Source organism: Micromys minutus, assembly GCF_963924665.1.
Source record: "Micromys minutus genome assembly, chromosome: 1".
Taxonomy (NCBI): Eukaryota; Metazoa; Chordata; class Mammalia; order Rodentia; family Muridae; genus Micromys; species Micromys minutus.
In genome coordinates, this window is record NC_137969.1 from 66,400,639 (window position 1) to 66,544,817 (window position 144,179).

General features: G+C 39.9%; 1 protein-coding gene across 1 annotated transcript; it reads left to right on the forward strand.

Moving 5' to 3' along the window:
• Positions 1 to 27,899: 27,899 nt before the first annotated feature.
• LOC308413827 (stathmin-like) lies at positions 27,900 to 28,349 on the forward strand (the record flags this gene model as incomplete). Its single annotated transcript, XM_080908931.1, has 1 exon — positions 27,900 to 28,349. One exon carries the CDS (start codon positions 27,900 to 27,902, stop codon positions 28,347 to 28,349), a length of 450 nt encoding a protein of 149 aa, XP_080765057.1.
• Between the last annotated feature and the right edge of the window lie 115,830 nt (positions 28,350 to 144,179).

Genomic DNA, 144,179 nt, shown 5'->3' on the forward strand with positions numbered 1-144,179 from the left:
GAGCTCTCTCCCAACATTCTGCTCTCCTATGTGGCTCTTACCATACCCCACTCCTGGAACTAAAAAACAAAAAAACCTAAAAAACAAAATTTGTCCTTTAACTATCAGCTTTGAGTAGTATAAAGTGGGGTCTCCCAAAGTGAACCCCTGTATCATCTGCTCCAAATTGCTGGATACTGGCTGAAAATCAAATCCCTGGTTTTCACTCTAGACTCAAGGCTGAGTACTGACTGAGGGAACGAGTAGAGATCTGTGCTGTTGTCACATTTTCTATGTGCTTTTTTTGTTCACAACTAGGAGGTTGGGCATAAACCGAGGGGTTATCAGCATCTTTGCCTCTACAACTAGTGGGGACTAGCTCTTAACTACTTACTAAGATTCAGGAATAATAGAGACCAAGACATCCTTTTGCAAACAGTAGGGGCTGCACAGATTGTAGTAATGCAGGCAGTGCTGGCTTCCAATCCAACCTCTGTGTCAGCTCCTATGTCTGACATGCAGAGGCCTGTCTCTGTGTATCCCAGGGCTTCCCATACTGTTTTACTTGTAGTCATGTGCTACTCATCTCAAGTACCACCCAGTCAGCCAGCCCTACACACAAAGGCAAAATGGAAATTTCTTTTGAAATCCAGAGTGGAAGATGATCAACTGGACTGAGAAAGAACGGGGCTTGTAAAAACCTCTTTTATGGAAGCCTTTACCACTGCCAGAGAGGATTTCAGTCCAACTCTTAAAAGCAGGGCTAATTCACCGCCTACAGAATGTACTGCCAGTTGGGCTCAGGGCCCCAAGCAGAGAGTGGATTGGAGATAAGAGGCTGGGCTTTGTTCCTGGAGGAAAAAGCTTTCCCCATTGGGCTGGGGGTAAGCTGACAGCTCCCACTGGAGTTGGAGATAATGAAATAGGGAGGCTAAGTGGGGGCCAGCCTGGGTCAGGGACCAACCTTTGTTGTCTGGACCAAAAGCCAGAATGGGGACAGTGTATCTGGCCTTGCTGTGTGAAGTAGAGACTGGCTGTGTCCTTCTCTTACCCACTTTTGAGCTGAGACAAATCTTCAGAGATAACATGCCTCCTGAATGGGAACTGTTTCACTAAGGACACATGCAATGAGAGAGAAGCAGAGCTTTGAAACCCTGATAAAGGGCCAACTCCAGACAGGCACACAGAATGTGTGTGCACCACAGCATGCCAGGCATATACCTCAATACTCTGGGCATGCCATGCACCTCAATGCCTAGGACAGGTACCGCAACACCTGGGCATGAACCTCAACACCTGGCATCTCAACATTCAGGATATGTACCTCAATTCCATGGGCACACACGGTAACACCCTGGGCATGCATCTCAACACTCTGGACATGTACCTCAGTGCCCCTGGGCATGCAATTCAACACACCAGGGCATGCACCTCAATGCCAGGATATTCACCTCACTCTGTAATTTGCTTGTATTTTCTGCATATTCAGGACAAAGATCTGACTGTCCTTGAGATGTGGGATACTTCAAGGAATTATGCAGAATACCAGTTAAGAAAGTAAAATATGGGCTTGCCCCCCCCGCCCCCACCACACACACACAAACACACACACACACACACACACACACACACACACACACACACACACACAAACATACACAGTAGAATCTAATGGAGATTGTCACCAACCACAGGATTTCTATACCCCTGACCTCCTCCCAAGAATGTGGGTTAGTTTGAACTCTTTCTGCTGTTAGTAGGTTTGACATTACTAGGGCCTGGGACATAGTAACTCACTTCTTTGTTTTGTATTCTGGAACTTTTCACAATATCCTTGGGAATGGGAGTTTCTAGTCCCATTGAAGGTACATTCAACATGGGTATGAGATGACTCAGGCAGCTGGAGAAGGGCCAGTTCTTCAGATTATCCTGCTGCATTCTTGCAGTGGGATTGGTCTCTCTCCTGTAGACCCACAAAACCTGCTGGAAGTGGCCTACTGGTGCCACTAAGATCCCAAATTCAGGGCCCCAGGTCTGTTTCCAAGCCACATCTTTCATTCTGCTGAAGCTTGGAATATCATCAAGGACTCTGGTAAAGCTGCTGCTGGTCTTCTTGCCAGAGAATCAATATTGGTTATGAACAATAGGAATGCATCTGGTATGGGGGAATATGAATTGTTAACTAATACTTTGTGGAATTATCTTAGGTGCTTACAGAAAATGATGCATCAAATGATTGATTTGGTCACTAGAGAGTCAGTAGAGGACAGCTGTCAGATGAAGGTGTGGGAGTGTCTGAACCTGTGAAAAGCATCCATGTAGGAAGAGAACTCTGGCCTCTTGCTGCATGCCATGAATGCCATGGGCTATTGAAAGTATTGAAGTTGGTTTGTATGTATGTGATACATGCATGTATACATGTATGTGTGCACACACGTGTGTGTGAGTATATCAAGAACAGAGGTCAACATCAGATACTTGTTTATTTCTATTGCTGTACATCTCACACACCCCTCCCCCCCCAAGACAGTCTTTCACTAAACCTGAGCTCACCGATTGGCTCGGTCAGCAAGCTCCTGTCTCTGCCTTCCCCAGGGCTGGGGTTACAGGTGCACCTAAGATAATTCCACAAAGTATTAGTTAACAATTCATATTCCCCCATACCAGAGTTAGGTATTTATTGTGTTCCAATTTCTTGGCACTTGCCCATTCCAGCCTGTATCATCCTCCCAATAGGTCCACTAAGGCACCGTCACTGTCTCTGAAGGCAATGTTGAAAGTGTCACTGCCTAAATACACATTGTCAAAGAAGGATTCTAGCAAGCCCCCAGTGCTGCTGCCCTCAGGCTGGTTCTTACAACCTGGGGCCCTTGGAAAGGCAAGATCAAGAATGCCTTTTCTCAGATAAGCCACCCTGTTGCCTTTCTGACTTTCCTGCTTTGTTAATCACTGAGGTGTGTCATTTATCATTGATGCCTAGAGTGGGCACATATGTATATATTTAAAAAGCAATGTTTCCCTATTCAGTGTAGTGTTTAAATTAGCATAAGATAATAGGTTTTCTTATGTCTTCATATGTGTATACCTTGAAGGCAAGAAATCTGAGGCACAGAAGAATTTGATGATTGATTTTATGACACTCCACTAAGGGACAAGGTGAACATTAAAAAAAAAAAAAAGCTTCAGAGTGTTTGACTTCCACTTTAGTAATTTTTCCATTTTAAGTTTGCCCAAACTTGCTCAAAATTTAGCTCCTGCATTTTTCTTTAAGAATCTAACTTTTTTTTCTCACGTGGCCCTCAGTTTTAAAAAATGTTGAGTTTTATATATTAAATATATATCACTGTTTATATTATATGTAATATATATATATATATGTATGTGTATATATATATATATATATATATATATATATATATATATATATATATATGGATGTAGCAGCCACAGAATGAGGGGTAAGCCATGTTATCTGGTAGAAACAGAAATGTTCCAATCAGGGCTGAAGTGATTTCTCTACAGATAAAGAGCCAAATATATCTCAAATGGAATTCTCCAAGATAGGAATGTATTTTGGATCTAGCTCCCCAGTCAGTTTATTGGCCAGGTAACTAAGAAGCAAAGATTATTGGTTTTACCTTTTCAAACCAGCTTCCCTAGTTTGATTTGTTTGGGTGTAATTTTAATAAATCCAGAATTCTGAATTCACTAAATTGCAGTTTTAGAGATAACATTAGGTATAAAGAATATATATTTGTTTATATAGGATATAAGGGTATATATAAGTGTATATATACTATATAATATATAGTATATTAATATATCTGATATATTATTGTATTATGTAATATATTATATACACCATATATATATATACAGTTGTGTGTGTGTGTGTGTGTGTGTGTGTGTGTGTATGTATGTCAGGGGAAGGGGTGCATGTGCCACAGTGCATGTCTGGAGGTCAGAATATGACATTAGGGAGTCAATTCTCTCTTTCAACCTTTCCTTGGATCTGGGGATCAAATTCAGGTGACAGTTTTTGTATCAAGGACTTTTACTATCCTAAAATGGGGGAAGGGGCTTTTTCTTAATGGAGGAAGTCAGTATCTTTTCTTTATTTTTTATAATCTATAATTTATTTTATGTACAGCAATAAAGTGCAGACAGTAAATAGCACAGTTACAGAATGATTTGATATAGTTTTAAACACAAGAAAATAAGAAAAAAAATTCCAGTTTTCAAACCCTTCCCCCAACAAAATAAAATATCCCTTTTTTCTCTCTGGGTTAGCATGAGAAATGTATTCAGTGACTAGCCACTGTAACGAGTCATGTCTATTTCTATTGCATGGATGGTCAGTGGAACTGTAAAGGAACTATTGCATTAAAGGAATAACATGTGTTGGATTCTTTTGGGAGTCAGAAATTGTTCTTGCTACTTCAGTGCCAAGAGAGTGAAATTTACATATCCACCATGAGAAATGAAACCTATGATGAGGTTGAAGGTAGAAAAAAAAATTATGTGCTCTTTTTTTTTTTTTTTAATATACCCAGCATTATTTCTAAAACTACAATTTAGTAAACTCAGAATTCTGGATTTACTTAAACTACACCCAAACAAATCAAACTGGGGAAGCTGGTTTGGAAAAGATATAATCAATCCTGGCTTCGTTGTTACCTGGCCAATAAGCTGACTGGGGAGCTAGATCCAAAATACATTGCTCTCTTGGAAAATTCCGTTCAGATATATTTGGTGTTTTTATCTCTAGAGAAATCACTTCAGCCCTGATTGGAACATTCCTGTTTCTGCCAGATAACATGGCTTACTCCTTCTTCACCCTGTGGCTGCTGCAGCAAACCCAGTTTGCTTTTTAGTGCATTAGCAAAAAGGAGAGGGCTGGGGAAGACAAAACGGCTCCATAAGAGAGGCAGAGAGGATGGGCAGCAGAGCCAGGAAGAAAGAGGAGAAAGAGTGCTGTGTGTCTGGGAGACATTTCTGGGCTTTCCCATCTGTACCTAGAGTCCCCATGCCCTAACCAGGCCACATCACTTCTCCTTACACTGTCATTGCCACATCAGGTGATTCTGACACAAAATAGACTTTGATGGTTCCTGAAACAACATAAGTAGAACACATTAGAGAATTTTTTAAAAAAGTACATTGACATTCTTTTGGCAGCTCCTTTTCTGGTCATTCACTTGGCACCCATATTGGTTATCTGCTATGTAACCGAGGAGTCTAAGGCTTGTGCAGAAGTTGCCTGGGATGTGGCTGGGAGGCTCTGCTTTGAGAAAGTTCAATCATCATGGCTCTAGACTTGAAGCCTGAGCTTCTCATTACCTAGGCTATGCTATAGGGATATGCACAGTAGGGCTGCTTTCTTCACACACCGTGAAAGGTTCAGGAGAGAATAAAACAGTGCTGAGTGGCTGTCATGAACTGTAACTATTTATATGTTATGAACTATGTTACATATATGTTACATATAACATAGTTGTTACATATAATAACTATGTTATACTCAGGCTTAGAGATATTTTCCTAGTTTCCTTTTCCCATTCTACCTACAGTATCAGTCAGTCAGACATTATCTTTGAACTGGTTGAGTGTCTTCAATATCCTAGACCATGCAAAACAAACAGACAGACAGGCATCCTTGATAAAGTATCTAGTTGAGAACATCCTGGCTTTACGGCTTCCCATCTGCATTGTTTATGAGTGTCAAATAGACCTTTATGCAATGAAAGACTGACATTATTTTCTTCGGAATTTTTTTTTTTCTGGCCAGCATGCTTGTTGAAATATTGCCTGGGCCAGGAAAAAAGAAAGTAGAAAACAAAGAAAGTTAATGCAGCAATCCACATATGATCTGTAGGTATTATTAGTGACATCATGTAAACTACCTACTCACAGATTTATCCATGGGCTTCCCTTAAACTGCTCTCTTTGATTAATGGATAAGAGAAGGCAACTTTGGGGAACCTTGGGTGATGTGTGTTGACTTTGACATCAGGGAAGCGTTGGTTCTAAGAACTGACTCCATGGCATACCACAGCTCTTAGTGGAAGCACTGGCTCCAGCATCAAATTCTAGAAAGGCATGGTTAGAAATGGAAAGGGTCTTTGATCATAAACCAATATAATCTTTTCATTTTTACACCACAGAGACAGACACTCGGGAAGGGGAGAAACTCATTCTGTATTTCCCAGTGGTTGGTGGCAGGAGTGAGATGGCCAATCAAATCTGACTTCTTTCTCGGGAATCTTTATCTCCCCCTGAAGTAGGTGCTCCTAGCCTACTAACAGGTGCCTAGTGGCTGTCATTAACCTTTTCAGCACTCTTATGTAAGTTTAATATTTTCAAATCTGATTCTTAATGATAGTTCTTAAATGCTTGAACATCCCTTGCAGTCTACTACCCTCCAGAGGTAGTGGAAAAGAAAGGATATGGAGTAAAGGACCTGTTTAGAAAGGTTCTTGGAGCAACTCCCGTTGTGTTGTCTGAAATTGGCAGGTCAGTTCACAGGTTAGCAGACAGTGGCAGCTGGTTCACTTTCAAACACATCTTCCAGTTTGGTAGAGTCCGCATAGCAAACAAATCAGCAGTGGTGGTACTAGCAGAGACAGCCAGGCCTCAGGTAAATGGGCATGACTTAGCAGGGGGGACCAGGGCCAGCAGTAATGCCAGGCCAGGGCATTAGATGTGCCTCTTTCTTGCACTGAAGATCAGCAGAGACTGGAGACCAACAAGCGCTTGACTATGCAAGCAAGCCAAGTTCAGCCTCCAGCCTCTTCGCCTCTCTCCTCTTCAGCCTCAGAGATAAGACTTTTGTAGACTTACTATTTCTAGGAATAGATCTGATTCATTTAATTCTCCAAACCTTATGAGGTTGTTATTACAACTATTCTCCTTTGATAGCAGAAACATTCAACCGAGGTTGCATGGGTAGTAAATATTAGCATGGTCTTGAAATCATGGCAGTTTAGCTCTGGAGCAGAGGTTATAACTATTGTGATTTTACCAACAAAGCTTTTTCTTGGAGATGAGGTTGTTGGGGAGAAGAGGAGTTTTGTGCTGCACATAGAATCTATCTATGAATTCCTACTTAGGCTTCAGGACCCATACCAGTGCAACTCCTTTAAGGATATCTTCCAGGACTGTCCCTAAGTTAGGAGGCTATTATTTTGCCACCAGATTCTAAGAATATGCCTCACTGAACATTTTCCTACTTCACAATGCAGCAGATGTTCTCTTTTTAGCCAGCCCCAAAGCATGATATGGCCCAAGGCAATGGCATGCAGTGGGCTAGAAATGGCAGCTCTGGGTTCTAGTCCCAGGCCAGGAGTTGGTTCAGCTGCCATCTTGTCTGCTGATTCTGGAAAGTCCATCAGACTATCTGAGCTTTGAGTCTGTAGAAAGAAATATTGGCAATCCCATAATTCTTGGTGAAAGTGTTGATTCAAGGGAGACTTGTTAATGTATACTGCAGCCCAGGTATAGGGGGAGTGACTGTCATTGCTTTCTATCCATCACCCCCAGATTGCTCACAGCATGCAGGCAAAGCTTACCCACTCTTCTACTGTAGAGACCCTAGGTTAGCTGCTTTACCAAGAAGTCAAATGGAACTTTATTCACCAGTAACCACCTGAACTCATAGGTCTTACAATGAGTTACAAGGCAAAGCACTCTTCCATTCCTGGGGGGTTTTCCTTCCATGTTTTCTGCAGCTAGGTGGGACCTTAATCTACACACAGTGCGATTCACTGATTTGAAGCACATGGTTTGATGCTGTTTTACAACCACACAGCAAAAAGGCACCATCACAGGATAAGTTTAGGATATTTCATCGCTCTTCTCCCTAAACTCACATGCCCATTAGCAGTCATCCCGACACCCTGCTCCTCCTTTCCAGAACCTCAGAAATGAAAACCCAGATGCACCTTTGCATTGCCATGAATCTACTCTGTCTATAGACCTGCTTGTTCAGAATAGTTCATCTGTGTAGAACCCTGGCATGTTCAGATACCAGGCTTCATTTTCTTTTCATCAAATGACAGTGAGGGGTTTTAATTGGCCCTTAGTGACTACACACCCGGAGCTGTTCTCAAAGGGTTCTGTTTTGTATAATATGCATATGCCTCATTTTATTTCTCTGTCAGTAGGGACTCTAGTTGTTCCCCCTTCGGGCTTCTTGTTGCTATGTACATTTCTGAACACATTTCTGTTTAGACCCATGCTTGTGTTTTCCCTGGGTGTGTATCATAGTTTTGCTGGCTTCCCTAGTGTCTTTGTTTCTGCTTGAGGATCTGAAGACTCGAGACTCAAAAGCCTTCATGCATTTTCACCTGCAATGGCAAGAATCATTGAGTCTTTTTGTCAAGCATGTTTAATCTGTTTAGTGAGAATTGAGGCCTAATTTCCAGTTTATAGAAAACAGGGAGGGAAAACAGTTAATGAATGCGATTGAAGATATGATCAGAAAGTCCAGAGACGGACTGCATAGACCTGGCCTGCTCTTTTCACAGAGTCAATGTGTAGAATCCTGACAGAGAAGGGCTTGGCATGATTTTTGGATTGAAAAATGTCAAATAACCTGATGTATACATCTTAATTAGATTCTGGTTAGAACAAAAATCATTGAGAAACAACTTTTGGATCAAGTTGGAGTATTTAAATATACCCAGAACTAGAAAATTATAGTTTTCTTAGATACGCTATTTGAATTGTAGTTAAGATGAGATAAAGTTTTTATTTTTTAATTCTTGTTCTTATTTTTAGAGTTACGTCGAATTAGGAGTTTATATATTATACACACAGCTTACTAAGATGGTTTGAATAAAAATGGCACCCATATATTCACAGGGATTGATACTTTTAGGAGGTATTAATTTGGTGGAATAGGTGTGGCTTTATTGGAGGAGGTGTGTTACTAGGGGGTGGGCTTGGAGGTCTCAGAAGCTTAAACCAGGGATAGTGGCTCATAGTTAATATCTGCTGCCTGTTGATGTGAATGTAAGAACTCTCAGCTTCTTCAGCCTTAAGCCAGCCCCAGTTAAATGTTGTCCTTTATAAGAAGTTCAGTGGTTATGGTGTCTCTTCAAAGCAATGGAAACCCTAAGACATTTTGGAGTTGTAACATTTGGTTGTTTTTTTGTTTTTCTGTCGTTCTGTCTCTGTCTGCCCCTCCCCCTCTTGTGTATACAAAGCAAATGTCAGCAAGTACTAGGTGTCTCAGTGAATTCTCAAGGAGGATTTTCAGTGCATACTCCGAAAGCTTTTCTGACTATTGACTTGGAAAAAGATTATTTGCTCCATGATTTACAGTTTATCCATGTCACCTGGGAAAAATGAATTTGAGATCATTCCAAGGGCAAGGGCTCTATGTTGTAAGGCTTGTAGCCCTGATGCCAGAGACAGTATCCAGGGATATACAGTTGTCTGTTGTTAGCCAGGGCACTAGAGAAATTCACGCTGATGACTAATTCTGAAAGTGCTGCTGGAGTGGAAAGCGCTCTGACATCCTTCACTCTTTATAGCCCTAGCTTGGAAAATGAAAGGGTGGTAATTGCAGTCATGTTCCTGGTGCCTGCCAGCAAAACAAACTTTTCTAACTTTGCTCCCTGAGCAGTTGATGGAAAAGAAAATAGAAATCAGCCACTCTCCCAATTAGCATCACTCAAGTTCACTGCTGTTTCTGCCCAAGCTGAAGCAAGTTTGAGAAGTAAAAGCCGAAAACACTGCACACACACACCCTCCCCCAGGCCTGCTGAACACTTAGTATTGTCCTAAGGAGAGGGTTTGGAAGCCTCCATTCCTTCACTCCTGGGTCACTTCAAAGACAAGCCTTCATGGGAGGTGGCTCTCTGGGGACTTGCAGAAATACCAAAGATATCTGATGTGAGGAAAAGCAATATTAACCTAGTATTGTTTTCATCCTCTGTTCTGTTTTCCCCTTGACTGCCACTGCTGGAGATGGGAAAGAACCACCTTCTGTCACAATATGGACTTTTCATTTTGAAATGAGGCATTTGTCATTTCTTCTCTGTAGGTTTTAGGACAGCAGGGTAAGCACTAGAAATGTAACACGTACCCCGGGAGGTGCTGAAAAGTCAGCGTGGACTTGAGGGAAGCCTAAGAGCTCATTCCTCATCAAGGCAGTGCATCTCAGTCCCGCTGAAGATGCCTAATTTCAAACATTTGCCTTGGCACTCCTGCAAACCAATGAAAACTGTACAGAAATCCACACTGCTCAGGTGTCTTATCTTTTACTTCTGGTAGAAAAACAAACAAACAAACAAACAAACAAACAAACAAAACAACAGCAACAGTAACAAAACTCTCCCCTTTACACAATAGATTTGATCAGGTTTTGCAAAACCGTCTCACAAAAGCTGTTACATTGGGAGAATGGGCTGTTTCTCTAAAAGAGGAAAGTTTGGTTTTTCTAGAAGTCTGACTAGAGGCTCTGCATTTTATGAACATGGTTGGTTTCTGTACTCCATTCTTCTGCTGAGTCATGTATTCCAGCCCGGTATCTGCCTAGATCTACAGTCAGACTTCAGGTTAACAGGCTCCTAGAGGGGAGATAGAAAGTGAAGTCCATGAGTAGGTACGCTACACCACTAAAGAACTTGATGAGTTTGCTAATTCATTCAAGCAGAAGTCTGGGGACTATGTGTGGGAATGGATCTTGAGACTGTAGAAGGAATATAAAACTAGACAGGCTGAGTTTATCAATATTGGCCCTCTTAGCTGAAATTCTAAATGGAAGCTCCCACACTTTGAAATGGTGTCAAAAGTTTGATTGATTGGTGTTCTGAAGCACACTTCAAAACTGGTCTACTGAGCAGGAGCTAGGGGATACCTGATATCTCTTGGCTTGATGATGATGATGAAGGAGGAGGAGGAGGAGTAGAAGAAGAAGAAGGAGGAAGAGGAGGAGGAGGAGGAGGAGGAGGAGGAGGAGGAGGACGAGGAGGAGAACAAGGACAAGGACAAGGACAAGGACAAGGAGGATAAGGAGGAGAAGAAGAAGAAGAAGTAGAAGAAGGAGAAGAAGAAGAAGAAGACGAAGAAGAAGAAGGAGAAGGAGAAGAAGAGGCAGAAGCAAGAAGAAGAAGAAGGAGAAGGAGAAGGAGAGGCAAAAGCAAGAAGATGAAGAAGAAGAAGAAGAGGAAGGAGGAGGAGAAGGAAGAGGTTTTAAGGCTCAGGGGAACATGCTGGCTCTTTAACTATTTTCCTAAAAACACCATTTGGTTAATGGCATTTCACCTTTATAGAAATAGAAATGGTTCCCAGTAAGATTTTGAGGACAAACAGGCTTGATGTATGATATCCTAGACACTCAGGAAATATAAGCAAGATCATAAAGTCAAAATCTGTCTGGGCTATAGAATGATGTCTTGGTCAGTTAGCAAGAACCTTCTCAATAAGTAAATAAGTAAATAAATATTAAGATAATGTTAAAAGGCTGGAGGTATAGCTATATTTCTTAGCATGTGAGAAGCTCCAGGTATAATCTTTAGTATTATTTTAAAAAACAAAACTCCAAAAGCTGTGTGTGTGTGTGTGTGTGTGTGTGTGTGTGTGTCTTATAGGACAGTACCAACCCCACTGGAGTTCATTCAAGGAGAAAAAAAAACTAAACCATTGGTTTGTCAAAATATTTCTTAAGATCTAGTCCAAGAAAAAGCATACCCAGAACAGTACAATCAATAAACAGGCAAACAAATTGAATGGACACCTCAGAAGAAAGGGCCAGCTATGGAGGTGTACAGTGATAGCCTTAGTACTTGGAAGTTAGAAGCAGGAGTTGAAGGCCCATCTTGCTAAATGAAGAATTCAAGGTCATCCTGGGCTATACCATTAACCCTTATAAGAAAGAAACAAAAAATACAAATGGACAAAACCAACTTGAAATCATGTCTGCTATCTATAGCCACCAGGGAGATACAAATCAAAACTAACATGAAATTTTTCCTCAGGTCAGTCAGGATGACTGTCATCAAGAAAATAAATAATAACTGACAACCAGTAAAGTGTGTCAAGAAAGTGTGTCCTCTCACTCACTATGGAAATTAGAACAAGGGTGCCTCAAAGCAGTGCAAATGCCATTACCACAGAATCCAGCCATTTCATTCCAGGTATATACACACGTGGTACAATATCCTTCAGCAATACCCACATACCTGTACTATCCATGGTAAAATGTTTTGAAAAAAAATGATGACTTAATAATTATCACAAAGAAGAACATGGTATTCAAAAAAACAAAAATATTAGGTGGCAATCATTTTAATGCTGATTTCGTATTTGATTGAATAAGTGACTATTAAATTTTAAAGTGTAATAATATGGTTCTGGTCCTTTTTTCCTCTTGACATTACATGCAGAAATATTTACAAAGGAGCCACTTAATATAGGAGTTCTGCTTCAAAAATCATGCAGAACAGAATAACTTGGAGTACATTGCTCCAGTACCCAACATGCAACGGTTTTGTGTGGTACCTACTCAAGGTGTACTATTTCTTTTTCTCGAGGACATAGTCGTGTTTCAAAGCTTTCTTTTTAATGGTGGAAATCTGAGTGTGTGTTTTGCTATTAGGGATGTGCTTAGGGAATTATCTCCATATGACTTTGAGCCCAGAGTTAGAGTTAGACAGTTGACCCACGAAGATGCTAAGAAATTGAAGGCTGAGCACCTGCCAGCAATAGCTTGGGGCTTCCCCCATTATTCTCAGCACTTGCTTGTTGGTGCATTAACACAGTAGATGAGTTGATGCATCTTGCTCATACCCATACCTCATTTCCCTGGGAGACTGTGCATAGATGGCACAACATCATGAGCCAGCTGTCTAAAGAGCTTGTTTAACAAGGTCTGACAAGGAGTTGCAGGGTTTCTCTGCAGCATGGTGACCTCCAGGGACATAAGGCTGAATGGAGCAGAGAATATGACTCTGGAGTCTGACTAAAGGATTAACCCATGGCCCATCACTGGTAGTTGGTGGGGTTTCAAACAAGATACTTTAATCCTTTTTTTCCCCTTCCCTTTTGTTTTATTTTTCTTTTTCTGTTTCCTCATTTATTAAATTAGACTAATAGCAACAATGATACTTTCCCAATAAAGCAGTTGTGACTTTTAAATCAGATACTGTAATGTCCTTGGAGACGGCTTAATAAGAGTCATTATCATTATTACAATCAACTTATCTTTCTGGCTCTTTGCTTGCAAACATGCATGGCTCCCTTTCAAACTCAAGTCCTTGCTTTCTAACAAAGAAAGGGACATGTATTGGAAATAAGTAGAAATCTATAGTTTTCAGGCAGTCACAACATACTTTTCCCCCAGGAAGTTAAACACCTTAAAATTTGCATAACATTATGAGATTTTTCAGAACATGGGGCAATTTCTTTAGTTTTAGGACCCACAAAGTATGATTTAATGTCTTGCTAGACTGAGGGATGACAGTTCATTTGTATTAAATGTATTAAACCAAGAGGGTAGTGGTGGGGTCACAGAGTAAAACTCTGGTGTGGCTTTAAAGTTCGAGGGTCTCCAGACCTGCTAGCTCCCTAACTGTACTGAAATGCTGAGGATAACTTCTAAAAAGTCCTAAAAACTTTCTTGTTCTTTCTGGGGATAAAAAGCTGCTGGCTTAGGCAATTGACATCTGTAGCCTAACAGCAGGTATGTGTGTGTGTGTGGGGGGGGGGGAATTAGGTAATGTGACCTTTGTTCTATCTCAGCAGGAACTGTGTGGGTCTAACTTTTGGCCTGCTAGTCAGAAGTTACAGGAAGAAAAAGAGACACTCTGAAAAGTGATTATAGCTTTTATTACTAAGTTGTAAAAAGTTTCCTATGAAAGCTATCTAAGAAAAAGGCTGAAAGATCCTAAGTGGGTAAATGGAAAAACTTCTTCTCTAAGTGGGGGGAAAAACAAAAAATTCTTTTCTCATCTCTTTGTCCTCAGTCCTTATACGTCTTTCAGAATTTATGGTCATGTGTTCAAAAGTTCATCACAAGTTCACAACAGAGAATGTTTACATGCATATCCATTAGAAGTATTTATCTGGCTAAACATTCACCACCTGTCATAGTTCCACAGGTTCACAGAAAGTTAAAACCATAAGTAAGATATTACTGATGTTTTGTATAAATAAATCCAGTCAATATTTTATCTTCTGTCATAGCACCTATAATAAATCGTTAGTTCCATTTTTATGAGCTTTGGTTACTTGTTTTACAAACTTTTGGAATGTGCTCTGAGTAGAAGAAAATCTGATTACTATCTAAGAGTACTTAACTGGTGACACATGGGAGACTGGCAGAATTTCCATTGCAGTTTTGACAGTCAGAAATGGACTAATAGCAGTCTCACTGTAACAGATAAAATTTTAGGAATTCTTATAGAATCATCATTAAGACTTAAAAATTTATCTATTTGTCTATATTGCATCACTAAAAAAACAGTACATATTTGTAGACCTTCAGAGATCTGCTCAAAGTGTACTAATACCTAGTAATTGTTATATATGTTTAATAATAACAGAAAAAGCATAGTAATAGCAGGAATCATTCCTAAAATGAATTCTCTTAGGTCCTTGCCCATAAGAGCAAATCTATTGTAGATTAATCCAAAGCAGGACATCTCAGGAAGATCACCTGCTAGTTATTAGCTTGTTCTATTATGGCTTCTGACACCAAGGGAAATTCAACTTGAGTTGAAATCCAAAAGAATATTATTCTGTTGGTCACAAATTACAAAAATGGGATTTCTAATAAGAATCTTAAAGCAAATGTGTCCCCTGATGCACACAGGAAATGTCTGGGTTGATATGCTTCCGGAATTTTACTTAATATTGGGTATATGAATTTTCTTATATCATTGGAAATAAAATTATTTATTTAAAATATTTTATAACTATGTTATAAAATGTTTCCTTAAAAAAACTTTTTTTTGTTTGTTTAAGTGAGAAGGGAAATGATACTACCTCAATTTAGTTTATTTAAACAAACATTAGATTTAAAATCCTAAATAGTAAATCATCAATGGAGTATTAAAGACTAATGTAGATTAATCTTGCTTTAAAATATTCCTGGAAAAAGCAGCCATGGAGTGAACCTTTATATTAAGAAAAAAAAAGTATTTTATTCATGTGTCCCTCTGTATATATATCTCATATGTGGGTGCTCATGGAGACCAGAAGAGGGCAGTAGACCCTTGGAACTGGAGTTACTGGTGACTGAGATTCCTGACTTGAGTGTTGGGAGGTGAGTTCAGATCTTCTGAAAAACCTGTAAGTAACTGCTGAGCCATCTCTCCAGCCCCAATATTTAACATTATATCAACATGTATGCTAACTTAAATAGACCACTCTAGAAAAAACAGTGAAAGAGACAGATGGGGTCAGAGGAAAGGAGGAAGAGGGAGAAAGAGATTCTGCAATGAAGAGTCCAGACTCCAAAATATTCCTTTCAAAGAACATCTTGTTTTCATGTTGTTTTAATTTTACTTCATGAGTTCTTTAAGAACTCAAACAATAAGCTGGGTGGTTTAGGGAGGCTAAACAGGAAGATTGATTATATTTTAAAAGTCCATAAACTTTCAAGCCATAATATTATTGAAAGAAAATAAGAGATATCTGGTTGTGAGGAAATCTAATGTCACATGGGACACCATTGTTGTTAAAAGGTGACGTCCCGGTTTCGGCATCAATGTTAGTTAAAGGATGAGGAGGGGGGTGGTGGTGGGATATGGCCCATGGAGGTTCGGTAAGGCCTGGAGGTGAAGGGGATGCTTCTGGGGGATCCATATTAGGAATTTCTTCCCCCTGAGGGACCAGCCACAGGACAGTATAGTACAGAATAGAGTTTATTCAAGTCATGGGAGAGTTCGGAGGGTAGTAGAGGCAGACAGAGAGAGAATAGAGAATTAGAGGAGTAGAGGCCGGCCATGAGCACGTGGAGAGGGGGGAAAGGGAAGGGGAATAGGAGGGGGAAAGGGATGAGAACAAGAGGGGGGGCAAGGGGCAAGCCCCTTTTATAGTGTCAGATCATTGGGGTGGAGCATCCCTGGCTATTTCCAGGTAACTGAGGGGTGGGACATACCTGTTGCTAGGTAACTGAGGGGTGGGGCTTACAGAATCCCAACATTCCCCCCGTTTTAGTTTAATTAAAAAACTAAAATTAGGGGCGATGGTGGACCAGAAATAGGGTCATTGTAATCTCTGACTGTTTCACACTTGTTTTGGTGTAATGTTTCTAGAGAGTCTAGAAAAGTGGGAGTAGGGATGTTTGTCCAATCTTAGAGTTGGCTGTTCCCTTGTTGTCCAGGGTCGGTGGAACCATCTGAGGATAGGTCCAGTAGAAGGGTCTGTGTCTGTGAGAGAAGGCTGAAGTATCTGTAGGTTGCTTCTCTGGAGCTGTTCTAGATGTAATGAGCGCCTGGACTTGGTGAGATACTGGAACACACATACGTCTACATTATAGGTAGAGATAAAGTACATTTAGAAGAAAGAAAAATCTTGTAGGAGCGGTCCTAGTGCTGCCATTCCTTTTCCTAACAGCTATCACTATAAGTTCTTTGACCTTGAAAGAAAATCTACCATATGCCTTCAGAAGAAATAAACAGTATAAGTGTACCCTGATTTTCATCCTGTGAATAGCTGTGGAGAAGGAATGTGGTCTGGACTGAAGGTTCTGTAGACTAGTTTGTATTGAGAACATAATTTTACTTCAATCCAAGTTTTGTTTTTGTCATTTGTAAGAGTTTACTGTGGAAGTGTCAGAGTGAAATCCATTTATTTGTACGTTAACTAAAACAAAACAAAATAAAGCAAAATGTTGATCTAAAGTAGCAGATTCAAGAATTGAGAGACATAGACTCTGGAAATGTTAGCATAGCACATGCTAAACATTAGACATTGTTCTTAGTTGTCAATGAAGAACTGTCAGTGACTAACGGGGTTTTTGCTTGGTTGCTTGTTTGTTTGTTTAAAAATGTGTTCACCTGGTAGGGTATTTGGAGATGGAGACTAAACCTATCAGACTCTCTTCACTCTCCCCTGAGAGTCAACGCTCTTCTGCTCTGACAGCCAAGCATGAAAGAGTTCTGTGTTCTCTTCCTCTGGAGCACCATGACTTTAATTCATTAGGTTGTTTTATATAACCTCAGGCCTCTGAGGGCCTGATAGAGGTGTTTGTTTTGTGGCATCTACTGCTTCCTCTGGCTGCCAGTATGGAGTGGCACTGTACATGCATTCTAGTTCCCTAACACCAAAAGGATCCATATATATTATCCCATAATGTGGCTCCCTTTGACATTCTGCAGTGTGGCTTCCCTAACTATTGTTAAGAAACACACAAAGACCTTGGGCAGTGAAACTGGACATCACCTAGGTATGTGTCTCACCCTGAGAAATGGGCATTTTAAAACAGATGCTTTTTAAAACCTCCTTTAAAAAGTATGAGGAAGCTTCTTCACCATTCACTGTAAGGCTTTTGGTCAAAAACCAGGTTAATGGGAATGTTTCTAAATGTGTCTCAAATCTGGAGGGCCAAGTAATATGAAATAGACACAGCCAAGAAAAAGATGGCCCTGCCCACCTTCTGAGCTATCTCTAGAAGGACAGCATGCTTTTCTTTCTTTCTTTTTTTCTCACACCCCCTTTTGTTTCTTTGTGAAAAGCAAAGCTTCCTGTCAGGAAGCTTTTATGTGCATTAAAACAGACCTCCACAGGTTGGCTTCACCATGTTTCCCCAGTGTGAATAGTGAATAGACGTGGTTTATTTTCTCATTGAGTAAGCAAGTCATCCTGTGCTGTAATGAAAGGTGAAGGAGTGTGCATACCCATAGCCTCTTGATAGATGACATAGTGACTATCTCTAAGGAAATGTTCTAATCAGTTTAGTCCTTAAGATTACCAGTAGTCCCTCTTGATGTTAAATGTCAGGAAGTTTTTATACTGTTTAATTGCTTTGTTAGAATGACATTATATAATCTTAGCCACGCACATTCATTTTATACCTTTGACTTCCTTATTCTCCTGAGTAGAACATTTAGATTAGAAATAAATTAATTTAACTGGTAAACACACCATCAATCTTATTAATCCTCCATTTCAAGCCTGAAGAGGAATGCTATATAGATGTGTAATTTATTGTTAAGAGTGAGGTTATACAGAGAAGAAGCTGGTGTTCAAAGTGACTTGTGCCTGGCAGTGGATTATTGACAGAATTTGTCTCAAGGTAAGCTGAGAGTTGCTGATTCTGGCCTATGTCAGGAATGTAATTCTTCACACAGATTGGGAAGAACTGATATTCATTCAAATAGATTAAATGGCTGATGGAAATATTTAGGGTCAACTTAGAGTTGAAGAAAAAAGACTAACCCTCTCATAGAGAACACAGTGGGATCTGATGCTCAATGAATTACAGCTATATTTGTAGTCTTCCAAGATCTAGAAATCCATTTCCTTTTGGTCCAATGAATATCAAAAAAATAAAGAGATTTTAGTCAATAAATATCATGTGAAAGACAATCATTTTGGGTGTTTACTTCTAAGAGTACCAAAGTTATTGACTTAAGGCTAAGGGTTTTTTTTTTCCCCAATCATATAATTAAAAGAGGCTTATTGCAAGGGTATGGAAAGAGGTTTAGACAGTTCTGTGGTAGAAGCAGTTAGAAAAATAGACTCTACTTCATATGCATGTCAAGGACTGAGAAAAGCAGAGGACCAAATGAAAACAGAAAAGAGAAAAATCCTTTCTGTTTTGCAGCAAGACGTCTCCTCACTGTGAGTACTCACTGTCCTGGATAACAAGTGTGACACAATATGCATCCACCCAACTCACCAGTGGGAAGGTCTCAAAAGAACTATATCTTAGCATTTTATCACCACACAGTGCCACTGTGATATCTTTAAGGAGCTAGAATATCCTAGTGTTACTACTGCTGGTATGGTGGTGGGTAACCTGCCAGTCACTGGGTAAAGAGGAATGAAAGCTAACGTTTGGAAAAAGATGAAAAACCTATCAGGGTTATATATAAAGCTTGACTAAGTCCTGGGCTAGAACTATTAGTCTCAGGCCAGTGGTCCAGGCTTGTTGGTCACTCTTCCCTGAGCTGGAAATGGATCCACAGATGCTGAACAACACTGGGAAAAAAAATCTGAGAAAAGCTGCTCAAGATCTGTCATGTACACTGTTTGTTATGTCCAGATACTTTTATTTTCCTGGTTGGCTCATACACAGCTCCAGCATGTGATTAGAGTGGGCTGAGGATTAATGCCTTTTGTAACAACACCAGTCATACACATGAAGCCAAGAGATAATTTCTTTTTAAAGTGTGCTATCAATCTGAATGTGATGTGTGGCTGGCTTTCCAGGAGTATAAGCTTCAGGAAAAGCTCTTCACCCTGCTCCCCACCTCCCTCATGGGGGATTTTGCAATTGAGTTTTCATCAAAGAACATCCAGCAGCCAAAGAAATCCAAGGCTTCCTCTCTCAGGCTGTGAGACTTGCAGAAACATATAAGGGCTGGACCAAGGTGGGACCAGTTATGCCTGTTACTCCATGACAGCACTGAGGCCCACCCTACATACAGCCAGTTCTTGCCATCATTCGATGAAATAATCATTATCAGGGATAATTGGACCAATGAGCATATACATTTACAGAATCAATTCTAAGTATTGATAAGCTTACTAGTAGATCTCCATCCAAACTTTTCTATCACTTATAACATGTGTCTTCAGAGTTTTCCTGAGAATGTTAAAGAGAAAAACCACTGAAAAAGAGTGGTCACAGGTTGGACATTTGTTTTTGTTTTTTAATTGGAGAATATGTTTTTAGTTTTGCCACAATGTCAAAAGCAGTAGTTCTCAAGTCAAAGTCAATCTAATACCTAAAAGCATTTGAAGAGTTTTTTTTCTTAAGCAGATTTTTTTTTTATAATTCTTAGACAGTCCCAATTCACGGTTTCGGCTGGCCCTGGGAATTTAGATTTTAGTAAACTTCATCTTAAAATGTTCTGTTGCACAGTTTTATAACCTACTATCCCAAAAGTATTTGAAAACAGACTATTGATGTTAGAATTAAAATTAAATCTATTTAGTCATCACATACCTTTGGCTTTCTAGCAGTGGACATGCACTATTTTGTTAACAACTGTAGCTACAGACTGTGGTAAATGCAGTTGGAGAGGGTGTGTGTGAGATTCAATGAGGAAAAGTCATGGAGAAGTAGCTACATATTGTCATACATGTCTTGGGGTAAGTGGGCATGCTATGTGATGTGGGAAAGATAACAGGAACATTCTATTTAGAACAAAAATGGAGAGGAGAGAGTTGCAAAAGTTGACAATAAATTGAGACCTTATGGGCAATTTGTCATTGTCCAGAAGAGAGAAGGTGGCAGAATCTTCCACTGAAGGTAGTGACCACTGTACAGACCATAAAATAATAGTCTCACATCTAAGATCCAGAAGGCAGTCAACATGGCTGGGGATGCAGTGTGCAGGGGGAGGGGGAGGGGAGGGAGCAGGACATGGAAATTGGAGACCAAGGGACATGACTTCCTGTATTAGAATGCCATTAACATTATAGGTTTCTCTCTTCTAGTTTCTTCTCTTCCTCATTAGAAGGAAGGTGCCTTCTGGTCTACCTATCCTTTCTTAATCTCTCTCCTGCCTAGCTCATGCCTGCTCTTAACTCAGATTGGAAAGTCCTTTAAGCAGTCCTAAGAACTAGTTAACATACCCTTAGGTAGCTAACCCTGCATGATTTCAGTCTTCTCTTGTTTCATGTAGCCTCCTCTCATAAAAGAGAGGAATCTTAGCTGGAAACAGTACATTTACAACTGTAGAAAACCAAACTGGTTTTGGTCACACCTTATTTCTTATTGGTAATTTCCTGACATAACAGTATTTAACCAGAAGCTTTTTTTTTTTTTTTTTTTTTTTTTTTTTTTTTTTTTTTTTTTTGCTTAAAACGTGATATTTATGTCTTCACTCCCATCCTTGACCAGTTGCTCCATACTCAGTACATCAACCCAACCACAGAAGCTGGGTTGAAGTCTCTTGGGTTTTCTTGCTTTAGCCACCTGCTTGGTTCAGCTGCACCACCCACAGAGTGTAGGCAAGTGCAGGAACTAACTAGTGTAAATATGAAACAAGCACACAAAGCCACAGTGATGCCACCTTTGTCTGAGCTGAGTTTTTTCGTGCCAGTGTTTTCTGCCTTAGCAAAGCTACTGAATGCTGTGTGCTGTTTGAGTCTTGCTTTGGGTTTAAAAAGAAACAGATCAATTAAGATAGCAACGTGATACCTGGCTTAGAGCTCAGCAGAGATGCCAAATCTTAATTAGACACTGTTGACTATGCCACTGTGACTTACATGTGTCTTTAGTGTATCTAGTAATCATAATAGAGTCAGTTTATGGTTTACTTTGGTTCTCTCAGAACTAGACCATTTTCAACAGAGTTTCTGTCTTGTTTCAGTCACCCAGTGCATTTAACCCATTCTAAGGTAAAGGTTGTATTTAATATATATATATAAAATTACAACATCTCTCTCTTCTCTTTATTCCCTCCAAACACTCTCATATTCATCTCCCTGCTCTCCTTCAAATTGTGGCCTCTGTTCTTACTAGTTCTTATTGCATGTGTGTATGTATATATATGTATGTACACACATATATATATATCCACATATATATTCATAAATTTAAACTGTTTAGTTCACATCATGGTACTTATGTGTTGAGAGCTTTTGGTGCTGCTTATAGAAATTTAGGCAAGTAGGATCAGATAAGAGTATTTGCATTTGGGATAATGCAGGGATCAAGATAAACACAGCCAAGGAATGTGTGACTTCCCCTTTGTCTCAGTAATCCTGATAAGTCCCTAAACCCTGTGACTCCCTGCACTTTGTTTATTGCTTTGTTTGATTATTACCTGCTTTGATCTCTTTTTTTATTACTTTGTTTGGTTACTTTGTCTTTGATCTAAGAACTAACCTATTCTCTGCAAGTACATAGAAAAGTATAAAACCTGACTGGGAAAAACTAAACCCACTTCAGCCCCTCAGCACTGTCTGGAGTCATGTTATCATGTTGTCTAATTGTCTTTTACTTTTCAATCTTCACTCATTCCCTTGAGACCCTGTTGACTGACTGAGCTGGCTTGGTCACTTATATGTGTATTTTCTGGGCTGAGCATTTGGCACCAGACCACCAGTTGGTGTACTGTTCCTTGGGAAAGGCCACCTCTCTTGCTTCCAGTTTTTCTTGGTTGTGTAGGGGTGAAGCCTGTGGGATTTTCCCTGTTCAATTTGACATATCCATTGGAGTCTTTCTTGCTGAGCTCTCATTGGGACAGTCATGTTGGTGAGACTGCATAATAGCTTTTGAAGTTACCAGGAGACACAATCCCACAGCAAGTTTGCTGATCTTCTGCCTCTTCCAATATCTCTGCCCCCTTTCCCACTATATTTCTTGAGCCTTAGGTGTGGGAGTGTTTTGTAGATGCATCACTGGGACTGAGCTTCAAAACTCTGTGTTTTGATTGGTTGTAGATTTTCTGTAATGGTCGCCATTTGTTTCAAATAGAAGTTTATTTCATGAAAGGTGAAGAGAACACTCATCTCCGGAGTTATCCATGGGGTATAGGAACAAATGTTTATAGGTTGTTGTGAAGAATTGTGCTGGTTTAGTAAATTAGAGGTTGTAGATTCTCCTTCATTAACAATGACATTGGCAAAGTTTCTGACAGCAGACATGGTTTCTATGTTGTTGAATACGTCGTAAGTCCAATGAGAGAATTGTTGGTGGCCACCACCAAGGTATGCATGCCACTACTGTACCTGTGTGCTTCTGCTTTCCATCTTACTACAGGGATGTGGGAACTCCACTGGGTAGACCAAACACACAACCCTAGACTGCATTTACCCTACGTTCAACATCAGGTGCTGGGCTTGCGGGAATCACTGATCCACACAGGAGGGGTGAAAAACTACAACCTAAGATGGGGAACTCAGCCTGGGTGAGAAACGGCACAGACTGAGGCTGAAGCTGGGGTTCCCTAACTCCAGTTGTCCAGCCACAGTTGGAAACCTCAGTGTCAGGAATGGAGTGGGGCTGCCGGCCTTCGAGGACAAGTCCAGTGCCAGGATGGGGGCCAGGGTGGAGGTGGGAGAATGACTCCAGCTTAACTTAATGGTGATTGTGTGGAGCACCGCCTTCTGCGGGAGACTTGGGTGGCTTGGCTTGGTAATGAAGGCTTCCCCGAACTGCAGTTCTTGAACAGAAACAGTACTGGCTTGTCCATATTGCTTATTCACTATTCAGCATGGAAAATGGGTGCATACAACTTCCTCATGATGGACCAGAGATTAAATATATTTTGTAGGAAGGAATGTCCTGGAAGGGAAGCTTATTCCTCAGGGCCTCTAGATATCTCATTAGAGTAGAAAACTGTTTTTTTTTTGTTTTTGTTTTTGTTTTTGTTTTTGTTTTGTTTTAGCCCCCGAGGAGTGTATCAATGCTTTCTGCAAGCCCAGCACCTGATGGCAGACATAGAGTAAATGCAGTCTAGTGTTTCATTTGCCCAGCAGAACATAAAACCATATACCCTCACAGCTATGCCACCATGTTAGTTACCCGTGTGGTTCACAGGCATCATGGGTGGATAGGACTGTTAATGGTTTTCCTCATTAGAAGCTTGCATGCTGTTTTCTCATACTGTGAAAGCTAATCCTCAGAGAGGGGCTTTTTTGAAGTACACAGTGTTCTCAGCAATTGGAACTTACCTCCTACCTCTGGGGAAACCAAGGACAACACCAGGAAGGCTATATGTCTTGGGAATCTCTTGGACAGTCTTGGCCGACAGCTCAAAAAGAACATCTTATGTCTGGTATTAGTTTCTTGTCAGGTGTTCTTTGGCTCTTGAGAGTGCACTGTCAACTCAGATGGGAACAGTTTAAAATATATATATATATATATATTGTGTATATAATTGGTCTTGTGAAGAGTTAATAATATGGTTTCTCTTAGCAAAGGGTGTGTCTATCATATGCAGTGTAGTCATTCATCACTGAGCCCAGAGAAGAGATTGGGATCATGAATATCCTCGGGCTTTATTTTTAATGGTTTTTACTTGTTATTATCTTAAGTTATGTGTCTCTCTGTGTGTGGTTGTGTGCTTACAAGTGTTCGTACCTGTTAAGGCCGGGTCTCAGAGTTTTCTGAGGCTGGGATAACAGGCTGCTGTAAGCCCCTGTTCTGAGTGCTGGGAATGAAGCTCAGATCTTTGGCTAACGCAGCGTCCTGTTAGCTGCTGAGCATTTCTCCAGCGTCTGTTTGTGTTTTTAAGATGGGGTCTCACTGTGATACCAAGTCTGGACTTGGACTTGTCATCTTCTGCCTCAGCCTCTTGAATTACAGGCTTAGTTACAGGTGTTTACCATGAGGCTTTGCAATTTTTCTTTTCATTCTGGGATGTGTGGTATTTTCTGTGTATATTATTGTATGATAATGAGGTACATTGGTTATATTTGTGTTGGAGCTTAATATGAAAACCCTAAGTTATCTCATCACAAAGTCTTATCTGGATCTTCTAAAATTGTGAAGAATTAAAATTGAGAGCAAGTACTCTGTCTTATGCAGTTCCCTGGACACAGTTCTCTACCAAGTCTGGACCTTAGAGAATGGTTGTCTCTTCTTATTGTGATGATTAATGTTGACTGTTAACTTGACAGAATCTGGAGTCATCTAAGGGCAGGGCTTCTTGGCTCTTGTGACAGCATTTCCAGAAAGAGGTAACTGGGAGATGATCCTCCACCCTCCTGTAGCAGCCCAGCAGTAGAGGAGTGAGGGGAATCAGAGTCACCTGCTTGCCTGGCTTTTCTCCCTGCTGATGAGCCTGTGTGTCTGTTGCTGCTGCTGCTGCTGCTGCTATCCTTTTACTGACATTAGCACTCAATTTCTTTGGCCTTTCAGCTGAAGCCAGCAATTTTCTAGGAACCCTCCAGGCCTTCAGCACCATATTAGAACTGCTGAGGTATCCAGTCTTGTGTATTGATGAGCTGCTGTGTTCTCCAGAGTGGAGATACCTATTGTTAGACTACCTGGATTCTATTGAATTTTCCTAATAAATCATGTATGTGTATATATTTCATATATAATTTATCTATCTACCTATCTATCTATCTATTTATCTATCTATCCTTCATATTTTTGTTTCATATTTTTCCTTGGAGTCAGATTGTAAAGCTTCAATCATCACTTGGCCACTATAAGAATCTTGACTTAGGGCCACCTGGAACAGCAGAGGTTCGGGGACACAGGCCTGATGATACTGTGCTGTGAGTAACCAAAGCGCAGAGATGGCTAGGAGGAGCATGCGGAAAACGTGCCCCTTGGGTCCATGGTAGGGCCGGACCTCTGGCATAGGGACTTGGGATCCACCCGAAGAGCCCGGGCTCACAGTCTAGACACACAGGCCCACAGTAAGGCACAGGCCCTTGTCAGTGGAAGCCAGGGTTTGCCAGGGAAAGGCAGTGCTTGATGTTCAATTCTACAGACCCTCTTACACGTGGACCAGAGGGGATGCTGGCATATAGGCCCAGGGAGAGCACATGGGGAGTTCTCAGAGAGCAGAAAGTACTGTGCTATCTAGAAAAGGGTCCATTTTGGCCTACAGAAAGAGCCAGGTCCCTGCCAGTATTACTCAGGACCTGTGGACACAGGGATGAGCTACCAGAACAGCCTCACAAGAGCTCTCACATATGAGCCCACAAAGACAGAGCTGACGCACTGCTACCAGAACTCACTACTTGTCCACCAAAAACTGAACACTCAGAAGCGGTTTTCTTCCTGAACCCATGGGCCCTCAGGTCCATGTGAGAGACAAGTACCAATCACTGACAACAAGACCATGTATAATTACAGACAACAAGAATGGCAAGAGGAAAGCAAAAGAACTTAAGCAATGGAAACCAAGACAACCTGACAACATCAGAACACAGCTCTTCCACCACAGCAGGCAGTGGATTGCCAAACACTCCAGAAAAAGAAGGCTCAGACCTGAAAAAATACATCAAGATGATTATGGAGTTCTTTGAGAAGAGCATGAATAACACTCTTAAACAAGTATGGGAGGAAAACCATAAACAAATAGAAGCTTTTCAAGAGGAAACATGAAAATCATTCAAAGAACTACATGAAAACACAACCAAAGAAATGAAGGAATTGAAAATGAAAATAAAAATGGAAATAGAAATGATAAAGAAAACACAAAAAGAGACAACCCTGGAGATGGAAAACCTAAAAAAGAAATCAGGAGTCACAGATGCAAGCATTTCCAACGGATTACAAGAGATGAAAGAGAGAATCTCAGGGGCTGAAGACAACACTGAAAACATAGACAAAATATTCAGAGAAGATGCAAAAACCAAAAAGCTCCTAGCCCAGAATGTCCAGGAGATCCAGGACACAATGAGAAGACCAAACCTAAGGAAAATAGGAATAGAAGAGGGCGAAGAATATCAACTAAGAGGCACAGTAAATACCTTCAACAAAATTGTAGAAGAAAACTTCCCTACCCTTAAGAATGAGATGACCATGAGCATAAAAGAAGCCTATAGAACTCCAAATAGAGTGGACCAGAAAAGAAATTACTCCCGACACATAATAGTCAAAACACCAGGTGTTCAAAACAAAGGAAGAATACTAAAAGCAGTAAGGGAAAAATGTCATGTAACATATAAAGGCAGACCAATCAGAATTATACCCGACTTCTCAACACAGACTATGAAAGCTAGAAGATCCTGGATAATACCATACAGACCCTAAGAGAACACAAATGTCAGCCCAGGCTGCTATACCCAGCAAAACTCTCGATCACCATAGATGGAGAGACTAAGATATTCCAAGACAAAACTAAATTTACACAATATCTGATCACAATTCTAGCCCTACAAAGAATAATAGATGAAAAACCCAACATAAGGAGGGAAACTACAACCTAGAAAAGGTAATAAAATAACTGAGCAAGAAAACCAAAAGAAGAAAGACATACAGGCACAATCCAACCTCCAAAAGCAAAAATAGCAGGAAACAGCAACCACTATTTCTTAATATCTGTTAACATAAATGGACTCAATTCTCCAATAAAGAGACAAAGACTATCAGACTGGTTACATAAACAGAACCCAGCATTTTGCTGCATACAGGAAACTTATCTCAGAATCAAAGACAGACACTATCTCAGAGTAAAAGGTTGGGAAAAAACCTTCCAAGCAAACGGCCCCAAGAAACAAGCTGGAGTGGCCATTCTAATATCGAGTAAAGTAGATTTTCAAACAAAAGTTATCAAAAAGGATAAGGAAGGACACTTTTTACTCATTATAGGGGAAATTTGTCAGGAGGAACTCTCAATCCTTAACATATATGCTCCAAATACAAAAGCACCCATTTTCATAAAAGAAACCCTACTAAAGCTCAAAAAATACATTGCGCCCCATACAATAATAGTGGGAGACCTCAATACCCTACTCTCACCAATGGACAGATCATGGAAACAAAAACTGAACAAGGACACTGTAAAACTAGCAGAAGTTATGAACCAACTGGAATTAATAGATATCTACAGAACATGTCATCCTAAAACAAAAGAATACACCTTCTTCTCAGCACCTCATGGCACCTTCTTGAAAACTGACCACATAATTGGTCACAAAACGAGCGTCAATAGATATAAGAAGATCAAAATACTCCCATGCATCCTATCAGATCACCATGGACTAAGGCTGGTCTTTAATAATAACAAAGACGAGAGTGTGGCCAGGCGGCTCGGACCGAGCAGGGCTTTCCTTGCCAGTGGATTGTGTAGAGTGTACAGCCCGTCTCTTGTCTTCTGTTCGACATGGCGTCTTCTGATACTCAGGTGAAAGAGCTGGAGAAGCGCGCTTCAGGCCAGGTTTTTGAGCTGATTCTCAGCCCTCGGTCAAAAGAATCTGCCCCTGATTTGCCCCTTTTACCCCCAAAGAAGAAGGATCTTTCCCTGGAGGAAATTCAGAAGAAATTGGAAACTGCAGAAGAAAGACGCAAGTCTCATGAAGCAGAAGTCTTGAAGCAGCTTGCTGAGAAACGGGAGCATGAAAAAGAAGTGCTCCAGAAAGCCATTGAGGAGAACAACAACTTCAGCAAAATGGCAGAGGAGAAACTCACCCACAAAATGGAGGCTAACAAAGAGAACTGGGAGGCGCAAATAGATGCCAAGCTGGAGCGTTTGCAAGAAAAGGACAACCATGTTGAAGAGGTGAGGAAGAACAAAAAATCCAAAGACCCTGCGGGCGAGACTGAGGCTGACTAAGTTTTCCCGAGAACTTACTTTCTCCCCGACCCCTTCCTAAATATCCAAAGACTGTACTGGCCAGTGTCATTTACTTTTTCCTCCTGACGAATATTCTAGAAGCTGATGTAGGACCGAATAGTTAGATCCAGACCATGAGATGTTTTAGGGGCTCAAGGGGAGAAACTGAAAGTGTTTTGCTCTTTTGTAAAGTGTTGGTCTTTCTAATGAAGCTATTTTTCTCGTTGCATCTTTTCCACTCGAGTACACTCGGTGTGCTGGGTTAATGGCTAGTACTGTACTGACTGTGGAAGACGTTGGTGAAGAGTTTGTAGTGGCTTCTTCCAACCCATTAGATGCTGAATATCTGTTCACTTTGCCATCCCAATTCTGTCCCAATCTCACCAGATGCTACTTTACTTGAATGGTTAATAAACTGCACAGTGCTGTTGGTGGAAAAAAAAAAAAAAAAAAAAAAAACAACAAAGACAACAAAAATCCCATATACAAATGGAAACTAAACAATGCTCTATTAAATGATAGCAGGGTCAAAGAAGAAATAAAGAAAGAAATTAAGGATTTTCTAGAATTCAATGAAAATGAAAACACAACATACCCAAACCTATGGGATGCAATGCAAGCAGTACTGAGAGGAAAACTCATAGCTCTGAGTGCTTCCAAAAAAAAAAAAAAAAAAAAAAAAACTGGAATGAGCATACACTAGCAACTTGACAGCATAGCTGAAAGCTCTAGAATAAAAGGAAGCAAATACACCCAAGAAGAGTAGACTGCAAGAAATAATGAAACTTAAGGCAGAAATAGACCAAATAGAAACAAAAAGAACCATTCAAAGAATCAACAAAACCAAGAGCTGGTTCTTTGAGAAAATTAACAAGATTGATAAACCCTTAGCCAGACTAACTAGAGGAAAAGGGAGAGTATCCAAATTAACAAAATCAGAAAGGAAAGTGGAGCAATAACAACTGAAACTGAGGAAAATCAAGAAATCATCAGATCCTACTACAAAAGCCTATACTCAACAAAGCTAGAAAATCTGGAGGAAATGGATGAATTCCTAGACAGATACAAAATACTAAAGTTAAACCAGAACCAGGTAAACCATCTAAATAATCCCATAACACCTAAAAAAATAGAAGCAGTCATCAAAAGCCTCCCAACCAAGAAAAGCCCAGGTCCAGATGGGTTCAGTGCAGAATTTTATCAGATATTTATTGACAACATAATACCAATACTCTCCAAATTATTCCACAAAATAGAATCATATGGAACACTACCTAACTCATTTTTTGAGGCTACAGTAACCCTCGTTCATAAACCACACAAAGACCCTACAAGGAAAGAGAACTTCAGACCAATTTCACTTATGAACATTGACGCAAAAATATGCAATAAAATCCTTGCCAACCCAATCCAAGAACACATCAAAACGATCATTCACCATGATCAAGTAGGCTTCAACCCTGGGATGTAGGGATGGTTTAATATATGGAAATCCATTAAAGTAACCCACCATATAAAAAAACCTCAAAAAAAAAAAAAAAAAAAAAAAAAAAAAAACCCACATGGTCATCTCAGTAGATGCTGAGAAGGCATTTGACAAAATTCAACACCACTTCATGTTAAAAGTCTTGGAAAGAACAGGAATCCAAGGCCCATACCTAAACATAATAAAAGCAATATACAGCAAACCAATAGCCAACATCAGACTTAACTTTGAGAAAGTTGAAGCAAACCCACTAAAATCAGGGACTAGACAAGGCTTCCCACTCTCCCCCTAACTATTCAACAGAGTACTGGAAGTCCTGCCTGGAGCAATTAGACAGCAAAGGGAAACCAAAGGGATATAAATTGGAAAGAAAGAAATAAAAATATCACTATTTGCAGATGACATGATAGTATGCGTAAGTGACCCCAAAAATTACATGAGAGAACTTTTACAGGTAATCAACAACTTCAGGAAAGTGTCTACATATAAAATTAACTCAAACAAATCAGTAGCCTTCCTCTACTCAAAGGACAAGCGTGTGGAGTAAGAAATTAGGGAAAAGATATCCTTCACAATAGTCACAAACAATATGAAATACATTGGTGTGACTCTAACTAAGCAAGTGAAAGACCTATATGACAAGAATTACAATTCTCTGAAGAAATAAATTGAAGAAGATCTCAGAAGATGGAAAGATCTTCCATGCTCAAGGACTGAAAGGATTAACATTGTAAAAATGGCCATCTTACCAAAAGCAATCTACAGATTTAATGCAATCCCCATCAAAATTCTAACTCTATTCTTCATAGAGTTGAAAAGTGTAATTTCCTAATTCATCTGGAATAACAGGAACCTAGAATGTCAAAATTCATTCTCAACAACAAGAAAACATCTGTGGGAATCACCATCCCTGACCTCAAGCTATATTACAAGGCAATTTTGTTCAAAACCCCATGGTACTGGTACAGAGATAGGCACATTGATTAATGGAACAGAATAGAAGATCCAAAAATGAACCCTTGGTCACTTGATTTTGACCACAGAACTGTAAACATTCAATGGAAAATGGACAGACTCTTCAACAAATAGTGTTGGTTCAACTGGCACTTAGCATGCAGAAGAATGAAAATAGACCCTTTCTTATCTCCTTGTACAAAGCTCAAGTGCAAGTGGATCAAAGATCTCCACATTATACCAGGTACACTGAAACTATTAGAAATGAAAGTAGAGAAACCTTAAAACACATAGGCACAGGGGAAAATTACTGAACACAACACCAATGGCTTGTGCCCTAAGATTAAAGATTGAGAAATGGGACTTAATGAGATTGCAAAGTTTCTGTAAGACTAAGTACACTTTCAAGAAAACAAAATGACAGCCGACAGATTGGGAAAAGATATTTACCAACCCCCATCTGAAAGAGGTCTAATATCCAATGTATACAAAGAACTCAAGAAGTTAGATGTCAAAGAATCAAACAATCCTATTAATAATGGGATACAGAGTTAAACAAAAAATTCTCAATTGAGGAATATCAAATGTCTGAGAAGTATCTAAGTAAGTGCTCATCATCCCTAGTCATCAGAAAAATGCAAATCAAACAACCAAGATTCCACATTACATCAGTCAGAATGGCTAAGATCAAAGCTCAGATGACAACAGATGCTGCCAAGGATGCAGAGATAGAGGAACACTCCTGCACTGTTGGTTGGGTTGTAAGCTGTTATAACCACACTGGAAATTAGTCTGGCAATTCCTCAGAAAATTGGACATAGTCCTACCTGAAGACCCAGTTATTCCACTTCTGGGCATATTACCCCAGAGATGCCCCAACATACAATAAGGGCACATGCACCACAATGTTCATAGCAGCCCTATTTATAATAACCAGAAGCTGGAAAGAACCCAGATGTCCTTCAGTAGATGAATGGCTACAAAAATTGTGGTACATTTACACAATGGAGTACTACTCAGCTCTTAGAAACAATGACTTTATGAAATTTCTAGGAAAACGGATGCATCTAGAGAATATCATCCTGAGTGAGGTAATCCAGTCACAAAAGGACAGATATAATATGCAGTCACTGATAATTAAATACTAGCCCCAGAAAACTCTGAATACCCCAGAAACAACTCACAGGCCATATGAAGCTCAAGGAAAACAAAGGCCAAATAGTGAAAGCCTCAGTCCTTTGTAGGAAAAAAAAGTATAGCACCTTCTTAGAGTGTGGTACTCCTGGACCTTAAATCATTAATAATCCAGGAGCTAGGAATATAGCCTTATGTCAATTTTGACATTCAAAGATCAGTATGCTTAATCTACACACACCAAGAAAACTGACTGTTTCCATGTTATGTTTTGTCCTACATGTACTTTATGCTTATGGTAAGTAGTGGGATTTCAATGTATGCTATCAAACCTCTAAAAGAATTAAGTACTGAGAAAAATATATTCATATAGTGTTATGCCAAAATGCCTTTAAAAACCTGTACATGTATCCCTCTTTTTTAAAAATAAAGTTGTAAGAAAAAAATAAAGAGCAATCAAATAGGAAAAAAAGTCCAACTCCTAAAAATATAGCCTTGTATCAATTTTTGGTATTCAAGGATCATCATGCTAATCTTACACACCAAGAAAACTGACTGTTTCTATGTTACGTTCTGCCCTACAAGTACTTTATGCTTATGGTAACTAGTGGGATTTGAATGCATGCTATCAAACCTGTAAAAGAATTAAGTACTGACAAACATATATTCATATAGTGTTATGTCAAAATGCCTTTAAAAATCTGTACATGTATCCCTTTTTTTAAAAAAATAAAGTTTTAAGAAGTAAAAAAAAGAACCTTGACTTAGATCTTTCAGTTCATTAGTTAAAAGATGTGGAACCTATGCTGTAGGCTTGCACCTTGAAAGGTTCCTTCCCACTTCGATGATCTTAGCAGTTTTGGGCAACTGAAGTAATGTCAAGAGATTCTACATCATACCTCACACACAACAAAGCCCTCCAGAATCTAGGAAACAATTTCAAAAACAAAACCAGGGAAGCCTTGTCTGTGGTGGGACCTATCAGGATGCTGTCGAGTGATGAAGAAAGCCCTTGATACCCTTCACTCACCCAAGTGCTTCCCCGTGCCAGGGTGCCCACAGTTCTCAAAGACAGTAGAGACCAAGGAAGGGCCCTTGAGAGATACATTTTAGACAGTGAGTGGCAGCAGTGGATAATATAAGGTCATGATTGGAGAGCAGTGCTTAAGAATTAGAGAGGAGAGAGTGAGAGAAGAGAAGGGAAGAAAAAGAGTATGAATGTGTTGCATGTGTGGAGTGGTTATTTTTATGTTAAATGATTAATGACACCTATAGGGATCAGAATATCAAATTTGTATACACCTTCATTCCATGCTTTTTTTTTGTTAAATCTGAATATGAAGACAGGCACAAATACACTAAATATCTGAGTTTCTGTTATCTCAACAATCATCCCAAATTAGAGGGTGGGAATGTATTTGCTTTTGTCACCCTAGGCACCTACTAGTGGCAGACACCTAGTAGATCAAATGGTTGTGAATAAAAAGTCAGAATAGTTCTCTATCAAACATTTTAAGATGAATTAATATCAACTGTTAATAAATAGTTTCAAAAAACAGAACGGCAAGGAACATTTCCAAACCCATTCTCTGAGGTCAGTATCTCTTCGGATGCCAAGCCAAAAACATCAAAAGAAAATGAAACCACAAACAATTATGAATATAGACATAAGAATTCTCAATACAATGCTAGAACACCAGCACACACAAAGCATTATACATACAGTGAAAGAACTTATCCTAGGGAGGTAGATTTGGTTTAACATTGCAATCAACTTAGTACAATTCACTACGCCAATAGAAGGGGGAAAAACCTTATCATCTTTGTAGAGAAAGCTTTTGACAAAACTCGACATCTTTTCATGATTGAAAATAAAGCAATGAAAGGATTCAGAAAAATTTCTCAACCCAGTAAAGGGCAATTTTACAAAACCTCACGACTATGTGGGTGAGATTCAATAGCAGGAAACAAAAATCAAAGGCACCCAGAAGATGCAGGAGGAAGAGGTAAAACTGCCTCTATTCATGGATGACCTGCTCACTCATGTGTGAAATTCTTAAGCAATTCACTAAAAATTATTAGAGGTTATCAATGAATATAGCAAAATTTTAGAATCTAAGTCAATAAGTAAAGATTAAATGCATTTTTAGATACAATAAACAACACAAAAATGAAATTGAGAAAATACATGTACAATGACACCAAAGAGAATAACGTTTGTGGGAATAAATCTAACAAAGGAAGTGCAAAGCTTGTACTCTAGAAACCACAAGACACTGTTGAAGTAAATTAAAGAACAGTAAAACTGAAAGATATTTCATTTGTAGGGACTGGGATATTGCCAAGATGGCAGGGCTCCTCAAACTGACCTCCAGTTTAACATGATTTCTTTTCTGTCCAATGTAAGGACTAGTGTCCTTAAAGAAATTATCCACTTGACCCTACACTTCATAATAGCATCAAAAGGAACACTGAAGTCACATTGTTTACAGCAGCTGAAGCAGGCCAAATGTGGAGACAAATCAAATGTCTATCAGTTGATGAATAAATAAGCAAATGTAGTATACCCAGATAAAGAACGAATTGATCAAAAGCTACAAATTACTCAGAAATTAAAGCAGGAATGATCCTTGCAAATAGTTTGCTAGTGAAGGGAAATTATGAAGGGACACACATTATCTTTCTATATAAATGTCCAAAACTCATAAATCTAGGTCTAGACACAGAATGTAGTCTAATGGTTGCCTACAGGTAAGAACAGTATGGGGTGATGTATTCAGTTTCAGAGTGACAGCTAGAGTTTGGGTTTTCCTATGGGAGTTATGAACGTCTTCTAAAATTGATTGTGGGTTAGTTGTACAACATGGTAAATATATTGAAGGCCCTTTAGTCCATCCTTTAAGTGTGGACTTTTTAAATGGGTGAATGGTATTGTATATGTACTATATCTTAATAAATTATTACCCCAAAGCAAAACAAAAAGATGTTAATGAGTTCACTGAAGGATGTATTCCAGTTTATTATAGGTGAAAATAGGTTTACAGGATGCCTTTCAAGTTCTAAGATAAATCTATAAAAGTTTTAGAAACAACACAAAATTTTATCTGCATTAGAAAATAATCCAAGCAGGGTGTGATGGTATAAACCAGTAATCTAACACTTTGGTGGCTGAAACAGGAGAATCCTGAGTTAAGTATCTCCTATCAAAGTAGGAGGCAGGCATTTATTATAACTGGGGCAGGCTTATTCTGAAACCCTGTCCACTTTTCACATTCTGAGGATGAAGCTTTCACAGGGAGCTTCTTATTGTCCTGTGTTAGGACAGTAAACTAACATTCTATGTTTAAACACATTTCCAACTGCTAGTAGGATTTGGATGCAACAGTGGCAATCCCCTTGGTTGACACAAAGCTGAGTTCCCTGGTGGCTCCTGTTTAGCACATGTGACACCATGACATTTAACAACAATATCTGAAAAGCAATTTTCACTCTATGACTATTTCCCTAGATCATTCTTAATATGAAGTGAGCTTATTAAAAATCTCTTTTCCATTTGTCTCTCTTTCTCGGCATCTCAAGGACACAATGGTTACCCTGGCAGCTCCCTCTTCTGCCTCCAAACTCTGCCAGTCCTATGCTTACAGCTCCTGTCATTTCTATGTCATGCCAGCAATCCTCTATGTCTGCTACTCACTGGCCCCCAAATTCCATCATTTCCAGCAGAAACCAATTCAGCCCCATTTCTACTCTCCGGTCACTTTTCATCCTATTTCTGCTCAACCAAGAAAGATCATAAGCGCAGTGTTCACATTAACAGACAAAAGAAGCCAAGAAGCTATGTGTTGTCGCTACTGGTCACAGAGTCCAACATCTTAAAAACCAGGAGTGACAAGTTAGGATTGAAAGTGTTACTGGGACTTGTGAAAGACAAGGCAGATCTCATGCTGTGTGTTCTGGAAACTTCTACCTACCCTTGGCAGCTGAATACCATTTGCTGATCAGTCTTTATCATCCACTGGGTCTGAAGCAGTTTCTGGTTCAGCCCTGAGTACATTAGCCTAACTGGCTTGGGAGCCCCAGGGATTTTCCTGCCTCAGTTTCTCATGTCACATAGGCATGCTTGAGTGTGTTCACAAGTGCCTTTATTTTAACCTTTGGGTAGCTTCTAGGGATCTGAACAGCTGGTCTTCCTGTTTGCACTTAGTCTACTGTGCCAGTTCCTCATTCTCAGAACATCCTTGGAAAATTAATTTCTTTGTGTACTGGGTGACTGGCATTGTTTTAAACTTCAGAAGCCATGACTCCATTTGCAACAATGTATTGACCCCTCAAATTGACTTTCTAATCCCCAAGGTCTATAGAATACAAAGACCTTTAAAGATCTAAAAGAATCCTAAATGAGCCCAGTCTTTAACACAAACGCCTCAAGAGAGACTCTTTAAAAAACAGCCCCAAACCAGGCTGAAAGGGGTTAAGACACCAGTTCCTCAGCATTCTGATTGCTTTTCAAGTTATTTTCCAGTCAATAGTATTTATTGAGTGATTGTCCTCTGTGTAGCAGGCACCAAATTAGCTTGCAAATTGAATGTTCTTCAAAGAGAACTCTCTCTTACCCCTTGGCCAAGGCAAGTATATCTTTCTCTGCAAATGAATTCCTTCTGGGAGTTGCATCACATTTGGGATGATGCTCCTATGTGAGAATTGGAGATATTGGTACTTTCATATAAATAGAAAAGGCAGTCTGGGTTTAGTTGTCCTTGGCACCCACACACACCTCCCCCATTAACTCTCCTCTAGGTTGAAAGTTGAAGCACAAATTTGAAATGTACATCCAGACAGCCTAGGCTGATACTGGCAGTTTCTCTTGGTGGGAGATGACTTGCCATCTGCCTCTTCTTGTTGTCTAGGGTTATCTTTCTACCTTGGTGCCCTCTCTGAGAAAGGCTGATCTTAGGAGTCCTGCACAGATGCGTAGACATCCCTGTTGGAAATGACAGTTGAGTTCTCATCAACTACTAAGTCAAAATCATTTGGCTCATACATTCATTGAGAAAATAGCTTTCTTTCTTTGTTTTTTTAAAAGAGGCAAAGTATCAATGCTTCCGATTTGAATCTCTTTTACTTTCATTTTTTTCCTCCCAAAATTCTTTGGGCTATTATTTAAAGTTTTTAGATTCAGTTTTGTTTTGTTTGTTTGTTTAAGAAAAAAGATTCCACGAGAGAGGAAAAACAGAGAGCCTTGCGTAGTCTTATGCAAGTAAAATGCTCTGGGATGTGTTGACTTAAACCAAACAGAGTTTCAAAAGGTTTGACTTCCATACTGTACTTAGATGGGTAAATGAAAAGCATTTGTAGCAAGATTTTAAAAAAATGGGTGTTTTGCCTGAATGTGTTTCTGTGCATCCCAGGGTACTGGTGCCTTTGAATGCCGAAAGAGGACATCATATTCCCTGGACTTGGAGATACAGATGACTGGAAACTGCCACATGGGTGCTTGGGATCAAACCAGGGTCCTCTGTAAGAGCAGCAAGTTATCTTAACATTTGAACCACATTTCTATTCCCACATGCAGCAAGACTGAGAAATCTAGCTCACAATTCCTATCCTTCCTGGGGACCCATATGCAAACTGCCTGGTCTATTTCCCCCTTGGGGCCTTCCATATCCTGAGATACTTCATTCATTCCTCCATTTCTCACATTGTACTTGGCCAAGGCTGACTTGGGCCAGATGTACTTACTGACATTGAATTGTGAACCCAAATGTCTCTTCTAGAACTCTTCTGGGCAAGTCCTCATCTTGCTTTCTTGTCAAGAGAGAAGGGAAAGTCTTATCTGCAAATGAAGGGAGACTATCTTGTCAGATGGGGTTCACACTGTGGACAGGATATCAAGTTCAATTATTTCTTGGGACTTTTCCAGCTGCCTAGACAAGATCCAGCTCTCTGTATGTGTAAGCTCTAAGCCCAAGGAAGAGGCTCAGATATGTCCCAATTTTCTCTGTTTAAACATCACCATGCATTTTGAGCTTCATTGGGCATCTCAAAGAATGATACTGAATCTCCAGGTCTGAAAAGTGGGTGCTGTAGAAAATACATAACTGGGAAGGCAGAAAAAAAAAAAAAAGAAACCTTCCTTGGAAAAACATCAAATGGTGGCTCTCAGGGGATCAAGCTAAGGAGAAGTAGGCAGTGGTTTTAGTCAAAGACAAAGAGTGGATTACCCCATCACTTAGCTGGGCTGTCTAGATAGCAACATGAAGGTCAAGCCCCTGGAGGAATATCCCTGTTTTCCCTGGCAAATAAGGAATCATATTACTGACTTTCCTGTCTGGGAGCATCCTTAGATAGTGAGGGTCTAAAGATAATGCTAGTTCAGTTCAAGAACAGACTTGAGTTGGCCAGCAGACCATGTTCAAGGCTTTTGACATTATGGGAACTAAAATGGTCATGTTGGTTTGGGTATTGAACACTCCAAGGAGCTAGTCACTGCTGTCTGAGGGCCACTATGCCAGCTGAATTTTCCTTTGTCTTAGATCAGAATGGTTCCTGGGGGGAACAAGGAAGTCCCAATCTTGCACCTTGCAAGGTGACAGGCCACTGTAGTTTTGTTCTGCTGAACCATATCCCTGCCCACAGAGGCACTGGCACCATCTCTACTCTTGTGACCAAGAAGCTGCTGCTGGCCAGTGTTGATGACAGCCATGCAGCTAGGGGGTAACACTGCCCACTTGGAGAACTTCATCAAGTGCTCCTCTGATGCCATTTCTAAGACCTATTGTTAACTGATAAATCCTTATCTCTGGAAAGAGAATATGTTCACTAAGTCTCCATAACAGGAATTCACTGGCCATTTTCATGGAAAACCATACCAGAGTCTCCATGCAGAGGACTCAAACTTCAGTTTACTACATAATATTTTTATACCAGAAAAAAATGAATTAAATCTGGAAATAAAAGGAACAGCCGTCATCAATGTGTTTGGATATCATGAATATTCTTTTTATGCAAGATTTTATTTATGTATATGAATACACTATAGCTGTCCTCAGACATACTAGAAGCCCTTGGATCCCATTACAGATGGTTGTGAGCCACCATGTGGTTGCTGAGAATTGAACTCAGGACCTCTGGAAGAGCAGTCAGTGCTCGTAGCCTCTGAGCCATCTCTCCAGCTCAGAAGATTCTTTAAGAAAAAAATTTCATTTTAAAAATATAAAGTACTTTTAGTTCTGGTAGGGGAACCAAGTGTGCCAAGAATCAGAATCCACCTAGACCACATTAACCATTGTCCACAGGCAGCATGTTACCCACACAACATATCATAGTCACTCCCCAACAGCAAATGTAGCCAAGGCAGGGACTGTTCAGTTTGATTGCCTTATGTTTGGGAACATATGGGGGAAGAGATGATGGAATAAGAGAAGTTCATATGTGTGGAGGGGCTGTCTTAAGTAACCCAGTACAGGGGACCAGACTCTCATTGTCCCAGGAACTACCCCAATGCCCACCTTCCAATTCTCTCCATTATAGGAGCTCCTGAATATCCTAAAGCAGTATTTAAGGAAAGGCACAGTTTGTGATAAATGCTTTCCATTACCATTCTGTGGTTAGCCACGACTGCTAATGCTGCGGCTTAATAGCTATCTGCTGTTGGTGAGATGGGAGAAAACTGATGGTTCCACACAGCGTTTTTTCCCCAGACTTCCCTGGATTTTATCATTTCCAGTTTTATTATGACTATTGCCTGGATTCACTGTGGCCATTGAGTATTAGTTAGTTTTTTAAGCATTTGCTGGGAGTATGATCATGAATAAAGCATAGGCTGTGCCCCCAGAAGCCTGTGGTCTAGCAAGGAGGGAGAGAACTAGATAACTGAAAAGTAGAAGGATAAACAGTGTGTGGGGGTATGGACAGACTTCTGTGCAAAATGCACAGAGGAATAGGTTTCTTTAAGGACTAGGGCCTTTTAAAATTCAGCCATGAAGGAATGCTTGAGCCATTAGGAAATAATATCCCCATATCTGGGTGTATAGTGTTTATGCAAACTTTCCCTACTCAGAGATACCATTGAAACTCCTCAGGCCCTGGAGGTTTACTAAGTCACTAGTTATTTTAGTTATTCATATACATGTATCTTAGATGCATTATTCATATGCAAGAAGTTCTTTTCCTGTTCTGGAACATTCCATTCTCTGCGTTCTCAGACATCAGAGGCTAGCATGTTAAATATGTGGTGCATAACCTACCACTGCCCTAGTAATGGATTAGCTCCTGCCAAACCAGGGAGCTCTGATCTTGCAGCTGGAGATGATGTTTTAATTCTTTCACCATAGCAACACTAGTATAACAGGATGGTCGTGCTTTGATTGATATCCTTATAACCTCAACAACTGGGGTTTATAATTAGATGCAGTAAGCAAGGTACACAGCAGTTGGAAAGTATTATGGGAAACATTATGTCCTGTTAATCAGAAGCTTCCTAGAAGTGCCCTTATCCACTTGTCCTGGAGGACAGATCCTCTTGGTGCTGACTTAGAGAAAGACTATGAAGTAGTTTCAGGTCATGCTCTGTTTACCTTGGGGCAGAATTTTCAGTCACTATAAACCTCTTGCACCAGGGAGACTTTCCCTTCATCCTTGAACAAGAACCCTTCAGAAACCTATAGACTCATGCTCTTCTTCCAGAGGTTCCTCTGCAATTCTGTGGGCCATGTACAGCCTGGGGCTATTGCCATGATCAGGAACAACATCTACCTAAATCAGGTTCGAGTCCTACTCTTAGCTGATGATGGTGTCAAAGGCAGAGACTGTGCCTCTGGAAGAAGACTAGTCTTCATGCTGTGCAGAGAAGCTTAGAAGCAAGTTGGTTAGTAGCTGGGACTTGTAGAATCATTTTGCCTCTGGTTATAATTGCAGAGTATGAGGATGTTCCCCACTAATTCCCAAGCATACCTGAGCATGTTTGCCCTAATTGAGCTCAAATAACCTATTCATCTATCCATCCATCCATTTATCCATCCATCCATCCATCCATCCATCCATCCATCCATCCATCCATCCATCCATCCATCCATCCATCCACAAATACCACTCAACAGTATCACCAGGTATTATGACTACTCTTTTTCTCAGTTTTATGCCTCCCACTTTGGTTCTAGAATGTTCTTCTCTCCTGCACATATGCTGACCTGTGGCCCATAATTCTTTGGTTTCATGTCAAGCCTCATCTTCTAACTAGAGCTTGATTTCACATATGTTTTACATCTCAGAGTTTAGCACTTCCTGGTGGCCAGTGTGAATCACAGGGAATTGTTTCAACTGGGTCTATCTTGTGTCTTAGCAGGGGCTATTGCTGCTAGACTTTGGAGCAGTGTTTCTCTGTGGTCATTTTAGAGCTCAGAAGAAACATAAAGGTGGCTTAGTTAGAGTCTCTGTGTTTGTCGCTGTTTAACTCATACACAAGCCGAGGACAATTTACCCTCATGGTTATTATTTGAGTCTGAATTATCTCCCACAGCAGCATGTGTTTCAACACTTGGTCCCCAGCTGGCAGTGCTGTTTTGCGGAGGCTGTGGAACCCCTTAGGAGGTGAATCCTAACTAGATAAAAGGGATTTCTTTTTTAAAATCTAATTTTATTTCTTTACTTATTCACTTTACATCTTGCTCACTACCCCCTCCCAGTTACCCCCCCCCTTGCTCCATAGTCCTTCCCTCATCTCCCCTCCCCTCTCCTCTGAGTGGTAAAGACAGAGATCTGGAATAAGGGAGGTACCCAAGAATCAATGGGGGTGACCTTAGCTGTGACTCACTATGTTGGAGATATGGAACCTGAAGAGGCCACTTCCTGTAGCCAGGCAGGAACCCCAGTGGAGCGATAGAAACACCAACCTATCTTTAAAATGTTCAGCCCCAAAATTAACTTGTATACAAGTAATGCAGGCACAGGGGATGGAGCAGAGATTAAGGGAATGGCTAACCAATAACCAGCCCAACTTGAGACCCTTCTCATGGGCAAACATCAAGCCCTAACACTATTAATGCTACTCGATTATGCTTGCAGACAAGAACATATTGTCCTCTGAGAGGCTTCACCCAACAACTGACTCAGACAGATACTGATGCCCACAACCAAGCAGTGGATGGATCTTGAGGACTCATGGAAGAATAGGAAGAAGGATTGTGGGCCCCCAGGGGACAGGAACTCCACAGAAAGACCAACAGAGTCAACTAACCTGGACCCTTGGGGCTCTCAGATACTGAACCACCAACCAAAGAGTCTATACTGGCTGAACCTAGGTCTCTCTGCACGTATATATCATAAGTACAGCTTGGTCTTCACATGGGTCCTGAATAAGAAGACTTGGGAAATATCCCAAAAGAAAGGGATTTCTAGGGGGCCAGATTTTAGAGGTATAGTCATGTTGTATTTCTAGCTTGATCTCTCTTGTCTTCCTGGTCTTTAAGCTCTGGGATTGTTGTGTTTTATAAAAAAGAAAGAGCCAGGATATGTTTGGTAGAATGAGGTATGGTGTGGAGGGGGGGATGCCTCTGTGGGTCCATGATGAGACATCTCTTCTCCCTGAGGTACCAGCCATACACAGATATAGTATTGAATAGAGTTTATTTAGGGCATGGGAAGGGGAGTTGAGGGAGTAGAGAGAGACAAAGAGACAGAGAGACAGAGAGAGACAGACAAAGACAGAGAGAGAGACCAGCCAGGAACACATGGGGAGAGGGGAGGGGAATGAGGAGAGAAGGGACAGAGAAGGTAAGAGAGTAAGAGAGCAAGGAGGGGCAAATAGGCCTTTTACAGTGATTCAGGCATACCTGGCCGTTGCCAGGTAACTGTGGCACAGGGCCTAGAAGGAACACCAACACTTGCCACTCTGCTTTTCCAGATGTGAAGCTGTGAGTCAAAATCAACCTCCCTTCCCTTAAGCTGCCCCTCCCTATGTGTTTGCTTGCAGAGAGGAGGAAAGTAATGTATGCTCTTTCTGGATCTCCGTTCGCCCAGTAGAACTAGGGGAAAAGGATAAGTAACCCAGGAACTTCACATAAGTATTTCATTAAGTTCTTACAAAACAACAGCTTCTGTAAGGACAGATATTTAAGACTCAGTGTTTATCTCAAGGAAGAAAGACAACTATCACTTTTGCCCTGACAGATGACATTGCTCTCAGGAAAATCAAGAGCTGACCATCAGAAAGAAAACTTTTTTGTTTCTTCTTATTGGGCAGTGTGAAAATACCCCCACAAATTGGAATTTAAATTGAACAGTCACAAAATGAAAGGCACTAGAGGGAGCAGAGGCTCCAGTGTGTTTCAGTCTGATTCCATGGATAGTACCTCTCATGGGTACCATCCTTGCAGCCCGTCTACCCCAATCTGTGGGGGTTTGAATTTACTGGTTCTAGTATGATGTTTACTTACAATGTCCTCTTCTCCCACGATTCTTCTGTAAGATGTTTTTACTTCACAAAGTAGGCAGATTTTCCCCCACCCAAAAGATCTCAAAGTGGTCTCCTGGGAAGCTCATGGACATCCTGCAGCAATAGGGGAATGTGGGAAAGAAATGGCTGCTGGGAACTGCTGGTCACTGTTGATCCCTGGGCTGGGAGCTGGGAGAAGTACCATGAGAAAACCAATTCCTGACCAAATGGGCACCAGGGGAAATTACCAGAGTAAGAGTGATGAATTCCAACAGGGGAGCTTCTTGTTTCTTGTGTGTGTGTGTGTGTGTGTGTGTGTGTGTGTGTGTGTGTGTTTAAATCAGGCAATATGCTAGCTATCTGTAGAAATGAACCAATGTGTAATTCTCTCCTGTGATGTGACAAATTCATCTTCCAAGGAAACTTCTTAAGATTGGCCAGCTCCAAGACTCTGTGCCTGAGGAACGGAGCTAGAAGGAGCTGGAACCAATGCTGTTTCTGGTACTTTCTTTCCATTTGTGACTATGAGCAGGCTACTTCTCTCAGCTGAAGTGCCCCAACATGTGCAGAACGCTCCCCCTCCTCTAGTGCTCTCCACATGCCTTGTTAGGTCTTGTCATTAGTGTCAGGAGTTTTAGTGGGGACTTCTCACTTCATGATGTTTTTCCTTGCCAAGTCCCTGGATTTAACTTGGACAGTATTGGGCGCCTCCTTTTCCCCTTGATCTTGTTTTCCAGTCTCTCTTCACAGCCTATTCTATCCACATGGAGGCCCAGGCCTCTCTGCTGGGTGACTCCGGCCTTCATGATTCTAGCTGTAGGACTGTGGGCATAGGGATTTGGGGTATTTACTCTCTGTGAACTGTAGCATTGGAGCTGATGGTCAGAGGCAGCAACACTCACAGACTTTCGGGCGTTTTAAGTCAGATGCTCTTTCAACTCAGACATGAGAAAGGGGTAGGTGTACAAGTGTAGGAAAGGAACTAGAATGACAGTCTTCTGCATGTCAAATGAGTGGAGTGGAAACATGTGTCTCACAGAGCCAGGCACAATAACTGCTGATTCTAGTCCTAGGCTTAACCATTAAGGACTTAGAGGTCACAGAGAGCTGAGATAGCTCAGTGGTAACTCTTCTTGATTCTCTCTTGTAATCTCTTATAGTAGCTTTGCTTAGGCAATAGCTCTCCCTGATGTAGGAACTGCATTCATTAAACTCCATTGTTTGCTAATTTGCTAGTAACATTTTATACGTATAAATAACCAGACTCTGGTGAGAACTATTCAGAGGAATCTCCTTAAGGAGCATTGAGGTCTCCTGTAGATTCCAAACCCTGAGGGCCGAGAGCCTTTGTGCTCCAGAGACTTAAGCAGACATGGCTTTGTGAGTTTTTCTCCAAAGGATTTCCATTAATGTGACCTGAACTCCAACTCTCTGTGTTCCAGTTTCCTCATGTTAATAGGGGTAATAGTTATAATAAATGGCACTCTGGACATAGATTGGTTGTGAAGATGTAAACAAATTAGTCTTTATAATTGTTTATGATAGTTTATGGCACTCAATTTGCCCTGTGGTTGCATCATCATCATCATCATCATCACCATCATCATCACCATCATTACCATTATCACCATCATCATCATCATCATCATCATCATCCAGAGCTTATGCTAGGTTAAGGGTTAAGTGTTTCCTTAGGATGCATTAATTGTAGCAGATATGGAGATGCTATGGTTAGTTTTTCAACTTGACAGAATCTGGGGTCATGCCTATAGGGTGTCATCTTGTGTTAATTGAGATGAGATTTGCCCACCATGGGCGACACCATTCCCTGGCTGGGGTCCTAGATGGTCTTAATGGTTAAAGGAATCTTGGACAGCAGCAGGCATTCATTGCACTATTTCTGGCTACGTGTGTGATGTGCAGTCCCATCCTGGTAGACTTACCCCAGGGACTGTGAGCAAGCTGAGGAAAATGCCTTCTTTCTTCAGTTGTTTTTGTCAGGGTGTTTTTATCAGTTGTTTTGTCAGGGTGTTTTAGCAACAGGACAAAAAACAAAAAACAAACAAAATAAAAAAACCAAAAAACCAAACAAACAAACAAAAAAAAAACAAAACAAAAAAAAAAAAAAAACTAAGGCAGACATGATTCATGGGTACAGTTGTGACCTGTGGGGAGCTGTACCCCTATTTTATGAGACACCTCCAAAGAAGTTGGCTAGTGCAATCTCTGCTCCCATTTTTTTGATGAAACAAGGAAGAATAAATTATGTAGGCCACCTGCTGTGCTCTAGGTCACATGACATCATCCATCTTCCGGGAAATGTAGAACTTAGATTGAAATGTAAGTTTCGGTATCTTTTAAAGCCCAAGCCCTTACTCATCTGCTAAACCTCCTGGTGTCCTTCCAAGCCATTTTAAATAGGTATTTCCATCCCAAACCCATGATGTGGCCAGTTCCTCTGACTGGAAGAAGCTAGATAATAAACAACAGCTACAAGACAATGAGATGCTAATGTGCCCCCTCACAGTAGCTGTGATGTAAGCTGAGCAGAGAAAACCTGAAGTTCACTTTCCCACTTTGTTAGGTTATACAGGCCATTAAGCCAAGCAATGGGCGCTTTCTGGAGCTTTTGGACAGATCGTACTGTAGCCAGATCTTATTGCTATGCAAAGAAAACCCGAACATTCAAGGTTAAAGGCCCAGAGTCCAACTGAAAACTAACCTCTTCTCCAACACTAGCCATATAGGAGAGAATGGAAAATGCTTTCGGACATTTGTCTTGGCTTTTTTTTTTTTTTTTTTTTTTAATCACATAATTATCTTGCATATGCTGTTTGTAATGGAACTCTCTAATTGATTTCTTAAACATTGTCAGTATTAAGGTTGTCTTGGCTTTGGAAGATGTGCTGGTGATGGGCCATTTTAATTATGAAAACCATTATCTTGGTGTAACTTTGTTCCTTTACTTTAATTGTGTGAGGACACCCTGTTCAGCCTGATGACCTGGTATTGAATAGATTTCAGGAGGCTATGTGCAGAATCCTGCAACTTCTGCAGTCCGTGGATGCTTTTTTAACTTTCTAGATGACAAGGAGCGCTCTTGAGTGGTGCAGGCATGTTCCCCACACATAGGGAGGACCTTTCCTGTCTTGCTCAATACTGTTGTCCAGTGCCTAGGAGAGGTTCTGTTCTCAGCCAGTTTATTGGGTGAGTTGGATTCCACAAATTCTGGCTTCTGTTGCCTCTATAATTTCCAGCACATAAATAAGGAGCTGTGTGGGTCAGGGATGGTTTTCTTTTCTTTTTTTTAGGATCAGAAATGCCCCTACAACTCACATTTATTAATTTCAGACATATATTGAACAAAACCATAACAATCATGTAGATTACACGGTATAATATACAAATGACATTCAGTCCATTATATTTGTCAATTAGATAAAGTATTCTACCATTATTCCTAACTTAAAGAATTATGATTCTGTCCCTAGATTATGTTTATTTTATTTTTTTAACTTTATTTAAAAGAAACAAAGATAAATGTACAGATTTTTAAGGGATGGCTTTTCAGTGAGGCAGGATGTAAAGGAAAATAGAAGGAAAAGAAGCCTTTACTCAGGAGTCTGGTTGGAGTCTCCCACCAGTACTAAGCACTCAGGAAAATTACCACCTGCTTATGACCCTTTGCCCTTTCCAGCCACAAGCCTGAGCTTTCCTAGGAACCTCACTGTAGTGGGAAGTATTTTAAAAAGTGATAAGGCAACGAGCCATGCTAGTGATGGCTACAGTGTGACCCCAGCGGTCTTGTTACCTCTATGGTTAACCCCATGCAAGGACCGCCCATCTCACGGTTAGCTGTCGCAAATACCTGTAACCTGGTGAAATCAAAACTCTAGAGGCTTGTAATTTATCAGATATATATCAGTATATTCTCACCCCACGTCCACAAAATATCTACAGAATAAACTCAGAGCCAATTGATATTGATATAAACTGCCCACCTAGATAAGACAAATTGTTCTATAATTACTCATCCCTTATAAGATATTCAGAGCTACCTGTGGCTATTTAAAGTCACATGGATCTGGGTCATCCTTCTCTTCCTCCATCTTCTTTTCTTCTTCTCCTCTCCCTACTCCCTCAGCCCGTCTTTCTCCCCACTGTCCACTCACAGGCCCTGCCTTATCTTGTGCCTGCATATAGACATCTACCCATGCCTCACTGGAAACCCATTCCTAGGGAAAGGATATGTACCAACCCCTTATGCAATCCTGGTGTTTCTTAGTTTCACACTGTTAGATTATAATTTCATGCCAGGTATCTCTCTTTAAACTCACCAAGAAAGAAAGAGAAAGAGGAAAAGGAAAGGACTTTAAACTTTTGAGGTATGAGCTTACTTGTTTTTACATCAATTTGACACAAGTTTGAGTCATTTGGGAAGAGGAAACCTCATTTGAAAAAAATGTCCATACCTGTGGGTAATCCTGTAGTGCATTTTCTTGACTGACAAGTGAAGTGAGATGACTCAGCTCTTTGTGGTGCCACCCTGAGCTGGTGATCCTCAGTGGAACAGGAATGCATGCTCACTTGGCTGAGCATGCCAAGCAAGTAAGCAGCATAAATCCACACACATGTGAGCAAGTTATTTTTAATAAAGAAGTCAGAAATACAGACTGGAAAAAAGACAGCATCTTCAACAAATGGTACTGGATGGCTGTGTGTAGAGGAATCAAAATAGATGCATACTTCCTACTCTGAACAAAACTCAACTTCAAATGGATCAAAGACCCCAACATAAAGTCAGATACATTGAACCCGACATAAGAGAAAGTGGGGAATAGTCTGGAAGTCATTGGCATAGGAAAAGACTTTCTGAACAGAATGCTATTTGCTCAGGCTTTAAGATCAGCAATTAATGAATGGGATCTCATGGAACTGAAAAGCTTTTGCATGGCTAAGGCCACTGCCATTTGAACAAAGTGGCAACCTACAGGATGGGACAAAATTTTTACCAGCTCTACATTTGATAGAGAGCTAATATCTATAATACATAAAGAACTCAAAAAAAAAAAAAAAAAAACTAGATGTCAAGAAAATAAACCAATTAAAAATGAGGTACAGGTTTAAACAGAAGTTTCACAAAGGGAACTCAAATGGCTCAAAAATACTTAAAGAAATGTTCAACATCCTTAGTCATCAAGAAAATGTAAATCAAATCTACTTTGAGTTTTCATCTTACTTCTGTCAGAATGGCCAAGATCAATAAAACAATGACAGCTTATGCCAGCAGAGGTGTGGACTAAGGGGAACTTATCCATTCTTGGTGGGAGAGAGTGCAAGCTTGTGCAGCCACTATAAAAATCAGGAGGATAGGAATCCATCTACTTTAAGATCCAACTATATTTCTTTTGGTCATTTGTTCACCCATGTTCATTGCTGCTCAAACTATAATACATAATACGTTAAAAATAACCTGGATGTTCTTCAACAGAAGAATGAATAAAGAAAATACACACACACACACACACACACACACACACACACACACACACACAATGGAGCATAACTCAAACATTAAAAAATGAAATCATGAAACTCACAGGTAAATTGATGGAACTAAAATATCCTTCTAATTGAAGTCACCTAGATCTGGGAAGACAAATGTTTTATGTGTTCTCTTACATGTAGATATTAGCTGTTATGTCAATAATAACCAAGCTGCATTTCCTCGAACCACAAAGGTTAGTATAGAGTAAGGGATTAGAGAGAACAGAAAAATCTCTCTAGGAAAGGGAAATAGATTAGATAGTTATGATGGGATGGGGGTGAGGAGCAAGTGAAAGAGGGAGGGAAGAAGGGGACAAAGGAGGAAATATGGAGAGAGACAGTGAAAAGTAAAGGCCATTTGAGGGGTAGTAGAGAAACCTAGTAGAGTAAAAATGTTCTAAATATATACATACATGAAGGTGATCTAAAGGAAATTGCCAAATAATGGGGGAAAGACATCCTCAACTGGACATCTTTTGTCACTAAAGGAAGCTTTCAGTACCATAATTGGGTTACAACCAATCAAATTGTTAGCTCAAGGAGTGCCCTGGGAATCCCCAAACAACCCAGGCTGATGCTCTCAACAAATGGACAGAAAGGTAACATTGCTGATTGCAATGCATACTTAACTCATTGAACATGGAGATGGTGCCTACATAGAGCCTTCTTCCCTATATGATACATATATATATATGAAAGTATTCTGAATGCTACTAAAGGAGACGTATAAATACCAACCCAGCCACAACTCCTTTAATCTACAACAACAGTGTCCCACCTGCAAAACATGCAAAGTTTGTGGGAGTAGTCAAGAAGCATCCAATTTGAATTAAGGCCCACTCCAGGAGATGAAGCCTATACCTGACACTGCTTGTGACCAAGAGGCTGAGACTAGAAAGCTCAGGGTCCTGGGGAAAAGCAATGTCTAGTCTACTTTTCTACTAAAAGAATGCAGCAATAAAATGACTCTTAATGGCATTCTGCTATGCTTATAGATCAGTGCCTTACTCAGTCATCATCTTCCTCCTGGGACAGATGGGGACAAATACAGATACCCTCAGCCAGACATTACACAAGAGTAAAATGCATCGTAACACTTAGCCCTAAAAGGGAAATCTCCATAAAACCCATTCCCTCAGGGTTCAGGAAACCCCATAGAGAAGAGACAGAAAAAGTGTAAGAGCTGGGGATGTCGGGGAGAGATAGAGGACACCAAGGAAACCATGCCCTCTAAAACACAACAGTGAGGCAGCATGCAAAGGAGCTGCTTGTATCTGCACCAGATGTGGCTCTTAGAGCTAAAATGAGAAGTGGGCCATCCCTAATCAAGAAACAGTCATCAATTGATAGCCACTTGAAAATGAAAATTTAGGATCCTCCAAGGAGCTTACTGGGGACACAAGTTACTCTTAATGGATAGGCTGCATGCCCAGCAGTAGATGGCCAACAGAAATCGAACTCAGTGGCAGTTTTGGAGCTTTCTTGTTTTATAAAAGCGTAAGTCTGGGCTTTTCCTTTTAAAAATTATCTTACTGGGTTTTTTTTGTTTTATTTTAAGGCAAAATTTTATATTTTTATAAAATATATTAAAATATAAAATATTTTATAATATATAATATATGATATAACATACTGCATATTATGGTTTCCAGTAGAGTATTTGTTTGGATTCCTGAATGTGCAAACAAATAGTTCTGTTTCTTATGCCTTTCCTTGGGCTCTTTTTGCTTGGCTGTTTTGCCCAGTTCTGATATATTAGTTTTTGTTTTATCCTATCATACCTGATTTCATTATAATATATTTTCTCACTAGCCCTTAGAAGCCTGTTTGTGTTCTAATGAGAGACAAGAAGGGAGTAGGTCCTGATGGAAGTGAGTGGTGAGGCTCTTGAAGAAGTAGAGGGAGAGGAAACAGTTATCAGGATATAGTATGTGAGAAAAAAATCGATTTTCAATAAAAGGGGAAAACAAATAAACCCCTTCTTTTCCTCAAGTTCCTTTTGGTCTTTGTATTTTATTACAACAATAGTAACCCTAAAACAATGAATGAATTGAATGTCATTAAAATGGTACAGAAGACTCCTGCTAAGATAATCAATTGCTTGAGGAGCCCTTCATCCCTTCTAGGGTAAAACGTTTTATGAAGGTTGGGAAGCCTACACTGATGCTCTTAAGTATGATGTTTTTCTCTTGAGTGTTTATTTTAAAATAATTATGTGTGTGCACATGTGTGTGTGTGTGTGTGTGTGTGTGTGTGAACACTGTATTCTATAACATTCGTGTGGGGGTCAGAAAACAACTTTCAGAAATGGGTGTTATTCTTCTGCCATGTGTGGGTTTCAGATCATCACAGGCTTGGGGACAAGTGCCTTTACCCTCTGGGCTGTCTATATCCTCCTCTACCACTAAAAAAACAACACTCTAACTGCTTCATACTGGCTAATTCTGTTCGTTCCCTTGCTTTTATTGTTGTTGGTTTCTTTGTTTTATTTTATTTGCATGGAAGCAATGAGCCATGAGTCCTGGGCGTGTCCTCAGAATGTTGGGGGTGATAGTCTGTACCACCTGTGTCTCCACCTCCTCAAGTTAGACCATCAGGGTTTGGGGCAGGACTGTAAGTGCAGGTTAAGAAAACTCAATTTACTTGTCCTCAGATTAATTAAAGTGGAGAGACAGAGGTTGGGATCCAGGGCTGCGCTCCAAGCCTGCTTGCTTCGGGGCTGTCTTTCCTTCTCACTTTGGTCTCTGGTTCTGCCCCGGGACGTAGGGCTTGTAGATGTTCTGCCCAGACAGCAGAAGGTGCTGGTGGGAAACTGGGGAGGATTGTTGTCTTTATTCACTTCAGTCCTCATAGCAATATTTTAACATGAAAATGTTGGACATTCAGTAGCAAATTAAAGAGTGTTTGGCATTGATACCGTATCTTTTTCTCTCCCCAAACCAAGCCAACATTTTTAAATTTAGAGAAATGATGGTCATTATTATTTCATGTTTTGTCTTCAGAAGAAGTCACTCATACTGAGTTTATCGCTTTACAATGATAAACAAACAAGCAAGCACACAGTCCTCTAATCATTTGTCTGCTGGACCAGGTTCAGAACCCACGGTGAGTGTATTCAAACCCGATGAAATTATATTGTTTAATATAAACTCTTTGCCTCTTCCATTTTGAGCCCCAGCTCTTTGAAGTTTTGCTTTTCCCCTTCTGCACAGAACACATTTCCCATTTTCTTTACATTCCAATGCTGTTTCCTTCCCTAGTTCTTCTAAATATGGGTCATATTTATGAGCACTGAAGGAGTTTGTGTATTTAACAGAATAGCTTATATTACTTTGTTAGAATCAGGTAAAATTCTGCCTGCTGGTTGTTTATTAAGCACAGGTTTTTAAAAATTAAAATTGTTTATACTGTGAACTAAATAGCATTTTAAAACATGAGTAATAAATATTATTTAGTCCCTTTGTTGTGCTTTATTACTGACTGTGACCTTGGAGTTATAGGTCTGATGTAATTCTGGTGGACTCATTTGCTCTCTCTTCCCCTACTTCATGTACATTGATGTTGTACTGATGGTTTGGAACTGGTCTTGTGGGATGTATTCTGGATACAAATAGGAATTTTCCTTGCAGAGCACAGTCAGTCATTGAAGAACTGTAAGCTATTATTAACTTTTTACTTCAATTTGGTCCTACCTTACCTCTCAGAACTGTGGCACCAATACAAAGACTGAGGGAGGTTTTCATTGTTGGTCAGTAACTGGGGAAGTGGAAGACAGACTCTTAATTCAGCTTCTCCACATGGTAAAGGTCAGGAGGGCACAGATTCAAGATGGAAGGGAGGGAAAAGTTGGTTAGGCTAATCAAGAGGATGGAGTATTTTGTCTTTTCTGAGAACAGAGAATCTTCAGGAACTCAGTTGCTGCTTCTCCTTGTTGCTCTTTGGTTCTTTCTAGTTGTGCCATACTAATTCTCAGTTGTTGCAGTGTGCAGATGAGGAGGTCATTTGTCATGGAAATGGGACTACAATGGGGTTACAGGTTGTCTGGGGACTACTGTGGCGGCCTGTTTTGCTATAACAAGGGCCATTTCTCTGTCTGTGTAATGACTCTGTTTCCTCAGGAGAAGCACTTCATCCTTCTGAACCTCCATATCCTTTACTGTAAGGTCTGTTTATTGTGAAGTCATTGATCTGCTTTGACTAAAATAAGCCTAGTTGTAAATAAAGAAAATCAAATTTCAGAGGCCAATTAGAATTGAAATTGGAAAAATACATGTTCAATCAATGTTAAAAAATGTGCTGAGGTTTCACAAAAACAGTGGCCATATTTATAGCTTTAAACCGTAAGGAGTCCTGGTAATCCAGGAACTGTGGCGCTTGTTGGCACAAGTTAAGCTGTTTTGTAAAAGAGCAACTGGGCGAAGTGTCAAACTCTGGGTATTTCAGTGGAGGATTCCCTTGTTCCAACAGAGGTTAATGATGCTCCAAAGGTCAATTTATGTCTAGCGGCATATATGTGGCTCCTCTCTGCCCACATCTGAGATCAAGCTAATGCTGCTCTATAGACTCCATTTTAAGGTCCTCCAACAATGTTACTCCATGTAGGTTGATGATAAGGGGCTACATAATTGGACAGTAGAGAGTGGGGTGGGGACAAAGCTAGTAAAGCAGAAGAGGAGGAGAAAGCGAGAGACTTGGGAGGAGGCAATACGGATGTTTCTCTCAGTGCATCTCTATACAGATAAGGTTGTTATAATTATTTTTAATGATTTCTATAGGTCAACTTATCTTATCTAGGTGGGCAGTTTATATCTTTGTCAACTGGTTGTAAGTTTATTGTGTAGATGGATTGTTGGTTGAGAATTTAACATATAAACCTGATTGATAAGGTATTGATTGTTGAGCTTTGCCTTTACCAGGCTGTGGAGGACAGCCTGTGAAAGCAGAAAGCAACACACTGAGGCAGCCATGAACCACCCAGGACAGAAGCAGCCTGGGCAAATGGAGTGAACTGTGCCTGAGTACTCAGAGGTGGCATGGAGCCACTAAGATAAAGATACCTCGAAGTGCCATATGGCCCTATAGGAGCCAGCATTAGCATGGGATAAAAGTTGACCAATATTTTAATATTTACCGCTACAACTCCATTTTGATTTTTTCTGGGATACAATCAAAGAGATCACCTTATAGGATGTGCTTTAGAAAATGATGGCTCTTACAATCAACAACGTTACCCTTCTTCACTTTTTCTGTGTAGCAGGGAAGGGAGACATCTGTCCACAGGCAGCAGCTGCTGCCTTTGTCATTTGCAAAAATAGTGTGCCCTGTTTCATGATGGTGTTTTCTGTTGAAGAATATGTCTTGTTGGAGCTTTAGGGATTTTGATGGATAGGAAAACACATCACATGCCAGACTTCTTTGTTTTAACTAATTATAAAACTGGACCAAGTTCATCTACACAGTAAATAAACAAGAATTTTGGGATTCATTAACTTAAGGAAGGAGAGTAGATGATGAAGCATAAACAAGCAGATAATTGTAGAGTTCTAAGTGGTACAACTGGACAGGGGAAATTTTTCTTAGTAAGGATGCAAGCACACATTGTTCCCGGGTTTTGTTTCATTTGCTCATCAGTGCCACATGTAACAAAAGTGTGAAGCATTGTCTTAGTGGTGAATTGCCTAATCAAACTGAGTCAATTAAGGGAGTCATAGAGAAATCTAGTGAAAGGAAAGGAGTGATGCATGAAGAAGCACCCTGTAGACCTCATCCCTTGGGAATTCACAGACATTTTGGGGAGGGAACCAGCACTGGTTAAAATCGATTGCCACCAAACCCAATGACCTGAATCCAATAGTCAGAACTCACATGGTGGAAGGAAAAAAATAACTCTCTCAAGTTGCCCCCTGACTTCCATGTGCCTTCCATGACATCATGCCATGTATATATAAAAGCTCAGCACTGGGGATTCTGTATATATGAGATGCAAAATCTGAAGCCAGAAAGCTGAAAGGCATTTTGGTGACAGAATGCTGGGCCTTGGGTGGGAGTCTCATCTGAGACCCACAGATAGTTATTCACTTACTGCATGTATTGGGCTTCATGCAGATTCATCTCCATCTTTCTCAAACTACTCTACCAACCCAGCTGCCTGACCTTTTCTCTCCCTCTTCCTCTCACTTCCTACACCCAATCCTGTTCTTAGAACTGGCAGATCTTTTTACCCGTACCTCAAAGGTAGTGAGTGAAAACTGGGCATTAGTAATCCTCTCTCATAAGCACATTTTTCTGGGTTGTTCATTTTTGTATCATTTCTCCCTGTAGTGTCTACAGAGAGAACAATTACAGATGTTCCTTGACTCATGGTAGAGGACCACATCCTGATGAACTGACTTATCATCACCTAACAACACAAGGCTCTTAGAGACTTTGGCACTGATCCCCTGTGCCTGCTCTGTCTTCTCACCTCCTAGATATTAATGCTCCTTTCAGATGGTAGCTCCTTACCACCTTTTCTGAGAAGTCTTCTCTGATTTACTCAGATCTAGTAAGTCTTTTTCATTGTGTTCCTGTGCCATCCCATAATGTATCTTTCTTTCACAAGGGTTGTATTATTGCAGCCATTTCATCTAGGGAATGGGCTTCTGCTGGATAAATAAAATTTATCCTCATGGCACAAGGGCTTTCCAGTGTCTTCCACATGGAAAATGCCCACATCAAGGCTATTTGGATGGCTGGGAGAATGCATGAGAAGGTTAGGCAAGCTGGATGGAGGTATGAATGTGTGGGAAGATATAGAGAAGGATCCAAGCAGTTATGAGTGTGTTTTTCTGAGTTACAACTTTCTCTTGAACATTATTGGTTTTGAGTTGTGAGAAGAGATCAGTGTATGTACAGTTCAAAGGGTCCTTACAAGTCAATCTCATGGTCTTTAAATGTCAGGGCTTTGTGTGGATCGCCAGATGTGATACTATGATGCTGCAGTAGACAGCGAGAGGAGAAAGCAATAACAACCATTCCATCCATTTTTTCTAGAAGTATTTGCCACTCGCTGCCCTCACACAGCTATCTTGGGTGAGGTAAGTGATGACATTTTTCTTAAGAGATAGATCTATGCTGGAGAGATGCATTTACAATTAAGAATATATGCTGCTCTTTTAGAGTCTGGAATTTCTTTTCCAATACTCAGGTGGCTCAATAACACCTGGAACTCCAACTCTCATGGACCTCCAAGGTACCCATATGTAAATACACACACATATGCACACACAGACATACACACACACATGCACACACACACATGCATGCATGCACACATATTAGTAATAAAAATAAAGAAAAGGGAATATATTAAAAGAAAAACCCAAGTGAAATCCTCTTAAATAACCTGGGTAAGGAACAGAGAAAGTCAATTCCCTGACTAACACATTGATGTAAAATAGCATTTCTATAGATCTCTTGAACTATATCATTCTTGTAGATCTCTTAAACTGTTTTTACTCTCTCATCATTTTAGGTCTAGGCTGAAGTATGGCCAGAAACAAGATTTTAGCATGATAACTTCTAGGAGATGGCTTTAACCTTACATCTGAGGAGACTTAGATCATTCTGATGACAGGTCCAGGTGACAAAAGCCAACATCTAAGACACAAAGGCTTAAAAGAACATCTGTGCTCGGTCAGGGACAAGAAAATGGGATGGCTTTATGTTTCTCTCTTCTTTGGAGATACTTAATTCCTGTCTTACATTGGAGAAGAGCAGATTGAAGTCTTACATCTTGTTGGGCCAAAGAGAGGGACCCAACTCTTCCCTGGGGCCAGGGGTTCAGCACTCTTTAGGCTTTTGATTACTATTGAACATGATAAAGGGGATAGAGAGTTGGCTTTTCATTGAGATTTTTATGTCTTCACTGTGAGGACTCTCAAATGCCTTTTTTTTTCCCCACGAAGAAGGAGCAATCACAGGAAACTGGGCACTGAATGGTAGTGGGTAAACCCTTCCATATGTCTGAAAGTTACTCTTTGGCAGCAGGTCAGATGGCCCTTGTGGCAAGTTGACTACTTTTTGGACTCTTTAAAACTGTTTTGAGAATCTCTAGCAGACCCAGGGACCACTACACCCATACTTGCTACCAGGGATATGACTCCCACTCCATTTCCAATACCTTTAGAATAGCTGAATTGGCCTTGGAAACCAGTACTCCAGAAAATTTCAGATGACCCTGACTTAATTCAGCAACTCAGCATCTCAGCAGGTCATGATTGGTGGAATGTGGAACCCATGATTGGCCCTTATATGAAGCCTATGATTGCTATGATTATAGACCTTCATTTGCATTTTCCATACCCATGTTACACGTTAGTCCCTCCAGGCTGTAGAGCCAGGCTGTTTAGTTCTCTTCACATCAGGCTGAGCTGCTTCCCTGTATTGCCCCTGATGTAGCACATTATGCTCAATAAAACCCTCCCCTAAATGGTCTTTTCTTGCTTCATCTGATGTTTATTATGGGTAGAATAGGCTGAGTGGTTGCTAATGGTTATAGTAGCTGCAGAGGCAGAGATGATGTAGACAGTAGAGAGTTCGAGGAATCAGAAATAACAGAAAAGAGTGGATGTGTAGAGAATGTGGAAGGTTAAGGAGACTCTCGTTTTTCTCAGAACCCAGAATTGTCAGTTTCTGGTTACTGGCCTGGAAATTAGTCGGCCAAAGCTGCTTAATAGGAGTATCCTTCACTCCACACCTGGCCTTCTTTGATGGAGGTCAGATCATGGTCCTGATGCTGGAGAGTGATAATACTGAGGGAGGCCTTTACTGAGACTTCCCACTCAAAGCTGTAACAAATCAAAGATGCCTCCATTCGAAAGCGCCTTTAACCCTCTCCTGTAATCAAGTTAAATGCAGAGTGTCCTGCTCAGGAGAGGAATGAGGCTGCGGCAAGGTCAGCAGGCTGCAGATATCGAACTTCACCTTACTCTGTCTCAGTCTGGCTTCACCAGGACAAGCTAGGAGGTTCTTTCTCAGATTGCTTCTTTACACGGTGAGTTTGGGCCGGATTGATCCCTCAAGGTTCAGGCAGAAGCTTCTGGGAACATGGATGCCAGAGGGACTGTGGCTCAGGCCGGGAGAATCTTTCCCCTTTAAGAGGGCCTCATTCATATCCACTCATCATTCAAACAGTACCAGGTTGCTTTGCTGACTTACCATTGGCTGCTTACTTGAAGGCGAGATTGCAGGGGATATAAATTCAGTTTTTATTTAAACAACTTTATTTTACAAAACAAAGATAAATGTACAGATTTTAAGCATTGTTTGCATAAAATTATACAATACATTTTTGTCAGTACTTTTTTTTCAGATTTTAAAATAATTTTTACATAAAACTATATGAATATATTTTTTAGTCAGTACTTGATGTTTTTAAAGGTTTGATAGTATGCATTGAAAACTTAATAGTTACAATGAGCATAAAGTACATGTAAAACAAAATGTAACATGGAAATAGTCAAAGTTTTCTTGTTGTGTAAAGATTTTTTTTGTTTTGTTTTGTTTTCTTTATTTCTTGGACTTCACACAGTCTGTGAGTTGTTTCTGGGGCAGTGCGAGCCTCTGGGGTTAGCATCCCACTATCAGTGACTGCATATTATGTCTGTTCTTTTGTGACTGGGTTACCTCACTCAGAATGATATTCTCTAGATGCAGCCATTTTCTAAGAATTTGGTTAAGTCATTGTTTCTGGTGGATAAATTCAGTTTTTAAAAGCTGCTAAGCAAGGGCGTGATTCATCTTCAGGTTTTTACACTTACCTCTGCATGTGGGAGAAGACATATAAAACAACGTTCTTCAAAGGCTGACTCATTCATCCTTGCTTTCTACTGGTCTGGATTTCTCCTTTGGTTTGGAATTTGCCATGTTATATGCTCATGCACCTGTTTTTTTGTTTTGTTTTGTTTTTCCTTTTTTTTTCTTTTTCTTCATATGGAGTCTGTCATTGGCCTTGAACTTTTATTTTCTCTTTTAAGACTATATTTTCAGGTCAGCAAGCCCAGAAATCCACCTGTCTCTCTGCCTTCCCTGTACTGGGATTGCATATACATGCTACTATGCTTAGCTATATGAGTTCCAGGGGATTAAACTCAGGTCCTGTGATTGTAGGGAAAGCTACCGTGATGGAGCTGTCATCAGCTCTCAAATTCACCTGCATTCCTAATCAAGATCTTTACTTTCCTGGCTAGGAATTTCTGCATGCAGTATGTGTGATGTGAGGTTGTGCTCCCTTTCTGTGTATGTACATGTCTGTGTTGTGTCTGTGTGCATATGTGTGTGTGTATATTCGGGCACATCGTGTGCGTGTGTGTGTGTGCACATCTGTGCACATGTGCACACACACACAATGTTTTGTTTTTCTTTTTGTGTGTGCTCCAGTTTCCATATGGGGAATAAATCACCCCAAAGCCGAGCTTCTTCACAGAGACATATTTCTAGCAAAATGCAAACCAGGACTGTGCTTTATGATTATATATGTTAGGAGAATACTATATACTATAAACTACGTTTTCTATATGGTATATCATGGCAGCTCCAAATGAATTAATGGGTGAAAAATCTAAAAGACAGGATAAGAAATAGGAACAGATGTGGTGCTTCATGCTCACTTCCAATGTCTAGAAATGCATAGTTTTTGGTTTAATCTTTAGATGCACAAAATGTTTTGCTTTCACTGCCACCTCACTTGTGTGATTTCATTTGATCCTATTCTCTTATTGATAGATTAATTTTTATTCCCATTCTATAGGTTATAAGGTGATGAGTGGGTTGGGCAAGCATGTGGAGGAGCCAGGATGAAAAGCCAGGCTGCATTGCTTGAGTATTCATCTTTTCCCACTGGTCTCCCAGTCCCCTGCCCCCTACCCATGTTCAGTCTGGTCTCCATTCAGAAGTCAAAGTATCACTTTAAAGATGTAAATCATTTCCTGGACCCCCATCCCACGTACCCTATCAGGGTTCTTTTGGTTCCCTACTGTAGTGTCAATCAGTCCGGAGGCCTCATAGTCTCCCATAGGTCCCAGGATGCTCCCATCTCTGGCTGATTCTGCACCCGCCCCCTTCTATTTTCCTCCATCATTCTCCAGCCATTTAGGCCTTTCATTTCCTAAGAAAGCAAACTCTTTCACGCCTTAGGCTTTTGCATGCACTTTCCCCTTTCTGGGATTCTTGTGTGGCAAGCTCCTACTTATCACTTTCTTGAATCTCAGCTCAACTCAGAAACCTGTTCCTTGATTTTCCTAAGAGAGCACCTCTTACCCCAGTAGTCACCCATTGCTGTCTAAAGCCCAGATCAAGCCACATACTCAGTAAACAAGTGTGTTGCTATTGGCTTTAAAAGTTTTGTCCCAGTGAACCCACAGCCCGAGGGAAGTCCGGGGACAGGCAGTCCTTCAGCTGTGTGTGGCTTGGCATTTCCCTGTAGTGCTCTGCCCAGTTATGAATTTTTATGTATATTATCAGGTGAACATATTTAGCATTCGCAGCTAGCAGCAACCTGTCTGATTATTTTCTGTAGAGTTTATGACTTTCAAATTCATTAATTTGTTTATTTCATCTCCCTCCACTGCATACAGCCAACTTTATTTTGCTCACCCTTGTATCTTCTGCACTGGTTAAAATAGCACCTGATGCACAGAAGGGTTATGTTGGGATATGTTTGTTAAGATAATGAGACCACTGTTGTCAAGAACACAACAGTTGAAACTGGGTAAGGATTCAAGATAAAATCAAAGCCTCCAGAAGATGAAACGATCTCACAGTTGTTGATGGACACCTTAGATGTTAAATCTTTTAGATCTCTAAACTGCAGCTACCAGCCCCCAAATAAAGTCAATGTAATAATGTGCCATTATTCTAGCCAAGATCAAAGCCGTAGCAAAACCAGGAGACTTAAATGTCGGGGAAACCCATGGAAACTCCAGCCAAAGTCAGTAAATTGATACTGTTTATTTAATATTTAACACCAAGAACAAACAGAAGAAATTTACTGAGCTGATAACTCCCATCCTTTGAGGAATGTAGTCTAACCAAACCACATAGTTCCGGTGAGTTTCTGTTTCCTATCAATTTCAGCTCCTGCTCAGTCGTTAGGTGAATGAAGATCAAACCTCCTGGCAGCCATCATCTCACCTCCATAGCTCTCATCCTTACAGCCGACCAAGGCTTGCCTGCCCTTCTCTTAGAAAAACCACAGAAGTTCCAAGAGAATCGATGCTGGCTTGACTGGCTCTGGAATCAATCCAGAGGCAAGCTGCTGAGCACACCTGGGAGGAGTCTTCTTGATTATGTCAAAAGAAGTAGCAGAGCATACCCTAAACAAGGGGAGCAGCATCTCCAGGGCTGGAAGGCTTTTGTCTGTTTCTCCTTGTGTCTTGCTGTGAGTCCATCTACTCTGCTCACCGGACCAATCTAATCCATGCCGCTGCCCTCCATCGACAGTGCTGGGCTCGAAGCTATACCACTGACATGCAACTGGCATTGCAACCTACCATGTGTGGACGGAACTGAAGACCAGTGGCTTCTAGGGGTTCTCCGGGGCTGGAGGACCAAATTAGGTTTGGACCAGATGTAGAAGCCATCAGTTCTAAGTACATCTAGTATGAAGCCATCCATAGTTGGATTACCCAGACTGTATCATGTAAATAAACCCAGTAAATCTCCTTTTAAAGTGTATTTGTTTTACTGATTCTGTGACTTCTAGAGAACCCAGACTAATGCATAAGCTAATAAGAATGCATTCTGGAGATCTCAGCAGAGCACACAAAAATTGTGTGCCCGCCCGGCTTGATACAGGAATCCAGTAACCCGGCAGCAGCTTTGGGCCCTCTGTTCCCAGCCGGCCGCTTCCGGGGTGCACAACAGCCACTCAGAACATCCGCCACGAGGAAGAGCAGAGATCCAGGAACACAGGCCAGGTACAAGGGAAAGGCGAGAACCAATCACTGACAACAAGATGGCAAGAGGAAAGCAAAAGAACTTACCCCAGGGAAACCAAGATAACCTGGCAACACTAGACCCAGCTCTCCCATCACAACAAATAGCAGAATGTCAAACACTACAGAAAAAGAAGACTTAGACATGAAATCCTACCTCAAGATACTGATAGAGATCCTTAAACAAGAACAAGGAAAAGCATAAAGAATTAGAAGCTTTTAAAAAAGAAACAAGAAAAACACTCAAAGAACTAGAAGAAAACAGAACCAAAGAGATGAAGGAATGAAAGAAGGAATTTAAAACCGAAATAGACACAATAAAGAAAACACTAAAAGAGACAACCCTAGAGATGGAAATCCTAAAAAAAAAATCAGGAGTCACAGATGCAAGCATTTCCAACAGACTACAAGAGATGGAAGAGAGAATCTCAGGGGCTGAAGACAACACTGAAAACAGAGAAGATGCAAAAATCAAAAAACTCCTAACCCAGAATGTGCAGGAGATCCAGGGCACAATGAGAAGACCAAACCTAAGGATAATAGGAATAGAAGAGGGCGAAGAATATCAACTAAGAGGCACAATAAATATCTTCAACAAAATTGTCGAAGAAAACTTCCCTACCCTTAAGAATGAAATGACCACGAGCATAAAAGAAGCCTTCAGAACTCCAAATAGGTTGGACCAGAAAAGAAATTCCTCGCGACACATAATAGTCAAAACACCAAGTGCCCAAAGCAAAGAAGGAATACTAAAAGCAGTAAGGGAAAAAGGTCAGGTAACATATAAAGGCAAACCAATCAGAATCACACCCGATTTCTCAACAGAGACTATGAAAGCTAGAAGAGCCTGGACAGACATCGTGCAGACCCTGAGAAAGCACAAGTGCCAGCCCAAGCTGCTATACCGAGCAAAACTATCAATCGCCATAGGTGGCAAGAAGAAGATATTCCAAGACAAAAAAAAATTCAAATAATATATGACCACAAACCCAGCACTATAACGAATTATAGGTGGAAAACCCAATACAATGAGGGGAACCACCTCATAATAAAAACAAGAAAACTTCTAAGGAAGAAAACCAAAAGAAGAAAGACACACAGGCACAATTCAACCTACCAAACCAATAGTAGCAGGAAACAGCAACCACTATTCCTTGATATTTATTAACATAAATGGACTCAACTCCCCAATAAAAAGATATAGACTATCAGACTGGATACATAAACAAAACCCTACATTTTGCTGCAAACAGGAAACTCATCTCAGAGACAAAGACAGATACTATCTCATAATAAAAGGTTGGAAAAAAACCTTCCAAGCAAATGGCCCCAAGAAACAAGCTGAAGTGGCCATTCTAATATCAAATAAAGTAGATTTTCAACCAAAAGTTATCAAAAAAAATAATAAGGAAGGACACATTTTACTGATTACAGGGGAAATCTGTCAGGAGGAACTCTCAATCCTTAACATATATGCTCCAAATACAAAAGCACCAGTATTCATAAAAGAAACCCCACTAAAGCTCAAAAAATATATCTTACCCCACACAATAATAGTGTGAGACTTTAGTAACCCACTCCCACCAATGGACAGATCATGGAAACAGAAACTGAACAAGGACACTGTAAAATTAACAGAGACTATGAACCAACTGGAATTAATAGGTATCTATACAGCATATCATCCTAAAGTAAAAGAATACACCTTCTTCTCATCACCTCAAGGCACCTTCTCGAAAATTGACCACATAATTGGACACAGAACGAGCCTCAATCAATACAAGATGATCTAAATACTCCCATGCATCCTTTCAGATCACCATGGTCTAAGGCTGGTCTTTAATAACAACAAAGACAACAAAAAGCCCATATACACATGGAAACTAAACTACCCTCTACTAAATAAAGGTCAAAGAAGAAATAAAGAAAGAAATTAGGGATTTTCTAGAATTCAATGAAAATGAAAACACGACATACCCAAACCTATGGGATCCAATGAAAGCAGTACTGAGAGGAAAACTCATAGCTCTGAGTGCTTCCAAAATAAACTGGAGAGAGCATACACTAGCAACCTTACAGCCCAGTTGAAAGCTCTAGAAGAAAAGGAAGCAGATATACCCAAGAGGAGTAGATGGCAAGAAATAATCAAACTTAGGGCAGAAATAGACCAAATAGAAACAAAAAGAACCATTCAAAGAATCAACAAAACCAAGAGCTGGTTCTTTGAGAAAATTAACAAGATTGATAATTCTTAGCCAGACTAACTAGAGGGCAAAGAGAGAGTATACAAATTAACAAAATCAGAAAGGAAAGTGGAGAAATAACAACTGAAACTGAGAAAATTCAAGAAATCATCAGATCCCACTACAAAAGCCTATATTCAACAAAGCTGGAAAATCTGGAGGAAATAGATGAATTCCTAGAAAGATATACAAGATACCAAAGTTAAACAAAAACCAGGTAAACCATTTAAATAATCCCATAATACCTAAAGAAATAGAAGCAGTCATCAAAAGCCTCCCAACCAAAATAAGCTCAGGTCCAGATGGGTTCAGTACAGAGTTTTATCAGATGTTTATTGACGACATAATACCAATACTCTCCAAACTATTCCACAAAATAGAATCCAGGGAGCACTACCTAACACATTTTTTGAGGCTACAATAACCCTCATTCCTAAACCACACAAAGATCCTACAAGGATAGAGAACTTCAGACCAATCTCACTTATGAACATTGATGTAAAAATACTCAACAACATCCTTGCAAACCCAATCCAAGAACACATCAAAATGATCATTCACCATGATCAAGTAGGCTTCATCTCTGGGATGAAGGGATGGTTAAATATAAGAAAATCTATCAATGTAATCCACCATATAAACAAACTCAAAGAAAAAAAATCTCATGGTTATCTCACTAGATGCTGATAAAGCATTTGACAAAATCCAACACCCCTTCATGTTAAAAGTCGTGGAAAGAATAGGAATTCTAGGCCCATACCACAACTTAGTAAAAGCAATATACAGCAAACCAACAGCCAACATCAAACTTAACAGTGGGAAACGTAAAGCAATCCCACTAAAATCAGGGACTTGACAAGGCTGCCCACTCTCCCCCTACCTATTCAACATAGTACTGGAAGTCCTGACTGGAGCAAATAGACAGTAAAAGGAAATCAAAGTGATAAAAATTGGAAAGGAAAAGGTAAAAAAAAAATATCACTATTTGATGATGACATGATAGTGTACTTAAGTGACCACACAACTTCCACCAAGAACTCCTATAGCTGATAAACAACTTCAGCTAAGTGGCTGAACATAAAATTAACTCAAACAAATCAGTAGCCTTCCTATATTCAATGGACAAACATGTGGAGAAAAAAAGTAGGGAAAAGACAATACAATGAGGGAAAATACAGCCTAGTAAAAACAAGAAAACTCCTAAACAAGAAAACTAAAAGAAGAAAAAGACACAGACACAACTCAACCCACAAAAGCAATAATGGCAGGAAACAGAAAAAACTATTCCTTGATATCTATTAACATAAATGGACTCAACTCCCCAATAAAGAGACATAGGCTATCAGACTGGATACATAAACAAAATCCAGTCTTTTGCTGCATGCAGGAAACTCATCTCAGAGACAAAGACAGACACTATCTCAGAGTAAAAGGGTGGGAAAAAAACTTCCAAGCAAACAGCCCCAAGAAGCAAGCTGGAGTGGCTATTCTAATATCGAATAAAGTAAATTTCCTACCAAAAGTTATCAAAAAAGATAAGGAAGGACACTTTTTACTCATTACCGGGGAAATCTGTCAGGAGGAACTCTCAATTCTGAACATATATGCTCCAAATAAAAAAGCACCCACATTCATAAAAGAAACCCTACTAAAGCTCAAAAAATACATTTCACCCCACACAATAATAGTGGGTGACTTTAATACCCCACTCTCACCAATGGACAGATCATGGAAACAGAAACTGAACAAGGACACTGCAAAACTAGCAGAGACTTTGAACCAACTAGAATTAATAGATATATACAGAACATAACATCCTAAAGTAAAAGAATACACCTTCTTCTCACCACCCCATGGCACCATCTCGAAAATTGACACAGAACGAGCCTCAATCAATATAAGAAGATTGAAATACTCCCATGCATCCTCTCAGATCACAATGGTCTACGGCTGGTCTTTAACAACAACAAAGACAACAAAAAGCCTACGTACACATGGAAACTAAACAACGCTCTGTTAAATGATAGCAGGGTCAAAGAAGAAATAAAGAAAAAAATTAAGGACTTTCTAGACTTCAACGAAAACGTAAACACAACATACCCAAACCTATGGGATCCAATGAAAGCAGTACTGAGAGGAAAACTCATAGCCCTAAGTGCTTCCAAAAAGAAACTGGAGAGAGCTCACATCAGCAACCTGACAGCACAGCTAAAAGCCCTAGAACAATAGGAAGCAGATATACCCAAAAAGAGTAGACAGCAAGAAATAATCAAAGTTAGGGCAGAAATAGACCAAATAGAAACAAAAAGAACCATTGAAAAAATCAACAAAACCAAGAGTTGATTCTTTGAGAAAATCAACAAGATTGATAAACCCCTAGCCAGACTAACTAGAGGGCAAAGAGAGAGTATACAAATTAACAAAATCAGAAAGGAAAGTGGAGACATAACAACTGAAACTGAGGAAATTCAAGAAATCATCAGATCCTAATACAAAAATTTATACTCCACAAAATTGGAAAATCTGGAGAAAATGGACGAATTCCTAGACAGATACAAGATCCCAAAGTTAAACCAGGACCAAGTAAACCATCTAAATAACCCTATAACACCTAAAGAAATAGAAGAAGTCATCAAAAGCCTCCCAACCAAAAAAAGCCCAGGTCCAGACGGGTTCAGTGCAGAATTTTATCAGACATTTATTAGGGATATAACACCAATACTCTCCAAACTATTCCAAAAGATAGAGTCAGATGGAATGCTACCCAACTCATTTTTTGAGGCTACAATAACCCTTGTACCTAAACTACACAAAGACCCTACAAGGAAAGAGAATTTCAGACCAATCTCACTTATGAACATTGATGCAAAAATACTCAACAAAATCCTTGCAAACCGAATCCAAGAACACATCAAAATGATCATTCATCATGACCAAGTAGGCGTCATCCCTGGCATGCAGGGATGGTTTAATATAAGGAAATCCATCAACATAATCCACTATATAAACAAACTTAAAGACCAAAATCACATGGTCATCTCACTAGATGCTGAGAAAGCATTTGACACAATTCAACACCCCTTCATGTTAAAAGTCCTGGAAAGAACAGGAATCCAAGGTCCATACTTAAACATAATAAAAGCAATATACAGCAAACCAACAGCCAACATCAAACTTAACGGTGGGAAACTTGAATGAATCCCACTAAAATCAGGGACTCGACAAGGCTGCCCACTCTCCCACTACCTATTCAACATAGTACTGGAAGTCCTGGCTGGAGCAATTAGACAGCAAAAGGAGATCAAGGGGATACAAATCGGAAAGGAAGAGATAAAAACATCACTCTTTGCCGATGACATGATAGTGTACTTAAGTGACCCCAAAAACTCCACCAGAGAACTCCTACAGCTGATAAACAAGTTCAGCAAAGTGGCTGGATACAAAATCAACTCAAACAAATCAGTAGCCTTCCTATACTCAAAGGACAGACATGTGGAGAAAGAAATTAGGGAAAAGGTACCCTTCACAATTGTCACAAAAACTATGAAATACCTTGGTGTGACTCTAACTAAGCAAGTGAAGGACCTGTATGACAAGAACTTCAAACCTCTAAAGAAGGAAATTGAGGAGGATCTCAGAAAATGGAAAGATCTCCCATGCTCATGGATTGGAAACATCAACATTTTAAAAATGGCCATCCTACCAAAAGCAATCTACAGATTCAACGCAATCCCCATCAAAATTCCAACACAGTTCTTCATGGAATTGGAAAGATCAATGTGCAATTTCATATGGAATAACAAAAGACCTAGAATAGCGAAATCCATCCTCAACAACAAGAAAACATCTGCGGGAATCACTATTCCTGACCTCAAGCTATATTTCAAGGCAATTGTGCTGAAAACTGCATGGTACTGGTACAGAAATAGGCATGTGGATCAATGGAATAGAAGATCCAGAAATAAGCCCTCACATATATGGTCACCTGATTTTTGACAAAGGAGCTGTAAACATTCAATGGAAAAAGGACAGCCTATTCAACAAATAGTGTTGTTCCAACTGGCACTCAGCATGTAGAAGAATGAAAATAGACCCTTTCTTATCTCCTTGTACAAAGCTCAAGTTTAAGCGAATCAAAGATCTCCACATTAAACCAGGTTCACTGAAACTATTAGATGAGAAAGTAGGGAAAACCTTAGAACTCATAGGCACAGGAGAAAATTTCCTGAACAGAACACCAATGGCCCGAGCTCTAAGGTCAAAGATTGACAATTGGGACTTAATGAGATTGCAAAGATTATGTAAGGCTAAAGACACTGTCAAGAAAAACAAATGGCAGCCAACAGAGTGGGAACTGATCTTTACCAACCCCACATCTGATAGAGGCCTAATATCCAAGGTATACAAATAACTCAAAAAGCTAGATACCCGAGAATTAAACAACCCTATTAAAAATGGGGTACAGACTTAAACAAAAAGTTCTCAATCGAGGAATATCAAATGGCTGAGAAACATCTAAGGAAGTGCTCAACATCCTTAGCCATCAGGGAAATGCAAATCAAAACAAACCTGAGATTCCACCTCACACCAGTCAGATTGTCCAAGGTCCAGAACTCAGATGACAACAGATGCTGGCGAGGATGTGGAGAAAGAGGAACACTTCTCCACTGCTGGTAGGATTGTAAACTGATACAACCACTCTTGAAATCAGTCTGGCAGTTCTTCAGAAAAATTGACATCGTACTACCTGAAGACCCAGTTATTCCACTTCTGGGCATTTACTCCAGAGGCACTCTAACACACAACAAAAATACATGCACCACAATGTTCATTGCAGCTCTATTTATAATAACCAGAAGCTGGAAAGAACCCAGATGTCCTTCAGTAGATGAATGGATACAAAAATTGTGGTACATTTATACAATGGAGTACTACTCAGGTATCAGAAACAATGACTTAACGAAATTCTTAAAAAAATGGTTGCATCTAGAGAATATCATCCTGAGTGAGATAACCCAGTCACAAAAGGACAGACATAATATGCAATCACTGATAATGGGATACTAACCCCAGAAAGCTCTGAACACCCCAAAAAACAACCCACAGACTGTGTGAAGTTAAAAAAAAAAAAAACAGTATATTTTAATTAAAATAGAACTGTATCACATACCCCTTTCCTCCCTACAGCCCCTCCTTGTATCTCTCCTATGCCCTCAAATTAATAGCCTCTTTTCCTATATTGTTGTTACATATATACATATGTGTATGTATATGTACCCACAAATACTTAATTACAACCTTAAAAATGTATTCATATACTTTTATGCAAAAATGTGGAAAATTGTACATTTATCTTTGTTTTTTAAAATAAAGTAAAAAAAAAGAAAACAAAAACAAAAACAAAAAAAGATTAAAATAAAATAATACATTCTATTCCATTTGGTGATTTTTTTTCTCTGTGACTTTTAGCTTCATTAAATTTGTGCAGGTAAGTGAGACACACACACACACACACACACACACATACACACACACACACTTGTCAATGACTCACCCACCTCCCCAGTTTTTAATTCACCGACTACATACTGGAGCAGACGGCACAGCCCCTTTTAGATGCCAACGCTCTTGCCAACTGGTCAAATCATTCAGACGGCACATGGCACTCTCTGAATTGCAACTTCAGCTACAACTGTTAAGCCGGGAAGCTAGGAGGCCACTGAGCTTCTCAAATCCCTTGTCTAGTTACCAGCCTATCTTTTCATCTTTTCTGGAGCCTAGTGAGGCGGATCTAGACCTCAAATGGTGTAGTCCTTTTTATTCTTTAGTTTTCGGTTTCTTGGAAATATTTTCCGGTCTTCTGGAGGTAGCCCCAGCAGAGCGGGGACATCAGGAAAAAAAAAAAAAAAAAAAAAAAAAAAAAAGAAACAACCCTAAGCTTCACCTTCTCTACAGTTAGTTTCCAAGTGGAACATGCAGTCATTAGCCTTTACTTTTAGATATGGAACCCAACAGCTTAAGTTACTGACTTTCCTCCACTGAGGAATTTCACATCACCTGAATCGACTCCTGGTTAAAGAACAGTACCTCTGCCCAGCTCGAAAGTCAAGGGGGAAGGAAAAACAGCAGAGCAATTAGATTGTGTCGGGGCTCTCCCAGGAGAGTGTCACAAAAGTTTTGCTTCATTTTGATTTAAATCGCAATTCAGAGAGGTGTGTAGTTGTAACCCCACTGCTGGGAGGCAGAGACAGGCAGATCCTTGGGTTTGCTGACCAGCCCATGTAGCCAAACCACCAAGCTTTTGGTTCAAGGAGACCTTGTCTCAAAAATAGTGCAGAGGTCTAAGAAAGACTTTTCATGACAGTCTATGGCCTCTGTACAAGTACATGAGTACACACCCAAACACTTTTGAGAGGATGCATTTGCATGTAACACACACACACACACACACACACACACACACACACACACACACACACACAGCATTCTTTCTGGCTCTGCAATAGCCAGAAACAATTTGATTTATGTATTTAAAAATTCAAATTATATTTATTTTATTACCTATATCTATTTGTCTGTCTGTCTGTCTACCTACCTACCTACCTTGTGTGTGTGTGTGTGTGTGTGTGTGTGTGTGTCTAGTTTGTCTGTGTGTATATATGTTGCTAGGGCATACCTATGAAAGTCAGAAGAGAATAACTTGTGGAAGTTGGCTCTTTCTTTTTACCATATTGATACTGAATCAAGGTCATCAGACTTGATGGCTGGCTTCTTTACCTACTGAGCCATCCTGCTGTCCCCAGAAGCCAGTTTTAGACACAGTACAAGTTGGTATGGTATTTTTGTGACTATAGTTTGAAGTTATTCCTTCTCTTTGTGCCCCTTGATATTTTTTAAAATTATTTTTATTATTATTTTTGTATTTGAAGAATGCCTCAAAGATCTATATGTGAATGGTGTAGTCCCAGCTTGGCACTATCAGGAGATGGTAGAACCTTTGAGGTAAGGCCTCAGTGGGAGGTTTTGGGTCTTTGGGATATGCCCCTGCTTCCTCTTTTGTATATACTTCCTGTCTGCCATGATGTGAGCAGCTAGCTCCACTCTATATTTCCTGCCTGCGTGAGATGGACTTTCTCACCACAGGCTCAAAAGCAAAGGGCCCATTGACTATGTATTGAGAGCACTAATGTTGTAGCCGATATAACCCTCTTCTCACTGTAAATTGATTGTCTCAGACGTTTCAGCACAGGGCAGCCAGTGAGCACATTTCTCTGGGGGCCTCCTCTCAGCACGGTAGCCTGCCAATAATGCCAGCAGTTGGGGGGGGGGCAGAAGCAGGGGGTCCCAAGAACAAGTTGACAAACTAGACTAGCTGAAGTGAGCACTGGACACAAGAGACCCTGCTCGAGAAATAAGCAATTGGAGAAGATGTGCTGCCTCAGCCTCTGGCTCCCTCAAAACATCCATGCACTGCACTCATATGCACCTATACACATATGAACACATACATACATATCAACACACAAAATAAAGAAACGGCTTATTTTTGCTGGTGGTTTGAGGAGACATAGTTTATCACACTACAAGAGGCATACCAGCTAGCTGTCTCTCTCTTTTTATTCAGCCTCTTTTTATACCAGTCCGTAGGGCTGTTACCACCCACATTCTGGATAAGTCTCTCTTCTTCATATAAATTCTTGGGAAACTCTCTCAAAGATACATCAGAGGTGTGACTTGTAAGCAATTCTAAATCCAGGCAAAGACGATGAATCCTTAAGATAAATGTGGGTAAAGGCCAATAGCTAAAGGCCCAGGAGGGCCATGCTTTCTGCTTTCCTCTTGAGTCAGCATTCGCTTCCAACATAGAAAGGAGATGCCATTTTAGGAAGTGTGCGTGATATCACATACTGTCCTTTATGTAGAAAAAGAAATGCAGGACGGTGTACCCTCCCCTTCTCTCTGAGTTGAAGGTAGACTGTGATCAGGAGGTGGAGGAGGTGTTGAATTGACAGTGTGCAGCATCTTCACTTTTCAGGGAAGTTGAAAGCACGGGTGTAAGGAAGACCTCTGGGGCAGGTATTGCCTCTTTTCTGATGTGGCCTCAGTTAAAAGCCCTTGAATTTAAATTTACAGCTGGCATTTTAAAGATGAACAGTTAGGAGTGAGATGATGGGGGAAGAGAGAAGATCGTACTTGTTTAGCTTTGCTTTGCTTTACCATGTGACATTTCTTCCAAAGACGAGCAGTAAAATCCTTTTCTCTTAAGATCTTTTCTAAGAACGACGTCACTCTGGAGAAAAAAAGACCATGCACTTTATGGGAAGGAGAGAGAGGGGCAGGAGAAGAGGAAGGGGGGAGAGGGACATTGGATGGGAGGGGAGGAGAGGGAAGGAAAGAGAGATTGTAGAGGTAGAATAAAGCTATCTTTTTTGACACTCTTTAACAGAATGCTTGTTTGGGGTTTTGGACAAGTAGCCTATGTATTCAATTTCACAAGGTCCTCAAATTATGTTACTGGCCCTGACCCCAACTCTGACAGTGCTTACATTCTTAGCTTCCTGCACAGTTCCCGTTGCCCCTTAGGGCACAGTTAAGGGCAAAATCTTGAGAAGGAAGGCAGTGGCACTAGCAGCACCAGGCATAATGATGTCAATGTGGCTCCTACAAGAAAAACTCCAGCAGCAGCTTTACCTTGGTCTCCATGGAAACGGGTAGCAGATTAACAATGAAAACTTGAAATATCTTTCTAGGGATCTGCCTCTAAGAGGGAATTTCCTAAAACTCTTCACTAAATTATGTTAATAGATGTAGCCTGCTACTTTCCTAGCAGACATAAGGGAGCATAGATCTGTCCTGTGCTTCAAAAAACAGTTGCAGGACCCAGTGCAAAACAAAGCAGTTTTATTCTTTGAGTTTTTTTCATTCAGGAACTAAGATAAGAGGAAACCAGATCCAACCCACTGCACTGTAGTATCTGCCTGCTCAAGACTTTTGATTGACATATGAAATGGAGATTTCTCCTTCCTAGATTTCTGTTAGATTGTACTTTCTTATTTGGCTTTCATCTGAAAGTAAAGACCTTTTGCAAGGTTTATTCATTCTTTAGTTTAATACAGAAGATTTCTCTGTCTCTGTCTTTCTCTGTCTCTCTCTTTCTCTGATTTGCATATTCAGTCAACAAGATGAAGAAGGTCAATCCTATTAGAGCCTAAGGCTGTCCTCATCTACGAACTGAGAAGGAGTAGCCCAGGATAAGCCATCTGTAGCAGCTGGAGCATTGTGAACTAGCTCTGCTTTTCTATCTATGACCAGGAACCCACAAGCCATTCTTATGAGAACAGGAAGCAGAAACACTCTTTAACAGAATGCTAGTTTTGGGTTTTGGACAGGTACCCTGTGTATTCATTTTCACAAGGTCCTTCTGATGAACCAGGCCCTTGACCAGTCTTGTTCTTGTCTTTGGTTTTGTCTTGGCCAGAGGCAAGATATGCCAGGAGGGAACTCATCTTTTTTATGTCTCTACAGGAACATCTTTGCCTATACATGAAGGGATACACTAGCCCAGACACCAGTCCCTTCTGGTGATCTACTTTGGAACTGGATATCTGGTAAAATTGGGTTGCATCTAATCCCCAATTTTAGCTTATCCTTTAAATAATGTTAGGTTCTTAACTCTTGAGGGAAGAATGTTACTGGGACAGTAACCTTGGAGGCTATTGAGAGTGGACCCGACTTCCTCTTTCCCTGGTAACACTAGAAAGATAAACAGTAGCTTTGGTACTCTTTGGTCCTAGTGATCTAAAGAGTAAAATACCTCTGGCTTTGGTGGAGACAGGGTATTCAGATTAGAATACTCTATACAGCAGTTACTCTTCCACGAGTTAATCCAGCTGAGCTGTCAATCACCTGGCCAGGAGTCCACTCCACAGGAAGTCTGATCTGTCTGAAGATATTCTAAAGGTAGGAGAATAGTAATTATGCCTTAATAAGATGAAGCAATTCTCTTTCTCAGAAGTCCTTTCTCTAGGCCAGTGGTTCTCAATGTTCCTAATGGTTAGACCCTTTAATAATGTTGTGGAGATCTCGAACCAAAAATTATTTTATTGCTCCTTCTCTAACTATAATTTTGTTACTGTTATGAATTGTAATGCAAATATATGTGTTTAGCAATATTTTTATGTGACCCCCGAGAAAGGTATTACTACGCCTTAATGAGACCACAACCCACCTTTGGACAGATGCTCTTAGCAAACATGTGGACCTTCTGCCCATGCAGCCTGCCTGTTTTTCCTCAGAAAAGCATAACTTCTTTTCCTTCTCTCTTTTTCTTTAGGAGCTGGCCCAAACCATAACCATGCTTTCTCTGACACTGAGATTTATTGAGTTTTATTTCCTTTATAAATGTTACCATCTCTCCCTTTTGCCATGTAGTCACTGAGTAAGCTTAACTTCATTAGACCCCAACTTAAAAGACATAGCTTTCTCTTCCCCGAATCTCTGTCTCCCTTCTCCTGGAGCTGTCAAGATTCACAACTCACCTACCCTGCTATTCTTTCTCAAACTTCCTTCCCAATTCAGCTTGAAATTTTATCACTAACGAGATTAAGACCCTGCCACCACCACAAAAAAAAAAAAAAAAAAAAAAAAATCCAAGCTTTTCTGGTAACATTGTAGGGAGTGCTAAATTATCCCCCCACCAATGAATAAAAAAAGTCTCCTCGTGAATATAGAGTAACTGGCCTCAGTTGTTCAAGAATGATGATGTAAAAAGCTGTCAAAATCATCCCTGTTTCTGAGACACTTTCATCCTCCAGGTACCCCAAATCCCCTTCTGGGTGTAGATGTGGAAATGGCAGACTTTCTTATAAAACGTTGCCTTATTCCATGACATGGGCAATAGTATGCATCAAACAAAGCAAAAACAAAAGAGTGGTCTCTCTGTGAGTCTTCTTAAGGGGGACACAGTAGAATTTAGCTGTGCATCAGAGAGCCTGCCCTACTGGAGTGCCTGTCAGAAGGTCTCTAGGTGCTTACCTGTGCGGCTTCCTTGATGGGGAAAAATGAAAAAGGCACACTAACAGTGAATCTCTGTGGAGAGGAGATAAGTACCCTCATTAGGAAGGCTTCGAAAATGAGGGACTGGGACATCGTTTGATCTGATTTGGGTAGCATTACACTCCAAAGCCTGCATGTATTAAACCAAGGTGAATTAGAGCAAAAGCACAGGCTAGGGAGGAGGAAATGGAAAAATCCTATTGAAGACAAATCCTTAATGAGTTTTCTATTGAGGAAGCCAATAAACAGCTTGTTAGAAACAGCTCAGGGGTATATACATATATATATATATATATTCATTCTCCATCTAGTTTTTGTCTCCGGCTTGAAGTCCAGAAGGCCTTAATTCCGTGGTCTATTACCATCAGAGCATGAACATGAATAACAATGACTGCTCATAATTAATGGCTTTCAACATGACAGAGTTGTCTGGAAGTGTTGTATGCTGGGAAGTCGGGCTGATTTCTTTACAGGGGTCTTTACACTGTCATTCAAATTCCTGTTTGGAAAAAAAATATATCTGAGAAAGATTATAGGCTTTTTATGCCACCCCACACTTCCATGACTACCTCCCATGCCTCTTATATACTGTCCCTAGCAAGCTGGAAGCCCTGAATTCAGAAGCCAGCCTTGCATAAACCAGGTATGGTACTGCATACCTATAAGGAAGATGTCCATGCCAGAGATTCAAGGTCATCCTCAGTTATATGGCAAGTTTGAGAATAGTCTGAGCTATATGACCCTATTTAAAAAGAGGCCTTTTAGAAAATGCCCACCTTTGTCTTTGGCTCTGTTACTAATCTATGTATCACACAGTAGAAGTTTGGGGACACTGAGTCAGACAGTTCCTCTGGTTTTAGGGCAAGCTATGATTGCATTTGTAAAGCAGAGGTGATGGTAATGAGCAGCTGGAACTGTCTCTCGTGTTTTAAAAATAAGGTCTAAATGAAGCAATATATGTAAAACATAGACTTTGCATTATCTAAGAGTTAGTTCTAAACTAATCATTTGAGGAAATCACTTGTACTGTTATCATAATTTTCAATTCCTCGCACATTCCAATTTGTTACCTCAGAGAGTAAAATAAACTTGGCAGGTGTGTTTGAGTTGAGGTCCTTGAGATAGGGAATTATATCCTGGATTATTTTGGGGGGCTTAGTGTAATCACATGGATCCTTTACAGTGAGAGTGCTCAGTGGGCAGTGTGCTTACCTAGTGTTCACGAAGACCCAGGTTGGATCCTCAGCACTGAGTAGGCATTGGGGCACACTCCTGTATTCCCAGCACTCAGGAGGTGTAGACAGGAGGATCAGGGGGCCAAAGTCCAACTTGGCTGCATAGTTCAAGGCCAACCTGGACTGTATGGGAGAGAGGTTGGGAGGAGAGAAAGAGAGAGAGAGAGAGAGAGAGAGAGAGAGAGAGAGAGAGAGAGAGAGAGAGAGAGGAGAAGAAGAGAAGGAGGAGAGAAGGAGGGGAGAGGAGAGGAAGAAGAAAAGAATGATGACCAGTGAGGCCTCTCCATCTCCTTGCTTCTGTCTTTGTAGGGTGGTGGTTCTCAGCCTTCCTAATGCTCAGACCCCTTAATACGGTTTCTCATATGTGACCCCTAACCATAAAATCATTTCGTTTCTACTTCATAAGTGTGATTTTACTAGTGTTATGAATTTAATGTAAATATCTGATATGCAACCTGTAAAGGGCTCACAACCCACCGGTTGAGACCCACTGCTGTAGGGGGAGAAATGAATGCCCAGAGACAAAAAAACAAGGAACAGATTCCCCATTAAAGTACGAAAGAAGCAAGGCATCTCTGATTATACCCCAACCTTAATCTAGTGAGACACATGTCAAATAGTTAATTTACAGACAGCAGAGTGGTAGACAGCATGCTTAGTATGAATGAGGCTGTGTACGTGTGTATGTGCACATGCATGTGTGTGCATGTATGCTGTGACTCATTAAATTTATGGTGATTTGTTATGATGGCATAATAGCAAATGAAGTACATTTACTTTAAGCATTATTCTCTATCCTATGCCCAAAATGGACTTTATAAAGACATTGAGAATCCATGCCATTTTTTTTTTCTGTGCCATTTTCCCTTCTGACAGTGTAAATCTCACTCAGCAGTCTCTAAAGTCTAACAGTGACTCTCCAGGGCAGCTTGGGGGGGGGGGCTCCTCAGTACCATCTTCAACCAATGTCTATACACCTCCACTCATGCACCCATGGCTACCTCTCAGACAAGTCAGGCTCCACACAAGTCATGGTCTATCTCCACTGCAAGGCCTTTGAGCCTTTAAAGGTCCCTCTACCTGAAGTGACTCTCCCTCAGAGAGCTGCTAGGGCAGGTGGGTGAGCATGCAGACACAAGCCAGCTTGCTCAGGTGCATACCTTGCTTCTGCCACTTGCTAGACAGGCATCCCAGACAAGTCCCTGGGTGTCTGGTTGTTCCATTTCCCTCACCCGTGAAATAAGAACAACCACAGCACCCACACAAAAAGAATTGCTCTATGTGAACAATTCAGGAATGTAACATGTTCCGACAGACCAATGATTGCTTTGAAAACCAGCTTAGCATATTTTTGACTTGAGTTTTTAACCTTAGTTCAAGTACAGTACGAGGTATCCAGATTTGAGAATGGCTCCAGCAGGCATATTAAAGCGGAGATAGCCTTAGTGAATCTAGGATTGAACCGAGACCTTCAGGTTTATTTTTTCCCCCAAGATTGAATGTTCACAAAACCAATAAGAAGCAGAACCACCATTTGAATGCTGGTTATTTGTTTGATGTTTCAAAGTTTGTCATAGGTAATTTCCCATGTCCCTTCTAGCTCGTGCCTCTCCAAGCAGGGATTTCCAGTGAGGTTTCTTGGTCCTTCCTTTGTCCTGCTCTAGGGAACATATTTTATTTGCCTGATTGATGATGATGACAATGACCATGATACATATGATGTCACCTTGTCAAATATCTCCAGGAAGCATGGGCCTAGAACTAATAGAGTTTAAAATGCATGTTTCTTCAGGATAGCTCTTACAGCTTGACTGTGATTTATAGAAATTGCTGAACTGTAGATTGTGGCCTAAATCTAAGTGCATTGGAACAGGCCACTGATGGTTATCATAAGTTATTTTATTTGAAGATATTTGTTCTTGGATTTGGTTGGCATTTTGCTGCCACATGCAGACTATTGATTATTCAAATACCACTCAACTTAAATTATAGATTTAAAAACATGGAAATGGATGGCATTTCATTTGATCACATTGCAAAAGTCAAGTGGGAGCTGGAGATATGGTTAAGAACATGCACTGCTCTTGTAGAACTGAGTTTCCAGAACTCACACAATGGTTCACAAGCAGCTGGAACCTCAATTTCAGGGGCTCTAGTGTCCTTCTCTGACCTCTGAGTGTACATACATGTATATGATGCACATATATACACTCCAGTATACACACAAAGGAAAATAATTATTACAAAGATACCCAACCACTTGCCATATATCAGTTGTAGTTTTGATGCAGACAATAAACACTCTTCTGTGTTTCCAATTTTTCTTTCTCCTGTTGTAAAATGTATGCCTATGCCATCAAAACTTCTATGTTAACAGCTGTTAGAGATTTGCTGCTTTATATTCCCTCTTCATCCACCTCCTTACCATTTGCTCTGCCCCGATCTTCAAATACTATATATATGGAACATAGGAGACAAATCACATGTCATTGATCTTTTCTGATCTGAAGAGATAAGATTTTGATCGACAGGTTCTGGTGAGCTAGCCTCGCTCCAGTGATGAGTGTGCATCCGAGAGTATAGGGTAGTACAACTGTACTTGGTGGGCTTACAAAAGGAGGTGAATACTAACTTGGGTAGTTATGGGAAGGAGGATAAACCTGGGAGCTGTGGGGGGAGATGGGGAACACGATAAAAATACATTGTATATGATTCTCAGAGAATGAATGAAAATAAGGGAAAGGATTTCAATTTCTCAACATTGAATGTGATGCTACTTGTGAGTTTTAATATAAAACCTTTGTTGTGTTGGGAGTGGAAGTTCCCATCTATTGGAGATCACTAGGTGAAAATTATTTTTATTTTGAAGGCATATTGAGATTTGTCAAATGCTTTTTCTTCATGGAGACAATTAACGTTTTCTTCTCTCCTTCTTTTTGGCTTTGCTGTTCACTGGTGATATTGATCTGTAATTTTCTTTCACCTGCAGTGTTTTCTCTGGGTTTGATAGCAGAGTAATGCTAGTCTAAGAATGTCTAAGTTAGGAAGTGTCTCACTCTTCAGAGATTGTCCCCTTTTTGGAAGATTTTGAGGAAGAATGTTTATTCTTTAAATGGCTGACAAGAGTCAAAAGGAAGCTGTTGAATTCAAGAGTTTTATTTGTTGGGTAGCTTGTAATTACTGATTTAGTTTCTTTGCTACTTATATATCTGGTTACATTTTTTATTTCCTAGTGATTCAGCTCTAGTAAGCTATGCACTTCTAATAATGTGACTATTTATAAAGGTCACTTAGTTTGTTGGTGTACAGTCATTCCCAATATTAATATTCTCTCATAATCTTCTTATTTCTGTAAGCTTGTTTTTGTAATGCCCCACTCTTACTCCTTGCTTTGGCAATCTGGGGTTTGGTATTGTTAGAAGAGCTTGGGATAGAACCCAGGGCCTTGCATAGGCCAGACCCTTGTTCCAACTCAGAGCTCTAGCTCACAGCTCACAGTGGTATGTTTTTACTAGTTACCTTAACTAAAGATTCAATGAATTTTAAAATATTTCCAAAGAAACATTTTTATGAATTTTCCCTACTTTCTACTTTACTTATCATTTTATTTCCCTCTTTGTGTTTGTATAAGGTTCACATCTTAATTAGCCACACTATAAAGTTATATAGAGCTAGACCTGAGATCCTTTTGTTTACTGTAATGTATGTGCTTGTAGTCACAATTTCTCTCTCAATGTTCTTTCATTAATCTTCTACCTATCTTCTACCATTCATGCTTATTCCCAAGTCCTCTAGATTTAGGTCTTTTCATTTCTTAAATGAACTTTCTTCTTTATTTGTCATTGGTTATGTTATAAGACCCTGAGGAGCCTTAGCTCAAGAGCGCGACCCACAGAACACAATTAGATGATAGACCTCTGTAGTGACAAGAAGTTTTTATTCCACATACACGGGGTTGCTCATCCTCGCAGGGAGAGTCAACCCCGAACTCAAAAAGCACACATCTTTTATACTTTTTTGTGAGGGGGGTGAACTACTATTTTACCATTGGTTAGCAGTATAATTTTCAGAAAGAGGAGAGGAAGCGGGGAGGAAATTTGGCAGTAAGGTTGTCCACAATTTGCATTCTCCTTGGAATTCAGTACAGGGAATGGTAAGGGAGCTGTTCCTAAAGCAGTCATTTTTGTTTTGTCTTAACTCAGCTTTGTCAGTATAGTTTGACCTGTCCACTAAAACTTTTTTATATTTTCAGAAACTTGTTTATATATTTCAAATTTTTGAGGGGTTTTGTCCTTGTTTTGTTTCTCAGAATTGGGTAATTAGAGCATGAGTTAATTATGGCATGCATCAGGACCCTATCTAGGGCTTTCTAGAGGGCAGGTGGCTATCAGTCAGTACATTCTGTGGTTTTTCTGGGAATTACTCTGGGCCATTGTTTTTATTTGTCAGACACAGCCAGGATCTCATAGCCTTGGGATGACTTTAACTATTTCTGTGTCTTTAGGGTCTCACATTCTAAGAATGGGGTGTTTTGGAAGAGTCTCAGAGCCCCTAAAAACTTTGTTTATTTACATCAGTTGGAATTACAATAAGGCTTTCTACTGTGCTTTCCCAGTAGCATATTTCATCTTCTCAAGTTTATTTTCCATATTCTATAATTGGTCTTGAATAACAACATGTTCTCCTTTGTATAATATGGACTTGCTGCTGCTTCATTTCTCCCAGCCTTCATTGAAGTCTAAACTCTGACCATGACTCAGAAATGTCCAACCCATATCCCATAGGTCACACATGACCTGGGAGAGCTACGAAGGCAATTCAACACAAATTTACAATATTATGAAATACTTTTGTGATTAAAAAAAATCAGTTGTGTGGTTTCCAAGTGTAAACTCTGTAGATGACATTTTATTGGAATGTCAAAGAGTTGAACATACCTGAAGGGTTTGTCACTCATGGCCCTCTAGCCTCATCAGCCTGGCTAGCTTCTTTCTTTATATAGTTTCATCAAGCTTAATTAACCACCTGTGTTTCCACACAAGTGTATGTGCATCATTTGTAACCTTTGCCTGAAAACATCTTCTTTTTCCTCTTCCTTGGTTAATTAAGTTGTACTCCCCACTTAACACTGGCCCAAGATACAATCATCTGGAATTTTCACACCACTCTTTTCTGCTCTGGGTTAAATATTATCCATGCTCTTAGCACCTATTATATACAGCTATCATGACACTGAGCTCATCTTATCCTATAATCTTTTGTTTACATAAGACCATGCTCACTGTACAACAGGGAAAAGAAACTCTGATTTTTACATTTTAATGCCTGTGAGAATTAGGTATTAAATCTTCATAGAATGAATAAATGGGTAAATCTCCACTACCCTTAAGATACAATATCACCTCTTATCCTGCTAGAGGAAATGAAAGGCTATGTTATTATTAATAATTTAGAAGTGACCTGGCATGACCATGGTAGGGGTTGAATAATATGGTTCCTGCCCTTGGGACAGGGCCAACAGGCATGGGCCTCCATATGGTGTTGATGGCTACTGTGGACATAAGGTTTGTTTGTATACTTATGTAAATATTTTCATGTCCCTCCTACAAGGAATGTCCTCCCTGTTAATGTTAATGACTCCACAATAATCAGAGACAGCATGAATCTGGGAGGCAACTGTGTGACTAATGTCTCAGCAAAATGGTAAAAACTGGGACCTTCATGACAGTCCTTAAGGCTGTGAAAAAGAACTCTAAATACATGAGTTCAAAAATATATTTCTCAACTATGCAAAATATAAGAATGCAATATGAACTATACGAGGGGTTTCATGAACCTAAAAGAACAAAAGCAGCTGCATTGTGAGCCAACTTGTCAGAAAGATACTAAGGAAGGAGATAAAGAGATTTAGGGAGTGGTGATGGCAGGAGATGCCACCAGCTAAGCTTTTAGTTTATGCTTAAAAGGGCAGACAGATTCTTGAGTTTAGGGTTGGCCTGGGACAGAGCAAGGTTAGACCCAGGTGGGGTAGAAATGGTAATTTCTGGGTGGGGTCCCGCCCAACTATCTTATCATCTGTCCTTATTAGAGGCAGGAAGAACTCTGAATTCTTTTTCAGTGTTAAAAAAATGCTTTCTGTCTGCTAAGAATCAAAGGCCTGGGGCTATGGGATGTTGATTCGTAGGTGGACAAATGAAATAAAAGTCTGGGCTTATGATCTGCAAGAGATGAGCTCTATAGAGAATTTTTACAGTGCCAAGACAGAAGTTTTTGGAGAACTGTCTGCGTCAGGAGAGAGGGAGAGGGAGGGAGAAAGGGAGAGAGGGAGAGAGGGAGAGAGGGAGAGAGGGAGAGAGAGAGAGAGAGAGAGAGAGAGAGAGAGAGAGAGAGAGAGAGAGAGAGAGAGAGAGAGCTGACTGGATATCTCCAGAGAAAGCAATGTATAAAGCTGTCTTGAGCAGGACATAGCCTCCAGCTTGGACCCATAAATTGAGTTGTTTTCACTGCTAGAATCCATCTCCAAGCTTAGGCTACTCCCTAGCATAGGGACACTGAATAAATGACCACTTAGACAGGTTTTGATGTATTTATATACTCTTTTAAGAAAATAGATAAAATTAATACAATACATGTGGCTTTTTCTCAAACATTTATTGATATAAAATTTTATTTTTTTCTCTCTCATTTTTACAACATTCAGACTGTACTTTCCTCTCAGTCAATTAGATGTTATAGATTTGTGGTACAGTGATATCTTTCACTTGAAACCATCCTACCATTCTCCAAAGTGCCACTTTTATTATTTTCCATTTCCAGATCTTCCTCCCAGTCCCATGACCAAGTGTACCCTAAGGCAGTAGTTATTTTTCCTTTACTGAGGGAAACTTCACAGCTGATGTAGGTCCAGCAGTTTTCCCAGCATGCAATTCACTCTCATTTTAGATAACATTCTACTCTTTGTGGAATGTTTTCAGGGATGACCTGAACTGTAGTTTTTCCTTATGAGGGGGCTGTCCTTTTGATTTTGGCTGCAGTAATAGTCGGTACTGTATTGTATCGCATTGCAATGCATATTGTTTTGTATTGCCTACTGCATTGCCTTTTGTAAAGGGTCAATTTAATCCGTCAGAGTTGGAGTCTTGTCCAGGGAGGAGTGAGGCCAGGTCCACTGAGAGGCAGAGTTTGTACAGCACCTCTATAAAAGTGACCAGTTATTCCCACAGTGACTATTTTGTTTAGAGAGGAGAAACAGAACTTGACCCTAGGAAAGTGGCCTTGTCTGGAGAAGTAATTTCAGATTTCTTTGGTACCAACTGCCAAATGCTTCCCTTGAAAGATGTTCAAAGAAAAATGTGCTCCTGCAAAATTTATGTCAAACTCTTTCTCCCATCTGTTGGGATTCTGTAAAACCCACCCCTCAGTTACATAGCAACAGCCAGGTATACCCCACCCCTAATTACTCTCTCTTCCTCTTCTGTGCTGCAATCTTATAGTCTGACATTCCATGCTTTACATATGATTCTTACTAATAATTTACTTCCTGAGGAAAGCGTGTGAGTTTGGGAGCAGAAAAAAAATTGTGCAGATGAGACCCATCAAACAGATAGACACTAATTTAAACCCTAAAGGTAAACAACTTCTAATGACCTATTTCTTTTCCCAGAGCTACTCCAACCTAAGAGACAAGCTTAAAAGCTAGAGAGGGGACCCCTAACTCCACAGGCAGAAGACTTGGCGCTGGCCTTTAAAGTGTACCATGGGAAAGGTAAAAAGGCTCACAAATACCATATGCTGGCAAAGGCTTCCCGACCAGCCCAGCTGCTGCTACACCACCAGGCCCCTTCTACAGATGTGGTCAATAGGTCATTGGGCAAAAGCTTGCTCCAGCCCCCACAAGCCAAGGGGGCCATGTCCTAAGTATGATCCAGAGGAACATTGGGCTGTCGATTGCCCTGTGTCATGCAGGGCAGAGGGACATCATGTCCAAATAACCCTCCAGCCTTCTAGGCTTGGCTATGGACAACTGAGGAGGCCCAGGCTCCCTTGACCTGACCACTGCCATCATGAACAGGGAGCCACGGGTAGCTATCATGGTATGTGAGCATCCCATCTCCTTCCTCTTGGACACTGGGGCCACTTACTCAGTCCTGACAGAGTTTTGGGGACCAACTTCTCCCTCCCATTTTCCTATTGTCTGGTAGGAGGACAACCTTACCTTCCTCACCAGACCCCACCACTTACTTACATTTTTAGGGGTGTACTTCTCACCCATTTCTTTTTGGTAGTGCCAACATGTCCTGTCTACTAATTGGGAAAGAGATCTTCTAGCTAAGTTGGGAGCCTCTATTTCCTTTGCTCCCCCCATTCACCTGAACCCAAGCTCGCCAGCAACCCCTCTGCTCCTTCTTCTAGCCCATCAAGCTACTAACACAAACATGTTTCCTTTACCAGGTTCTCAGGTAGACCCCCCCTGAGTCTGTTGCTAAACATCCTTCTTCTGTTATCATCCAATTACTAGACCCTACCAGGACCCTTTTAAGGTGGTTCTCGAGACACCTACAGCTCTTTTTCCACATACAAGATCCATAGAATCCCAAGTGGGAGACAAAAGTTGTTGGTAAACTCTACTGTACAAACCAACCCAGGTCTCTAGTAAGTATTATCAAAATTCAGCTGCCCTGACTCTCATGTTGCCATGACTCCACACCTTTCCTCTAACCCTCTTCATGGCATGGCAAACTGTTTTAAGACATCCAGGACATATCCTGTAAAATTTTGCTCCAAACCTTATCAATCTTGTTTCTACATCCTTCAATGATAGATACAAAAAGTTTCTAACCAAACTATTAGTTCCTGTTACAGGACTACCAGTCACTGTCCATAGAGGAGCCTGATGTGAATGTTTGCCAGGTAGATCCCGATGGTGAAAGCCAGCTGCACCCCCTACAATGCCCCAAGCCAGCAGGAAGTAGCCAATGAGACTCCTGCTGCCCCTATTCCCTTTTCACCATCGGCTTCCCCCTCCCCTTTTTCTCCTTTTTACGAGAATTAAAGGGGAGCATTAAGACCGCTCCTGAAAAGTTTTTTCTTTCTTCCAAACCAAATGGACTTAATTTCTACCTATAATGTAGACATATGTGTGTTCCAGCATCTTGTCAAGTCCAGGTGCTCATTACATCTAGAACAGCTCCAGAGAAGCAACCTACAGATGCTTCAGCCTTCTTTTGCAGATACAGTCACTTCTACTGGACCTCTTCCTTCTGACCTATCATCAGATGATTCCATAGACCCTGGACAACAAGGGAACAGCCAACTCTAAGACTGGACAAACATTCCCACCCCCACTTTTTTGGACATTGTAGAAACATTGCCCCAAACATGCGAGAAGCAGTCAAGAGACCACAACGACACTATTCCTGGTCCACCATCACCTCTAATTTTTCTTTTTTAACTAAACAAAAACAGTGGAATGTTGGGATTCTGTAAACCCTACCCTTCAGTTATCTAGCAACAGCCAGGTATACCCCACCCTTCAATTACCCAGCAGTAGCCAGGTATGCTTCACCACTATAAAAGGAGCTGCTTAACCCTTCCCTCTCTCTTTTGCTCTTGTGCTCTTGCAGCCTTGCTCTCCCACCCCTACCCCTCCTCTTCGCCTTCTCTTCTTCCTTCTCCCTCCACATGCTCATGGCCAGCCTCTACTTCTCTCTCTCTCTGCCTCTACTACCCTCTTAACTCTCCCATGCCCTGAATAAACTCTATTCTGTACTATTCTGTCATATGGCTGGTCCCTCAGGGGGAAGGGATTCCCAACATGGGTCCCCCAGAGGCATCTCCCTTGCCCCCAGGCTTCACCGCACCTCCATGGGCCATATGCCCCCCACTCTCTTTATCATTTCCCTAACATTGGTGCTGACACCCAGGACGTCATCTTTTCACAACACCATCAAATCCTCATCCTATAGCAAGCTTGGGCTCTCTCATTCCTTTCCAACTATTTTCATTTTAATTGACAACACATTGTTGTGCTTTTCAAATGCATGGCATTGTTTTTTTTTTTTTTTTTTTTTTTTTTTTTTTTTTTTTTTTTTTAATTTTCTTCTTGAGGACATTCAACAGCACTGCATTTCTCTGAATTATGTCACCTCTAAAATGAAACTTGCTTCAAGGAACTTGTGCTTTCCTGGTAAACCATATCTTCTTTCCTCTATAAGCCCAAAGAGCTTCCTTCAGTTTCCCTTTCATCATCTACTTTACATTGCAATGACTTACTTTTGGTATGTTTGCATTGTCAAAATACCCGTGCTGGTGCCTAGCATAGTGTCTTGAGTCTGGTTCAGCCAGTCATGGTTGAGTGTACCTTGAGAGACATTTGTTCTAGAGCAGTTCTAATTCTATGACCCACTAACACAGTTCCTCATGTAATGACCCCCTCAACCACAAAATTATTCTCATAGCTACTTCACAATTGTCATTTTGCTTCTTTTATGAATTATAACGTAACTCTCTTGTGTTTTCTTATGGTCTTAGGTGATTTTCCACAGGGATCATGATCCATAGGTTAAGAAATACTGATCTGGAAGATACAGAGAGAGCTGGGGATTGGGAAACCCATGGAGACACTAGGGACATCAATTTTGAAGAAGCATCTCCACCATAAAGGCTTGGAATGGAAGGTTAGACATTTTCAGAGCAGGTGTGTTTTCCTGTTCTCTGGGGAGGGAGTGAAGAATGTAAAAGGCGAAGGAGACCGGGATGTTCTGCTCAGTGGAGCCTCATTCTGGATCAGATATTCTGGGAAGACAAAGAACCTAACTTTCAAGTCTCAAGGGGGGGGTGGGGGTGGGGGTGGGGGTGGTGGAGATGCTCTCAACAGGATAAAAGTTTTATGCTGAAAAGAAAAATGACCTCACCATTTTGTATAAAGAACATTTAACTTATTTTGGCAACCCCAGGGAGCCACTGGTATTTGGAGAGGGAGTTCAGATAAAAATAATGTCAGTCATTTGCACTCAGTTCTTCCAGTGGGCTCAAGGTCTGGGTAATATTTGCTATTACTGATGGAGGTTTGATTTACAAAGTCTACCTCTGCAGTCCTTCAGACTCAGACCCTGGGGGTCCAGGGCTGTTTGTCACATCTGAAAAATCCTGAAATTACACATTTACCCACAACAGGCTCCTCAGGCTGACTAGCATAACAAGCAATTTATACTAGAATAAAATTCTACCCATGTAGGAACCACTCTTGTGCTCATCTGAAGTTGATTGGTAAAGCGTGAAGTAATTAAAACTGCAACATATTGGGTAGATAAGCACTTAGAAAAACAGGGTTTTCTACTTTATGGGAACAAAGACTCAGAGTTCTCTCTTCCATTTGTTTGGCGATGAGATGCAGGGATATTTTAATTCTTTAGCTCTAATGTAGTCTGCAACCCTGTGTGGTATTACTTACTATTTGCACAGGTTTGACTTTCTCTTTCTGTCTCTGTCTCTCTTCACTTACTTTCACCTATTTAGTAGCTAATTAGCATCTGATGGCTCCTTCTAAGTGTCAGTTTGCCAACAATTGTGTGCTTCACGGTCTGCTGAAAATCAGTCACCAAATGCACGACTTCCTGCTTTCTTCTAAACATTTAAAACGTGTCTGAGTATAACTTGGTCTCCAGGGTGCACACAAGCTTTGCGTTTGCTGTTTTCATCGTGGAGATTTTCAGGAGGTTGTGTTGTGTCTGCTGATTCTCTTCACTCAGAAGATTGCTCACGGAAAATGGTCTCAAGAGAAAATGATAACACATGATCTGAGGATCCCAGTGAAATATTCTCCCGTCATGTCTTATCCTCTGGTGTCTGTCTGCATACTCAGCGAGTCTTAAAGTAGTTTTCTTTTACAGTGGAGATCAATGTATGCATGTTTTGGTATTCGTTTAACTAAAACCACATAGTATCAAAATAATACTTTATTCCAAGTTGATAGGCTGAGGAGTAAAGAGTGTAACAAGAAAAACTTGTATACTGAGAACTGGGGAGAGGAAAAACATGGAAAAGCAAAGGGGGAGGCAAGAACTCCATGAATTAATATCTGTTAATTAAGCTGCACATATTTATTTAAGTAACACAGGTCTTTATTTTGAGACACAGTATTAGGCTATAGTCTTGCCTTTTCACCCTGTTCAGTCACCTAAGTATGGGATTCCATGTATATATGGTACTACCCTCAGTATTATACTTTTTATTTCTAAATAATATTTAAAAGTTTTAATTGAATGGATTTTACATCATGTACCAGACTGTGGTCAACTTCCAGTCTTCCCATGTCCATCATCCCAGACCTATGAACCACGCTCCCAAAATAAAAGGAGAAAAAAGAAAGAAGAATAAAATAAGTCAATTTTGTATTATCTACATGCTTGCTGGAGCAGGATCATATTCCTGGTGGTCAGCACCCACTTGTACCTGTGCCAGAAGCCATACTGCAGCCAGCCAGGGGCAAGGCCAGCTCTCCTATGCCCATGAATGTCAACATAGCTTCCCTTGGCAGCCCAGACTGTGGGCTTCAGAGGTAACACGGACCACACACATCATCAGGGGCACTGACTCACTCATGATCCTCAGCAACTGCACAGACCATGGGCCTCACTTTGTCCTCAGGTCACAACACATGCCAACCACATCAACATGCCCCGCCCCTCAGTCAGCCAAGCCTCGGTGCATCTCTAAGGCATCAGGCAGAAGAACAGGCAGCTGGTTTTTATCCATGTGGCTCTCAGGCTTTCTCATAGCCTGGAGAAGCAGCATGGGCTACAGTCACTAGTATGGCTTCTGGTGACATGACTGACAACTGTTGTCCTCCAAGGAGGTCCAATCCAAAAAGTGGCCTTTGCAAGAGGGATCTGGTGGCTAGGATGCATGTCCAGGGGCCGAGTCTATTTCAGCATAAGCTCCATGTTGCTGGACACCATCTAGCTCACCCGACCTGGCATGACATGACAACCTTAGTCCCCTCTCTCATCTGTCACTGCCATCATGTCTCCAGTTCTGCTTCTCTCCAAAGTTCGCTAGCCACCATTTTTCTATCTTTCTAACCTCTCCATCACATATTTCATTACAGTAGTACCTACTCCCCCGACGAGGCAGGTGGAGCCTTGGATGTCTTCTACCCACCCAAGCATCAAGGCAGCAGGTATAAAATAAGATTTGAGGTATCCATGACAACACAAACAATCTCTGTGTAAGTGTAAAGTTAGTGTAATGAACACCCAGAGCCTATCATAGAAGCTAGGGTCTTTAACACGGACCCATAATTTATATATCAAACACATTGGTCTCTTAGTATGTTCTACTACTTGACCCTCCCAACACTTCGCATAAAAGTTCTTCTGCATTTTGGGTTAGTTTTTTTTTTTTTTTTTTTTATCATTTCTTCTTCTATGTCACAAATTGAAGTATCAAGTACCCCCCGCTTTGGGCATAAAACTTAAAAATTTTCAGTAACTACATAAATAACTTAATAAGCTATACCTAAATAAGTCTAAAAAAAGAGAAAATAGAAAAGTATAAATATAGAGAATCTTTAGAAATCTAAGAGATGAAATGAATGTCCAAACTAAACTAATTAGTTTTTCTTGATGGGAGGAAACCCATCTAAGTTAGGAACATTCCCCAGGATGGACTGAGAAGCAAATACCTGGCAACATGGCATCCAAAGGAGCCAACAAAAGTAACTTAAACATAGAAGTTTGGCATAGAAACACAAAGATAGGATATTAAATAGTCTAGAATTCTGTTAAGGAATTTAGTCCTTGATGATGCTGTTAAAAGCAATGAAATTCTACAAGCTAAATGGAGTTTTGAAATACAAAAAAGAAAATAAATACAAGTGACAATTAATTTTGATATAATGGTTATGGCAGGTATCTTTATCTCTGAGGCTTTGATAAGATTTTGGAGACTAAAGAAACTGGGGTATGAGTGCTTTATCTGTGGATAATAATGTTAAAATTTAGGTACCAAACTTTGCAAGTTGCAAACACATTTGTATAAAAGATTTACTTTATTTAATTATGTGTATGGTGTGTGTCTCTTTATGGGTATGTGCTAATGAGTACAGATGTCTATGAATAAAAACTTTGGATCACCTGGGACTGGAGCCAGAGGTGGCTGTGAGCTATCAAACAAGAGTTTTGATAGCCAAACATAGGTCCTATGCAAGAGTAGTACATTTTCTTTCCTGCTGAGCCATCAGTCCCAGAGAACACATGTTCTTTTTCAAAACTTGTTTAGTTTTAAAGCAAACATTGTCCATATGTCAGATGAAAGTAGTTAAATCCCTCACAATAAAAATCGTGTAGTCTACATAATTGGGAAAAATGAATTACAATTAAAAATGAATATCGGAGATCCACGGACACAGGCCTGGTGAGAAGGCATTCCGACTAGGCGGGGTGCAGAGACATCTCTGCAGAGAGATCTCTGCTGAGTGCTCAGAAAGTGCGCCCCCCCCGTTTGGTTCAGGGAACCAGTAACCCATATTGGGCTGTTCCCAGCCAGAGGACTTCAAGTGCAGAACGGGCGCTCAGATCATCCGCCACCAGGAATAGCGGATATCCTGGGACACAGGTCTGGTTAGAAGGCGTTCCGAGTAGCTGGGGAGCAGGAGATTCAGGAACACAGGCGAGGTACAAGGTAGAGGCAAGAACCAATCACTAACAACAAGATCACGTATAAAGACAGACAACAAGATGGCAAGAGGAAAGGAAAAGAACGTACCCCAGCGAAACCAAAAAAACTGGGCAACACCAGAAAACAGCTCTCCCAACACAGCAAACAGTGGAATGCCAAACACTCCAGAAAAAGAAGACTCAGACCTGAAATCATACTTCAAGATGATGACAGAGGTACTTAAACAAGAACGGAAGGAAAAGCATAAAGAACTAGAAGCTTTAAAAGAGGAAACAAAAAAAAAAAAAAAAAAAAATACACTCAAAGAACTCAAAGCCTAGAGGAAAACAGAACCAAAGAGATGAAGGAATGGAAAAAGGAATTTAAAACAGAAATGGACACAATAAAGAAAACACTAAAAGAGACAACCCTAGAGGTAGAAAACCTAAAAAAGAAATCAGGAGTCACAGATACAAGCATTTCCAACAGACTACAAGAGATGGAAGAGAGAATCTCGGGCCGAAGACAACATTGAAAACATAGACAAAACAGTCAGAGAAGATGCAAAAACCAAAAAGCTCCTAACCAAAAATATCCAGGAGATCCAGGACACAGTGAGAAGACCAAACCTAAGGATAATAGGAATAGAAGAGGGTGAAGAATATCAACTAAGAGGTAGAGTAAATATCTTCAACCAAATTGTAGAAGAAAACTTCCCTACCCTTAAAAATAAGATGACCATGAGCATAAAACAAACCTACAAGACACGAAATAGGTTGTACCAGAAAAGAAATTCCTCATGGCACATAATAGTCAAAACGCCAAGTACCCAAAGCAAAGAAAAAGTACTAAAAGAAGTAAGGAGAAAAGGTCATGTAACATATAAAGGCAGACCAATCAGAATCACACTAAACTTTTCAACAGAGACTATGAAAGGTAGAAGATCCTGGAAAGAAATCATGCAGACCCTAAGAAAGCACAGGTGCCAGCCCAAGCTGCTATACCCAGCAAAACTCTCAATCACCATAATGGAGAGACTAAGATATTCCAAGACAAACCTAAATTTACACAATATCTGACCACAAACCCAGCACTACAATGAATTATAGGTGGAAAACCCAAAACAACCAGGGGAACTACATCCTAATAAAAACAAGAAAACTCCTAAGCAAGAATATCAAAAGAAGAAAGGCATACAGGCAGAATTCAACCTCCAAAAGCAAAAATAGGAGGAAATAGCAACCACTATTCCTTGATATCTGTTAACATAAATGGACTCAATTCCTCAATAAAAAGATATAGGATATCAGACTAGATATATAAACAAAGCCCAGAATTTTGATGAATACAGGAAACTATTCTCAGAGACAAAGACAGACACTATCTCAGAGTAACAGGTTGGGAAAAAACTTTCCAAGCAAATGGCCCCAATAAGCAAGCTGGAGTGGTCATTCTAATATTGAATAAAGTAGATTTTCAACCAAAAGTTATCATAAAGGATAAGGAAGGACACTTTTTATTCATTACATGGGAAATTTGTAAGGAGGAACTCTCAATCCTTAACATATATGCTACAAATACAAAGGCACAGATTTTCATAAAAGAAACCCTACTAAAGCTCAAAAAATAAATTGAGCCCCACACAATAATAGTGGGAGATCTCAATACTACACTCTCACCAATGGAACAATCATGGAAACAAAAACTGAACAAGGACACTGTAAAACTAGCAGAGGTTATGAACCAACTGGAATAAATAGATATCTACAGAACATATCATCCTAAAACAAAAAAAACACACCTTCTTCTCAGCACCTCACAGCACCTTCTCAAAAATTGACCACATAATTGGTCACAAAACAATCGTCAGTAGATATAAGAAGATCAAAATTCTCCCATGCATTCTATCAGATCACCATGGACTAAGGCTGGTCTTTAATAACAACAAAGACAACAAAAAGTCCATATACACATGGAAACTAAACAATTCTCTATTAAATGATAGCAGGGTCAAAAAAGAAATAAAGAAAGAAATTAAGGATGTTCTAGAATTCAATGAAAATGAAAACACAACATACCCAAACCTATGGGATGCAATGAAAGCAGTACTGAGAGGAAAACTCATAGCGCTGAGTGCTTCCAAAAAGAAACTGGAGAGGGCATAAACCAGCAACTTGACAGCACAGCTGAAAGCTCTAGAAAAAAAGGGAAGCAGATAAAGCCAAGAAGAGTAGATGGCAAGAAATAATCAAACTTATGGTAGAAATAGACCAAATAGAAATAAAAAGAACCATTCAAAGAATCAACAAAGCCAAGAGCTAGTTCTTTGAGAAAATTAACAAGATTGATAAACCCTTAGCCAGACTAACTAGAGGGCAAATGGAGAGTATCCAAATTTAAAAAAATCAGAAAGAAAAGTGGAGAAATAACGACTGAAACTGAGGAAATTCAAGAAATCATCAGATCTTACTACAAAAGCCTATACTCAACAAAGTTCGAAAATCTCGAAAAAATGGATGAATTCCTAGACAGATACCAGATACTAAAGTTAAACCAGGATCAGGAAAACCATTTAAATAATCCTATAACACCTAAAGAAATAGAAGCAGTCATCAAAAGCTTCCCATCCAAAAAAGCCCAGGTCCAGATGGGTTCAGTTCAGAATTTTATCAGACATTTATTGATGACATAATACCAACTCTCCAAAATATTCCACAAAATAGAATCAGATGGAAAACAACCTAAACCATTTTTTAAGGATACAATAACCCTTGTTCCTAAACCACACAAAAACCACACAAAGAGAACCTCAGACCAATCTCACTTATGAACAATGGATGCAAAAATAAACAACAAAATCCTTGCAAACCCAATCCAAGAACACATCAAAACGATCATTCACCATGATCAAGCAAGCTTCATCCCTGGCATGCAGGGATTGTTTAACATACAGAAATCCATCAATGTAATCCACCATATAAACAAACTCAAAGAAAAAAAACCACATGGTCATCTCACTAGATGCTGAGAAAGCTTTTGACAAAATCCAACAGCACTTCATGTTAAAAGTCTTGGAAAGAACAGGAATCCAAGGCCCATACCTAAACATAATAAAAGCAATATACAGCAAACCAACAGCCAACATCAAACTTAACAGTGGGAAACTTGAAGCATCCCACTAAAATCAGGGACTCGATAAGGCTGCCCACTTTCCCCCTACCTATTCAACATAGTACTGGAAGTCCTGCCTGGAGCAATTAGACAACAAAAGGAAATCAAAGGGATACAAATCGGAGAGGAAGAGGTAAAAACATCACTATTTGCAGATGACATGATAGTGTACTTAAGTGACCCCACAACTTCCACCAGAGAATTCCTACAGCTGATAAACAAGTTCAGCAAAGTGGCTGGATATAAAATTAACTCAAACAAATCAGTAGCCTTCATATATTCAAAGGACAAACATGTGGAGAAAGAAATTAGGGAAAAGATACCCTTCACAATAGTCACAAAAACTATGAAATACCTTGGTGTGACTCTAACTAAGCAAGTGAAGGACCTGTACCACAAGAACTTCAAACCTCTAAAGAAGGAAATCAAGGAAGATCTCAGAAAATGGAAAGATCTCCCATGTTCATGGATTGGAAGGATCAACATTTTAAAAATGGCCATCTTACCAAAAGCAATCTGCAGATTCAATACAATCCCCATCAAAATTCCAACCCAGTTCTTCACTGAGTTGCAAAGAGCAATGTGCAATTTCATCTGGAATAACAAAAGACGTAGAATAGCAAAATCCATCCTCAACAACAAAAAACCATCTGCGGGAATCACTATCCCTGACCTCAAGCTATATTACAAGACAATTGTGCTAAAAACTGCATGGTACTGGTACAGAGATAGGCACGTGGATTAAAGGAATAGAATAGAAAATCCAGAAATGAGACTTCACATATATAGTCACTTGATTTTTTACAAAGGAGCTGTAAACACTCAATTGAAAAAGGACAGCCTATTCAATAATTGGTGTTGGCCCAACTGGCACTCAGCATGCAGAAGATTGAAAATAGATCCTTTCTTATCTCCTTGTACAAAGCTCAAGTGCAAGTGGATCAAAGATCTCCACATTAAACCAGGTACACTGAAACTATTAGATGGGAAAGTAGGGAAAACCTTTGAACATATAGGCACAGCAAAAAATTTCCCGAACTGATCACCAATGGCTAGTACTCTAAGGCCAAAGATTGACAAAGATGGACAAACGGGACTTAATTAGATTGCAAAATTTCTTAAGGGTAAGGACACTGTCAAGGAAAAAAAAAAAAACAAAACAAAACAAAATGGAAGCCAACAGAGTGGGAAAAGATTTTTACTAACCCCACATCAGATAGAGGCCTAAAATCCAAGATATACAAAAAACTCAAGAAGCTAGACACCAGAGAATCAAATAACCCTATTAAAAAATGGGGTACAGACCTAAACAAAAAGTTCTCAATTGAGGAATATCGAATGACCGAGAAGCATCTAAAGATGTGCTCCACATCATTAGCCATCAGGGAAATGTAAATCAAAACCACCCTGAGATTCCACCTCACATCAGTCAGATTGGCCAAGGTCAAAAATTCAGATGACAGCAGGTGCTGGCAAGGATGTGGAGAAAGAGGAACACTTCTCCACTGTTGGTGGGGTTGTAAACTGATACAACCACTCTGGAAATCAGTCTGGTGATTCCTCAGAAAATTTGACATAGTACTACCTGAAGACCCAGTTATTCCACTTCTGGGCATTTACCCCAGAGATGCTCCAACATACAACAAAGACACATGCACCACAATGTTCATTGCAGCTCTATTTATAATAGCCAGGAGCTGAAAAGAACCCAGATGTCCTTCAATAGATGAATGGGTACAAAAATTGTGGTACATTTACACAGTGGAGTTCTACTCAGCTATCAGAAAAAAATGACCTTATGAAATTTTTAAGAAAGTGGAGGCATCTGGAGAATATCATCCTGAGGGAGTAACCCAATCACAAAAGAACAGACATAATATGCAGTCACTGATAATGGGATACTAACACCAGAAAGCTCTGAACACCCCAGAAACAACTCAGGAACTGTGTGAAGTTCAAGAAAAAAAAATAAGAAAAGAAAAAACCATTGTGTTTACTCCTTATACACCAAGAAAACCTTGACTAATTCCAGGTTACATCCTGTTTTACATGTACTTTAAGCTCATTGTAAGTAGTAAGATATTAATGCACACTATCAAACCTTTAAAAAAAAGCTAAGCAATGACAAAAATATATTCGTATACTTTTATGCAAAAATGCTTAAAATTTGTACAGTTATTTTCGTTTTTTAAAATAAAGTTCATCAATTAAAAAAAAGAAAAAATATACATACATTGTATTTTTGAAAGAGGTGTACCTTTGGGGGCAGGATTAGAGGTTTCAAAGCCCACATTACTAAGATTTATTTCTCTCTCTACATTATGGTTGTTCATCCAGATGTTAGATCTCAGCTACTGCTCTAATTCCATGAAGGATGTTTTCATTCTTCCTGCCATGACGGTTTGGGCTCATTCTTTCTCTGACTGTATTCAAGCCTGTGTAAGATATCCTGTATGTTACTCTTCTGTAAGTTACCTCTGTCACAATGCTCTTTCTTGTCAATATTAAAAGTTACATGATACGCAGGAATTAAATTCAGTTCATCATGCTTGAAAAGCAAGAGCAACACTTGCTGAGATATTTCCCTAGCCCTGTTTTTTCTTAAACTTTTTAAATGTATTCTAATATTTTTTCTTGTATAATTTTCAACATAGAGTGTTCTGATCAAATACAATCACTATTTTCTCCCTTCAAACTCTTTAATTCTTTCTCTGTTTTTCCCTATAAGTATCTATATGCTTTGTTTAAAATATCCAAGTCTACTTAGGGATAACAAACAACCAACCAACAATTAAAACAAAATGGTTGTCTAGTTCCTAGGCCTAATAGGAGAAAATAATATTATCATATGGCCAAATAATCAGAATAATAAACAGTTTTCAGGCTCCTATCGCTATACAGTTAAATTAGTGTATTTCTCCATTCACATCAGAGAGGATATTTTTCAGGATATGAAAATTAATACAAGTTCCATACGTGGTTAGTGTGCTGTGATATATAAGAAAACAAGCTGAGGCAGCTGGAGAAACAAGCCAGAAGGAAGCATGTCTCCATTGTCTCTGCTTGAGCTCCTGTCTCCTGTTTTCTGCTCTATTAGAGTTCCAGCCCTCATTTGCCTTTGTAATGGACCAAGAAGTAGAACTGGAAAAATAGTAAACTTTCTAACCCCTAAATTGTTTTCTGTTGTTATTGTTGTTGATTTTCAATTATTGGATGACAGGCATATGTTTTGTGTGGGTACACTTCAAATATCATCAGAAAGTAACTGGTAACACTGTAAATGCCAGACAACAACTATGAAGCTTTCTGGATGGGCACCACATGATTTTCCTATTTCTGGAAGCTCAATTATGAACATCAATATGGTTTAATATCAATTTCTCTGCAGTATCTATCATTAACAAACACCATAATTCTTGGAGTGTTTGTGAAGCTTCATTAACAATTCAAAATAATACAACCTACTCCAGGCAATAGGACTTTTATTAGTCAGTGATGAGCTCCTATTACAGGGTAATTCTATTTAAACCCCCACCAGCCATGTTTATAGGAATCTCTTGTATTAATAGATATCCATAAGAAATTTAAATGTCTAAGAGTTAATTATTCATTTCCATATTTCCCATTTTCTTACCTCAAAACCCATACAATTTTATTGCAGCATACATTTCACCGGCTTCATCCCATTCTATTAAAATTCCTCCCCAAACTCCTATGTATGGCTGGTGTGTTACTTTAGATACAATAGTATCGTTTTTAATTACTTACATTTGTATTTGGTATGTATATATATATATATATATATATATATATATATATATATATATATATGCATATATATATATACATATTTCAAATTGTAATGTTTATTTGGTGGATGGCCATTTACTGAGTATAAAATCATATATGAAATCCTCTTCCATCTATGATTCCTATGGTCCTAGCAATTACTGAGGAAAAGTTGTGACTTTTGAAGGCAACAATAAAATGCTATTTTTAATGCAATTTGATAATCTATTTTTCTGTTTCAACAGGCTGAACCTACTAATATTGAGTTATTATTGAAATATATGTATTACTTCATACAATTTGATGTGTTGTTTTTTATAATAGTCTAGATTGATAGTAATGGTTTTTCAGTAATTAATAAATCTGCTGTACTGTTCTGGATTTAAAATTGTTCTGTTAGGTCGACAGAAGTTATTCTGACGGTGGACCTGCATTTATAAAGGATTTGAACTTTTTTCTCTTGGTGGGTTTAATATTCTTTTTTTTGTTCTGTCTTTTAAATATTTTTAACTACTATATGCCATAGAGAGTTTCTTTACTAACTGGGGATTTTTTGGTGTTCTATAGGCCATTGAACCTAGATAGTCCTCTCTTTATCTAAGCTTAAGACATTATCTTCTGTAATTTTTGAAAATATTTTCTATGTTCTCATTATGGTATAATTCTACTCTCTGCCCCATAATCTAAATAGTAAGTTTTTTTATGATTCTGAGGGTTTCTTCCAGTTTCTGCTAGTTTGTAATTAAGTCATTGACTGAATTTCTCTACCTTATCTTTCAGATGACATTATACTGTAAATGGCCATAAGGTTTCATTTAGCTCATTTAGTTTTCATTCCCAGCAACACTTTAGTTTGGGTTTTCTTCAGCATTTCCATATCACTGATGAATTATACTTTCATATTTTATATTGATTTATTTATTTTATTTATTTTCTTTTTATCATAATATATTTTTATGTTTTCTTCTGTTTGAACAGTACTATAATCATTCTTTTGAATTCTTTATTTTTAAATTCTTCTGGCTGGTTTTTATTAGAGGCTATTATCAGGATTAATAAACTTATGAAAGGAAAAAATGAATATCAAAAGTAGAACTCACAGTCTCACCACAAATGTAAGAACACATTTAGAAACATCTCTTAGACTACAGAAGAAGTGGTTTCATTTCTGAGAGGTCCAGAAAATGATGAGAATATTAAAACCTATAGCCATGACTAAAGGTATAATGAGAATTAGATTTGTGTCTTGAACACTTTTTGTTTGTTTTAAAAGCAAAAGTAAGAAACAGCGGAGATTCAGGGACACAGGCCTGGTGAGACGGCACTGTGGGTAACCAAAGAGCAGAGAGGGCTAGGCGGAGCATGCAGAAAATTAGGCCCTCCCATTCAGTGGAGCCAGACCTCTGGCATAGGGAATCAGGTTCCACCGGAAAAGCTCTGGCTCAAAGTCTAGACACACAGGCCCACAGTAAGGCACAGGCCCTTGTCAGAGGAACCTGGGATTTGCCTAGGAAAGGCAGTGCTTAAAGTTCAACTGTACATACACTTTTACACGTGGACCAGAGGGGAGTGTGACACATAGGCCCTGGGAGAGCACATCTGGAGTCATGAGAGAGCAGGAAGTACTATGTTATCTGGAAAAGGGTCCATTTTGGCCTAGAGAAAGAGCCAGGTCCCTGCCAGTAGTACTCAGGAACTGTGGGCACAGCACTGAGTTACCAGAACAGACTCACAAGAGCTCCCACATCTGAGCCCACAAAGACAAAGCTGAGTCACACTGCTACCAGAACTCACTGTTTGCCCATTAAAGGCGAACACTCAAAAGCGGTTTTCTTCCTGAACCCACGGACCATCAGGTCCATGGGAGAGATGGGTACCAATCACTGACAACAAGATGGCAAGAGGAAAATAAAAGAACTTAAGCAATGAAAACCAAGACAACCTGGCAATATCAGAACCCAGCTCTTCCACCACAGCAAGCAGTGGGTTGCCAAACACTCTAGAAAAAGAAGACTCAGACGTGAAATCATACCTCAAGATGATGATGGAGATCTGTGAGAAGAGTGTGAATAACTCCCTTAAACAAGTATGGGAGTACAACCATAAACAAATAGAAGCTTTTAAAGAGGAAACATAAAAAACACTCAAAGAACTACAGGAAAACAACCAAAGAGATGAAGGAATTGAAAATGGAAATAGAAACAATAAAGAAAACACAAAAGGAGACAACCCTGGAGATGGAAAACCTAAAAAAGAAATCAGGAGTCACAGATGCAAGCATCTCCAATAGACTACAAGAGATGGAAGAGAGAATCTCAGGGGCTGAAGACAACATTGAAACAGACAAAACATTTAGAGAAGATGCAAAAACCAAAAAAAAAAAAAAAAAAAAAAAAAAAAAAAAAAAAATCCTAACCCAGAATGTCCAGGAGATTCAGGACACAATGAGAAAACCAAACCTAAGGATAATAAGATTAGAAGAGGGCAAAGAATATCAACTAAGAGGCACAGTAAATATCTTCAACAAAATCATAGAAGAAAACTTCCCTACCCTTAAGAATGAGATGACCATGAGCATAAAAGTAGCATACAAAACTTCAAGTAGAGTGGACCAGAAAAAATGTTTTACCGACACATAATAGTGAAACGCCAAGTGTTCAAAACAAAGGAAGAATACTAAAATCAGTAAGGGAAAAAGGTTATGTAACATATAAAGGCAGACCAATAAGAATTATACCTGACTTCTCAACAGAGACTAGGAAGGCAAGAAGATTCTGGACAGACATTATACAGACCCTAAGTGAGCACAAATGTTAGGTCAGGCTGCTTTACCCAGCAAAACTTTCAATCACCATAGATGGAGAGACCAAGATGTTCCAGGACAAAACTAAATTTGCACAATATCTGACCACAAATTTAGCCCTACAAAGAATAATAGGTGGAATACCCAACACAAGGAGGGAAACTACATCCTAGAAAAAAACAAGAAAATAAGCAAGAAAAACAAAAGAAGAAAGACACACAGACATAGCTCTACTTGTAAAAGCAAAAATAGAAGGAAATAGTAACCACTATTCCTTAATATCTGTTAACATAAATGACTCAATTTCCCAATAAAGAGAAATAGACCATCAGACTGGATACATAAACAGAATTCAGCATTTTGCTGCATACAGAAAACTCATCTCAGAAACGAAGACAGACACTATCTCAGAGTAAAAGACTGGAAAAAAGCCTTCCAAGTAAACAGCACCAAGAAACAAGCTAGAGTAGCCATTTCTAAGATCGAAAAAAGTAGATTTTCGACCAAAAGATATCAAAAAAGATAAGGAAGGACACTTTTTACTCATTACAGGGATAATTTATCAGGAGGAACTCTCAATCATTACGATATATGCTCCAAATTCAAGAGCACCCATATTCATAAAAGAAAAGCTACTAAAGCTCAAAGAATACCTTGCACCACACACAATAATAGTGGGAGACCATAACACCTCACTCTCATCAATGGACAGATCATGGAAGCAGAAATTGAAAAAGGACACAGTGAAACTAGCAGAGGTTATGAAACAATTGGAATTAATAGACATCTACAGAAAATTTCACACTAAAACAGAAGAATACACCTTCATCTCAGCACCTCACAGCACCTTCTCCAAAATTGACCATATAGTCAGTCACAAAACAATCCTCAATAAATATAAGAAGACTGAAATACTCCCACGCATCCTATCAGATCACCATGGACTAAGGTTGGTCTTTAATAACAACAAAGACAACAAAAAGCCCATATACACATTGAAGGTGAACAATGCTCTACTAAATGATAGCATGGTTAAAGAAAAACTAAAAAAAGAAATTAAGGATTTTCTAGAATTTAATGAAATGATAGCACAACATAAAAAAGAAAGTAGAGAGAGCATACACTAGCAACTTGACAGCACAATTGCAAGCTCTAGAACAAAAAGAAGCAGATACACCCAAGAAGAGTAGACAGCAAGAAACAAACTCAGAGCAGAAATTGACCCAATAAAATAAAAAGAACCATTCAAAGAATCAACAAAACCAAGAGCTATTTTTTTTTTTTGAGAAACTGAACAAGATTGATAAACCCTTAGCCAGACTAAGTAGAGGGCAAAGAGAAATTAACAAAATCAGAAAGGAAAGTGGAGACATAACAAGTGAAGCTGAGAAAATTCAAGAAATCATCAGATCCTACTACAAAAGCCTAAACTCAACAAAACTGGACAATCTGGAGGAAATGGATGAATTCCTACACAGATACCAGATACTAAAGTTAAACTAGGACCAGGTAAACCATCTAAATAATCCCTTAACACCTAAAGAAATAGAAGCAGTCATCAAAAGCCTCCCAACCAAGAAAAGCCCAGGTCCAGATGGGTTCAGTGCAGAATTTTATCAGACATTTATTGACGACATAATACCAATACTCTCCAAACTATCCCACAAAATAGAGTCCTATGGAACACTACCCAACTCATTTTTTGAGGCTACAATAACCCTCATTTCTAAACCACACAAAGACCCTACAAGGAAAGAGAACTTCAGACCAGTCTCCCTAATGACCATTGATGGAAAAATACTCAACAAAATTCTTGCAAACTGAATCCAAGAACTCATCAAAATGATCATTCACCATGATCAAGTAGGCTTCATCCCTGGAATGTAGGGATGGTTTAACATAGGGAAATCCATTAACATAATCCACCATATAAACAAACTCAAAGAAAAAAAACACATGGTCATCTCACTAGATGCTGAGAAAGCATTTGACAAAATTCAACACCCCTTCATGTTAAAAGTCTTGGAAAGAACAGGAATCCAAGGCCGATACCTAAACATAATAAAAGTAATATGCAGCAAACCAATAGCTACCATCAAACTTAATGGTTAGAAACTTGAAGCAATCCCACTAAAATCAGGGACTCGACAAGGCTGCCTGCTCTCCCCCTACCTATTCAACATAGTACTGGAAATCCTGATTGGAGCAATTAGACAGCAAAAGAAAATCAAAGGGATACAAATCAGAAAGGAAGAAGTAAAAATATTCCTATTTGCAGATGACATTATAGTATACAGAAATGACCCCAAAAATTCCACCAGAGAACTTTTACTACCGATAAACAACTTCAGCAAAGTAGCTGGATATAAAATTAACTCAAACAAATCAGTAGCCTTCCTCTACTCAAAGGACAAACGTGGAGAAAATTAGGGAAAAGATACCCTTCACAATAGTCACAAACAATATGAAATACCTTTGTGTGACTCTAACTAATCAAGTGAAGGACCTGTATGACAAGAATTTCAAATATCAGAAAAAGGAATTGGAGGAAGATCTCAGAAGATGGAAAGATCTCCCATGGATTGGAAGGATCAACATTGTAAAAATAGCCACCTTACCAAAAACAGTCTACAGATTCAAAGCAATCCCCATCAAAATTCCAACTCAATTCTTCAAAGACTTGGAAAGAGCAATTGGCAAATTTATATGGAATGACAAAAACCGAGAATATCGAAATCCATCCTCAACAACAAGAAAACACATGCGGGAATCACCATCCCTGACCTCAAGCTAGATTGAAAGGAAATGTATTAAAATCTGCATGGTACTGGCACAGAGATAGGCATGTGGATCAATGGAATAGAAGATCCAGAAATGAACCCTCATACATATGGTCACTTGATTTTTGACAAAGGATCTGTAAACATTCAGTGGAAAAAGAACAGCCTCTTCAACAAATGGTATTGGTTCCACTGGCACTCAGCATGCTGAAGAATGAAAATAGACCCTTTCTTATCTCCTTGCACAAAGCTCAAGTGCAAGTGGATCAAAGATCTCCACATTAAACCAGGTACACTGAAACTATTAGAAGAGAATTTAGGGAAAACCTTATAACACATAGGCACAGGGGAAAATTTCCTGAACAGAACACCAATGGCTCGTGCTCTAAGGTCAAAGATTGAGAAATGGGACTTAATGAGATTGCAAAGTTTTCTGTAAGTCTGAGGACACTGCCAAGAAAACAAAACAACAGCCATCAGATTGGGAAAAGATCTTTACCAAACCCACATCTGATAGAGGTCTAATATCCAAGGTATACAAAGAACTTAAAAAGCTAGACACCAGAGAATCAAACAATCCTATTAAAAAATGGGATACAGAACTAAACAAAAAATTTTAATTGAGGAATATTGTATGCTTTAGAAGCATCTAAGGAAGTGCTAGACATCCCTAGTCATCAAGGAAATGCAAATCAAAACAACTCTGAGATTCCACCTCACACCAGTCAGAATGGATAAGAAAAAAAACTCAGATGACAGCAGATGCTGGCAAGAATGGGGAGAAAGAGGAACACTCCTGCACTGATGGTGGGGTTGTAAGGTGGTATAACCACTCTGGAAATCAGTCTGCTGGTTCCTCAGAAAATTGGACATAGTCCTACCTGAAGACCCAGTTATTCCACTTCTGGGCATATACATACCCCAGAGATTCTCCAGCATACAATAAGGCCACATGCACCACAATGTTCATAGCAGCCCTTTTTATAATAGCCAGAAGCTGGAAATAACTCACATGTCCTTCAGTAGATAAATAGATACAAAAATTGTGGTATATTTACAAAATGGTGTACTACTTATCTATTAGAAACAATGACTTTATGAAATTCTTAAGAAAATGGATGCATCTAGAGAATATCATCCTGAGTGAGTTAACCCAGTCACAAAAGAACAGACATAATATGCAGTCACTGATAATGGGATACTAACCCCAGAAAGCTGTTAACACCCTAGAAACAACTCACAGGCCATAAGAAGCTCAAGAAAAATAAAGGCCAAAAAATGAAAACCTCAGTCATTCTTAGGAAAAAAAAATAAACATATAGTATCTTCTCAGAGTGTGGTACACCTGGACCTTAAATCATTAATAATCCAAGAGCAAAGAATATAACCTTGTGGCAATTTTTGGTATTCAAAGATCATTATGCTTAATCTATACTCACCAAGAAATCTGTTTCCATGTTATGTTCTGTCCTACATGTACTTTATGCTTATGGTAACTAGTGGGATTTCAATGAATGCTATCAAACCTCTAAAAGAATTAAGTACTGAGAAAAAATATTCATATAGTGTTATACCAAAATGTCTTTAAAACCTGTGTATGTATCCCTCTTTAAAAAAAATAAAGTTGTAAGAGGAAAAAAAAAAAAGCAAAAGTCAGTTAACTAAGCACCCAATTTCCAAGTTGAGGAGGAGCTTCCAAGAAATATAATTAGAAGGAGTCTCTTGAGAATTTTTTACGAATATAGTTTAGTGGATAAAAACATTACAAACAGTCAAATAAGAAAATCCAAAACCAAAACAACATAAAACAGACATTGGTACTAGAATCCAGGCTCATGGGCTTAGGAAATGGGAGAAGGGTTACCTGCTAAAGCTGATGGGAGACTCAGCAGTGAACCAGATATCTGGGGTTTTTCAACAGGACCAGGGCATCTTGTAGAGGAAAGTTAACCATCCACAGTACCATTCACAGTGCCACCCAAGGCATCATCTCACAGAAATAAGAAAATCAGCCTGTGGGGAGCATCTGGTCCCGGCTGGTCAGTATCTGAGCTTAGTCACAGGCAGTGTGTGGGGAGCTCTGAAAGCTGGGCTGTGGTAGAGCAGGAGGCTGGCTCTAGCCTATGGGCGGGACTTATAGCTGCATATGAGCTCTGGATCCTTGGCAAGAAAGTACAAAACGGCATTGCAGCCCTTGCAGGATCCTTTCTCCAGCCTGTGGTCTGTTTTGGTTTGATGTGATACCCAACCATCTCAACATGAGGTCAGTTAAAACCCTTGTTAGTTTAACTGAGAGGCAAGACTGCCCAGATCACAATGAGGCAAAACTAAGAACGAAATAGAATGGTGACTTTATAGGCAGAATCAAGATAGTTTAAGAAAGAGTCTCTTATTAAAGTTATAACCTAGTGAGAAGGAAGGTGGTAGGGTTTTGTGTTTTGTTGTTTGGTTTGTTTTTTTTTATTATTTTCCCCTCCCTACTAGAAGTAGGCAAAATTGGTTCAGGAAGAATTCAAAATTCAGTATATCAGGAGTTGTAAGACTATTGATAGATCTGCATGGTGGACTAACAGGATTGAGGGAAGCTGTGTATTGCACTGGAAATAAACAGGCAAACTCAGCAAAGGTGCAGAGGCTGGAGCCAGAAGAAACCATGGCAAGCTTGGCCTCATTCCATGGAATCACACTGTATTGCTCACCTGAATATAGTGCCCAGGGATTTCTCTGAGGCCCATTCATGTAAGTATGGAGTGCCTAGCTGTTCACCTTTCAGGTTTTTAGTAGGTCAAACTGATAAAGCATTACCGAGGAACCCATGTAAAAAACAGGCATTCATCCTAGCTGTTGCTATTGGCATGATCCGGTCCCAGGTAAACTATTCCAGGACCTTAGAGAAGCTGGGCAAGGGGCAGTCTCAAAGTGACTTAGAATGTATTACTTAGACAATGTAGGTATGCTAAATTAATCCCTGTGCATATAAAATAAGTGAATTATACCGAAAGACATGAAAGTTGTCAAGATTGGCCATTAAAAAATAACTTGGCCTCTTTACCTTCAAATTCATTTTTACCTTCAAATCAAATTTCATAACATTTTAGAGCGGGCCATTGTAGTGTGATTAGAACTTTCCCAAGGTCTTAGAAAGGAAGAGATTCCATTTACATATAATTTTAGCACAAAGACATACAAAAGGCAATAGTAATACATCAAAGTGAATTGTAGATGAACTATGCTTTCTAACATGAAAGTGAAAAGTCTCATTAAACACCCACCCATGGGGACTTTAAGTACCTTAAGACAATAAATAGCCCCTGACTCCATGGGGTCCATCCCAGGAATCCAAAAATGGGGGAGAAAAACTTTGTGAGAAGGGACTGGGAGGAGGGCAGTATTTGGATTATAAATAAATAAAATAATTAATTAATGAAAAAGAATGCCTCATTATCTACAAAGGAAAAGCATTGCTGTATTGTGCTCCACAGACCACACTTCTCATTAGACAGAAAAATGCTCTTCAACGAACTTATTCTACTTATGATTTTAAAATAAAGTGAACACATTTTCTCACCTCAAAAAGCTGAATGTATGCATTTCAAATTGTTAATGACACAAGACCAGTCAATTATCCTGTGGATTTCCTTCAGCCACATTTCATTAATCCTAGAAGAAGTGGCCATTATAATTGAAGAAAAGAACCGCACAAGGCATAAACATTGCATTTGAATTTTGGAATGTTTACTCTCGGATGATATGATTCATACCAGAAGAGGCTAAGGAAGCCACCTGGAATATGGTTGCAGACCAGCGGTGCCCAGTGAATGGCAGTTTATGAACACATCCAGTGCAGCTTGTACAAGGTCAGTGTCAGAGCCTGGATGTGTGTGTCACTCAGAGACCAACCTTGGATGTCCCCTTTCCTGTGTAGAGAAACTCGGCTCACCTGTAAGCCAGGAGCTGTCTACGCTGAGAGGTGTGACTGAGCTGTGTAACTAGTGTCTTCATGTTTAGAAATAATAAGCCTACTTTTGTTTAAGTGACAGATGGCTAGACTTAGTACCTTTGTTTCTAGACCAGAGTCTAGAAGAGGCATAGTTTGTTGGGTGGCTGAAACAAACTGCAACCCCCTGACTCTCACTGTGGATTGGATATGAAATGTCCCCCACAGGGACATGTTCTGAACACTTGGTTCTCATCTGGTAGTGCTGTTTGGGAGGTGGTGGAGTCTTTAGGAGGCAGGGCCTTTCAAGGTTACAGCCTGGGTCTCTGATTCCAGCCATTGTGATTACTTCCTGGCCCCTTGTACTTTGAGGAGACACTGCCACATGTTGTCATCACTGTCCAGTCGGCCATGGTCACCTTTCTGGAACAGAATGAACCTTCTAAAGCCATTAACCCAAACAAATATTTTCCCCCTTAAGTTCTTTCAACCAGTTATTTTAGTTACAGAGATAAAGAAATAATACAACCACAAACAATGGGAATTTATTTCTTATAGGTGTAGAGGCAGAAAGTCTGAGATCAAGGAGCAAACAGATTGTGTGTCTGGTTCATCAACAGCACTTTCTCTCTGGGACCTGCCTAATTAATAAAGTTACAAATTTTATTCATATGAGTCTGGCCTTATGTTCAATTCTAACTTCTTTGTGTATGAGAGAGCATGTGCGCATATGTGTGTGTTTGTGTGTGTGAGTGAATGTGTTTAATGTATGAGTGTGTATGGATGTGTATGTTCATGTGTGTGTATGTGTGTGTGTACATGTTCATAATTATGCACATGCCTGAATATACTAATGTGTGTGTGCTGTGTGAGTGAGTTTAAGTGTATGATTGTGTGTGTGTGTGTGTGTGTGTGTGTGTGTGTGTGTGTGTGTGTGTGTACGTGTATTCTATGGTATGCATGTGGAGGGCAGAGAATAACCTCAGGTGCTGGTCTTTGCCTTCCATCTTGTCTGAGACAGGATTTCTTTGTTTGTTTTTTGCATATTCCAGGTTAGCCAGCCCATGAGCTTCAGAAGATTCTCTTATCCCCACCTTTCATCTTCCTGTCAGAACACTACAGTCACAGGCACATATCACCTTTTGTGTAGTTCTGGGGACTTGAAGTTGGGTCCTAACACTTGTGTGACAAGCAGTTTTACCTACAGGGCCACCTCTTCAGCCCCAGGCTCATTTTTTACCTCTACCACATTGAGTACTATGTTTTTACATATGAATTTTGAGGGAAATACAGATACACAAACTATTGCAGTAAGAAAACAAAACAAAACAAAACAAAAAACAGGGGACAGAAAAGATGGCTCAGTGATTAAGAACACTGCCTGCTCTTCCAGAGGTCCTGAGTTCAATTCCCAGTAACCACATGATGGCTCACAACCATACGTAGTGAGTTCCGATGCCCTCTTCTGGCATGCAGGTGTACATGCAGATAGAGCACTTGTGTAGATTAAATAAATAACAATAAATCTAAAAATATAGTAATCTACTTTTTAAAAAAGAAAAACATAGATATATATCAGATTTGCATTGATGCTCTGAAAGGATGAGATCATTGGGAAACTGAGAGAAATAGAGTGCATTTTGTATATGAAAGAAAAATAAAGCATTGAGCCAGTGGGCCCTAAATTCTACCCTCTAATATGTTCCTCCCTATCATGTAAGTTCAAATAGTAAATATAATGGGATATTATCCCACAATTATATTACCAATATGTTGATATGAAATCAATAGAAAGAAAAATTCTCTTAGATGGGTGTTTTAGTTACTTTTTCTGTTTGTTATGATAAAGTACTCCAGCAAAAGCAATTTAAGGGAGAAAGGAATTGATGTGATTCCTAGTTCAAGGGTCTAGTCTATCATGGTGGGAAAGTAAAGGGTCAAGAGCTTGAGGCAGGTAAGCACATCTCACCTACAATTAGCTACAGAGACAAATGTTGTATGCTATCACTCAGCTCACTTTCTCCATTGATGAGGTCCAGGATCCTTGCCAGGGAATGGTGCCATCCACAGTGGACTGGTCTTCTCACATAATTAAAATAATACCCATAGACACACCCAGCAGCCTGTCTCCCAGGTGATTCCCGATTCTGTCAAGTCAATAATTAACACTAACCATGGCAATGGGCCTGTGTGAACACGAGTTTCAGACATTTCCTGGACCAACTTGTCATTTGCAAAGGAGCAGGTATGATGCTCATATGTCCAACTCACTAATGGTGAATTCCCTTTGTGACTCCCAGGCCAGTGTCTTTCAGTTTCATAAGAAAGATAGTAGTGAGCATTTCTCTCACCGAGAATTCTCTTGCTGACTTTGAAATAAAGCCTCTAGACACTATGAACTGAATTTTGTCCACATACTAAATGGGACATGAACCCAGCTCTTCATGGGAACACCACAGCCCAGCCTCCTACCTTGCTCCCTGCTGTTCCTCTGCAAATTTTCTTTTGAAGTTTCTCTTCCTAGTCACATATTGTCCCTGCATGTATCAGGATTTTGATATGACAGCCAGGCACATTGAACAACTTAAGGAGTTGTAATGAAGTCGTAGGAGAGACTTGATCCTTAGTTAGTTAGGTGCATGAGCATCCATCACAGATGCTCCTTTGCAATGTCAGGTTGGTCAAGAAGATGTCTGAAACCTCTTCTCCCAGATGCTCTGTGAGCTCATGAGTTGGTTGTATCTCCATGCAGCACCGGAGATGATAGTATAGCAATGTTCCTGGTGTGATTTAAGGAAGGATGACACAGATGGCTGCAGGCAGTAATTTGTCTTGAACTTGCAGCTGTCTCCCCTGGATCAGGCTCATGATGTTCCTAAATCATCACAGTCTCATTTGAGAGCCTCATTTAGATGGAGAGCATTGGACTCTCATTCCTAGCAGCCTTCTGATTTATATTTCCTATGGCATTGTTTCATTTTCCTTACCAATAATGTGAATAAAATAAAAAAGAACAGATGCCAGAAACAGGGGAAATCATTCTGACTGTGATTCTTCCTTAGATTAGAAATGGCCTCAAGAAATTACACCAGTGTATAATCAGCACCACTCCTTTGAGTTCTAGAGATGAACAGTGGAATAATCAGTCTCCAATGGCTGGCAGCCTAGTTGGTCACTGTTTGTACATGACCATGAATAACTGTAAGCAAATCAGATTACAGAATGATAGAAAAAATACAATTACTAGGTTGTAAGGGATTGGAGGGGAAGTTTGGGGTTGAGAATTTACAATGGGTTTCAATCACTCACCATCTTCTGGACGGATGAGCAATGTGGAGAAGTGCTGGGGAAAGGGAAAGAATTTGGGGAGAGAGCCGTTCAACTCCATCAACCCTTACATTTGGGAAGGTGTGGCCTACCTTTCTACTCTCACTGTCAGTTGAGTGTGTGTGTGTGTGTGTGTGTGTGTGTGTGTGTGTGTGTGTGTGTTTAAGTAGTATCTGACTCACCCTCCGAAGTACAAAGGGACAAGAACAGACTCAAGCTGACTTCTATGTAACTGCAGAGGGGAAAGGTGTGTGAGAGTAACCCATGTTACCATTGCATGATGTAAGATGTGGTTCTGGGCCAGAGTGATCAGACAAGACTGTCAACAGTGATGCTTCGTTTAATGTCTTCTTTAAGAGGTCAGTAGAGCGGCAGCTCTGATCTCAACAGAAAGTTTGAAGGTACTGGATAAATGGTTAAGACTAAAGAAGTTATTCTTGATAGGTTTTTTTTTTTTTTTTTTGTTTCAGAAATTTTTATACCTTTATTTCAGACCCTAAATAGTTTTGATTGACTGGGCTGATAACTATCAATTCTTACTGTATTGAAATAAAACTGGAGCAATTTTAAAGATGTTAATTTATAAATCTATTTTAAACCAACAGCAATAAATTCACTATATGTTAACACAAACAAGTTCAAATTGAAAATGACAAATTTTATCACGAAAGTTATCCAGAGAAGAGTGACACTTTTTATATTTAATTCAAATTTACTTGTATCTTCCTAGAAAGACTAGGATTATGCCCCTGGTGGAAGTCTAGGAAAGAAGTTCAACTTGACATCGGTGATATTTCTTAGATAATCCCAGGGACATCATTTATGCCATCAATAATTTCACTGTGTGCTTATGAGAGAGAACATGAAGATACCAAGTCAAATCTTGTGTATTGTAATAATGGGTTTGATCTTCCAAAGTCTCTGAAACATCCCAGGACCTCCCAGGACATCTGTGGCCTCTGTCAGGATTGAGATGTACCAGTCTTTATTGCTAAATACTCTAACTTTGAGAGTGTTGAAAGTAGAAGTCACCTCAGATGGTATCTTGGGGCTAGACAGATAACTCATATGACAAGGGGCTTGTTGCTTAAATATGAGAGTTGAAGTTTGATCTCAGAACCCACATTAAAAAAAAAAAGGCCATGTGTGGTGGTTGCACTTGTAATTCCAGTGATGAAAAGGCAGAGACAGCTAGATTCTTGGGGTTAATTGACCAGCCAGCCTAGCCTCCTTGGCCAACGAGAGACCTAATGTCAGAAACAAGTGATTATGTAGGGATGACACTCAGGGTTGTCTTCTGCCACTCACCTATGTGTGCATACATGTGAATGTACACCTGCAGGCATACAAACATACATGTATATACTCACATATATCTCACATACATGCCAATATATACACAACCTATATAACACACACACATATACCCACACCCCCCACACACATACAGAGAGAGAGAGAGAGAGAGAGAGAGAGAGACAGACAGACAGACAGACAGAGAATTGAAAGAATAGAAAAAGAAAAGGATAAGTAAGTAATCAAAAATGAAGGAGGAGAGGAGAAACTGTGTAAAGACTATGAGTTGTAATTGCCACATCAATACAATCTAGAATTGCCTGGGGTGGGAATCTTATGAGGAACTGTCTAGATTAGGTTGTCTTGTGGGCTTGTTTGTGGTGGATTATCTTGATTATGTTATTCTCGAGATGGGAAAATGTACTATATACAGCATCATTACGTAGGCAGGAGATGTTGGACTGTGTAAAATTGGAAAATGCTGCCTGAGGCCTAGCATGGGGATACAAATTCATTGCTCCATGCTCTTGACTGCGGATGTAATGTGCCTAGATGCTTCAAGTTCCCACTGCCTCAACTCTCTCCAGTGATGTTTGGAATTGTGAGTCAAATATCCCCTTTCTCCTTTAGGTTGTCTTCATCAAGGTGCTTTATAACAGAAAAAGAAAACGAAGAAGACAAAAACTAACTCTTTTCAATCTAGCATTTGTGAAAGCTAATCTTGGTTGTCAACTTGACTGATTCTGGACTGGACTAAAACACAAACTGCTGAACACTCCTGTAAGAGACTTCCTGCATCAGCTTATCTTTAGTGAGAAGAGCCACCCTAAATGTGAGCAGCATCTTTTTGGTGGCAGCCTAGACAAAAACACATGGAAAAGAGGAATTATTGCTTTTTGCCTGCTTGCTTTCACTTTTGCTAGCAAGTTCATTTATCCTACTGCTGCTGTGTGCCTCTGCTGATGATAGAAGCAACTTTTACAGATTTCTAACATATGTTGAAGACTACAGGCTCTCCGGGAACCCTCCAGACCTTCAGTGACATATTGGAATTTCTGAGACATCCAGTGTCATGAATTGAGGGACTAGCTCTTGGTTGTGAGACAACTACCATTGGCCTACTGGGACCACATCATCTAATCTAATAGACCCCTATTATATATATTTGTTTTATTTTTTTTCTGTTAGACAGCCCTAACTAGTACAGTATTTTTAGCTAATTATCAGAGGATCCTTTGGTTACCTAAAATAATGAAATAAGACTAGATGCCTAAGTACATTTTCTCCCTTCCTTCCTTTTATTTTTTATTTATTTATTTATTTATTTATTTATTTATTTTTTTGGACAGGAATGTATGTAGCCCAAGGTGAACTATTTATCCTTTCCCCAGTCTTCAGTGCTATGTGCCACCATATCTCCAGATGAATTTCCACTCAAGTGACCTGAGAAAAAGGAGGAGGGGGAGAAAGAGAAGAAAGGGGAGGAAGGAGAGGAAGAAGAAGAGGGTGCAGTCATTGAGTGTACAGTGAGTAGAAAATAAAAATAAAATTTTTGATTAGCATATTGGTTAAAACACACACTAAACAAATCATATGAACTGAGATGTGTCACGTTGGCTGATATACAGGGAACAAGCTCAACTGGCCTTAGGCTGCACACCCTCATTGCATCATAAATGCAGCAAGACCTCTTCTTAACTCTTCTGCTGCTCGTGAGGGAAAGAACACAGTCATGGTCTCTTTCCTCATAATTGCTATGGGGAAGTGTAAAGAATACTGGCATCTAATGTAGATTTAAGAGAAAGGGCTAGTTGGAGCCAAGATGACAGAGATAGGATTTGGGTCTTCTGGACCACATTCATGGCTTGTGCTTAGCTTCAATTCTGAGGAGCCCTGTGAACCGCAGGAGCTGGATAAAAATGAGCTGCCTCTTTTTCCCTGTCTGAGGAGATTTGTGGGCTGCTGGTACCCAGGAGGGGCAGACATGTTTAACAAGACTGTTCTTCCGTCTCACGGCAGTGTTCTCAAGCCTTTAAACTGTATATAAAACCTGTCTTCCTACCCTCTGTTCAGATACTGGGCTCACTCTACAGTTCTGTTCATGGCAAGCTCCATGGTAGTAGATTTTAAATGATGCCTCCTGAAGGAAGAACTACTCTAGGTTGAGCTAAACCCCATGCAGGCAGCCTCTCATCACACCCTTGGGTCTCTTCTTTGTTCTCTTCATTTTCCACCTGAGAAAGTATCCCTTTTGGTCCTTGAGTCCCCCTTAGCCCCTCTGTGTTTGGCATCTAAGCCCCATGGGATTTGATAAAAGGGGCTTCATTGTAGCTACAGATAGGAAAAGAATCCAGAGCTGAGTGGCTAAGGTGTATTTGCACTAGAGAGGAGAGGTACCCTGTCAACACCTCCAGGGATCCCTGGAGGGCCAACCAAACTTATGGGGAAATGACCTGAATGGCTCATTCTCAGAGGAATTTTGTCCTATGGAGCAAGTAACTGGTGAACAGTTAAATGGGGAGGGGGTCATGCTCACGTTTGTTACCTTCCTTATACCAGGTTCTGTGTATAAATCAGCATACTTATCCCTAAGAAAATCCTAAGAGCTAAGGTATTCCCTGTCATGAATAATGCAAATGAGGGGGTGGGGCGAGATGTAATGACCTGCCCAAGACACCACTAGTAAGACAGTGTGATCCCTGGGGGCCTCTCTTCCTGCCCTGTGGTGATGTCTTTACTTCCTGGACCTTGACATGCTGCTACCCAAGTACACAACACTCCGCATGGCTTTGCCACTTATTTTGTTCTGAAAGAATCTTCTAAAACCAAGAAGACTAAATCAAGGTCTTACTTCTGCTTTTGTTCTCTGCAGGTGGGGGCGTTAACCTTCATATTTATTATCTAGTTTGAAAGGTCATAGAGAAAAAAAGGCTAGTAAATGGCTACCTTTGTAAATTGATTTTAATTTTGTTTCTTCAAGGAGGAAGTGATGTGTGGAGAAATCATTTTAAAAAATTTTTCTTTCTCATCTTTTTAGATTTCTCAACAGTCTTCAGATGCAAGAAAGTCCAAATAGTAGTGAAAGTAGCCATAAATTCTCCTTTGTGGGTTAGAAACAAATTATCCCTAAAAATACTCACCCCATTTCCTTACCACTAGTCCCACAGAGGAGACAAGTCATCTCCCAACTAAAGCTTTGAATTAAGATCTGGGTTTAGCTCCTGCGGAGCAGTTGCTGGTTTCTAATGAGATATGGGTCTGCCCAGCAATCAGGTCCCTCTTCTCTCTCAGTCTACCTCCCCTTCATTCTTAGCCAGAGGAAGCTCCTTGGTGACCATCTTTACCAAATGTTTTAAGAGTTAATGAGCCAAGAAAGAACTGCCTTTTTTTTTTTTTTTTTTTTTTTTTTTTTGCTTCTTCAGGAAGAAAAAAAAGTACAGCCAATTTCTCCTCCTTCGATGTATTTTTAGCATCAGAGGCTGCCTTATCTTTTTCCACACAGCCACATCCTCGACAGACTCTACTCCAGGGTTTACTGAAGGATAGAAACTGGGGCATAGTTTTTAATTGAATAGTGATAATGGGAAAAGATTCATTCTCCTTCTTCCATAGTAGGAAGTCAGAAACACAATTAACTCATAATGCTAATAATAAAGTAGAATTGGTCCATCCCATTATCAATCAGCAAGAGAAGCACAGAGTAAAATCAAGTTATTTCCTGTATTTACACGCAAGTTGTTAGCTTAGTTGGGGTCTTCACAACAAAACCAAAGGGCCTTACACGATGCCTTAAAAGTCAGAAGAAAAATGTCCCAGTTTTGCTTTGTTACTTGCTTGGCCTTGGAGACATCATTCTCTTTTGTAAGCCTTGCTTTCCTGTGTGTAGCTTGGAGTAGCACTCACCTTCTTCCTGGGTAGTGCTCAGAACAGTGCCTGAGGGGCTGAAGATGTAGTGCTGTGGGGTAGAACACTGCTTAAGGCTATCAAGTCAACCCCCAGCACTGAAGAATAGTGTGCCTGGCTTGCCATTCATCAAACTATGTTCAGTGAGTGGCTGCTGCTACTCCTGTTAACAATAGTGTTGGAGATGGAATGAAATCTGCAAAAATATAACCCCTTTAAACTCCTGCTCTGCAGACTAGGAAGTTCCACAGGGATTCCAGAAGAGCATGGCAAACAGTCCTCATAGCAAATAGGACTATAGGCAAGACTGCCCCGATTCCCTCTCCACTAGGAATTGTTCCAGCTGTGGGGAGGTGGCTTTCAATCAGCTTCCAGCTGTTAACTCACTCCCCAGGGCAGCTTGCCTCTGGGACTGAATGGCAGTATAAAGGGCATAGAGGCTGGCCCATCACAGGGCTACTCTGATAGGTCCTGCTGGTTCTCAAGATCCCCACCGGACACAGAAGCTTTCTGGGTTCTGACTGAGTGCTTTTCTGGTGAAGAAAGCTGTGTGGGGTGTCTTTAAATGACTGCCTGGCTAAGGAAGTAAACAAAGCTAGGTTTCCTCCTGCAGAGACAGAGAGGTAAAGATGCAGGGCTGGTGGTCACATTTCCGATGCTGTCAGCAGGCATTTGAGATGTGTATGTGTGTGTGTCTCTCTCTGTGTGTGTGTGTGTGTGTGTGTGTGTGTGTGTGTGTGTGTGTGTGTGTGTGGTGTATGAAAAGCAAGAAAAAAAAGTAAGATTTTGAGATTAAAAAATTACTTTAAATGATGTGTGTGTGTGTGTGTGTGTGTGTGTGTGTGTGTGTGTGTGTGTGTGTGTGTGTGCATATGCCTCAGTACATGAAGACAACCTTCAGAAGTCAGTTCTCTTCCACTACATGGGTTACAGTTTAGCTGAGCAGACTTAGTGAAGAGCTTTTATCTGCCTTGCCATTGTGCTGGGCCTTCTTCAGTGTTTGAATTGAATTTTGTTCTAGTTTCTTCCTGGGTAGTTTTCAGGACTTTAGTCATGGACTAGGGCATTATTATTGGTTTCTTTCACCAGGAAGCTTCATGTCCTCGCTGTAAGCATTGTTTCAGCCTCTGTCACTATGTGGGTCAATCTAGCAATTTTTTTCTTGTATTGAACACAATTAATTCTATTTCTCTGGAGAATGCTGACTACTATACATTGAATGCCAAGAGGCAAATAACTTGAATCTTATACCTCTTGTCTAGAAGTGAAGTCAATGCTTGCCTGACCTCTTTGTGTTTATGCACAGACTACATCACACTCGGTGATGGCTAGAGCTGGAAGGTGGTGTGCAGCAGGTTAGGGTGTGGTCAAGCAACCCTAGCAATGACTATAAATGCAATGGGGGTGAAAGAGAAGTCCAAGTGAAGTTGGTAGAAGCCCTCCCAACAGACTCACTGTCATTGGAGGTCACTGGAATTCCTGAGTATTCTTCGTTTTATTTCTTATTGCTATGCTAAACAAGCAAGCAAGCAAAGGACAATAACAATTAAAAAACAGGAAAAAAGCAACCTCACAGCTTGAGGTTGCAGCCTATCATAGCAAGGAATTCAGGGAGCAGGATCTCAGAATAGCAAGTGGCATCCACTGCCAAGAGCAGAGAATGAATAAGGATGTTTGCCAAAACTCAGTTGTCTTTCAGTGTTTTGTTTGATCCAGGGCTGAGTCCCAAAATGATACTGTTTAAATTCAGGGTATGTCTTCCCACATTATGGTTATTTGAATATGCTTGGCCCATGGGAAGTGGCACCATTAGGAGGTGTGGTCATCTTGGAATAGGTCTGGTCTTGTTGGAGGAAGTGAGTCACTATTCGGTAAACTTTGAAGTTCTGTGCCTTGTATTTTAACATTCTCACCCTATGAAAAGAGGGCAGTTCAAGGTGAAGACTGAAGATGTGTTTGAAATCAGGAAGGGTGAAGGGTTTGCAAGGACTTGACTAACTGTATTATGAGTGCTTCTGATTTGGGAACACAAAAGTGTTGGGGATTCCATGTCTGAGGAGGGACTGCCTTGCTTTCCTAGAGAAATCACTATAGAGCAGATGGTGAACAATTCCAGGAGGTATTTGTTGCTCTGGGGACTGTGATGGTAGATAATGATTGTCACCTTGATGACATTTAGAGTCACTATGGAAACAAATTCCTGGATATGCTTTTAGGGAGTTTCTGGAGTAGGTTAATTGAAGGAGAAGACCCATTCTCAGTGTGGGCTGTACCAGCTCTTGAGCTAGAGTCCTGGGCTGAGTAAAACAGATACAGTGAGCTGAGCTCCAGTGCTCATGACTGTTTCCTGACTGCACATTCAATGTGACCAGCTGCTTCAAGGCCCTGTTGCCACTATTTCTCTGCACGCTGTACTGGACACTGCAACTAAAAGCCAAAACAAACCCTTCCTTCTTCAAGTTGCTTTGCCAGGCATTTTGTCCTCGAAGTGAGGAAACTCTAATAAAGGTGCATTGTCAATGGATAGGTACTTGAATTCTAAGGACAATTTTAGTTTTCAGAAACTTCAGTAGCTGAGTTGGAAAACTATAGCAAGTCTATGGGTGTGTTTTGCTGTTTCTTATCTAGTCTTGATACCTTCTTTTCTTGGTTCTGGCAGATGGGTGCACGGTCCTCTGGTTGTTTTGATGTGTAGCTTCCTTGTCTTTTACAGCCATCTGGACATGCATTGGACAAATAGTTTCCCTTCTCACATCTCTGAGCAACCAGAATTTCCTAGGTCATCCAGTTTAGCTCTTTGCAGGAATGATTCTAAGGATCTTCGAGGATCTTTCCCATGCCAGGTGACTTGGAGAGAGAGAAACTTTATTTCTAGAAGGATTTCTGTTATATCTAATGTAATTAGATTTATGAGAAGAAACAGTCTTTTCATGGTGTCACAAAACAGAAGCTAGGCAACCATCTCCTCCTCCTCCTCTCTCTGTCTCTCTGGGTTTCTGTCTCAGTCTCTGTCTCTTTGTGTTGTACAGAAATCAAAGAACAACCTTGGGTGTTGTTAGTCAGGCTTCATTGAACTTGCTTTTTGAGATAGGGTCTCTCATTGACCTTGAACTGCACAACTAGGCTAGTCTGAGTGGTTAGTGAGACTCAGTGATCCTCTTGTCCTCTCCTCCCCAGCACTGAATTACAAGCATGATCTACCACCCTCAGCTTTTTTTCTTCTTTTTTAAAATGTGGGTTCTGAAAAACAAAGTCAAGTTTTCTTACTTGTTGGTCAAGTCCTTTAGGGACTAAGCTATCTCTCTTTAGCCAACTTTCACGAATAGAACATTTAGAGCTATAATTCTTTCCCAACCATGGGAATTTGTTCTCCTGTCACTCTCATTAGCACCAACTCTATCCTCTTTCCTGCAGACATGTTTCTGTTCTGTGCTTACATATCCCATTGCATCTTTCTTTGTTCAGCTGGCTTCATGACCTTGTAGAAACACACAGTATATAAATCTTAAATAAATAAGGATAAGTCATCTTCCTCCTTCTTATTCCAAAATAGAAAATAGCCAGGATGGTTTATTTGAGAGATAAGGAAATGGAAAGATTGTGAGGAGAGAGAAGTGGTCAAATTGAAGATAAGCGTTTGGCCTTCTGGAGATTGAGATCAGTATTCAGAGAGGAATACTTTGCCCCCAAAGGAAGAATTTAAAGTGAAATTGACTTTGCCAGGTTGCCTCTGGGATAGAAAGGGGCCATTTTCATCTGACATAAAAATGTTCATGTGCTTGTCCTTCTGATTTCTCAGATCTGCTCGATAGTATCTCTTGCCAATGTACCTGTATCCCTCACCTCATTGCAGGCGATGGTCATCTGTCTAAAAGGGGGACACTCTGGACCTGCTATCTTCCACCCCTGGTGGCAATCAGAGTATATTGATATCTCAGTTTTTTTTTATGATAAGGAATTTCTGTTTTTAGTCACATTTTATTGAGAGAAAATGCTAGCTCACATTTCCCTTCTTTGGATTGTTAACCTATTTGGCTAGGTAATGAGTGTGGGTCATTAGTTTAGATTGTGTCCATTTGTTATTTAGAAGCATCTGTCTGAGTCACGCTGCACTTTTCTTGTATAAGACAAAGTGTGGTGTAGTGAAGGCATATACTCAGTTTTCTGCACTTGTGTGCATAGAAAAGCATGGCAGACTAGTGAGCTGTCGGGAGCAAAGCACACTGAAGTGGGAGGTACTGAAAGCTGTCAAAGGGAGTCAAAACATGGTGGATTCCTCAAAATTCACATATTTTATTATCATATCTACAACTCATTTACTAACAATGAGTTCATCCATCCTACTGTATCTGCTAAGGTAGCTTTTGGACACAGTTTCTGAGCAAAAGTTTACAAGTAAAATGATGCCTAGTTACACCCATTTGCTGGGGCTTTCCTGTCAAAATATCATGCCTCAGTTGGTTTTAACAACAGAAATTTATAGTCAAATTCTGGAGGCAGGAAGTTAAAGATGAAGGTGTTGACAAGCTTGGGCCATCTGAGGCCTCTCTCCTCCTCTTGTCTTCTTAATGTGTGTTTTCAAATGGTCTTGCTCTGTGTACAGGCATCCTTTGAATATTCTCATGTAACTTACCCTTCTTGCAGGTATACCAGTTAGATCAGAACACAACTTAGTGTAGTTTTGCGATTCTGCCTTGATACTGGGGTGTTGGAACACTGCTGCTCAGGGGAGACAGAACACAGGGGCAAGAGTGCTAGGCTGTGTTTCTCCCTCCCCGTTGGGGTGCCTGTCCACTGGCAGGCTGCTCAGGGAAGGCAAACTGCAGTCTAAGATGGGGTTCTAGCCCATGTTTCTCTTTTTGATTGAGTATTTTCTACATTGTAAATCTTGAGTTCCCTGCAAAGTCCATGTGTTAAAGTCAAGGATGGTGCCATTGGATTGGAAAATAGTAGTACCTTTAGGAAATGGGACTTTGAGGGAGGCCCATTAGGGTCATACCATTGAAGAGGATCGCAGGACTCTGTCTCCTTCTTTTCCTCTGTCACTTGGCTTGAGACATGAGCAGATTTGTTCACAGTCATGCTTCTGTCATGATATACTGCCATCTTGGAAGCCCACTGTCCTTCTGTCCCCCATCCAGTCTGGGCTGGGGACTCTAGAACTGTGAGCCAAGATAAACCTTTTCTTGTACAAGTTTATTACCTTGGGCGTTTAGTAGCTAACACACTACTCAGTTGAATATAGCCTATTATTCTGATGTATATATAGCCTATATTCTGATGTATTGCTTCCTTCCTGATGATACAGTGTGACCAATCACATCAAGCTCCTGCCATACCTTCTACCATGATGGACTGTATTCTTCCCTCAACAATGAATAAATAACCATGTTCTCCTTTAAGTTGATTTTGAGATATTTTGCCATGGAAACAAAAATTGCAACCAATACAGGGCATATTTGTATTTATTATTTGTCCACAATCAAAACTGGGCCTGAGAGTACCAAGAAGCCCTGTCATACATTGCTGAGTTCTGGATACATTCCTTTCTGCTTCTGGGAGAGGAAAACCATGGCCGTATTCTGTGTAGGATGATTTTTTATGTACTAGGGCATTCAATGACTGAGTCATACTGGCATTTACTGGACAGATATTATTATTTACTAGCCTTCCTGATGGTTGAGCTTCCCACCACAGTGGATGCCTACTGATAGGATTAATGAACAGCACACACAGTCACATATTGTCTTAGAGTTTATATTGCTGTTATAAAACACCACAGCCAAAAGCAAATTAGAGAGGAAATTTTTATTATTTCATCTCATACTTCCGGCTCGCAGTCTATGACTGAGGGAAGTCAAGACAGGAGATTGGGAGCTGGAACTGAAGCAGAATTCATGGAGGGTTGTTACTTAATGATGTTATTGTTTTAGGACAATGACCACAGTCAGTGACTATTGTAGCTTAAAGATGGTTTCCTTGGTCCAAAGCAATATTCTGTGAATCGTATTTCTACAGTCGGGCAGTATGACATAACATTGGCCTTAATTTCTGTTGTGTCAAGTAGAGCAGTGCGGATGGTCACACTAGCGTTGATGACAGCCAGTGCATGACCACATTCAGTGTAAGGCTATTTTTCAGGACTAGGGTTTATTCCTCATAGGCTGCTCATCCTGCTTTCGTATTCAGTTTAGGACTGTCATAGGTGGTGCTACCCAGAATGGTCTGGGTCCTCACACATCAATCATTAATTAAGAAAACTGTCCCACAGGCTTGCCTACAGGACAATCTTATGGGGCCATTGTCTCACTTGTAGTTTTCTCTTTTTTGAAAACTCGAGTTTATGTCAAGTTGTCAAAACAACAACTAGACTAACAACCAAGGACAGCCATTGTGCACACATAATTCTGCTTACAAGTTGTTTTTCTAGACTCTCTTTGTTTCTGGATGAATTTTCTGACTATAGATTCAGTAGACAGTGCTCTATGTGTGTCCTGAATGGATGACCAGAGGTAGGTAATGCAGAGTTTGTTACTGGGTCTTAGAACTGCCCTTGAATGAAGCCATAGTGTTAACAGTATCTGTTCCCTAGCTTAAAGCAGCATACCCAACTGACCCTTTGCAAACCAATCCAGAACTGTCTCCCCTAGTGAACTGATTGTAGAGAATTCTGTAGCATGTGGATATATATGAAAGTTATTGGTACAATAGGGCAGGTAATGTTGAAACTCGACCACTGTTCTTGCAATCTATTTGTACCTGATTGCCTTTTATCATGATTGATCCTAGACATGTCATTGAACACTGTACATGGCTTGCTGCTGTGCCCACACAACTGCTTGTATTGCTTGGTCTGGTCCATCCAGCTCAATTTGAGAGCTCTGGTCCCATGGAAGTCTGATGACCTAAAGTCAGAGCTCAATCTCTGCAAAGATATAGGAGTCTGGGGGGAGAATGTTCTTAAATGGACTTGCTTTAAAATCCTGGGACATCCTAGAAATTCTAAATTTCTGGAAATTCCAGAATTCTGAAAACTTACCTGTTGCCCTTACCACAACCATTACTAACACATGGACTCTGCTAGCCCTGTTGTAGAGTGCCAACTGTAAAGTTTCTGCCTCTACCAATCACCAAGTCAAGGGTATTCAGCCTAAGTGGTAAGAATTTCAAGGTTCCATACTTACTTTTCATTTTATTATTTTGGACAAGATTTTTGGCATGTTTCCAAACTTCACCATTGCAGTAGATTCTTTAATCTTTGCAGAGTTTGTCAACCACTTTTGTATGTATAATATTAGGACATCCAAAGTACTTGCCACTTTTTGCCCAGCAGGTCCAGATACTATGATGTCATGCCCATAACCAGTCAGCATACTGCTCCTTGGAATGCATGAATGAATGTTCTTTTCAGACAGCAAAGATAGCAGGAGGGGTACTTGAACCAGTGGCATTGACAGTGAAATGGCAGTGTGTATCCACTCCTAACCCACACTGTCTGGGAGCCTGAGGAGAGACCTGAGATGCTGATTCCTGACAATGAGGGCTAACTTCTTTCTGAATGGAGAGTTTTCTACATGTTTTTCTTCTGAGGTTCTCTTTTGGGTATAGCTGCCCATATTGATTAGACAGTAAGAGGTGGACCATTTGAATTGGGGGTACCCCATACTCTTTGCAACCCCTGGGGATTAGATTCTAAATGTTGAGTTTTCTAAACACTGAAAATTTATAGTGGCACATCACACACTTTAAAACACTGTTGTTGCAATATTTGAAGTGATATTGGAAATCCCCCTTTAACTCGACACGACACCCTCCAGAGGAACCAGGCACTTGCATTCTTTTCCTCCCTAACCCATTTTATCAGCCTCATTTTTATGTATTGTCTCAGATAGGGTCTCCTTGGCTGCTAGAGACACTAATAAGCTTACATTTCTAGCAGAATTTAATCTGCAAGTGTCTATTGCCATTGGAGCCATTAAAAAAATCGAAGACCAAATGGCTTTCTTTTAATCCCCTCAGGCCTCTGTTTCCTTATCTTTCCTACCCACATAAAGCTGCATCCTAAGATAGAAAGCAGCAAGAACAGAGTGTGTGTCTGCAGCCAGAAGCTTAGAAAGGGCAGGAAAACAAAAGCTATTATCTCCAGCGAGGGAAGCCTCTAGTTCACACTGGCAGGGACCCCAGCGGATGTGTTTCTCCCACCAGATAGCTTTAGGTAAGCAAATGCCTTTGTCCTGAACTTGTATCTAATCTTGGTGAAGCAGTTCCAGGCCAAGACCTGTGTACACAGAGCCTTGGGTGGTTATTTATAGTGGATCAAATCTAGGTGGTTGATCTGTAGAATGAACTTCTGTGTTCATCCTTTCATAAACTCACCCCAAAACCTATGCACGAGGGACCTGATTCTGAGCCACAGAGGACTCAGAAGAACAGACAAAATAGTCTCCCAGTCCCCACCGCCATGGGATATCATTCTTTTCAGAGGTGAAAGCAAACAAAGCAGAGGGGTGATCATTGCATCCCACGAGTGAGCCACTTCTGTAAAGAGGCCAGCCAGGAGAAGTTGGCTTGCTGAATGCTCTCTATGTGGTTTCATTTGGCAGCTTCCCAGATATTCTAGGATAAACTCAAGGTGAGAAAATGTCATTGTGCTAACTCATTTGTCTTGCTAGCATGTCAAATCCATGTTTCCATCATGGCTGTCTCCTCGGGGACATACATGGGTGTTGGGGATCTAGCACCTGGAACAACCCAAGAATAATTGTGACAACCAGAGTTCTGTGTACTGTCTCAGTGGGAGGCAATACAACTTTGGCTAAAATCAAGACTTTGCTGATTTTGTGTATTTTCCCTTTGAGGCTTCTAAGATGAACTCAATACAAAGATTGTCAATCAAAAGATTTTTTGATTTATCTATGCGACATTCTCATATGTTTGAGTCAAGTTCTCTCCTCTGCAAATTTTATTTCTTCAGTCAGTGACACATTTCTTTCTGAGTTGGGCTTTTTCCGCCCTCTTTTAAAAAAATTTTTCTGTGACATTATATCCCAGTCTTTCAACAAACATCTAGAACACCAGGCCCATCCTTCAGTTTGAATCTGTGTGTTCTGTGCTATGATTTTTCATTTCTGGTCCTTTTTCCTAGTCCTGTGGTTTTCACAGATATGTGTTTCTCCAGGCTAGGTTGTCAAGCCTCAACTCTGACTGCACCTCTAGATCTCATTCAGCTTTTCTCTTTACTCCATCCTCGAGAGCCCTGTTCAAAATCTTAGCATTAAGTCTATCCCTTCCCTAAGTCCACACAAGGGTCAATATTGACAGCTTTCATGTAGAACAGAGGAGTTGGAAAAGCTCCAATTGCACTTTGTCTAATTTGTTAAAGGTAGAATCAATCAACCCAATTTGCTTAAGCATTAAATGCTTAGAATAGGCATAACGTATAATCCAAAGGATTAGGAGCTACCTTTTAAACAAGAACTGATACTAGATACTGGTTGAATTTCTGACAATATGACTAATTGATGGAGGGTCCAAGTTAGAGCAGAGTGTAGACTTCACTACTGAACTGCCATTACTTTTCCACATAGAGCTGGCTTTAATGAATATTTTCCAACCATAGATATACTTTTCCTACAGCTTTAATTATCCAGATATGTAATGCATACCAAAGAGCTTATCCATTCAAACATACATTTTAGCTAAGTGAGGTTGTAATACAGTGGACTTCGGTTCTATGCAGTTTGATAGGTATGGCTTTGTGTGGAGATTGTTGCTATTGGTGGTGGTGGTGGTGGTGGCAACAGCGGCGGTGGTGTGTGTGTGTGTGTGTGTGTGTGTGTGTGTGTGTGTATACCAAGAAGAGACAAATGATAGAATTCAATGTAATGATATGCCTTACCTGACTGTGCTAATGCTGGCTCCCCTGCTGTTATATCAAGTATTCACTTAGATGGTTGAGTATCTATCTATCTGTCTGTCTGTCTGTCTGTCTGTCTATCTATCTATCTATCTATCATCTATCTATCTATCTATCTATCTATCTATCTATCTATCTATCTATCTATCTATCTATCATTATTTTTCATACTCTGAAATAGGACCTGGCACCAGATCAGAATTTGGTAAATATGTACAGTCTGACTGAGCTCAATAGCAGAAATACCCTAAGATTATACGGAACCTAAATAACCTCCTAGCTTATATTTCAGTTTACAGAGGGAAAGAGGTGCAACTATTAGATAGTATGTGGCCATCACAGCTAGATGACAGATCAGAGATCAAACCAAGATTTTTCTGACTCTAAACCCAGAGCATATTGTTTTGCTTTACCTGCTCTGGATCTGAAGACTTTTTAAAAAGTGATTTTTCAAGCTGCTAATCAGATGTACTATGACAAAGGTTGACTTTTGTTAATTAACCTCTAAAAGCTTAAAATTTGGGGATTTTTAAAAGACAATAAAAACAGTGCATTAATTTAAATTGCTCATTTTCTTGCAACTAAGACATTTCCTTAGGGAAGAATACTAGAAATACTAGTGTCTTTTGCCTAAATTGTTTCCTGGTGCTGTTTTATATTGCTTCCTAAACCCTGGAAGGTGGATTAGTGGCTTCAGAGTGACTTGACATTAACAATTTTCTGTGACCCACATATATATATTCTACTTAAGAGTAAAGAGAGGAAAAAACAAAACAAAAAAATGAATGAAAATATCAAAATAGAGAAATTTCTATCAATGTAGAAACGTATTTGAGTTTCTATATTTTAAATAATATTAGAGGAACTACAAACCAAAATGAGACAATGTATATAATATTCTGAGAAAAAGCCTGAATATAAATTAAAGTAACCCAAATAACATTTCATGTCTTTTCTGCTTGGTGAAGTGAATTGGGATATTGGGAGTCTGGTGATATTTTCCTTCGGCTGAACACAATCTCTCTTTACATATGGAAGGGTATGTATATGTGTGTATGTGTATTATATGTGCATGTGTACATATGTGATTAATTGTGAATACATACAAATGAAAGTGTGGGAATGACTGAGGATTAGAGTGAGATTTTATTTTCAGGATTGTTCTTTGAAAGATACTGTGATGTTGTTAAAGTCTAGCCAAACCATGATATAACACTGATAGGATTAACTACATCTCCCAAATTGGTAATTGAGACAAACAAACAAAAGAAAAAAAAAGAATATTCTAGATACTAAACATGAAAATCTGGATGAGGACTTTCTTGGGATTGTCTTGTTTGAGAAACTTCTTTCTCTCTCTCTCTCTCTCTCTCTCTCTCTCTCTCTCTCTATCTCTATCTCTATCTCTATCTCTATCTTTCTTTCTCTTTCTCCTGTAGTAGGGATGGAACTCAGCTCTTCACAGAGACAGGAAAAAGGCTTCACAGCTAAGCTTAACTCCAGACTCTCTTAGTAATTCTGTTATTGGCATTGATTCATAATTACCTTAGATTCAAATGTGAGAATATAAAGGGTGAAAACAATTCTAACAGCATTTCCCCAAAGAATATAAAATACAAAAAAAAAAAAAAAATGACTTGAAAGTCTTAGCATGGTGCTACATGCTAATAATCTTAGCACTTTCTCTATGGAGACAGGAAAAACCATCTACTCACCTAAAGAGTGCATTGATGGCGAATTGAAGAAATGATGGTTTCACCCATCTACTGTGGTGAGCCAGTGAGCTCATTTTAGAGTTTATTTACAGGAGTAAGGGTAAGGAGCTACTTAGAGGAACACGAATAGCTGAAAGGCAGCGGCATCACTGAAAAGCTCACTCTGGCTTAGGTGGTGATTCATTAAGGCAGAGTTACCCTGCACAACTAATACAGCCCAATAGAGCAGCTTCTTCTTGAGCTGTTACCGCTCCCCTGACCTTAGTGGGGATTCTTGAGAATCTACCAAGTTTCTGAAGCTTCCTAAATTTTCTAAATTTTGTTTACTTCCCGAGTTTGAGTCTTAAGGACTCTTTTCCCTCTTTCCAGGGTAATGGTTCAATTTAAAGGAGGTAACTACACAACAGAAAGCAATGGTTTTCAAAAGAAGACCAAACATTCAGGACCAGCATGGATTGTATGGAACATTCAAGGCCACATTGTGTTATGTAGTGAAACTTTTTTTCTCAAAAAACCCAGATTGGGTGTGGAACTCAGTGGTAGAGAGATGACTTAGCCCTCACAGACCCTGGGTTTGAAACCTAGTATGGAAAACAGGAAGATTTTGAATTATTGTTACTATTAATTATTATTAATTAGCATGGTGATTCCATATTTTTCCTTACTAAAGTTTTCTAAAGATATGGGTGAAGCTGAAAAATAATGTAATTCTATTTTTTTATCCATAACAACTTATAATGATCACTTTTTTTCATCAGTAGCTTAAATAAGAGGCTTTCATTTATTTCTGTTAACTCTTCCAAGTTCTGAGGGCAGACTGACATTGTCCTCTGGCCTCCACATGCACCTGCACACATGCGTGTACCCGTGTTCCTTGCCACACACACATATAACCTGAATTCAACCTGAACCTGAACCTGGTTTTCTTCTTTACACATGATCTGATGAACCTAAGCCCAAACACATGGAGCCAATATAAAGACAAAAGACCCCCAAAGGCCGACTTTGCTTGACTAGCTTTTCTTTCTCCTCACATAAACATCATTTCATGCCAGGCTATTAAAAATATACATACTCAGAAGACGGAAGGCTAGAAGGAAAGTTACTAGAGTTTAATGCTGGGATGGAGTGAGATCAAACAAGTAAGCCTTATATTTATATTCAAACCCAGGGAGAGCCTTGGGTGATGGGTTTTAAGATACCAGCATTGGCACTTCTATTCAGGAGAGGGACCTGGAGAGGGAAGCCCGAACCGGGACTTCTAGAATGCCCAAGAGATTATTCCCAGCGAAGGCTTACGTCTTGATCCTGCAGTTCAGTCATGCTTGTAACAACATGGGTTGAAAAAAAAGCTATTTCCTAGTCAACCTGGAGTTAACTGAGCCATTAGATTAGCTGAAATACTCCGAGCATCTGGATTAATTAAATTTTTAGTAGAAGAGTGATACTTATAACCAAATGAGCCATTTGATTACACAGTAGGGGTCAAAGCAGGGTATACTGTGTTCTGAATCTGAATACAAAGCTGCCAAGCAGGGCTAAGTGTCAGGAAAAGTTACCATTGGGGAAGATTCTAGAAGGCATGAAATGGAGCACCCGAGTGACAACATGATCATTAGTCAATCCGTAGAAGATCCATATTTAGAACAGCATACAGGTCACTAGCTAGTGTGAAAATTTCAGTGAGCTACTTAGGTGTCCAGAAGCAGTGAAGCCATATGGTTATCTTTGATATATTTTATTTTTAGTCCTTGAAGTGCATAATTTATTACCTTTGGAGCTGTACTGACAAATGATTTTGTCATTTATCAACATGAATAGTACTATAGATCTTAGAAGGATGGTGGAGTAAAGCTTCTCCTTCAGGTGGGAGCTGAGTTGACCACTCTACATTTGCTTCTGGAACTCTCCAACCTTTCCTCCAGTAATCATTACAAAATAAAGCATGGCTGTATTTATAGCATGTTCAAAAGATAGTGGGTTGACATTCTTTGTTGCCCTGAAGTTTGTGTCAGACTGTACCAAAGCTTGACTTGTGTAATCTCTCTTTAATTTCAGCTGAACTGAGCATGGTTTTGTGAATGTTAGATAAGGGGGAGTGTAAAGCTTCTGTCTAATTGTTTTAGTGACCATTCTATTGCTATGAAGACACAACATGGCCAATTTTTTTTTTTCAGGAAAAGTATGAATTTTATTTTTTTTATACAACTTTATTTTACAAAACTAAGATAAATGTACAGATTTTAAACATTTTTTGCTTAAAATTATACATTTTTGTCAGTACTTATTTTTCAGATTTTAACATAATTTTTACATAAAACTATATGAATATATTTTTTAGTCAGTACTTGATTTTTTTCAAGGTTTGATAGTATGCCTTGAAAACTTAATAGTTACAATGAGCATAAAGTACATGTAAAACAATGTGTAACATGGAAATAGTTAAAGTTTTCTGGTTTTGTAAATATTTTTTTTCTGTTTTGTTTCCTTTATTTCTTGGACTTCATACAGTCTGTGAGTTGTTTCTGGGGGAGTACAAGCCTCTGTGGTTAGCATCCCACTATCAGTGACTGCATATTATGTCTGTTCTTTTGTGACTGGGTTATCTCACTCAGGATGATATTCTCTAGATACAGCCATTTTCTTAAGAATTTGGTTAAGTCATTGTTTCTGGTGGCTGAGTAGTATTTCATTGTGTATATGTACCACAATTTTTGTATCCATTCATCTTCTGAAGGACATCTGGGTTCCTTCCAGCTTCTGGCTATTATAAATAGAGCCGCTATGAACATTGTGGTGCATATATCTTTGTTGTGTATTAAAGGTTCTCTGGGGTATATGCCCAGAAGTGGAATAGCTGGGTCTTAAGATAGTACTATATCCAATTTTCTGAGGTATCGCCAGACTGATTTCCAGAGTGGTTTATTAGCTTGCAACCCCACCAACAGTGGAGAAGTGTTCCTCTTTCTCCACAGCCTCGCCAGAATCTGCTGTCATCTGAGTTTTGGATCTTGGCCAATCTGACTGGTGTGAGGTGGAATCTCAGGGTTGTTTTGATGTGCATTTCCCTGATGGCTAAGGATGTCAAGCACTTCCTCAGATGTTTCTCGGCCATTCGTTGTTCCTCAACTGAAAATGTTTTGTTTAGCTCTGTACCCCATTTTTTAATAGGGTTATTTGATTCTCTGGTGTCTAGCTTTTTGAGTTCCTTGTATACCTTGGATATTAGGCCTCTATCTGATGTGGTGTTGGTAAAGATCTTTTCCCATTCTGTTGGTTGCCGTTTTGTTTTCTTGACGATGTCCTTAGCCTTACAGAAACTTTGCAATCTCATTAAGTCCCATTTGTTAATCTTTGACCTTAGAGCTTGAGCCATTGGTGTTTTGTTCAGGAAATTTTCTCCTATGCCTATGTGTTCTAAGGTTTTCCCTACTTTCTCATTTAATAGTTTCAGTGTATCTGGTTTAATGTGGAGATCTTTGTTCCACTTACACTTGAGCTTTGTACAAGGAGATAAGAAAGGATCTATTTTCATTCTTTTGCATGCTGAGTGCCAGTTGGACCAGCACCATTTGTTGAAGAGGTTGTCCTCTTTCCATTGAATGTTTACTGCTCCTTTGTCAAAAATCAGGTGACCATATACATGAGGGCTCATTTCTGGATCTTCTATTCTATTCCATTGATCCACATGCCTATTTCTGTACCAGTACCATGCAGTTTTCAGCATAATTGTCTTGTAATATAGCTTGAGGTCAGGGATAGTGATTTCCGCAGATGTTTTCTTCTTGATAAGGATGGAATCCCTATTCTAGGTCTTTTGTTATTCCATATGAAATTGCACATTGATCTTTCCAATTCCATGAAGAACTGGGTTGGAATTTTTATGGGGATTGCATTGAATCTGTAGATTGCTTTTGGTAGGATGGCCATTTTTAAGATGTTGATTTTTCCAATCCATGAGCATGGGAGATCTTTCCATTTTCTGAGATCCTCCTCAATTTCTTTCTTTAGAGGTTAGAAGTTTTTGTCATACAGGTCCTTCACTTGCATAGTTAGAGTCACACCAAGGTATTTCATAGTTTTTGTGACAATTGTGAAGGGTACCTTTTCCCTAATTTCTTTCTCCACATGTCTGTCCTTTGAGTATAGGAAGGCTACTGATTTGTTTGAGTTAATTTTGTATCCAACCACTTTGCTGAACTTGTTTATCAGCTGTAGGAGTTCTCTGGTGGAATTTTTGGGGTCATTCAAATACACTATCATGTCATCGGCAAAGAGTGATGTTTTTATCTCTTCCTTTCCGATTTGTATCCCCTTGATCTCCTTTTGCTGTCTAATTGCTCCAGCCAGGACTTCCAGTACTATGTTGAATAGGTGGGGGGAGAGCGGGCACCCTTGTCGAGTCCCTGATTTTAGTGGCATTGCTTCAAGTTTCCCACAGTTAAGTTTGATGTTGGCTGTTGGTTTGCTGTATATTGCTTTTATTATGTTTAAGTATGGACCTTGGATTCCTGTTCTTTCCAGGACTTTTAAAATGAAGGGGTGTTGGATTTTGTCAAATGCTTTCTCAGCATCTAGTGAGATGACCATGTGATTTTGATCTTTGAGTGTGTTTATATTGTAAATTACGTTGATGGATTTCCTTATGTTAAACCATCCCTGCATCCTAGGGATGAAGCCTACTTGGTCATGATGAATGATCGTTTTGATGTGTTCTTGGATTCGGTTTGCAAGGATTTTGTTGAGTATTTTTGCATCAATGTTCATAAGTGAGATTGGTCTGAAATTCTCTTTCCTTGTAGGGTCTTTGTGTGGTTTAGGTACGAGGGTTATTGTAGCATCAAAAAATGAGTTGGGTAATATTCCATCTGATTCTATCTTTTGGAATAGTTTGGAGAGTATTGGTGTTATATACCCAATAAATGTCTGATAAAATTCTGCACTGAACCCGTCTGGACCTGGGCTTTTTTTGGTTGGGAGGCTTTTGATGACTTCTTCTATTTCTTTAGGTGTTATAGGGTTATTTAGATGGTTTACTTGGTCCTGGTTTAACTTTGGGATCTGTATCTGCCTAGGAATTCATCCATTTCCTCCAGATTTTCCAATTTTGTGGAGTATAAGTTTTTGTAGTAGGATCTGACAATTTCTTTAATTTACTCAGTTTCAGTTGTTATGTTGTCACTTTCCTTTCTGATTTTGTTAATTTGAATAATCTCTCTTTGCCCTCTAGTTAGTCTTGCTAGGGGTTTATCAATCTTGTTGATTTTCTCAAAGAACCAACTCTTGGTTTTGTTGATTTTTCAATGGTTCTTTTTGTTTCTATTTGGTCTATTTTTGCCCTAATTTTGATCATTTCTTGCTGTCTACTCTTTTTGGGTATATCTGCTTTCTTTTGTTCTAGGGCTTTTAGCTGTGCTGTCAGGTTGCTGATGTAGGCTCTCTCCAGTTTCTTTTTGGAAACACTTAGGGCTATGAGTTTTCCTCTCAATACTGCTTTCATTGCATCTCATAGGTTTGGGTATGTTGTGTTTTCGTTTTCGTTGAATTCTAGACAATCCTTAATTTCTTTCTTTATTTCTTCTTTGACCCTGCTATCGTTTAACAGAGCGTTGTTTAGTTTCCATGTGTATGTAGGCTTTTTGTTGTCTTTGTTGTTGTTAAAGACCAGCCGTAGACCCTGGTGATCTGAGAGGATGCATGGGAGTATTTCAATCTTCTTATATCGATTGAGGCTCGCTCTGTGTCCAATTATGTGGTCAATTTTCGAGAAGGTGCCATGGGGTGGTGAGAAAAAGGTGTATTCTTTTACTTTAGGATAATATGTTCTGTATATATCTATTAATTCTAGTTGGTTCATAGTCTCTGCTAGTTTTGCAGTGTCCTTGTTCAGTTTCTGTTTCCATGACCTGTCCATTGGTGAGAGTGGGGTATTAAAGTTTCCCACTATTATTGTGTGGGGTAAGATATATTTTTTGAGCTTTAGTAGGGTTTCTTTTATGAATGTGGGTGCTTTTTTATTTGGAGCATATATGTTAAGAATTGAGAGTTCCTCCTGACAGATTTCTCGGGAAATGAGTAAAAAGTGTCCTTCCTTATTTTTTTGATAACTTTTGGTTGGAAATTTACTTTATTCGATATTAGAATAGCCACTCCAGCTTGCTTCTTGGGGCTGTTTGCTTGGAAGTTTTTTTCCCACCCTTTTACTCTGAGATAGTGTCTGTCTCTGTCTCTGAGATGAGTTTTCTGTATGTAGCAAAAGGCTGGATTTTGTTTATGTATCCAGTCTGATAGTCTATGTCTCTTTATTGGGGAGTTGAATCCATTTATGTTAATAGATATCAAGGAATAGTTGTTTCTGTTTCCTGCCATTATTACTTTTGTGGATTGAGTTGTGTCTGTGTTTTTTTCTTCTTTTAGTTTTCTTGTTTAGGAGTTTTCTTGTTTTTACCAGGCTGTATTTTTCCTCATTGTATTGGGTTTTCCACCTATAATTCGTTGTAGTGCTGGGTTTGTGGTCAGATATTGTGTGAATTTTGATTTGTCTTGAAATATCTTCATCTCTCCATCGATGGTGATTGATAGTTTTGCCGGGTATAGCAGCTTGGGCTGGCACTTGTGCTCTCTTAAGGAGTGCATGATATCTGTCCAGGCTCTTCTAGCTTTCATAGTCTCTGTTGAGAAATCGGGTGTGAATCTGATTGGCCTGCCTTTATATGTTACCTGACCTTTTTCCCTTACTGCTTTTAGTATTCTTTCTTTGCTTTGGGCACTTGATGTTTTTACTATTATGTGTCAGGAGGTATTTCTTTTCTGGTCCAACCTATTTGGAATTCTGAAGGCTTCTTTTATGCTCGTGGTCATCTCATTCTTGAGGGTAGAGAAGTTTTCTTCTACGATTTTGTTGAAGATATTTACTGTGCCTCTTAGTTGATACTCTTCTCCCTCTTCTATTCCTTTCATCCTTAGGTTCGGTCTTCTCATTGTGTCTTGGATTTCCTGGACATTTTGGGTTAGGAGCTTTTTGTTTTTTGCATCTTTTCTGGCTGTTTTGTCTATGTTTGCAATGTTGTCTTCTTCTCCCGAGATTCTCTTTTTGATCTCTTGTAATCTACTGGAAATGCTTGCTTCTGTGACTCCTGATTTCTTTTGTTGGTGTTCTGCCTCTAGGGTTATCTCTTTTAGCGTTTTCTTTATTGTGTCAATTTCTGTTTTAATTTCCCTCTTCCATTCCTTTATTTCTTTGGTTCTGTTTTCCTCTAGTTCTTTGAGTTCTTTGAGTGTTTTTCTTGTTTCTTCTTTAAAAGCTTCTGAATCTTTTCGCTTTTCCTCCCTTTCTTGTTTAAGTATCTCTATCAGCATCTTGAGGTATGATTTCAGGTCTGTGTCTTCTTTTTCTGGAGTGTTTGGAATTCCGATGTTTGCTGTTATGGGAGAGCTGGGTTCTGGTGTTGCTAGATTGTCTTGGTTTCCTTGGGATATACTCTTTCTCTTTCCTCTTGCCATTTTGTTGTCAGTGATGTGTTCTTGCCTTTCCCTTGTATCTGGTCTGTGTCCCTGGATCTCCACTGGTCCAGGTGTCAGATGGGCCGAGCCCTGTTCTATGCCTCAGTGTCGTCGGGTGGGAACAGAAATTCCAACGTTCTGTTCCTGGTCGCTGGCTCAGGCAGGGCAGGGCAGGGCAAGACAGGGGGTGCACTTTCCGTGTCCACTCCGCAGAGATCTCTCTTCTCCCCGGCAGCCCAGGTCTCCCACCCAACCAGTTGCTCAGCCTCTACGAGCTGCAGTTCCGGGTAGCAGATTTGCCGGGCTCCGCTCTGCGTCTTGAAGTCGCCGCTGGGAAGTATGAGTTTTATGTATTCACTTGTAAGCGGATATTATCATTTTTCAAGGAATTCTAATAAAGAAATATATATATCAAGTTGACCTGTGGTGGTGTATATCTTTAATCCCAGAACTTAGGTGTGGGGCGCTGCCTGCACATTCTCCATTACCGGCCAATTCTTACAAAAGGAAGCATTTAATTGGGGCTAGCTCAGTCCATTATCACCATGGCAAGGAGCATAGTGCCACACAAACAGATGTAGGAGTGACAGATGTAGGATTGCTATTTGAGACTTTACATTCTGAACCTCTGGCAGAGAGAGAATGTGGGCCTGGCATGGTCTTGAAAACTCAAAACCCACCCCTACTGACACACTTCCTCCAACAAGGCACACCTCTTAATCCTATCAAAGAGTTACATTCCATGGTGACCAAGTATTCAAATATATGAGCTTATGGGGGCCATTCTTATTCCAACCACTGAATGAAAATGAAGACATGACCACCCCTAGGTGGGAGAAGGGCTTTATAGTGGATAGGAGGGGGGGTATTGCTAGAGGCTTCTAGAAGAGTGCAGACTGAACTGAGCCACAAGAGGAGAGGGTGGGGAACAAGAGAGGAAGAGAAGATGGGGAGAGTGGGTGGCAGACCAAGAGAGGGGCCAAGGACCAAAAAGACCAAGAGAGTTCATGACCAGAATGGCAGGTCTATATAAAAAATGAGAAGCTGGGGGAAGGGAAGTCTAGCCTCTGAACTAAAGAGGTTTAGGGTAAAGGGTGGGGTGAAGGCTCTGAGGGAGCCACCTGTACTGAATGAGCCTTGTCCTGGGTCTCTCTGGGATCTGACAACTCTCACACTACTATTGGCACTGTGTGAAGAAACTACATTCTTTTAGAGTATAGACATGTGGTATTTGGGCTATTTCTACTCTGAGAACAGTACTGAGATGGGATAATAAAAATGAAAAGCAGTTGCCTAGTTTTCCAAGTAACCCTCCCTTCAACTCCATCTCATTCTTTTTTTTTTTTTTTTTGAACAACTTTATTTTAAAAAATAAAGATAAATGAACACATTTTAAGCATTTTTGCATAAAAGTATACGAATACATTTTTGTCAGTGCTTGGCTTTTTTCCCCCCAAAGGTTTGATAGTGTGCATTAAGGTTTTACTAGTTACAATGAGCATAAAGTACATGTAAAACAGGATGTAACCCAGAATTAGTCAAAGTTTTCTTGGTGTGTAAGGATTGAGCATAATGGTTTTTCTTTTCTTTTCTTTTCTTTTCTTTTCTTTTCTTTTCTTCTCTTTTCTTTTCTTTTTTCCTTGAACTTCACACAGTCTGTGAGTTGTTTCTGGGGTGTTCAGAGCTTTCCGGGGTTAGTATCCCATTATCAGTGACTGCATATTATGTCTGTTCTTTTGTGACTGGGTTATCTCACTCAGGATGATATTCTCTAGATGCATCCATTTTCTTAAGAATTTGGTTAAGTCATTGTTTCTAATGGCTGAGTAGTACTCCATTGTGTAAAGGTACCACAATTTTTGTAACTCCATCTCATTCTTACTGATATGTAACAGGCCAGCAAAGAGAAATTTCATAATAGTGGGTGCCAAGAACTTTCTCTAGACTTGCCTTCTACATAAAATCTGCAAAGCACTCCTGCCATGGTGACTCTTAAAAAAGACCAGCTCCATAATAGTGCTTGAGCACAGCTCTTGAATACAGTCATTTCCATATCCTACTGTGGCTAGGATGTGGGCTGGACATTTCCAAGGTCTTAGGTCTTATGAATGGAATAAAGGTGTATACAGATTGAAAAGCAATAGAAAAACTTTATTCCAAGTGAAATGGCATTCACATAAGACAGAAATACAATATCAACAGTAATAGTGGGCCACATGAGTGAAGTTATTCAAAGGCTCTGGTTATTTTTTTTGGGGGGGGCTCCCTTTTGTAGGTTCATGAGAAGGAGATGTTTGGTCTCAAAGAGCATGGGTGGGTGGTATTTTTCTATTATGATTGACATATTAAGATATATAATAATATAACAATTGTGGGAAATACTTTCCCACATGCATCTGATCTTACCATGTGCATGCCCATATACATATGTATGGCGGTATAATGATAAACAGGAGATTTTCCCTGAATGTTCACTTTGAGGACATAGTTTACATGCTATAGCACATGTGTTTCAAACTTGGTAAGTCTGGATCAGCTTCCCTACTTTAATGGCCAGCCATAACTATAGTACCAAGACTAGCAATTAAGTTTGATAACTTATTAATGAAGAAAGAAGCATTTTGTTGTTCAGAGAAGGGTACACATGCATCTCAATGCAGCTGTGGGGTTTCTATGTTGTTAACAAGTTTCTAGGTACATTGATTGCCCAGTAAATTATTAGGAGTGTCAACATAGCCCAAATCAAGTGGAGTCTCAGGCTGCTAAGATATTTTTTTGTGCTAGCTAAACTCAAGTCTATCAAGTCGGGACCTTCTGGGCAACATATGGTAGCAAAGGGCCACTAGCATGGAAGGACAAGAGGGACAGGGTCACAATAGTAGGCTTTGGGATTATCATCTTTGTGTTTCTGGTGTGTATTGTACAGTCAGGGTCTGGAAAGTAGGAGCAGTTGTCAGTACTTCTGAGAGCAGAAGTTCTGATATGACCCTCCTCCACCCCTGTCACATACAATATTACTGGTACATGTTCTTGTCCTTAGTATAGATGGTATCTAAAATTCCACTCTATTTGCCAATTTCCCAAGCACATTTTAGTATAGAAACTAGACATTTCCTCTCCATATTATCAAACTGTAGAGAAAAGCTCACTTGTCTCTGGCATATTTTTCATTGTTAAAAAAAAAAAAAAAAAGTAGGATTTCTTCATACCACACAAGAATCACAGTTAATGCTTTCAAAGACTTTGAATAAGCAGCAAGGCTAGTCAGATTAGGGAAGGAACTTAAATTTAGCATTAACAAAACTGTTAACACAAATAATGCTGTTACACATAGACCTAATCTGAAGGGATGCGGATGCAAGCTAATCTGTAAAACAATGTGTCCCATGTTTGGACTTGGCTCAGTGTGGAATGCATGTCTGAGGCTCTGGACTCAATTCTCAGCACAGGAGAACCCAGATCAGAATCACCCAACATCTATTTAAATGGTTAATGTATTCTTTAAAAAAAGTCTTGATGAACAAGTAGATGAAAGTATACCCGAGTACATCCTTGGTAGGGATGTAAACTCGTGCAACTTTTATGGAAATTCCTCAAATTTTATGGAGATCCCTCAATAATTATGACCAGAACTTTTCTGAAATCCAGAAACCCCCTGCAGGGTTTACACCCAACAGTCTTAGATAAATAAGGAAACCTTGTCATTTGTCACCATGTGCTGTCCTGAAGGATATTATGCTCAGCGAAACAGACCAGACACAGACAGACAAGTTCCATGTGACTTCACTTACATGTGAAATGTGGAGATGACATTCTGACATTCTAGTAGAGAATATGATGCCTAGAATTAAGAGTACAGCATTGTAGACATAAAAACCAGCACTGCACTGCGCACATAAAAACAGCATGTCATATGCAGGAAAATCATGTCTCTCATAGCAACAAATTGTTGGGTAGAACATATGTTGTATTGTTTCTTTCTTTCTTTCTTTCTTTCTTTCTTTCTTTCTTTCTTTCTTTCTTTCTTTCATTTATCAGTCAGGCTTATAACAGTAAATTCTCAACTCACAAAACACCCATTCAAAGAACTCAAAACTCAATTGATACAAACACAAGGTGCTCATTTTTTTATTGGACATTCTCTGGGTTTTCATTTCAAATTTTATCCCTTTCCTTCCCTCCCATCCCCTAATGTCCAACAGTCATAATGACAGTGGAGTAACTTGTCTGCGGGATACTGGTGCTTATACCACCCTCTCAGCACCGATTTCTTATAGGTAAGACCTCATCTCTGCCACACTTTGTATAAAAGGACCCGGGATTAGATAGGGTGCAAGATTTTAGAAGAACTAATTAGTTGATTTTGTTTTTTTTTTTTTAAGAATTCACTTCAGTAATCTATTTGCCATTGGCAGCAATAACAACATTGTCTTTATAAGTGCTTAAGGATCAGGTGTGTGGGTGCACACACACAAACACACACACAAACACACACACACACACACACACACACACACACACATACACACACTTTAACCAACTTTCCTGTCTTATTTTAGGTCCTGTCCTGCGGGACCCAGTTATTCGTGGGGTCAAGGGGGACCTACCTCGGGAAGAAATGGGGGAGAAAGAAGAGTGAGACCAAGCAGAACACTTGTCAAGGTCTGTTTAATTGTTCTCAGGGTCTTTCTTTTATGCAAGGGTATGGAATTCGGGGTGAGCACACAGACGGGGGTATCTTGTCAGTTGTTAGCTAGGAGGTTTAGGGCTTAACTACCTTCTGGGGACACCTGGGCACTATCAATTGCAGAGCTCCGGAATGCTCAGTCATTAGCAGAGCTGTAACTTATCTTGTATAAATACCAAGGGCCTTGGGAAAAGTTCATGCTCTCACGCAGGGGGAATGGGGGAAGGAGACCATTGTGTGGCATAGTGTGGACTTCGACTCCCACCAATTTTATGCACCTTCCTGCACTGACTACCTGGATAACTCTTCTTCATACTTCAAAATATGATTCAGGTGTAACTCCCTTGTGAAGCCATCCTGATCACTGCAGATAGAATACCTTTCAACCAACAAACATTATATTTCTTAGTCAAGAATTTGGCCTCATAATCATAACAATGGCATCCAGGGGCTATTTACCTTGTGCATTTATCACTTCCCTTAGATATGATATAATATAATATAATATAATACAATAATTAATATTTCACAGATTCTAAAATACTTACTTGGAATACTGTTTTTTATTTGGGGATTATCCTCCTTCAGGGGACATACATTTGGCAATATTTGGAGACATTTCTGATTGTCACAACTTGAGAAGTGCTACTAACATCCTAGCAGATTGAATTCTGGATTTAATTCTGTTCTAAATATACAGCAATGCACAGGTAGTCCTATCCCCAACATGGAAGTATCTGGATCAAAGCATTGCCTTGGTCAGGGTGAGAAATTATGACTAACATCAGCAACCTGAGTTTGAGATGAGAGGAGTCTCAGGATGATGCCTAAAGGCTTTTATCGTATGTACTCCCCAAGTTGAAGGAAGCTCTTAGAAGCTGATTAGATGCAAAGGATGGGACATCTTAAAGGTGGGCTGACCACAGAAGCCAAGTTCCCTAAGCCGGCATTACCTCCTGAAGTCTTTAGAGTCCAGTTCTCTTTTTTGCAGATCTGAGTTCCACATGTAGCCACTTCATCAAGAGTTGTATGGGATCTGGAGTTCTAACACCAAGATTGACAATCTCATATGATATTGATGTATAAACCAGAGGATGTCACTCTATTTTATAATTGGGCATAGAATTATTGGATAAACCAGACACTTCAATCATCTTAACCAGATAAGCTTCTAGGCATATAGATCCAATAAACCAGAAATCAAGACTTTTAAAAGTTGTGTCTTTAAACATTTACAGATTTGTTCCCTCTCATTTCCCATAATCAATACAGTATGTGTGTTATAGTTTATATTGGCTTCCAATTCGACATGCTCTCCTTGGAGTAAAATCTCTTGTCACATATATTAAAAATGTCCTAGACTAGATGGGAAACAGCCATTTTAAAATTAGGTAGCACATACCATGAGCTGGAATCTAAGATGACATAAAAAGAGTAAAGTTTTGTGGGTACCAGCAATCATCACTCTCTGCTTTCTGACTGTGGGTCCATGTGACCAACTGTCTCATACATACAACAAGGCTTTCGTATTATGATGGACCCCTCAAATAGTGAGCAAAAAGAAATCTTTCATTCCTTACTGTTTAAGTATTTTGCTGAAACATCAGGGAAAATAACTGATAAAGAAATTAGATACTGAGGAGCAAGAACATTGTAAAAAGATGACAATGTTTATCTGAGGCCTTTAGAATTGAATTTCAGAAGAAAAGGTTTGAAACTTTGAGCTAGAAAATCCCAGAATGCTGTAAGCAGAGATTAATGGGTCAATACTGGTAGTATCCCAAAAGACCAGAACGCCAAGAGAAATGTAGACAATGGCTATTCAACTGCTGAGGACTCAGAGAAGAATGAAGACTCTACTGGTCAGGGGGCTAGGGACATTCCATTTTCATTCTGGCAAAAACTTCTGGTTTTATCTGCCTGCGTCTTGAGAATGTAAGTGAGAAGGAATTAAAAATACTGAGATACTCTTTTGGCAGAGAAAATTTCAAGACAAGATAGCACTTAGGGGGTGGCATGGGTGCTGCTCTCTGCTTTCATTGGGGGTCTATAGTGAGAGAAAACAGAAGGTGGAATGTAAAGACAAAAATGTGCAGTTTGATGAGGAAAATAATTTGAGTAGATTTGGGGCCAGGGACAAGATAGGTTGGAATCAGATATAATTGTTAAACAGACGAGAATTATTTTAAAAAACAAAACAAACAAACAAACAAAACAAAACAAACAAACAAAAAAAAACCCAACCTGGCTCCCTGTACTGGAACAATAGGAAAAAAAGTAAATTCATTTGAAAGGGGAAGGCCTAAATTGATAATACAGCTGACGGAGATCTCTGTTAGAAAACAACTTTGCAGGAAAGTGCTTCTCCAGGGTTAGCACACAGATTCGGATGAAACCTTGGTCTGAGGGGACCAGGGTGTATCTCCAGTTGGCAATCAACAGGAGTGTTGACAACACAATACTGTTTTATAAACATGAAAAATGTAAGAGACAGGGTATTGACTTTCCTCCATAATTTTGGTGAGTCACAGAGTTCAGAGACCTTAAAGAAAGCCCTGAGAGGCCATATTAGCTGGTTTTGTGTGTCAGGTTGATATAAGCTAGCATTACCAGAGAGGAGGAAATACCTCCATGAGATCCAGCTGTAAAGCATTTTCTCCATTAGTGATCAGTTGGGGAAGACCAAGCCCATGGTGGGTGGTACCATCCCTGGGCTAGTAGTCCTGGGTCCTATAAGAAAGCAGGTTGATCCCAAGTTACAGGGAGCAAGCCAGTAAGCCCTCCATGGCCTCTGCATCAGCTCCTGACTCCCAGTTCCATCCCTGCTTGATTTTCTATTGTGGTTTCTTCCTATGATGGACTATGATCTGTAAGTGTAAGCAAAATAAACTTTTTCCTCCCCAACATGTTTTTTTGGTCATGGTGTTTTATGTCAGCAAGAGAAACCTTAAGACAGAGGCTACTGGGTAAAGCTGTGAATATGAAATTTAAGTTGCAATTCAGACTCCAGAATGGCAAAGATCTTAAGACTATGGAACATCTGCTGAGGAAAGCTAAAGACTGCGAAGTTCCAAGTCCTTTGGAGCTCGGATGATTCCATTGCACGCTCCAGATTCACAATGTGGCAACTGTTGTTTGTCCTTCTAGGTTTAGGACTTAGTTTTGTTTGATAATCTCTTTCTGTGACCTAATTCATCCACTTTAGAATGAAAAGATTTATTCCATGCCATTGCATATTAGAGCTATGTAACTTTATTTGTATTATATAGCGGTTCACATTTAAGAGATTGCCTGAGTCTAAGATGGAAAGATACTGCAATCCTGTTTTTGAGCAGTATGTTAAAGACTCTGGGTATTTTCAAAATTGGATAAATGAAGTTTACATTGTGAGATTGCCTTTAGTCTATGGGACAAAGGGATAGAAGATCATGACTTAAAAGTGATAGTTTGGGTGTCGGGGGGGGGGGGGAGGTTAGACTTGTGTTGGTTGTATTTACTGTCAATTTGACAGAGCCTAGATCACTTTGTAAACGAGGAGACAAATCTCTAGGCTTTCTGTGAGGAGCTTTCTGCTATGGGCTGGTGCTATGGCTGTATAAATGTAGGAAACTACCATCAATGCTGTTCGACGTTCTCTGCGTCCTGACATCAGACTCAGTGGGGCCAGCAGCTTTGTGCTTCTGACATGTGTCTTCATGGCTGTAATAGACTTCATCTTGAACCGTGAGAGAAACTAAAACTTTCTCTCCTTCAGTTGTGTTGTTCAGGTATTTCCTTGTCATAGCAACAAGGAAATCAATGGGTTTTGGTTAAGAGCACTGACTGCTCTTCCAGAGGTCCTGAGTTCAAATCTCAGGAACTACATGGTGGCTCACAACCATCTGTAATGAGATCTGATGCCCTCTTCTGGTGTGTCTGAAGACAGCTATAGTGTACTTATATATAAAAAATAAATAAATCTTTTAAAAACAAAACAAAAAACAAGGAAATCAACTAATAGATTATTTATATATACTACTATATACAATATTTATATAGTAGCTATGCTGTGTTCAGTAGTGCAGTAGTCTACAGATGGTTTGAACCACACAGCAGGGTTTATGCTGGTTAATGTGTCATGCAATTATGTAAAAGACTTGAAAATATGAGGGTTTGGACCTGTGGAAATAAGAAGCGAGTATTTCTTTCTTTCTTTCTTTTTGGTTGTTTGGTTCTCTCTCTCTCTCTCTCTCTCTCTCTCTCTCTCTCTCTCTCTCTCTCTCTCTCTCTCTCTCTCTCTCTCTCTC